The 144,179-nt window shown below is 39.7% G+C and overlaps 9 protein-coding genes across 10 annotated transcripts; 7 read left to right on the forward strand and 2 right to left on the reverse strand.

Annotated features, from left to right (window-relative positions):
- Positions 1–21,522: 21,522 nt before the first annotated feature.
- LOC128632762 (uncharacterized) lies at positions 21,523–23,742 on the reverse strand. Its single transcript, XM_053679968.1, has 3 exons — positions 23,247–23,742; positions 22,290–23,030; positions 21,523–22,189 (listed from the first exon to the last, which is right to left on the reverse strand). The coding sequence occupies exons 1-2, from the start codon at positions 23,599–23,601 to the stop codon at positions 22,531–22,533; spliced, it is 855 nt and encodes a 284-aa protein (XP_053535943.1). The 5' UTR covers positions 23,602–23,742; the 3' UTR covers positions 21,523–22,189; positions 22,290–22,530.
- A 12,240-nt stretch (positions 23,743–35,982) lies between these two features.
- LOC128632778 (uncharacterized) lies at positions 35,983–61,768 on the forward strand (the record flags this gene model as incomplete). The annotated part of the gene is made up of 3 exons (XM_053679982.1): positions 35,983–36,007; positions 37,276–37,401; positions 60,813–61,768. Coding segments are annotated over exons 1-3 (1,107 nt in total), but the record flags the coding sequence as incomplete, so codon positions are not given.
- Positions 61,769–67,660: 5,892 nt separating this feature from the next.
- On the forward strand, positions 67,661–73,148 carry LOC128632779 (salivary glue protein Sgs-3-like; the record flags this gene model as incomplete). The annotated part of the gene is made up of 3 exons (XM_053679983.1): positions 67,661–67,925; positions 68,031–68,287; positions 72,264–73,148. Coding segments are annotated over 3 exons (1,407 nt in total), but the record flags the coding sequence as incomplete, so codon positions are not given.
- A 1,695-nt stretch (positions 73,149–74,843) lies between these two features.
- On the forward strand, positions 74,844–75,866 carry LOC128632765 (uncharacterized; the record flags this gene model as incomplete). The annotated part of the gene is made up of 1 exon (XM_053679973.1): positions 74,844–75,866. A coding segment is annotated over one exon (1,023 nt), but the record flags the coding sequence as incomplete, so codon positions are not given.
- A 1,517-nt stretch (positions 75,867–77,383) lies between these two features.
- On the forward strand, positions 77,384–78,010 carry LOC128632766 (integumentary mucin C.1-like; the record flags this gene model as incomplete). Its single annotated transcript, XM_053679976.1, has 2 exons — positions 77,384–77,648; positions 77,754–78,010. Coding segments are annotated over 2 exons (522 nt in total), but the record flags the coding sequence as incomplete, so codon positions are not given.
- Positions 78,011–79,993: 1,983 nt separating this feature from the next.
- On the forward strand, positions 79,994–82,899 carry LOC128632780 (mucin-5AC-like). The gene is made up of 3 exons (XM_053679984.1): positions 79,994–80,008; positions 80,693–82,144; positions 82,801–82,899. The coding sequence occupies exons 1-3, from the start codon at positions 79,994–79,996 to the stop codon at positions 82,897–82,899; spliced, it is 1,566 nt and encodes a 521-aa protein (XP_053535959.1).
- Positions 82,900–82,992: 93 nt separating this feature from the next.
- LOC108261612 (uncharacterized) lies at positions 82,993–105,001 on the forward strand. The gene is made up of 53 exons (XM_053679985.1): positions 82,993–85,158; positions 85,254–85,408; positions 85,515–85,636; positions 88,222–88,283; positions 88,390–88,497; positions 88,708–88,862; positions 88,968–89,025; positions 89,690–89,785; positions 89,996–90,150; positions 90,256–90,377; positions 90,810–90,871; positions 90,978–91,073; positions 91,284–91,438; positions 91,544–91,665; positions 92,098–92,159; positions 92,266–92,361; positions 92,572–92,726; positions 92,832–92,953; positions 93,386–93,447; positions 93,554–93,649; positions 93,860–94,014; positions 94,120–94,241; positions 94,674–94,735; positions 94,842–94,937; positions 95,148–95,302; positions 95,408–95,529; positions 95,964–96,025; positions 96,132–96,227; positions 96,438–96,592; positions 96,698–96,819; positions 97,252–97,313; positions 97,420–97,515; positions 97,726–97,880; positions 97,986–98,107; positions 98,542–98,603; positions 98,710–98,805; positions 99,016–99,170; positions 99,276–99,397; positions 99,830–99,891; positions 99,998–100,093; positions 100,304–100,458; positions 100,564–100,621; positions 101,286–101,381; positions 101,592–101,746; positions 101,852–101,973; positions 102,406–102,467; positions 102,574–102,669; positions 102,880–103,034; positions 103,140–103,261; positions 103,694–103,755; positions 103,862–103,957; positions 104,168–104,322; positions 104,982–105,001. The coding sequence occupies exons 1-53, from the start codon at positions 83,021–83,023 to the stop codon at positions 104,999–105,001; spliced, it is 7,728 nt and encodes a 2,575-aa protein (XP_053535960.1). The 5' UTR covers positions 82,993–83,020.
- Positions 105,002–105,177: 176 nt separating this feature from the next.
- LOC108261436 (uncharacterized) lies at positions 105,178–110,774 on the forward strand. Its single transcript, XM_053679986.1, has 14 exons — positions 105,178–105,245; positions 105,456–105,610; positions 105,716–105,837; positions 106,270–106,331; positions 106,438–106,533; positions 106,744–106,898; positions 107,004–107,053; positions 107,558–107,619; positions 107,726–107,821; positions 108,068–108,246; positions 108,336–108,457; positions 108,563–108,624; positions 109,730–110,006; positions 110,219–110,774. Exons 1-14 carry the CDS (start codon positions 105,178–105,180, stop codon positions 110,312–110,314), a joined length of 1,602 nt encoding a protein of 533 aa, XP_053535961.1. The 3' UTR covers positions 110,315–110,774.
- A 16,869-nt stretch (positions 110,775–127,643) lies between these two features.
- On the reverse strand, positions 127,644–138,980 carry LOC128632758 (uncharacterized). 2 transcript variants are annotated; one of them, XM_053679958.1, is made up of 2 exons: positions 136,227–138,980; positions 127,644–127,723 (listed from the first exon to the last, which is right to left on the reverse strand). In XM_053679958.1, exon 1 carries the CDS (start codon positions 138,889–138,891, stop codon positions 136,891–136,893), a length of 2,001 nt encoding a protein of 666 aa, XP_053535933.1. In that variant the 5' UTR covers positions 138,892–138,980; the 3' UTR covers positions 127,644–127,723; positions 136,227–136,890. The 2 variants fall into 2 exon arrangements, with proteins under 2 accessions (XP_053535933.1, XP_053535932.1); XM_053679957.1 differs by lacking the exon at positions 127,644–127,723 and adding an exon at positions 134,643–135,791.
- Between the last annotated feature and the right edge of the window lie 5,199 nt (positions 138,981–144,179).

A 144,179-nucleotide genomic window follows, 5' to 3' on the forward strand; every position in this document is an offset into this window, starting at 1 on the left:
AACCAGGTAAACCCTCTGACAAATGTGAAAACATGAGACCCATAAGTCTGTTAAATTCTGACCTTAAGATAATATGTAAATTTTAAGCAAAACAGTTTCAAAAACTATTACCAAATACCATTGATAAAGATCAAAATGGATTCATAATGGGGAGGCAAGGTTTCCATAATGTGAGAAGGGTACTAAACATTATTCATACTAACAAAGAAATGTCAGATACAGCACTCCTATCATTAGATGCCGAAAAGGCCTTTGATAGGGTTGAATGGCCCTATCTTTTCAATGTTTTAGAAAGATTTGGAAGTGAAAATAATTTCATAAAATGGGTTAAGGTAATACAGTATATAAAAATTCAACTGCAGAAATCTTGACAAATAGAGGTATTTCAAAACTTATAAAAATCAGTAAAGACTGCCGACAAGGTTGCCCGCTCTCCCCTTTGTTGTTCACATTAGAAATTGAAACTCTTGCAATTGGAATATATTACGATCAGCAATTTTGTGGAATAGCGGTAGGGCTGACAGAACACAGAATATCTTTGTATGCCGACGATGTCATTCTATTTATGTCAAATTTAAGTAAATCCATTCCAGCTGTGTTAGAGCTAATTAAGACATTTTGGTGCTATCTCGGGATATAAGGTATTTTTAAAATCATGTTTGTCAGATTCATATGGAACAACAGGAGGGCAAGGCTTCGTTTGTCTTTGTTGTTTTGACTATTTGACAGAGGGGGCTTAAAATGTCCAAAGTTATTGTGGTATTACTGGGCTGCACAGCTGAGTTCTGTTATGTTCTACTTCTCAACAAGTGAGCCTCCACATTGGACAGAAATGGAAACTCATAATCCAACCCTAACTCTTCCCTCATACATATACTTAGACACAGCAAAAAGACTACGGAAACAAACTAAAAACCCAATTGTAAAACACATGTTAAAAATATGGTACGACGTACAAAAATATTTAAAGGGCCTACCTTCATTATCGCAATATAGTCCAATATGGGGTAATCGTTTTTTTTGTTCCAGGAAGAGCAGATGCTACATTCAAATTGTGGGATTCTAAGGGACTTAAAATAATACAAGATCTTTATCTGACAGATTCTGATATTATGATGTCTTTTGAGGAGTTGAGGCTTAAGTTCAGCCTTAATACTAAACATTTTTTTAAAAATACCTCCAGCTTAGAAGCTTTTTTAAAGCAAATCAATTTAATGCCCTTACCAGACCCTCACATTCATCTTTGGAAAAAAAATGCTGATAAAGGATAATTTGAGAAAGGGTATCATATCTGAATTTTATGGGTTGCTGACTTGTTGTTTGTCCAAGGATTCACGGTGTAGGTTGAATGCATGGAAGGAAGACTTGCAGTTTGTAGTTTCGGATGAGGATTGGAAAGTAGCTTGTACTAAGGCTCATACAATGTCTATAAATACACGCCTTAAACTTATACACTATAAATGGTTAATGCGCACATTTGTAGCACCAGTGGAATTAAATAGATATAATAAAAACGTACCAGACATATGTACAAAATGTTTGGAAGCGAGAGGAACTTTTTCATTGTATTTGGCAATGCAGAAGGACTAAATTATTCTGGGAAGAGGTAAGAGTCATAATGGAGAAGATCATTTCAAAACAAATTTTACTGACCCTAAGCTTTTTCTGTTGGGCTTATACCCAGAGAAACATAATTATAGTAGAAATGAGTGAGCATTTATAGACTTCGGCTTGCTTCATGCCAAAAAATGTGTCGCATTATTGTGGACAAAGACTCACAGACCAAGTGCTGCTCAATGGATAAGACAGATGTTGTCAAGCCTTCCATTAGAAAGGATAACTTACATTACATAAACTTACATAAAGCTAAACAGCAAATATTAGAGTATATATCTAGCCCTTTCATTGATTGTACTAAGGATTTGTATTTAACAGATAAGGGAGTGGATGACTAATATTTGTGGACAGTGTGGGTTCCGACTTTGTAAAATTGTTATTTCCTTCAACATAGTTTTGTTTCATTTTGTATTCATTATGATTATAAAAGTCAATTGTGAGTAGATTAACATTAGCTAAAACAGGAGAAACATTCTTGTTCTGGGTGTCTGGGTTCTTTCTTTCTTTTCTGTTGGTTTATTTGTTATATATATATATAAATAACAGAGTAACTACAGAGTTTTTGTGGGTGTATAGAATTTTAATGCATGTATATGAATGTAAAAGGCTGTATTTCAAAGTGTTATGAAGTGAAAAATAAAAATATTGTGGGAAACATTGTACAGTCTGAAACAGTGCAATTTCAACATTCAATCCGACACTCTGGACTAGTGTACTTTAACATTGTGATCAACAACTAAAGGTGTTAACAGTTCTAGATAGAGAATAAAATGCTAACTTTTTCTTTACCCTTTATCTGAAATAAACACCAATGCTAATAAGACCAGGTGCCTTAGTTGACACAAAACATTTCAGACAGACAACTTCCCACGTCTAGTTAGCCAGGGCGAAGAACTTAAAGACAAGGTACTAATTCTGAGTAGAACAACATCACTAAAGCCCCACATTCCTATTTTTGTCCAGTGCCTTACATACTGTTAGGGCCATGTGCTTATAATGAAAGGGATATTGACACTGGCACACAATACACTATCATTCCACTGCGATTATGTTTGCATCTATACATTATTTTTGCATTAAAGCATCTTACAAACAGTGAAATAGTTTTCAAAGTCAAGTCCTGGCCATATTTGACCCCATTAATAGTCTTTTGGAGAGTCAAAACTGAAGAAGGCCACTGCAAGTCTGTGTGTCTGGACAGTGAAGGTTCATATACCAGCTGCTGCATGTGAGAGAAGGGACCAATTGTGCTGACAGTGTCAAGTTATTCTTATTGTTATTTGCAAGATGGAAAACTGAGTTGGGTTGTGCCAGCAGCCAAGATTGTACAGACAGCATTGAAGACAGCAAATTTAAAGCTTGTATTTTTGGGGACAGCTTAATCCAATCCAATTCTAGGAAAAGTTTCTGAAACACAAGGTTGAGGGCATTCAACAAGCAGGTTTCAGCTGATTGACTCGGGTCTCCTTTGAACAGTGACTAGTTAAACAAACAGACTTCATGTAAAAACCATAATGAACATTCTTTTAGTTTTACACTATCCGTTGTTACCCAGATGAGGATGGGTCCGTTCTGAGTCTGGTTCCCCTCCCGGTTTCTTCCTCTTAACAACTTTCGTTGCCTCTTTCGCCACCAACTTGCTCAATTGGGATAAATTCACACATTTAAAATCTGTATCCCGTGTTTATATGTTTCTGTAAAGCTGCTCTGAGACAATATTCATTGTAAAAAGCGCTATACAAATAAAATCGAATTGAATTGAAAAAGCTCCAACCTGAGATCCACGAGGTGGTCTCACCTGCCGAGCTCCAGTTGGAGGTCAAGGTGGCAACGTCCTCCCCAGAGTTCCAGCATGAGACCTATGAGGTGGTCTCACCAACTGAATACTTGTCTGAGGTCAATGTGGTGAACTCAGCTCCAGAGCCCCAGTTGGAGGTCAATAGGGCAACCTCCTTCCCAGAGCTCCAACATGAGACCTACGAGGTGGTCTCACCTACTAAGCTCCAGCCAGAGTTCAACATGTTGACCTCATCTCCAGAGGTCAAACCTGAGAACTACGAGGTGGTCTCAGCTGCCGAGCTCCAGCCAGAGGTCAATGTGGTGACCTCCTCTCCAGAGCGCCAACCTGATGCCCACTAGGTAGTCTCAGCTCCAGAGCACCAGCTGGAGGTCAACGTGGCGACCTCCTCCCCAGAGCTACAGCTCGAGACCCATGAGGTAATGTCAACTCTAGAGCCTTAGTCGGAGGTCAATGTGGCGACCTTCTCCCCAGAGCCCCAGCACGAGACCCATGAGGTTGACTTATCACCAGAGCGCCAGCATTTGAGTTCCGAGTTCGACAAGACGGCCTCCCAAGCCAAATTCCTGTCCAAGGTCGATGAGACAGTCTCCCAAGCCAGGTTCCTGTCAGAAGTCGACGAGACGGCCTCCCAAGCCAGTTCCTGTATGAGGTCAGAGAGACGGCCTCCCATGCCAAGTTCCTGTATGGGGTCAACGAGACGGCCTCCCAAGCCAAGTTCCTGTCCGAGGTCAACAAGACGGCCTCCCAAGCCAAGTTCCTGTCTGAATCAACGCGACCAACCTGTTTCTACTCACGCCTGAAGCCAACGTCACGACCATCCAAGATATGCTCATGCCTGAGTCTGTTGACACAGCCAACTAAGTTCAGCCTGCAGAGTCGATGGAGGACTTCCTGCTCTGCTGAGGATATCGCTCTGCCTTCCTGCTCCACTCAGAACGTTGCGCCACACTACAGAAAGGCTGACGAGATGGCCCACCAAGTCAAGCACCTGTCTGAAGCTGACAACACAACCTCCCAAGCCTGGGTCTTGCCTAATGAACTCGGTGAACCAGCCCCAGCCTCATGTCTGCTCCTCGGCTCCTTGAGGAACCTGCTACTTGTCGTAACCTTAGGAGCTGTGAAAATATTTTTGACAGAGGGCAGGGAGTGTATTTTGGCTCGTGGGGGGGGGGGGGGGGGGATTTCATATCACAGCTAACTAGTGACTATTGTGGCCTACAAGCATGGCCGCTGTGGACTGCAATTCCCAGAACACTCACATTCATTTCAATCACACACACCTGCATCAAATTGACAGTACTCACATCCACAGTATAGAGAAACTATTTGAATACAATGACGTTGCAAATTATTGAGTGTATTCACCGTGCCAACCCTTTGTTTGTGTTGAGTTTCATGGTTTTTGAGCTTGTTTCTTTTTTCTCATTCTCATTTCTTACCTTGCCTGTTTTTGACCATGCTATTGTCTCATGATTTGGATTTGTCTGCCTGCTTCACTTTATTAAAAGCTCTTATCTGCAATTGCATCCATCCTAGTCTCCATTGATGCATACAACGATGCATAGACAGCTTCAGGTGGGTGGATGAGGATATATGTGGTTTCTGTTAGAAAGACAAATTAAATACAATAAATATATGTACCAATATTAATATGACATGGCAAAATAAACACTGTTAATGACTGTGCTTATACTGATAAGTTTAACCTCGTATAACACAACAGTAAACAAGAGCATATTGTAATCTACAAGTGCTAAATGCAGCTATATTAACTCTCCTATTATCATTGGGGTCAATTTGACACCATTCAATGTGTCACGATCTCGCCGGCAGATGTATATATATATACATATATATATACAGTTATATATATATATATATATATATATATATATATATATATATATATATATATATTATATATATATATATATATATATATATATATATATAATATATACATATAATATATATATATATATATATATATATATATATATATATATATATATATATATATATATATAATATATATAATATATATATAATATATATAGTAGTGGTTTAGTAAAAGGGCTTAATTATTCTATCTTGCTTTATTCTATCCTGTATTAACCATCTTTCTGTAATAAACCTTTTTACCTTCAGAGGACAAGTCTGCGAGTGTTGTGTAATTTCCACGACAATTTGGCGTCTCCTGGCTGGGCTGTGTGAGTCTTTCAGCTTTTCTGGACAACAGGCAATCCGGAGGACGCCTGTTGAAAAGTTTCACCCTGAAGTCAGTGTTGATACAGGTGGTTTGCCCTTTGTTGTGTAGAGTGAAAGACTGATGCAGCCTTACCACTGACCAGTAGGAATCCATAATAAAAAAATGTTTTTTATTATCTATTAAATTAGAATTTTATGAAGTCATTGTGTATTGCTGTATGTATGGATGGGAGTCAATGATATAAGAAATGCGTGTATTACATTGAGCGATTTCTTATAAGAAGTTCGAGGAAGTTAGTCTCTGCGACGGTAGAGAGATTGATGTTTCTTAGATCACAGCTTCAAAACTAAGATGTATGTATGTATGTATGTATGTAATGATAATGGTAAAAATAAACAGTCTTTTTCGAGGAATAAATAAGAGTACTTATTTAGAAGCGCAAGAAGTGCAGTATTTTTACGGCGGATTATCAAGTGGCATGCCCCATTGACTCATTCCATCATATCAGCGGTACGTGATATATTTGGCAAATTTAACGCACAAGTAAATTTTACTGAGATAAAAAAAAAAAGAAGGGAAGAGAAAATGAAGTCCTACCAAATTGCTGTATGTGGACTCACAGGTAAACTTTTTTACATTCTTAAAGTTTGCTCTATTGAATCTATAAGTTATATGATTAATTGAATTTCTAGAGATTTGGCACACATTTTGAACCTTTTTCTGTCCGTGCATGAGAATGCATATTCATTTGAGTTTCATAGCATGTTAAATTGATTAAAACTTTGAAAGTTATGGGGAAAAACGTGTAGCAAAGCACATCCTGAGACGCATGCTATGGTATGTACAGGGTGCTCATATGTTGATCCTAATGTTTATGCATGTGAATCATGGGGAAGGATGTTTGTATCAATATGATGTATGGGTTAAAGAATGTGCTTTCCCTGAAAAGGGTAGTTTTAGCCTCAGACAGTTGGCACAACTGAAATTTCATTTGGAGACAAAGGAGAGGGAGATATTCCTAAAAGTTTAAAAAAAAAAAAAAAAAAAAAAAAAGCACAGTTTTTAGTTGACTGGAAGGCATTTGCTGAAACGAGACACATAAAAGAGAAAAAATGTCAGGCAGGGCCCTCATTTGTTTCTCAATATGCTAAATTGCAGAAAGCCGATCCTGACTTGGACTCCACCCCACCTCAATGCCCACAGCCTGTAAGGAGGGAGGAACCTGCAGTTTCAGAGGCACCTCTTCACAATGAACTGGCCCAGCTTATGCCACTCTATCAGAACCTGTCAGAACTGAGCCACCAACCCCCACCAAACTATGCTCACCTTACACCTGAGATCCCAAGTGAAGGGACCAACAACATTGCTGCCTGAGGGCTTCAGACCAACAAAATCGGACAGAGAAAGGACAGTGCACACCGTGGTAAGTGCCCCAATGTTAGAAGTGGCCGGAGAAGGAGGCCCTATGCTAGTTCACAGACCCTGGAAATCGGAAGACCTCAGGAGCAGCATGACTCATCTGCTGGCGCTCCACGAAGTAGGAGGATGAAAATTTGGGGATGAACTTCAGATATTCTGCAGAGAATTCGGACCCACCACTCATGAACTACGACGACTGCTCATGGCAAAACTTGGCACGGACTGGGTCAAGGTTTCATGTGAATTCCCAGAGAACGATGTCCACCATGATCAACCCACACTGGGATGGTGGAGTCAACGCAAGGTACAGAGCACAAATCAGTCTCCAGCAGAGGCTAAGGAACACCTTTCCTGTGCGACTGGACAGGACAAATATAGCGATGTGTGAAACAAGACTCTGAGACTGTATCACAGTATTTGTCCTGACTCACTGAGCTCCATGACGCAAACTCAGGCTTGGAGAAACCCGACGCTCTGGCAGATGGGCAGGCAGCCATCAGAGCATGGGAGGCACATCAGAAACAGCTTTATGAACGGCATTAAACCAGAAATTGCCGCTATAATCAAACAATGTATCGCCTGGGCCACCAGAAACCTCACACGTGGAAAGGTATGCAATCCACACGGAGAAGCTCCTAAGGAAAAGCAAAGGAAAGAAAGATGGAGAGGAGAGGAAGACCAAAAGGACACAGACAAGGAAGACCCGGTTGTCCGGAATATGGATGAGGATTAAACTGTTTCATCTGTGGAAAAGTTGGACATTTTGCAAAAGACTGTCCAGAGCAGAAGCGAACTGACAGGTGGAGCTAAGGGAAGGGTGAGGCTCCTGGGAACAGAAGAGGTGACATCAGACACCCAAACTATCAGTTAGCTCACAAAGAACAGGAATATATGAGCACACCCACATCCAACATTAGTCAGACTGACAATTCACAAATGTCTCAACCAGTCACGACCCTTAACCTTTTAAAGTATGATGCCTCTCCTTTCACACAGTTACCATGTATATCTCTTGTAATTAATAGGCAAAGTGTCACATTTTTGGTAGAGCAACATATTTATTATTATTATTATTATTATTATTATTATTATTATTATTATTATTATTATTATTGATTATTCAGTAATAAAACACTGCATATTAAAAGAATCCCCGAAAATGAGTTCACAGTCTCTGCACTCCTTGGGTGTGACGGGACATTCACTATTAGAACGTTACTCTGAACTGCTAGTTTTTGAATGTGAAAATGGGAAAAGACACAAATTCCTAATTTCGTCTTCATGTCCAGTCAACCTTGCCAAAGAGGGACTTAATGTGTGTTTTACACTTAAATTTTATCTCTTCACCTCAGGGAGTAACTAACTGATGACTCCTCTATAGGAACTCCATTTGTTAGAGAAACAGAGCTCTGTATTTATCAATGGTCCATGCATAACAAGCCTAGAGCCTGTGCTTGTTTGTTGACGTTGGCACATTAGATGAAGGCCAACTATGTTGATTTTATGCTGTCCTCTGCCCTTCATTGCACAGTGCAAGTACATGAAGGAAGAGACTTTAATTTTGAGAAAGAATGGTTTATGGATATCTCAAAGTGAAGAGTTGTAAATTTATTCATTTTGCAGACACTTTTAGATAGATATCTATCTTGCATATCTATCTTGCATATCTTGTATATCTTGTTTATTTATTTTGTTTATTTATCTTGTTTTTATTTATCTGTGTATTATCTGTTTATTCTTCTTGTGTATTGAATGTACATGTTTGCACGGAACAAAAAGGAGTGGCTCTTAATTTCATTGTACATATGTATAGTGACAATAAAAAAAAGGCATTCACTTTTATAAAAAAGCAACTTACAAATGAGAAAATACAAGCAAACCTATACTGGTGTGACAAATTTTGAGTGACATGCAGATGTTTTTTTTTTTGTTTTGTTTTGTTTTTTGGGGTTTTTTTGTTTTGTTTTTTTGGTGCCAGAATCAGCACCCCATGTCTCATAAGCCAAAATAAAGAACAAACAGTAGAAAGATGTGGGACTGTGGGTCAGATTATGTGAGAGTTGGAAAATTACAGGTTGGGAGCAGAAACCCACCTCCAACATGTGGTACAGCCTAACTCTGGGAGTTCATAAATTCTTTCTGGAAATGTACAAGGTTAACCGGGATGTAATGTCATGACAAGGGAATGTTTGTGAACCTTGGGACAAGCCCCACATTCCTAGAGACACACCCACAATTGAAGAAGGTGCCTCACGGGCTGTGGGCCCAAGGGAAACATGATGTAGGCCCGATTTAGAAGTGCACCACCAGTTGTGATAATGCCCAAATCTGACTTTAGGCCCAGACAATCTCAATACCCTCTTAAATCAGAAGCTATTGAGGGCATTAGACCAGATTTCAATTCATTATTGAAGGCAGGGGTCATTGTTCCCTGCCCTGATTTGTCAGTGTGCACTCCAATATTTCCAGTGAGAGAAGCAAAAAAAACCCCTACAACCTGATGAATGGAGATTTGTACAAGATTTGCAAGTGATTAATGCAGCAGTCAAACATGGAGCTCCAGACGTGCCAAATACTTACACTATATTAAGCCAGGTTCCAGGAAATAGTGAATGGTTTTCAGTTGTAGATTTAGATAATGTGCCCCCCCCCCCCCCCCCCCCCCCAATATATCTCATGATAAAGACGATCAGTCTCGGTTTGCATCCATATTTGATGGACGTCCTTACACTTTCACTCGCTTGTGTTAAGGGTATTGAGAGTCACTAATGATATACAACCAAATGCTAAAGGACAGCTTAGCAACTCTACCACTTTCTCCAGGGCACACTGTGAAACTGACACCATTAAATTGTTGCAGCATCTTGCCAAAGAGGAATACAAAGCCAGTCTCTCCAAATTACAGTATGTACAACAAGAAGTGAGATTTCTTGGGTCATGACACTTCTGCAAAGGGAAATAAATTCTCCACAGGTAGAATATCTGCAATCCAGAAGATTCCCAATCCTCTGATGAAGAAACAAGTTCTCTCTATCCTAGGTATGTGTTTATATCAAAGATCTTTCATTCTAAACTATTCCAGTCTAGAAGCACCGCTCAGAGAGATGACACATGCAACAGGTTGGACAGCTCATTCTCAGATAAGTTGGATCCAGTTGCTGCAGAGTTTCCCGTGCTACTTGCAGTAGCAGCAGCTGAGAAAGCTCCTCTTCTTCCAACAGAGGGAGATGGGGAACCATATGATTGTGTTGTACTGACTAATGTACTCTGCTCTAATAGAGTCGACCTGAAAGATGTTCTATTGGAAAACTCAGATCTGATCCTCTTTGTGGATGCGTCTGCGTCACGTAACCCAGAGACAGGTAAAAATCGAGTGGGCTATGTAGTAGTAACCGCACACACGATGGTCTGTCAGGAAGTCTCCCCTCAAACCTTTCAGCACAAGCAGCTGAGGTGTATGCCCTCATAGATGCATGAATACATGCTGAGGGACAGTCAGTAAATATCTACACAGACAGTAGATACGCCTTTTAGGTAGTACATGATTTGGGGACTATTTGGAACCACAGGAACTTCCTGACGAGTTCAGGAACACACCACAAACTAGTCTCTGAGCTGCTGGATGCAGTCCTACTCCCCAAAACTATTGCAGTATGCAAATGTGATGCACACACTAACAAATTAGATTCTGTTTTCCTAGGAAATGCTCGAGCAGACAGTGCAGCAAAGCAAGCAGCTACATCTATAGTCCCAAAACTCAAAACAAAATAATCACTCCTTTACAGCTTTCAGACCTCCAATTACGGGCTACGCGGATGAGGAAAAGGCTGTGTGGTGCAAAGCAGCCTGCATGATTGTTGACAGAGTTTGGCAATGCCCCCAGGGCTGTCCTTGTCTTCAAAGTTGACACATGGCAGGTCCCATGAGTCAAAAGGGGGAATGATAGCTGTGATAAAGCATTGCATTATCTAATTACTCTTTTAAAAAAAATAAATAAAAACTTGTTTACACTGATTCTGCACCTCAATAACATGGGTTGTGGTTTGAAGGTAGAGAAGGCCACGTCCCTACGTCCAAACAGGACTCAGATGCGGTAGTGATGATGATGATAATCTCCAGTGATAATGGCACACTTTTTTTGTGAGCCACCTTTAAGTAGGTGGGTGAATATTTTTGGGTATTGAATTAAAGCAGCACTGTGCATATCATCCAGCTAGTGGTGGGGTGGTAGAGAGAGAAAATGGTACACTAAAAAAGATTGAGCAAATGCTGTTCTGAAACAGGCTTAGGATGGGCTTAGCCCCTTTAGGATACTGTTTGGGAGACCCCCACACAGGAATTGGACCTGTGACCGCTCCTCTTCCCGACGCTGCAGCATGTGATGATGTAATGTTAAATTATTGTTCAACCTTGTCCTCTGCTCTGCACTCTAGCCACAAGCGGGTAAAAGCGGCATTTCCAGCTCTAGCCATGGTTCTACTGCATGCTCTGAAGCCTGGAGAGTGGATCATGATCAAGGACTTCCGCAGGACCAGGTGGAGCAAGCCATTGCTCCACCTGGGCCATTCGAGATCCTTTTTGTCACTCGCTACATGGTAAAGGCCAGCCAGAGAGCCATGTGGATGCATGCGAGCCACTGCAGGAGGCTGCCAGAGCCGAGCACTGGGCTGGAGAAGACGGGACTTTGACAGGAGGACTAGAAAGTGATTCTCTATCAAGAGGCCTCTAGGAGGACCTATGCTCGTGAGCAATGACCTGCATATACACACCCACACACGATGCACTACACCCCGACATCTCTCATGCTCATTGAAATCACTAATGGCCAAACACTGATAGTAGTTATATCATACACTTTCTGTCAAACTGTCAATCAAAGTAGTGTGTTTGAAAATTTATGGCCCCTCTCTTTCCCTGACTGACAGGTCTGTAGGTACACTTTAATTTATGACAGGTCTGGGGGGTAACCCTTTCCACTGTATCAGTGGGTCAATCTGGCTAATTTGTGTCTGGTAGTGGTGGAGAGGGGTGTGTAGGGGGGAATAGTCCCCCTCCCAACAAAAGGTGCTTATGTTAATGAGTTTGTTTTTTTGGTTTGGGTGAAATACGTCTGAAAAGAAATAATGTTTTAATGTGGGCATGTGTTTGTATTACTTTGTGGGGTTATTTAATTTGTGTAAACACATTGTTAGAAAAGCATTATGAATGAAATGTGTACATATATGAGTAGACTATTTGTTTTGTGAAATAAATGAAAACAAATGTTGATTACGTTTAGGGAGGCTGGTCTGCCTTTGAATAAAAAAGTTTATGAGGTAAAGCATTTAAAAAAAAAAAAAAAAAAAGAATCTGCTTTTCAACTAGGGTGCTGGTGGAGCGCATGGTGAAAATCCATGTTCCTACATTCATACGTTATTATTAGATGAAAGACTCTCCTAGGTTGAAGGTACTTCATAAAAAAATAATAATGAAATAAATTTTTTTTTTTAAATATGAAAATGAATCAAGACAGATCCAAATAAACAATAAAGTTCCAATGAACAGTAAACCTACATGTTCTCTTCCTCTAACTTGTTCAGTACTCGTAATAAAGATTAAATACGTGTGAGCAGATTATATAAACTATGGATCTGGTCCAATGTTATTTTGGAACAAAGAGCAAGCTGAATTTTCTCAACATGAATGTTGTGTGTAGTTTGTTATCAGATTGTCTAGATGTACATCACACATCCGATGAACAAAGATTTCCTCTCCCGTGCTGTAATGATGGCTGGAAACTAGGACTTAATGTCATATACTGTAGAAAGGTCATACAGAGCATAGAGAAATCTCATTTAGCGCTTTGAGAATTAAGTCACCTTTCACTTTGCTTTTTATTCTGATCACAACCAGACAGTTATATTGTTTCTGAGTTTAGTCTTTGTTTAGACTTTTTTGATGCTGAAGAAGCAAAAGTCTAAGGATCCCTTAACCTTCAGACTAATGATTTGCAATTTCTGCACACACAGCTTGAAAAGAAACATGTATAATGAAGTTGAAAAGGTAGAAAGGGGGTCTATGAATTAGTTAATGGGCTATAAATTGCTATTAAAGTACTGCTTAAACAGATACATAGCAGACAAATATACATATAGACAGTTTTATTTTGTACATGCATATGAACTTAATCTTCACCTATCATCATTCCCTGTTAGCCAAATCTGTCACCACCTAATAAAACAATTTAAGACACTAACCAAAGTAAGTATACAAACTGAAGCTATGATAAAAGAACAAAAACAACAAACCTTTCTTTAAAAAAATTCTAAATCCTCTGACCAAGTATACGGCTGTGCCATCTGTCTATTAAATAAATGCCAGTCCTTCATGCTGAAAAAAGAAGGATCAAAATATTCTGCCAGTAGTTTGGCACTGTGACTCAAAAAGTTATCTTTCATCTGACATCTGAAAGCTAACTACTCTCCCAACTGCCGTACAATGCTGATAACGCTCTTACACTTAAGAGGGCTGATTGTAAGACCTTGTTAAAAAATATTATGTTTTTTCATTATAATGTCTTATATTTGATAAAATATATTCTTATACATCTCATATTACTTTTTGCCTTTTCTTATATGTTGACATGGTAGAAGACATGTCAATGGGCAATGCTGGTGCGAAAGTGATTCTGCACAAGGACATGTCTTTGTAACTGTAAGCGACTAGTCAACTTAATCCCTCACATGGTATTCATAAGGTGCCATAAGTTTCTGCTACTCTATGGATCACACTGAAGTTTGAACAAAATGGTTTGACTTAATATCCACAGCAGTAGTGTACAAGTCATTTCTTCCTAATTTGTTTATTAACTTTTATTGCATGCCTAAATGGAATAAAAGTTATTTGCCAGATTCAGATGCTCCTAAATAACTTGTTATAAAGTATGAGTTTGTAACTTATCAACAAAGACTGTACTATCATTTCTAATATGATGCCTTTAAAATGGAAAAATATTTTCACCGATATGTTTGAGAATTTTTTTTACCCTAGTTTACACTAAATGTCTATTATTCTGTTCTGTTGAAATATGCCTCAACTGTTAAAATATTTTGAAACCTTTACAACTAACTCTCCTGTTTCTATAACTCTGGCTTATAGTGTATATGACTACTCACTGTCATAAACTCATACAAGGAAATAAACAGTAATCATTTTGACTCCAGATCAGGAGTGGGTAAAAACATACCGGTGATCTGATGTATATTATATATACGTACTTTAGATAATGCCTCTCTGAGGGCCATGTTGGAATGTTCCCAAGTCAAAGTACTGTAGAACTCCTAAGCATTAGATCACCTCATCATACTCTTTCCATACCATCGTGCTCTTTGCCTGACAGAGCAATTCACATTCTATGTCAAAACATATTTGACAGTTGGGGTCTAATTCTAAAATCACCAGATACCAAATGTACAACAGTTGTGTCTTTCTGCCATCACAAAATAAAAATGTTTAAACCTTAACTAATGTAGTCACGGGGGAGTATGTACATTTTTCACACTACATTAATGGTGGGGATCCTTATAGACTGTGGAACAGAAATGTACTCAGTGTGTCTGCACCGATTTATTTCACATTGCAGTACAACCATTTTTTCTTTTTTACCATTATGGATGAAACACCCATTTCTTTTAAAACATCATCTTTAAATGTCTTTCTACCTCCTAAAAAAACCCTCGGCCTTAAGACACGATCTTTGGAGTTGTTGGCGCCCTGCTCAGGGTTAAACAACAACGTCTTTACAATATCTTCATGAATAAATAGCCAAAGTAACATCTTGGTTTTTTTCTTGGAGCAGAAGTCAGGTGCTCTCTCATTTCAACACGTCCTCTTGTTGGTGAATACACAGCATTCCTCTAGGGGTATAAGGATTTCTCGGAGCAGACATTGTAACAGAAAGTTGCAGAGATTCTACTGTGTTTTAACTACAACTTCTTAACCATTATTTAAGTACTGAGACGCACGACTCTCTCCTTAATTCGTTAACATAAACACATTTGTAAGCATTCTGGTCAGCAAAACCCCCAGAAATCACATGTCTCTCTCACACACAGACAGACAACTTCCAGGAAAGATCACACATTCAGATCAAACAGTGTTACAGAGGGCCTAAATGTACACGACTTGAGTGTCAGCCAGTGGGGACATGGGTTGTCAAAGCATAGACAAAATCGTATGTATTTAACGGCAGTTCTGTGTAAGTATCCTCGTTGGCGAACCATTTTCCAAAATCTTGTTTATAGTTGAAACAAAATGCACTTTTAAACTGCACTTTTAAACGTTTTCCCTCCTAAAGGTTTATGTTTAGAATGTATGTAAAAACATTTTTTTACATTTCTTTGGCCATATTGATGGTTTATCTGTTTCAGGGGTTTTATTTCAGTAAATGTTTATTCAAATACTTGAAAACACTTGTATGGGCATGTTGAGAGAGAGAGAGAGAGAGAGAGAGAGAGAGAGAGAGAGAGAGAGGAGTGTCTGAAAACACATATGTGGGCGGGGTTTAGCGAGAGAGTGAGGTGGGTTCGGTTTAACTTTCATTAACGCTTCACACAGCGAATGGAATGCACCTCTGGGGGAAAAAAAAACCTTATCTCCTAGTTTAAAACATTACGGAGATTCTTTTATCCACCACTTTAACTTTTTACCTCGTAAGGATCTTTGTTTAGAAGTCATGTAATACGCACTATTCTTTTTAAACAACTCTTTTAAACATTTTTACCTTCTAAAGGTTTTATGTGTTTTTTTTTTTGTTTTTTTTTTTGGAAGACATGTAATATGGATTTCTTTGTAAACAACTCTTTTAATCTTTTTAGTTCCTAAAGGTTTATGTTTTAGAAGGTATGTAATTCACACGATTCTTTTAAACAGATTCTTTTTTCTTTTTCTTTTCTTTTTTTTTTTTTTCAAAAAAACGCTTTACCTCCTAAACTTTTTTATTCAAAGGCAGACCAGCCTCCCTAAACGTAATCAACATTTGTTTTTATTTATTTCACAAAACAAATATTCTACTCATATATGCACACATTTCATTCATAATGCTTTTCCTACAATGTGTTTACACAAACGAAATAACCCCACACAGTAATACAAACACATGCCCATATTAAAAGATTATTTCTTTTCAGACGTATTTCACCCAAACCAAAAAACCAAACTCATTAACATAAACACCTTTTGTTGGGAGGGGGACTATTCCCCCCTACACACCCCTCTCCACCACTACCAGACACAAATTAGCCAGATTGACCCAATGATACAGTGGATAGGGTTACCCCCCAGACCTGTCATAAATTAAAGTGTACCTACAGACCTGTCAGTCAGGGAAAGAGAGGGGCCATAAATTTTCAAACACACTACTTTGATTGACAGTTTGACAGAAAGTGTATGATATAACTACTACTGATGTTGACAAAGACTGATTACTATCCCTATAATAACCAACCTGACTGGGTATCAGATGCTCCCAGCGACACCAAAGATGACAACCCATTGACATCCATTTCACACCTATTGTAAATATTCCTTTGACCATGATGACTCTCATTTCACCCTAAATGAGCTTGCTTGATGACAGAATACTTTCTATCCACAAAAACAGCCTTAGCGCCTTCATTATGACTGTATGATGTTGAATTCAGTTGAACTGTGAAAGGATTCTGAAGTTCTGATGTATTCACAGCATTGTAATTTCTCTGTGAATTTTAGTTATCATATTTTATAATGATAAAATGTAGGGAAATGTGAGGGAAATTACTAATTTTTATTTTGTAATAACTTTGTTATTATTCTGTTTCATTCTCATGTGAGGATAATGCCTAAGAAATCCATGTCATGTCACTGAGATCAGTACCGAATGTTTATCTGCTTACAGAGGCACAAACATGTTCTTCTGTTCAAGGTTTGTCTCAACATCTGGATGGACTTTCCATTTCGTCATGTACAGCAGTAAAAGACCTTGTAGTGATTATTGACTACAGTCTATCATTTGATGCTCATGTAGATAATATTACTAGGATAGTCTTCTTTCATCTCAGAAATATTTCTAAGATAAGAAATATATTATCTCTACATGATGCAGAAATATTGGTTCATGCTTTTATCTCCTCTAGACTAGATTATTGTAATGCCTTACTGTCCGGATATTCCAGTAGGAGCATAAACAAACTCCAGTTAGTCCAGAATGCAGCTGCTAGCATCCTAACTAGAACCAGATGATACTACCACATCACCCCGGTCTTATCAACTCTGCAGTGGCTCCCAGTGAAATCTCACATTGATTATAAAATACTATTATGAACTAAATGGTCTCGTGCCATAGTATCTAAGCAACCATTTGGTTTTCTATGATCCGCCATGCCTATTTAGATCAAAAGAAGCAGGCTATTTGACGGTACCTCGAATAGCCAAGGCTACAGCAGGGGGAAGAGCTTTCTCTTATAGAGCCCCACAGTTATGGAACAGCCATCCAATTAGTGTTCGGGACTCAGACACAGTCTCAGTGTTCAAGTCTAGGCTTAAAACATATTTGTTTACTCAAGCTTACCATGACTAGACTTTCTGTTATGCTAAGCACAGTCCTAACAGTCCCTTTGAGACAATGACCATTGTAAAAAGCACTATGCACATACAATTGAATTGTCTGTGTGTGTGTGTGTGTGTGTGTGTGTGTGTGTGTGTGTGTGTGTGTGTGTGTTCAGCTATCTCACATGCTCTTTTTTCTGTTGCTGGTTATGGAAGCTCCTAAAGGCTCACACAAGTGATCTTGGGGTAATAAGATACAGGTGAGAATCATCCTGCGTTACCTGCCTCCTCTCCATCCACAGCCGACGCTTGACCATGCCCCGCTGCCACACACACTTCCTGTACAAGGGCAACACAATACTGTTTATTTATAATAGTGTACATTTAGAATATAGTGTTCAATTAACTGTGTAACACAAACCTTCCAGTGCAGCGCTGAGTAATTAGCACATCAATGCAGTATCCCTGTTCCCTTTTAAAAAAAAAAACAATTCTGGTCTCAAGTAAAAGTTGTAAATATATTTGTATAGTTACTGAAAAACAACAAGGTTCACAACAACACCTGTAGAGGCAAAGTTGTTTATCAGAAACAGAAGGTGATGGTTATTGCAAAATAGTGCTTGGACCCCAATGATCGCCATTCTTCATTATATTCAACTTCCTCTTCTTCTTCCTGTTTTACTTCCTCTTCTGCTTCTTCTTTGTCTTCCTCTTCCGCTTCTTCTTCTTCCGCTTCTTCTTCTTCCTCTTCTTCCTCTTCTTCTTCTACTTCGTCTTCTTCTAACTCTTCTTCCTCTTCTTTTTCTTCTTCCTCTTTTCTTCTTCTTCTTCCTCTTCCTCTCTTCCTCTTTTCTTCTTTCTCTTCTTCTTCTTCCTCTTCTTCCTCCTCTTCTTCCTCCTCTTCTTCTTCTTGTAACCTTAAGTGTGTATGTGTGTATGTGTTTGTGTCTGTGTGTTTGTGTGTGTGTGTGTGTGTGTGTGTGTGTGTGTGTGTGTGTGTGTGTGTGTGTGTGTGTGTGTGTGTGTGTGTGTGTGTGTGTGTGTGTGTGTGTGTGTGATTGCGATGCTCAGTCTGTTACACTGCATCAGCTCGTCTTCTTCGTCAGGAAATGATTCTGACACACATTTCACACACACACAGCTCTCCTCACATCAATATGCGCAGTGTGGAAAAAAAAAATGACAGGCAGGAAATAAATAATGAAAAAGCGTGAGTGTTTCTCTCGCTTTCTCCCCTTTTCTGTCGTTCTCTTATTATTTAATATTTACAGTTTTCTGCCCATTAGCACCTGTCTTACCCTCACTGCCTTTCTCTGTCTCTCTGAATTCATTTTTCAACCTCAGATAGCTTAACTGCCTTTCAAAATTAAAGCTTTAACCATAAGACAAGCGTCAACACCATCACCTCCAATTATACTACTACTACTAATAATAATAATAATAATCATCATCATCATCATCATATGTGGAAGTGGCGATCATCAAGGTCCAAGTAATGTTTTTCCTGAAAGCCCTACTTTGTCAGAGTATACCTCTCTTTCTAATCAAAAACTTTGCTTAGTTAACCTTCTTGTTTTTCAGTAACAACATTCTGGCAACATTCTGAATTTACTCCTTTTTCATTACCAAGCTTTATATATATATATATATATATATATATATATATATATATATATATATATATATATATATATATATTGTGTGTGTGTGTGTGTGTGTGTGTGTATTCATTCGGTCGCAATCAAAATTATTCACCCCCATTACAAATCAGGTTTATTGTCAAAATGTACAGACTTTCAGCTGTATTTCCCCAAATTCAACTGAAAAAGCAAAAATGCAATAATTTCTCCAGTTTTGAAATTATTCACCCTGAATAGAATCCCTCACAAAAGCACAAATATGCAAAACAGGTGTTGTCTCAAGCACACCTGATGCTAAACAAATCAAGGGCTTCATTAGTTGCACCTGTCTGGAGGAAGAAGAACGAAGAAAGAACACTCTGTCCACAGTCAAGCATGGTTGTGGCTCTGGGGTTGCTTTGCATCCTTTGGCACTGGAAACCGTCAGCATGTGGAATGCAAGATGGATTAATAAAGGGCCATTTAAGTAGTCAACAAAGACACAATTCAGTTAAATTCAATTTTATTTGTATAGCATTTTTAACAATGGACATTGTTTCAAAGCAGCTTTACAGAAACATATAAACACAGGAGTAAACAAATACAAGAGAAACATATAAACTCAGGATAAACATATAACACATAAATTACCTGAGACATAAACATTTGTAAAAACAACAACAAAAAATCATATTCTGGAGGTTTAAATCACTGGGATCAAAGTGGGGGGAAATGTTATCAGATTTGAGGGTAACAGGAGGGTTAAACAGACCGAAGCTGCCACTGTGAACAATTGTTGTCAGGTTACAAAAGGTGTGCAAGCTATGCTTTAGCACTGCTTAGTGCTTTTTACAATAGTTGTTAATTATTGAGGTATGAACGCACAACAATGCCACACAAAGAAAAAAAACAAAAGAAACAAAGACCAGGTGATTCTGTATAACTCCCTTACAGAGAAGCTGCCAAATTGAAACTTTCGCGCGTGTGCCAAACTAGTTTGAACCTGTTAGACTAGTGGAGAAAGGAACTCTGTACAGCGTGCATAAACACGGAACCAACTGTGCCATCTTGTGGATGATAAAGATATTGTTAAACACAACATAATCAAAGATAATATGATATTAAAAGAACTATCATTGTTTTTGGAGATATGAGGTTGCCATCGCACATGGTAACATACTGCAGTGTCCTCGTTGTGTGTGGCACGGATCAAGTCCAAGGCGAAGGTTCTATTGATTTTTTGTACAGGAAATACATGCAATAGTTATTAATTCACCAATATGTAAATAGCTCTGCCAATTTTTATTTGATTCCTTATTGCTTATCACCTTATAGAAAGACATGTATCCCACACATGAACGATACATCTGATTGATTTGAACTGTGGCACATGATAACATTTTTGTAGTTTTGGACAAATTTTCAATGTTGGGGAAAATCTATCATGGCAGACAATTTGGGTCCCAAAGGCTTTTTTGTTCCCCATGAGAAATAAGGCATGTATACAAATTTTCAGACATTTTGGACTTATGCAGCAGAGAGAAAATCATGTAGAATTTGGGCGTGGCCTGTAGCGCCAACTATAGGCTCATGTGGGACATTTGTGGTGTGGCAGTTACTTGTTTCCTGTAGTATCAATGTGCCAAATTTAAAAACTTTTAGAGTTATTGGGAACTTTAAGGAGATGAGGAGAATAATAATAATAATAATAATAATAATAATAATAATAATAATAATAATGTCCTCTCTTTCTTGTAGGTGTGTGAGTTGGGTGGGGGTGTTGGGTTGCTCACCGGCACCCCCCATCTGGTGGCGCCCTAGGCGACCGCCTATTTTGGCTATGCCTAGAAACGGCCCTGCTGTGATTATTTACAGTTCAATCCATTTTAACCATGGAAACTATTAATATAGTTAAACATTTTTAAACAATACAATTGTTTGAGACTTTAAGCATGTAACCATATTTTCACTACAACAGCATTTTTTTATAAGTTGTGGCTTAATCACATTTAAGAGCTTTTTGTGCTTGCAGACGCTTCTGGTGGGAGATGATGGAGTTGCATCACTGATCAATGCACACGCATGTTAAAATGAAGTTCTAAAACTAAGACAATATCTTTCCTCTCACATCCATGAGAGAGAAATAGTTGGTATATATTGTAACCGTAGTTTTGACAGGTATAGGTCAAAGGTCAAAAAGATACACATTCTAACTCTCTATATCTAGATCAAAGGTCATGATCATAAAAATATTAATAGTTATGTTAAATCTGGATCACATCCATTCGTGACCATACCTGGTACGACCATGTGTTTTCCACCCCACACACATTGCACACATGGTCCTTCTAACACTCTGTGGTAAGTCATACAAATATATATAGTTATGTTAAATCTGGTTCACATCCATTCGTGACAGAAACGTTACCATACATGGTACGGCCATGTGTATCCCACATCCAAACAAAAATATCACACACACACACACACACACACACACACACACACACACACACACACACACACACACACACACACACACTCTGACACATTGCTAGCATTTCTTGACCTTAACAATGTTTAAATAGTTTGTTAGCATTTAATTGTGCTTATCTCTGGAAGCAGCATGAGAACAGTCCGTACATCCTGGCTCCAAAACCTTCACCAAACGTCAATGTTTCAGGGATTTAACGTTTTAAACCCAAGATCTCTGCCTTCCAGTAGGTCCTTTTTAAAAAAAAAAATCCTTGATAAGCTCAACAAATCGGTGTTTATTCGTTTATTCATTGAAGCGTGGCTTTAAACAGATTAGGCACTCAGATGAAGACGATGCTGTGCTTTTCTGTTTACAATTTATTTTGTGCTTTTTTTTTCTTTTTTCTTTTTTAATCCAGCATGGCATCCAACTGGTCAGCGAGGTCATCGAACATGCTTCCAATATCATCAAGAATGTTGACTGTGCTTTTAAAACACAAGGTGGGATTTGAAAATATTTATTCATTTTAATTAGTATCAACAAATATTTATTCATTGTAATATTTAATCATGAATTAAAAAATACTTGTCTTCGGTCATGATCCTTTCCTCTACAACCTCCAGTGCTGCAGCTAAGGAGGCACTGGTCTCGTCCAGCCTTAGCTGGTTTATTTCTTCTTCTCCATGAATTCTGCCTTCATCCGTTCCGCTGACATTTGGCGCCCTCTGTCGAATTTCATCTGCAGTTACAATGCCATCTTCTGTTGTGCTTTCGACGTCTCCTTCGATCTGCATCTGTCTGGCCACACCCACTTTCCTCCGCCTCATCAGCACCTGCTCTGATCCCTCTGTGAGCTTTGAACCTCGCTGGAAGTTCCCATCTCTTGCCCCTTAATCACTGCTATCTCTTTCCTTTGTCTCTTTTCCTCGTCATCCTCGTTGTGTTTTTCCACCTCTCCTGGCTCTGCCTCAAAAGGGCTGGGAATGTCCACTGACAGCCCTGCCATGGAAGATCTCGGGGGTTTGACTGGGGCAGAGCTGCACCCAGGGGTAGAAGGAGTTTGGGGGGTTTGGGGGCTCTGAGCGGGAGATGTCAAAGGTCGTGGGGACAAAGTGTGAGATTCTGCTGGTTTGGGGGTCGGGGTTGATGGACTGAGTATAGAATGATCCACTTGCTCGGGGAGAATGGGAGAGTGTGGGTGTGTGTTTAGGTAACTGGGTGGGGTAAGTGTGTGTGTTGGTAAGGGCTTCATTTTGATTGGTTTAGGAAGTGTAGGAGGAGGGCTTGGCTTTGGAGACACAGGCTGTGGAACTCTTTTGCCCTCCACTAAAGAGGCAAAACCATCAGAGAAAAAATTATGAATATATATATATATAAGGTATATAATCTAATTCGAAAGAATCATAAACCCGACAAAATATTTTAAAGACTAGGAATGAAAAAAATTCACATAATGAGACGTAATTTCTGCTCTTTCAGCATGTCTTTAAGGCTGGTTTAGCCATTTCTCGGGAATTATTATCCATGGTAATTTAGCAATACCTGTGCTGTGTTGGTTCTCCGGTCCTGGAAGTGGGACTCTCCTGGTTGGGGTGGAAGTCTCAGGCTTCCTGAGGCCCAGAGATGGTTTGGGGGAAACTGGAGGCTTCAGCGCTCGCCAGAAATCCTCACTCATATCACTTTCCCGATATACATGTTCCACCTCTGATACAGGTCTTACACGAATAGCAGCATCTGTCGCATCATCAGTCTGAGTAGGCACTATTACTTTTGGCCGTCGTCTCACAGTGCTGGTCTCGTGGAGCTGGACCCTCTCGCTGCTCGAGTCGTGAGGTGTGCGGGGCCTCCTCAAGGTTGCCGTGGCATCCACACGTGACCACTCTTCTTGAGTGAGCATGGAGCGGGGCGGGGCTCTGGGGTTGGTCTCTCAGGGAGTGTTTCCATTGGTTCATCAGTAATTCGCAGAGATTTGGTAACTTCGCCTCGTTCGGTGCCCTCTTGCTGTGCAATGGGGATCTCGTAGTCAGTTAAGGGGCTGCTGATGGTGATTTAGTTTTGTGGAACATCCATGATAGAAGTTATCTTCTGTTATCGCTTCTGCTCTAGCAGCTATAAACAGTTTCTCTAACGAGCCTCTCTCTTTATTTTCTCCCCTGATGTTAATAAGATAAAAATCACAGCTTGCCGTGTTCCTGAGAAACCACTAATCATAATCTCCTCTGTCCTGAAGATCATAAAACTCTGTTGCAGCTTTACCTCTGACTGTTACAGTGTTGAAACTGGAGACTCCTTCCATAGAACAAATAAAAGTCCCTGTGTGAGTTGTTACTATAGAAACTATTAGAACGAACGGATTAATCTAAACTTGTGATTTGCTTTGTAGTCAGAACTACAGTCAGGGCTGCTGTTATAGAAAAACAATCAACACCTTCGGACCAAATCAAACACAGTGGTATGTTTTTGGGGAATAATTGTGCCAATATATAAAAAACATTTTGAGATGATTCTAAACTATAATAACAGGACTTACTATAATCTGAAGCCACCTCACAGATCAGTTTCATCTTTTGAATAAGCTTTTGGTCTACGAGTGACACTGTGCTTGCAGATAGAATGTTGACCAAGCAGAAGGTTTGATCCTAAACTTTGGGATTTGTTTTGTAGTTGGAGTCATTCTCAGACACGGGATTAGCAGGATTAAACTGCAAATTGGTGAAAGAATAAATATTACAGATGTTTTACTATGCAAAAATCAGTGTAAGTTACTACAGAACTACAGCTGTACTATGAAGACTGACTACATGAACAGTATTCTAACATCATATATATTAACATTATATACCGTAACAATGCTAAAAATAACTGTTTTGTGTCATATTGTGAGAGTAAAATGTTCCCCTCACTTTATATCCTTCCTCAAGAAACCCCTTTAAGGCTGTGATGATGTCCTTTACATGTGCGTCTTGTCCATCGGCAGATTCAAGTCCCATGATGTTATTGAACACAAAAGGTAAACAGGAGCCATCCTTCCCCTTGATATGATGGGTTTTGTACTGTAAGAAAAAGACACAGATTGTATATGATTCTGACTCAGGATCAAATTCCATATTAAACACAATGTTGAACTGTACAGTGCTGTGCCTCATTAAGAGCTGAGGTCCACACACTAAGGCTTTTAGGATGTTTTAAAAAAAAATTTAAAGGCATGTCATTAGACCACTCCAATGTTCGGCTGAAGTGAGCCATAGACCGACTTTTTTATTGTATCTCTGAACCAGTCCTGAGCTTGAAAACTTTTGTCTGGAAGTGTGAAAATGACCTTAGTTTAAATCAAACTGGTTTATCTGTCTGCATTAAGAAATCAGACCAGTGAATATGTTGAAGTTGTACGTACAATTTTTGTGAAACTGGTTCCAGATGTTGCATGAACAAGAGCCCCACAGGTGATTCGCTCTTGGAAAGCATTATTGACTGAATTTATAAAGCTGGACTTTCTTGCTCCAACTTCACCAACGACCAGAAGCCTGACAAACTTAACATCAGAACTGCAGAGCTTAAAGTTCCTCAGTTTCTCTCCTAAAGTGTGTTTGTTCCTATCAAAAACACAAAACGTCACAGAAGGATCATACCATCCTGCCACTTAATTTCCTGGCAGTTAGTGATTGAAGAAGAACTTTAATTAAGAAGAAGTCAATAATCGTCAATAATAAAAGAAAATCAGAATATGTCTCACTGATACAGTAAGTGAGCAGAAATGGACAGTTTTGTCAAAATCTAACAGGTTTTGAGGCTGAAATATGAACATTTCTTTATGGAAGTTAAAACAACTCACCCCCAAGGCATTATCCTCCATGGCTTATCAAATTCTTAAAAACAAACAAAAAATAATGTTACCCCGGTTACAGTTTTGCATTTATTTGTGAAATATAGATAACCTGTAAGTTTCTAAGTCAATGAACATGGACCTGATTGCTAGACATATACACTTTTGTCTTTATACAAGGATTTTTACAACAGAGACACTGCAACAAGTTTACTCCTGTTTTTACATTTGTTGTTGTTATACATGGATAGTTTTTCATCCCAGAAATTCTAATCTATCTAGAAAGCAGGAGAAACGCATCAGTGTTAAACCTGTTCCAAATAATGTTCATTTTATGCTGTGCTCCATGATTTTAGTCGAGTCACATCACGTAATAACTAGGCTAAATTGAAAGTAAATAATAAATAGTATCAGTATGTAATATTAAGGTTAACATATTGATCATCATCCGATATATATTATAAGACTAAGACTCACCTGGAGGTGGTGAAGGTGTAGACTCAGACCCTCCCATTTTATTCAGTTCAATGAATCCAGATGAACAATGCTGATGAGAAATGTAGATTTTGCAATGTAAGGAAAGAAAGACATACATACATACATACATACATACATACATACATACATACATACATACAAGGGAGTTAGCTCGGGGGAAGGGCAGAGCACAGACCCACAAGAGACAGGGTGCAGTTATTAAGGGTGTTTTTATTTCAGCTTAGTGCGAGTGTGTGTGAATGCTATCTAAATAATCTAAATCTAAATAAACAATAGATCTAGATCTAAATAAACAATAAAGTTCCAATGAACAGTAAATCTACATTTTCTCCTCCTCTAACTTGTTCAGTACTCGTAATACAGATTAAATACGTGTGGCACAGATGCTGTAAACTATGGATCTGATCCAATGTTATTTGGGAACAAAGATCAATCTGAATTTTCTCAACATAAATGTTGTGTGTGTAGTTTGTTATCAGATTGTCTAGACGTACATCGCACATCTGATAAACGAGATTTCCTCTCCCGTGCTGTAATGATGGCTGGAAACTAGGACTTAATTGGCATATACTGTAGAAAGGTCATATAGAACAAAGAGAAATCTCATTGGGAATTAAGTCACCTTTCACGTTGCCTTTTATTATGATCACAACCAGACAGTTATATAGTTCTGAGTTTAATAAGATTAATGTATAGACTTTTTTTTTGATGCTGAAGAAGCAAAAATCTAAGTAACCCTTAACCTTCAGACTGATGATTTGCAATGTCTGAACACGATGCTTGAAAAGAAAAACGTATAACAAACTTGAAAAGTTGGAAAGGGGTTCTATGAATTAGTAAATGGGTATCTCTCTCTCTTTATATCGCCATTACAGCAGTGTTTAAACAGATACATAGCAGACAAATATACATATAGACAGTTTTATTTTGTACACGCATACCAACTTAATCTTCACCTATCATCGTTCCCTGTTAATGAAATCTGTCAGTACCTAATAAAACAGTTTAAGTCACTAACCAAAGTAAGTATACAAACTGAAGCTATGATAGTGGTTTCTCAAAGAAATTCCTAAATCCTCTGACCAAGTATATGGCTGTACCATCTGTCTATTAAATAAATGCCAGTCCTTCATGCTGAAAAAGAAGGATGAGAATATAATACCAGTAGTTTGGCACTGTGACTCAAAAAGTTGTTTTATATCTGACATCTGAAAGCTAACTACTGTTCCCCAACTGCTGTACAATACTGATGATGCTCTTACAGTTAAGAGGGCTGAACGGCAGACCTTGTTAAATAATATTTTATGTTTCTTCCTCATAATGTGTTATATTTTATAAATATATTCTTATACATCTTATATTACTTTTTGCCTTTTCTTATACGTTGAAATGGGATAAGAGGGGATCGATGCTGGTGCGAAGGTGATCCTGCACAAGGACATGTCTTTGTAACTGTAAGGGACGAGTCAACGTAATCCTTCACATGGTATTCATAAGGTGCCATAAGTTTCTGCTTCTCTATGGATCAGGCTGAAGTTTGAACAAAATGGTTTGACTTAATATCCGCAGCAGTAGTGCACAAGTCATTTCCTCCTCATATTTTATTAACTTTTATTGTATGCCTAAATGCAATAAAAGTTATTTGCCAGATTCAGATGCTCCTAAACAAATTATTATAAAGTATGAGTTGGTAACTGATCAACAAAGACTGTACTATCATTTCTAATATAATGCATTAAATATGGACCACTATTTTCACTGAAATATTTCTGAGATTTTTTTTTTTCCACTAGTTTACACTAAATGTCTAATATTCTATTCTGTTGGAAATATGCCTGAACTGTAATCCCCCCCTCCCCCGAACCCCCAGATCAGGACTGGGTAAAGACAGACTGGTGATCTGATCTATATTATATATACGTGTACCATAGATAACGCCTCTCTGAACGCCATGGTGGGACGTTCCCGAGTTGAAGTACTGTACAAGTCCTAAGCATTATATCACCCCAATTACTCTTGTATACTCTTTCCATACCATCGTGATCTTTGCCTGACGAAGCCATGCCCAAAACATATTTGACATTTGGGGCCTAATTCTAAAATCACCAGATACCAAATGCACAACCATTTTGTCTTGCTGCCATCACAAAATAAAAATGTTTAAACCTTAAGTAACGTAGTCACGGAGGGTGTATATATTTTTCACACTACATGAAGTTTGGGGATCCTTATAGACTGTGGAACAGAAGTGTACTCAGTGTGTCTCCACCGTTTTATTTCATATTGGAGTACAAACACTTTTCTTTTTTACCATTAAGGATGAAACACTTATTTCTTTTAAAACACCATCTTTAAATGTTTTTCTACCTCCTAACTAAACCCTCGGACTTAAGACACGATCTTTGGAGCTGTTGACGCCCTGCTCAGGGTTAAACAACAACGTCTTTACATTACCTTCATTAATAAATTGTCAAACTAACCTCTTGGTTTTTTTTTTTTTGAAGCAAAAGTCAGGTCCTCTCTCATTTCAACAGGTCCATTTGTTAATGAATACGCAGCAATCTTCTAAGGGTATTTACGATTTCTCGGAGCAGACATTGTAGCAGATAGTTGCAGCGTTTCTTCTGTGTTTTAACTACGACGTCTTAACCATTATTTTAACACTGAGACACACGACTCCCTTTAATTCGTTAACAAACACATTTGTAGGAATTCTGGTCAGCAAAACCCCCAAAAGAACACCTGTGTGTGTCTCTCTCTCCCACACCCACCCCCACACACCCACATGGTCACCAGAGGTCATAAATGTACTGCTGGGACATGGGATGTCAAAGCATAGACAAAAGCTTATGTATTTAGCGATAGTTCTGTGTAAGTATCCTCGTTGGCGAACCATTTTCTGAAATCTTGTTTATAGTTTAAACAAAATGCACGACTCTTTTAAAACACAGTCTTTAAATGTTTTTCTGCCTCCTAACTAAACCCTCGGACTTAAGACACAATCTTTGGAGCTGTTGACGCCCTGTTCCGGGTTAAACAGCAACATCTTTACATTACCTTCATTAATAAATTATCAATCTAACATCTTGGTTTTAAAAAAAAAATTTTGTAGCAAAAGTCAGGTCCTCTCTCATTTCAACAGGTCCTCTTGTTGGTGAATACACAGCAATCTTCTAAGGGTATTAGGATTTCTCGGAGCAGACATTGTAACAGATAGTTGCAAAGTTTCTTCTGTGTTTTAACTACGACGTCTTAACCATTATTTTAACACTGAGACACACGACTCCCTTTAATTCGTTAACAAACACATTTGTAAGAATTCTGGTCAGCAAAACCCCCAAAAGAACACCTGTGTCTCTCTCTCTCACACACACACACCCCCCGCACACCCACATGGTCATTAGAGGTCATAAATGTACTGCTGGGACATGGGATGTCAAAGCATAGACAAAAGCTTATGTATTTAGCGATAGTTCTGTGTGAGTATCCTCGTTGGCGTACCATTTTCTGAAATCTTGTTTATAGTTTAAACAAAATGCACGACTCTTTTAAAAGATCGTCTTTAAAAAAGGTTTTTTCACCCTTAAATTAACCTGGTTAGAAGGTAGGATATGTAATACATATTTTCATTTTCTTCAGACATATTGTCACTTCAGTCTCCACAACGAATAACACCGATGGCTTTGACCTTTCTTTCAGTAAAAGAGAACAACAACATCATACAGCCTTGAAGGACTGTAGAAATGTTTTACACATCACAGTGTTTTTCTCAACAACATAGCCAATAAATAGTTCAATTATTTCACAAACCTCAGTCTGTTCATTTCTTGACAGAAGGATTACACATAGATCATACACATAGGGAGCTACACATGCATAACATGTCCAAAATTCTAATACATCTACCACATTCAGTCACCAGGTCTAGTATTTTCTGATAGATTAGTTACACAAACTGATAATTATCACAGAAGTAATTTCAGAAACAAAGATTCACTTAAACCACAAATGTACACATTGGTAGGGATCGTTAAACCCTGAAACACACGACTCGTCCCTTAATTCATTAACATAAACACACTGTAAGAATTCTGGTCAGCAAACACCCAGGAAACACATGACACACACTCTCTCTCTCTCTCTCTCTCTCTCTCTCTCTCTCTCTCTCTCTCTCTCTCTCTCTCTCTCTAACACACCCACACACACGCACGCACACCCCCACACCCACATACACACACACTTCAGATGTGTAGGACACCGTGTATAGGCCTACAAGACATTGCCCGGAAAATGTGTCTTCTAGTTTAAACAAAACTCTCGATTCTTTTAAGCAGCACTTTAAACATTTTACATCCTAAAGGGTTAGGTTTAGAAGGCATGTAATACGCGCGTTTCTTATAAAACACCGTCTTTAAAACGTTTACCTCCTAAAGGGACCTATTTAGAAGGTATGTAAAAACTTTTTTTTTCTTTTTTTTTCTTTTTCTTTTTTTTTTTTTACATTTCTTCGGGTATATCAATGTTTTAGAGTATTTATTTCAGTACATTATTATTCAAAGTCATGCCATTTTCTCAAAAGTGCAATCAATAAAGTTTCATTTATTTCACAAGCTTACATTCTGCTCATTTATTTTCACATTCAACCATCATGTATTTTCTAACAGCGGAGCGATACAAAACAAAACCCCCACAATCTAAATTTAATGTGTGGTTGCAAGATAAAAATTCTAATTTATTGAATTAATTAAATATTTAAAGTCGTACACATTATTTTGATGAGTTGTGTTGACATAATAATGTTGATAATTACATCTACTTTACATTGTGTGTAATTTCTGAATTAATTGATTTAAAACTAAATTTACGTTGTAGTACATTTACATTTATTCATTTAACAGAGTGTTAGAGGACCTGTGGACTGAACAAATACTAAGGACATTACAATGTGATTATCATTTCACTTACCATTAAATTCTACTAAAGCAATGAATTTGGGGGCATGTTCTCAATAGTGATATGACCAATAGTGGACTCGTGTATAGGCTACACCTGCTAATACATTTGATGGACTATTTTGAACTAGTACACGTAGCTAATGCTAGTCATATTTAGCAGTGTAATTTGAATATCTACACTTTAGTTTACCGTAGCAGTGGATAAGAAGGAAAAAGTTTCATTTGACAAATCTGTTCATCTAGAGAGGGCTTTTCATTTGTGCTATAGGAAAGATAAGCATGATTACATTTCTGCTTATTCATGTAAACCTCAACTACATTGTGTAATCTAATTTCATGTATTGATACATTTTTTATTTTATTTTTTTAAATCTTTTGTCATTTGCACACGTAGCCTTCTAGCTCCACAGCCTTTGGACTGTGGATAGTTCTATGAGAGAGATAAAAGTAGTAGACACAGAGTGTTTATTTTTTGTCTATATTGCTCATTTCATTCAGTGCTTTTCCTGCAGAGATGTTACGTATGAGATTTGTAATGTAAATCACGCTGGATTTTACTTACTATTGTTATAAAATTTAAAGGCAGTCATTTTTCCTAGTTTAAAAGACTGCATTCTACTGCAGACAATCTAAATGGAGAAACGTAATTTTAAAAATGATTGTCAACTTAACAACTTGTGTTCATAATTATGGTAATTTAGTACAAAACACTTAAATTCCTTTTAAATAATGTGAAAATAAAGTGTGTTTGTGTGTGTCATATTTTTGTTTGGATGTTTAATACACATGGCCGTGTCATGTATATTAACATTTGTGTCAGGAATGGATGGGAACCCGATTTAACATAACTAGTAATGTTTGTGTCAGGAGTAGATGGGAACCCGATTTAACATAACTATATATATTTTTATGACCTACCTCAGAGAGTTTCATATTCTATGTGAAAAGAAAGAACGTGTGTGCAACTTGTGTGGGTGGAAAACATATGGCCGTACCAGGTATGGTAACGTTTGTGTCACGAATGGATGGGAACCCGATTTAACATAACTATATATATTTTTATGACCTACCACAGAGTGTTAGAAAGAACATGTGTGTGCAACTTGTGTGGGTGGAAAACATATGGTCGTACCAGGTATGGTAACGAATGGATGTGATCCAGATTTAACATAACTATATATATTTTTATGACCTACCTCAGAGAGTTTCATGTTCTATGTGAAAAGAAAGAACATGTGTGAAACTTGTGTGGGTGGAAAACACATGGCCGCACCATGTATGGTAACAAATGGATGTGAACCAGATTTAACATAACTATATATATATTTTTATGACCTACCACAGAGTGTTAGAAAGAACATGTGTGCAACGTGTGTGGGTGGAAAACATATGGCCGCACCATGTATGGTAACGAATGGATGTCATCCAGACTTAACATAACTATAAATATTTTTATGATCATGACCTTTGATCTAGATATAGAGAGTTAGAATGTGTATCTTTTTGACCTTTGACCTATACCTGTCAAAACTAAGGTTACAATATATACCAACTATTTCTCTCTCTTCCATGGACGAACTAGACAATCTGGAAAGACAATTATCTGAAAGAGGGATGATGCAAAAGATGGCAAGAATCATTGACATTTGTATGTTTAAGAATTGTAGTGTAGTAAATTTGTTACGAAACAGGAGGTGTTGCAGAAGCAGATGTAGATCAAAGTCTTTGTTCAAATACTTCAAGCAATAAACAAGGAAACGCCTTTTAGGCAAATCTGGCTTTAAACATGAACACTGGATACGAGGCAGGAAACAGAACAGGACTCTTTAACAAGACTGCTTAGCATGCGTAGCGTATTCACACTCATTCAGCTACTAACGTAACCATCTACGAATAATACTGCGTGAAGTGCACAGCAAAATGAGGGGTTTAAATAATCAACATACTCAAACTAAAATACAGACACCTAGAGTAAATTAAGACACACCCTCGAACATGAACCAACGCTTAAACAAGGAGAGAACCAAAACAAACCACGGCGCGTGTCCATACACAAAAGTCTCGTGCATGCATGCACTCAGAAGCCACGCCACAGTGCCATTTGCCGGCGAGGGTGTGACAAAACGGTGTCCAGTATATTATTTGTGTTGTTACTTCTAATAGGTACATTCACAATGTCTTATAATATACATTTACATTACATTTACATTTATTCATTTAGCAGATGCTTTTATCCAAAGTGACTTACAAATGAGAAAATACAAGCAAAGCAATATCAAGCAGAGGTCAATACAAGTAGTGCTACCATACAAGATTCTTTTTTTTATGGGTTGGTTAGGTGTTCACGGAAGAGGTGGGTCTTTAGTTTTGAAGAGGGTGAGAAGGTTGGAAGTTCATTCCACCACTGAGGAACATCCATCCATCCATCTGCTACCGCTTACTCCTTCTTCAGGGTTGCGGGGGAACCTGGAGCCTATCCTATCATCCTATCCTATCATCGGGCACAAGGCAGGGTACACCCTGGACAGGGTGCCAGTCCATCGCAGGGCATGATTGATTGATTGATCGCAGATTGTGTGAGGATACATAAGCCTTCAGGAGAGAGTTGAGGTAGGAGTATGCTGTTCCAGACAAGGTCTTGTAGGTGAGCATCAAGGCCTTGAATTTGATGTGGGTGGCTATAGGAAGCCAGTGGAGGGAGATGAAGAGGGGTATGACATGCGTGACACACACAGTACATGCAATAAATTTTAAAGGTGGTTTATACAGCTCCATTAAAGCGTGATTACTTGTGAGCTTTTTATATAGACTCACACATATACATACATATACACATTATAATAATAATAATTTAAATATATATATATATATATATATATATATATATATATATATATATATATATATATATATATATATATATATATACACATATACACATACGTATGTATGTATGTATGTATGTATGTATACACACACACATATATCAGCCACATGATGTTTAAACAGTGTAAAATGTTTAATGGACACAAGAGTGTTTTAGATATTGATCACATATACATTTCAGCACAGTGAAATTCTTTTCTTCGCATACCCCAGCATGTTAGGAAGCTGAGGTCAGACCGCAGGGTCAGCCATGCGCCCCTGGAGCAGAGACAGTTAAGGACCTTGCTCAAGGGCCCAACAGTGGCAGCTTGGTAGTGCTGTTGCTTGAACCCCCAACCTTCTGATCAGTAACCCAGAGCCTTAACCATCAAACCACCACTGCCCCTGTCTAATTGCTAATTTTAAACTGTATAATTTTATACTTTCTCTGTTAAATTTATTTGATATAAAATCAAATATATATTTGACATATTAATGACAATTAATAAGATTAGCTACGTACCTTAGTTTTCCCGCTGAGACAGGTGTCTTCCACGTGTGATATGAAGATCTTTGGAAGCATGCGCAGTAGTGATGGGGAGTTGATTCCAAAAGAGTCGATTCACTGAATCCTTTTGCTGGATTCTTATGAATTTGGGCAAAGATATAAAAAATCAAAGCATATGTTGCAAACATCTTTTATGCTGTGCTTCTTTATATCCTTGCCCAAATTCATAAGAAACCAGCTAAATAAAATGTATTTTGTGGATGTAATTATTAACTGTAAGTAAAAAAATATATAAATTTGTTAAACTTATTCTGGTTTTACCTTTTCAACATACAGGAGCAGCAATGAAGAATCCCGTACTTCCATCGCCAACGGAAGCAGAGGCAGAATAACATGTTAAGGATCATCTCTGCTTGGCCTCAGGGAGAATGCCCTCTTAAACCACTTGTGTTCATTTTCATACCTTTTGTTTTTGTTTGTTTCAGGATTTTATATAATAGCAAATAAATTAAAAGTTCTTTTCATTCTCTGACAATAATTCAAATCATTCTATAACTTCTATAATACGTCAATACGTAAAGTGCTCAGAGTGCACTATAATGCTTATAGAGTTACACCGGCACTAAAACATTTACTTCCCAAATTATGGAGTATACAGCTGTTACGCCACGGCCAGCAAATGGCACTGCGGCGCGGCTTCTGACTGGACACGTGACTCTTATTTTGGTTCGTTCGCTTCCTGTTTAGATATTGGCTTATGTGCGAGGGTGTAGTTTAATTTGAGCCAGGTGTCCATGTTTAGTTTGATTATGTTGACTATTTAAACCCCTTGGCGACTGCACACAGTATTATTATTTGTAACATAGATGCCAGTGTGATAGATATCGGTGTAACATGTAGGTTTAGCATGCTAGCGGTCTCATTTCCATGTCCTGTTTCCTGCCTCGACTTTAGTCTCATGTTTACTCGTATCTAATTCCGTAAAGACCACGTTACCTGTGTTTGGTTTTGTTTGTTTATGAATAAAGACAGCGCTCCTGTGCCTACTCCCTGTGTATCGTTACAACAGCACATTACAGATGGAAACATGCCAGGTTCAAACAAAAGGTACCATGGTCAAAAATGTTTAACACGTCTAGATGTAAATATCAGGAAATGAGAGCTGAAATTCTAATTTATTGGCTCATATTCATCTTTAGATTTCAAACCCAAATGTCTTCAGTGTAAAGTTAAAAACTAAATAATTGCCCTTACCTTTCCAATACTTTCAGAGGGGAATTTTGTTTGTATTTTACAGTTTGTTACAATTTATTATGCTCCTTGTTTTTATATCTGTGTCTTAAAAATCAGCCTTCATGACATGGGCTTGTGTATGTTCAGCAATTACAGATAAAATCATTTCCTTTGAAACTACATGTGTCAACCACCACATTTTCAGGTTATTTACATTACATTTATGGTATTTGGCAGATGTCCATCCAGAGCATCTTACAATTATCCTTTTTTTTTTTTTTTTTTTTAAGGGCCTTGCTCAAGTGCCCAGCAGTGGCAGCTTGGTGGTTTTGGGATTTGAACTTCTGATCAGAAGCTCAAACCACTAAGTTACCACGTCTCCTATTTGAATGCAGCATGGGTGTGGCAGCAGAAGTGGCAGGTAAAATCAGTTTTATGTACTTTAACACGTGTATGGAAGGGAGATCATGCACCACCACTGCCAGATGTTCTGTTTGGGTCTCAAAAATAGTCTTTTCCGTCAGCTTTCTGGCTTGTCCACGTGATCTTTAGCAAACTGCAGAAGGGCAGCAATGTTCACTTTGGAGAGCATTGTCTTTCTCTTTGCAATCCTGCCATGCACATCATTGTTGTTCAGTGTTCTCCTGATGGGGGACTCATGAACATTAACAATAGCCAATGTGAGAGAGGCCTTTACTTGCTTAGAAGTGACCCTGGGTTTCTTTCTGACCTGATGGACTATTACACGTCTTTGTTGGTCTCCAATCCTGTGCAATGGTGTTGAATTTCCTCCATTTGTACACAATCTGTCTGACTGTGGATTGGTGGAGTCCAAACTCTTTAGAGATGGTGCTGTAAACTTTTCCAGCCTGATGTGCTTCAACAACTTTTTCTGAGCTCCTCAGAAATCGTCTTTGTTTGCGTCATGATACACTTCCACAAACGTGTGTTGTGAAGATCAGTCTCTGATAGATCCCTGTTCTTTAAAAGAAACAGTACGCTCCCTCACTTACACCTGATCGTCATTCCATTGATGAAAAACACCTGACTCTAATTACACCTTCAAATTAACTGCTAATGCTAGAGGTGCATATACTTTTGCCACTCACAGATATGTAATATTGGATCATTTTCCTCAATAAATTAATGACCAAGTATAATATTTTAGTCTCTTTAGTATAATTTTTTTGTCTACTTTTAGGCCATATTATGCAGATATATAGAAAATTCTAAAGGGTTTACAAACTTTCAAGCACCACTGTACATTACTTTATTGATCCCTGAGGGAAATTGTTTTGTCACAGCAGCAGACAATTACAGACATAACACATGACATCACAGACACCAAATACTAACCAGACACACCTGTAAGTCAATAAGTAAGGTAGATGCATACAGTGTCATGTGAAATAATGTGTCCAGGTAATAAAGTGACAAGAAAAAGATCCAACCCCGAGGGTCAATGCAAAACACTCGAGCCCAGGGTGGAATGAATATCCAGGCCGTAATATCGAATGAATGTGTGTGGCATAGACTAACCTCCAGCAGCACAGACATCCTGTAAGGATACCTCGTTGGACAAAGCCATCGAGCAGGCGACCCCAGTAGTGGAATGAGCCCTTATGCCCAGAGGTGTATTGAGACCATGTGCCTCATAAGCGATAGAGATTGTTTCTGCTATCCAATTAGAGATGCACTGCTATGACACAGCATCACCGCTACTGTCACCGCCAAGCAGAGCAGCAGCTGCTCCGACTTATGCCACTGGCCAGAGCGGTGGAAGTAAGTACAGCGAGCTGTTACTGGACACAGCAGGTGCATTGTCTCTTGTTGCGGTGTGAGGAACAGGGGAGAGCAGAAAGTCTGCATATAATCCAACCTAGGATAAAGTCAGAAGCGTCTCAGAGGCTGACTGAGGGCTCAAATGGGGCACCTGACAGCCCCTCAAGGTCCAGACCCACAGTTTTCATAGTTCCGGCTGAGGGTGAAAAATCAGCCCTCCGGCTTGAGACAGTAGATCCACCTTAAGGGCTCAAATGGAGCACCTGACAGACCTTCCAGGATCACAGAAAGGTCCCAGGAAGGTATGTGCGGCCTGCAGATGGGCCTCAGACGCTTGACACTATGCATAAACCTCGAAGTTAGATGATGTTTCCCCACAGAGGCTCCATCAACGGGGCGTGGCTGGCCAAAATGGCGGCCACATAAACCATGATTGTAAAAGGAGTCTACACCGCTGAGAAATGTCTTTGTAAGAACTCCAGGACTGTAGCTATTGCGCAGTTCACTGAGTCTAGCTGACATTCCTTACACCACAAGAGAAAAAGCCACCACTTGAGCACATATAATTTACTCATGGATGGTGCTCTAGGATTCAACATGGTCTCTACAACCTCAGTTGTGAGACCAGACTCTATGAGCTGGTGGCCCTCAGGGGCCAGACCCACAGATTCCATAGTTTGGGCTGAGGGTGATAAATCAGCCCTCTGGCTTGAGACAGTAGATCTCTGCGGATGGGAATCTCCCAAGGAGTGCCATTTAGCAGGGATATTATATCTGAGAACCATACTCGAGCTGGCCAATACGGTGCTACCAGCAGCAGATGTAGACTGTCTCAAACTAGATGTAGACTGTGGCAAACTCTCGCTAGAACTTTTGGGAGCAGAGCGATCGGGGGAAAAGCATACAAATGTGACCTCGGCCACATGTGTACCATGGCATCCAGCCCTAATTGTGGGGGAGGGGTGAGGGTGAATAGCGGGCAGTGTGTTGTGTCCTCGAAGGCAAACATATCCACACCTGCTTGTCCAAACCTCCGCCATATGTACTCCACCACTTGTGGATGGAGCCACCAATCCCTGGACCTCAGCCCTCAACCGGATGTCTGCCCCCACATTCCAGTTGCTCAGAATGTACATTGCACTCACTGACAAAACCTTCCCCCTTCCCAGAGAAGAATTAGTTGTTCCTGCCTGAACAGGGGGCGCGGACATAATCCTCCCTGGTAGTCAATATATGAGACCACCGCTGTGTTGTCTGTAAACACATGGTGACCTCTCAACTGAGGAAGAAGGAATTTTAGTGCTAGAATTATGGCCCACATTTCTAGGCAATTTATATGCTACTCCAAAGACCATGAGCTGGACAGCTGTCTAAGACTGCGTTCCAGCCCATGAGGGAGGTGTCTGTCATTAGCGTCTTGAGGACGCTCTGTCGTCTTGAGGACGTCTGTCATTAGCGTCTTAAGGAGACACCCCTAGAGTGTGCCCCAAGGCTAGAAACTGGTAGACTTCAAATTCTCAGAGCATGTAGGAATTGCCACATGACACTGATTACTCTCAGAGGTTTCATCCTTGGACGAAACCCCCAACTTCTCAGCCACCACTGAAACGGTCTCCTGTGCAAAAAGCCCAGTGGTAAGACTTTGGCTGCTGCTGCCATAAGCTCCAGTAGTCTCCCATAGAGACTGGAGGGGATGCCAAGATCCAGCTTTATTTTGCTCAATGTTGATAGGATTGACCCTACATTTACATTTACATTTATTCACTTAGCAGACGCTTTTATCCAAAGCGACTTACAAATGAGAAAGATACAAGCAAAGTGATATCAAGCAGAGAACAGTACAATAAATGCTACCATAAGAGATCTATTAATTGAATTCCAGAAAAAGCAAAGTGTAGAGTAGAGGTGTAAGTGCATGTTTTTTTTATTTATTTTTTTTTTTATTTATTTTTTTTTTATTATGAGTTTGGTAGGTGTTCATTGAAGAGGTGGGTCTTTAGTTGTTTTTTGAAGATGGTGAGAGATTCTGTGGTCCGGATTGTTATTGGAAGTGCATTCCACCACTGAGGAACAGTTAGTGTGAAGGTTTTGGAAAGGGACCTTGTGCCACGCAGAGTTGGAACTGCTAAACGTCGGTCGCTCGCTAATCGATCGCAGATTGCGAGAGGGAACGCAGGCCTTCAGGAGAGAGTTGTGGTAGGAGGATGTTGTTCCTGACAAGGTCTTGTAGGTGAGCATCAAGGCCTTGAACTTGATGCGGGCAGCTACAGGAAGCCAGTGGAGGGAGATGAAGAGGGGTGTGACATGGGTTCTCTTGGACTGGTTCAAGACGAGGCGCGCTGCAGCATTCTGAATCATCTGAAGGGGTTTGATGGAGCTGGCTGGGAGGCCTGAAAGCAGTGAGTTGCAGTAGTCCAGTTTAGAGATAACAAGAGCCTGGACTAGAATCTGTGTAGCCTGTTTGGTGATGTAGGGTTGGATTTTCTTGATGGTGTAAAGGATGAACCTACAGGACCTTGCAGTTGCTGAGATATGGTCTGCAAAGGTCAAGACATTATCAAGAATCACCCCAAGGTTGCTGGCCGTCCTGGTTGGCATGAGTGTGAGTGAGCCGAGCTGTACAGTGAGGTTGTGGTTGATTGAGGGACAGGCTGGGATGACGAGAAGCTCAGATTTTGCCAGGTTAAGTTTAAGATGGTTTTCCTTCATGCAGACCGAGATGTCCAAAAGGCAAGCAGAGATGCGTGCAGAGACGGATGGATTGTCAGGCTGGAAGGACAAATGGAGCTGGGTGTCATCAGCATAGCAATGATATGAGAAGCCATGAGACTCAATCACCTGCCCTAGAGATGTGGTGTAGATAGAAAAGAGGAGTGGACCCAGAACTGACCCCTGTGGAACGCCAGTTGTGAGTTGCTGAGTTTCAGAAATACCTCACCTCCATGATACCTTGAAGGATCTGTCAGAGAGATAGGATTCCACCCAGCGCAGAACCGTTCCAGTGATGCCCAGGCTGGAGAGAGTTGACAGGAGAATCTGATGGTTCACAGTGTCGAAAGCAGACACCCTACAGGTGTTGGGGATAGAAATGCCCTCATCGTTGTAGATTCCTTATAACCCCTAGAAAAGTTGTCCACTGCACTGGAGAAAGCATACTTTCCTGAGGTTCAACCTGAGCCCCAAGCCCCCTCGATGTTGAACCGCCAGTTCCCTGGCTCGTGCTAGAATTAACCAGTTGTCCAGGTAGTTTAGTACACAGGTAGTTTGGATTGTTCAATATAAATAAGACACTCAATACAGATGGGTAATAATGTTTGATATTTTTACATTATTTAAGGTTTTTATGCTAAGCATAATTCAAAATTATGTACAATTAAAGGTGTAGTATAATGACACTGAACAATTTATGCGATATATGTGCACATATACTAATCATAGTTCAAAATATTGCTAAATTTGGTCATAATAAATGAAGAGCCGTTTGGGAGCTGAAAGCCGGCCCCTGTTGCTGATCCAAATGAACTGGCTCAATAAAGAGCTGGAATTCCTATCACTAATTTGTGTAGCATATCTTTGATTTCTATACACATCTATAAGTCCTTATTTTTATTATTTAAAAAATCATAATTTTATTGAAATTTATGCAAAATTTACAATTTTACAGTACAGTCATATTCAGAAAAAAATACTTACACAGTCAAGATACCATTAAATATGCGTGTTTTTAGTCTCCTTAATTCTTTTTGAATGTCTTTGTCACCGCTGGATATGAAGAAGTCATTCTAGCTCTCTTTTTTTTTTTCCCAAAGCTTAGATTTAGTTAAACATATTATGAACCAGATGAAGTCATGCCAGGTTTTATAACAATTTTCTTTAAAGATACCATAAAAAAAATTGTTCATATTTATTTCTATATTAAGACCAATGATTTTTAATTTCTCCCATGCATCCTTAGAGTGGTAACACTCTAGAAGGAAATGTTCAAGTGTTTCCTCTTCAACACTGTTGGGCACCGATCACTTACTAGTTTTTACAAAGCAACTTTAACTACTGCTCTTACTGGAAGCCTTCTTACGGTGACTAACCACGTTGTATCTCTCAGATGTTTAGATATAATTTTATTCTGTAGATTTTTAAGCCAATCTGTGTTTTGGTTTTTATCCAAATTTATAAAAGCCACAGAGTTTCCATAAACACAATCAACAATTAAAAGATATATTTTTTGCTTGAGTCTTCCACCCAATCAATTATCCTGTTATCCTGTATCAATTATTAAATCTTTATATTTATTTGTGAAGTTGGAAAAAATTAACTTATAATATGGTATACCTTTTCTTGAAGATCATTTTTTTGATTTCCAGTTGGAGATGTTCCATATCCATTCAGTCTGCCTGGCGATACCACTCGCAATTATTTTACACGCTGCATCACGCTGTATCAAGATACATGATAGAAATATTATTTTGAAAATATAAAAGTTTTAATAATATTTATTCTAGTTTTATAACTTAAATTGCATGATTTCCATTATCAAATTCATCTCGTGTTCTCTTCTATTTTTTGACCAATTATGATCGACACAACCACTATTGTCTGTATGTAGGGAGGTGAAAAATATTGTGATGTGTGTACAGAGAAAAAAAGGGATGTAAAGGTGTAAGTTTAAATTATTTGTGTTAATGGACCAATCAGGAGTGAGTTACAGGTCACAGGATCGTCGGGGGAAAACAGCGCGAGAGAGAGCGTGCTTGTGGAAGGAGTGTGGATTCGCTAGCTGGGGTTTTTCTCAAGTACCATCACTGAGTTAAGTGGTCGACCAGAGCACTATATGTGACTTTTGTGGTGGAAAAAGCTATCTGTGGAGAGTATAACTTCGGAGAGACATTATATTACCGCAGAAATAATATAATAGCTAAGAGCTAGCTGTTAATACTTGAATGCTAGTGCACACGTGGACTTTGATAATAAGTTAGCGAACAGCCGACTGGAGGTGCAGGGACTGTGTTTGTCACGGAGAAAGGAGCTGTGGACTTCGCGGATGACTACCTGTGTGTGAATCTCCTTTTCTTCTATCTTGCAACGACCCTGCGTGAGTGTGATGCCATTCTTGATCAAAGTACCATTTATTTGTTTTTGCCCTCGTGGTGAAGCAGCCATTTTGTTTGAGGCTTCTACATACACCAGCTACATTCAATCCTGAAATGGGGAACTTGGCAGTATTATTTTGTTTGTTTATGGGGTAATGCTGGCTTTTGTTGGTTAATCTGGGCGAATAGCCTATATCTTTTGAGTGCTGTGCACACATTTTCTGATGTTTAATCTGTCACGTTTAAAACTTCTCAAGGGATTCTGAGAACAGTATATGATGTAAAACTGAAGCTGAATGTGCAATGCCTGAACTTTCTTGTTAAATACTTCGTGTCTACATTAGTAAAAAAAGGTTAAAGATTTAAACATTGGTTTGATTACTGACTTAAAAGTTAAACATAAGTGTCTACACTTTAAGTTAGTCTATTTTCCTAAGATCATAGATAGTTAATCAGTGAGAAGAGATATTATCATTGTATGATGGGATATAGTGGGCATTTCATAAAGAGTATATTTACTAATTGGATAATTCTGGAATGCATGGGTAACCCAAGGCATTAGCCAAGTAACATAAAGAAGAGTAAGCATTCAGTATTTCTCTTGATAAATAGAAAAGAACTCAGGGTAGCTCCCTCAAGTAAAAGGTATTACACCAAAGGGGCACTACATATATATTTAGCTTTTTTGATGGGATTCCAGTTCAGTGTCCACGTGTACCCCCACTGCATATTACAGTAAATCACCTGATGATTATTCATCTTGATCTGATGCATAAATTGAATGTCACTCACATTTAATGATGGGTTTTGCAGTTGTGTGTTCCCAGTTGTTTGTCTCTAGTTTCAAAATCTGACAGCGATGGTGGCATCCCTCATCCTGAACTCGCTAACATACCTGGCACATTATGGGCTGTATGGACAGGTAACACGTACACCGTATCAAGCTAAAGTGAATCATAGACTTCCTGTGTTTTGTAAACAATACCCTCCATCCCTCGGTAGGGAAGGGATACACCCAGTAATTTTTTTACAAGCATAATTACAGAAGGGTGTGATTGTGCCAACAGTTCCACTATATAACACATCTACTAACTACTCTAAGGTATCCATCCATCCATCTTCTACCACTTATTCCTTTTCAGGGTCACGGGGAACCTGGAGTCTATCCCAGGAAGCATTGGGCACAATGGACAGCGTGCCAATACATCGCAGGGCACAATCACATACACACCCATTCATACACTACAGACACTTTAGCCAATCAGCATGCTTTGGAGGAAACCGGAGTGCCCGGAGAACATGGCCCCGGCGGGACTCAAACCCTAGACCTTGGAGGTGCGAGGCAATCATGCTAACCACTAAGCCACCGTGCACCCGAAGAGGATGGTATCTACATTAGTGTACTGTAGTGTTAATGTAACCTCATCCATTCCACATGATAATCATTATTTTTCTGTTGTTGACCTGTGTTCAGCTCTTTTCCCAGTGTGCCTGTACAATGTGAAAGCACAATGCCATTACTCACCTTAACATTCCAAAATCAACAATACACCTGGATGCGTCTCCCTCTGGGGCTGTGGGCTCCCCTGTGGTCTCCTCTGTAATCAGAGACTCCCTCGAATTTCCCACACTCCCAATGCCGACAGAACATGATTGGGGTTATCCTCCGCCCCATACAACACAACAAATACTAAGCTTCCTGGACATTATCACTGGACATGGATCATTCCTGGACATGGATCACTGATTGCTCAGGTCATGACAAAATCCTGAGAGCTGAGTGTTCTAAGGAAAAACCTGAGATTGAGTGGACTTATGACATGGAAACATACCATATGCTCTGCACGTGTACTGCGGCTGTCTAACTACAACAAAGACTTTCACTTATCTGTGACTATCTGTGGGGGGAGCCACTGTGGGGGTCCTGGCTCAGGAGTGTGGTGGTGCTTGCAGGTATTTAGCTTATTTATCAATACCATTGGATTTGATGGCACAGGGATTGCCAACATGTTTGCGTGCCATGGCTGGAGCTGCTCTCTTAGTGTAGACCACAGGGAAAATTGCTCTTTCTCACATATTGATCTTACACGCATCACACCAGGTCACTGCCATTTTGAATTGCAACACATGACAACAACAAAGAATGGGATATGAAGTTATTCTATGTGCTGCCCAAAATATAACTATTAAACCTACTAGTGTGCCTAACACACCAACTGTATTGTTGTATTGCCTAATTAATTCTGTTGAGCGAGTCACTGAGAACACTTATGATCGCCCAGCCAAAATTCACATTTCCTCAGGCCTATGTTTGAACTTTTTAGACATTTCATCTGAAAAATTTTGTGTCTGAAATTTCACAAACATAATGAGCACCCCTGCTCTGCTCAATTGGCTGAATTAAAAGCTGTACAGAGTTCCAACTGGTTAAGGGTAGGATTACTAACATGATATATATATATATATATATAGTCACGACGGACTGACAGCCGGCGCGCAAGAGAAGAAAGGCGCTCCTTCCCCAACTGCCACACCGGCACGAGGCGGACAGCCTCGTACCAAACACACCAGCAGCCGGAAGGACCGTCACGCGGGGCAGGACCGCTGACGCTACGCCGGCCGGCGATTGGGGAGTCAGGCGGGAAAAGGCCACCAATCAGGCGACAGAGGAGGAGGATAAAAGGGCGCGCTTCCGGCCATACAGGGAGAGGAAGACCGACGGTGAAGAAACGGAATCCGTGCGTGCTCTTCAGCGGCCTACAGACGCGCCCACACGGAGTACAACGGTAACCTTGACTCACGCCGACCACTAACCTCTCTCTCTCTCTCTCTCTCTCTCTCTCTCTCTCTCTCTCTCTCTCTCTCTCTCTCTCTCTCTCTCCGAAGGTGCGAGCGCGGACGAGATCACCGGGCGGTGAAAACGCACGGGAGACCCATGCCCTCAAGAAGGTCACGCGACAACCACACCCCCACGCACTAACACAGACACGCCCCCCTCACGTCGGACACTTCGCACTAAGCTAGAAATCAAACCCCTCTGATCACTGAAAGGTGTCTCATGTGGATCTGTGCTCCGCCCTCTCCCCGAGCTAACTCCCTACTATATATACAGTATATATATATATATATATATATATATATAATGAGAGAGATAGATAGCTTGTTAAATGTCAGGCACACAAAAAGGCATGGACTTTGTTATCAAAGGTAATAACATTGCAGATATGGAGGCCAAGAAGGTCGCTGCCAAGTGACAGTGATGGTACCAATGTTTCTTATTCAGCTTCAACCTAGTGTAGACGCATTGCCTGCTCACAACATCAGGCGAATGCTTATCAATAAGCAATGTGTTTACAGAGCGGTGACACTAGAGATGAAAATGGCATTTGCATGAAGGACATATGATTGTACCTACTGCACATCTCACTGTACTCATTTCAGATATGCATCCTTTTGAACATTACATGAGGGGGAGATTATGAGAACAATAAAACAGCAAGGGTATTGGTCTCCATACTTACAGGCAATGGTGGACTTTTTGTTATCTGAAGGTGAAATTTTTGCTCAAAACAATGTCAGGAAGTGAACATCAGCACCAATAGGGCACATACCAATGCCAGAAGGGCCATTCAAGCACTTGGTCACAGACCACGTATCAGCAGACCAAGCTCCAGGAACAGTGATTACATTTTTGACCAGAGAGGTTATTCCTAGAGTTGGCATACAATCTCAGATTAGCTCTGACAATGGCTCAGCGTTTGTTCAAAAAGCAGTGAAAACAGTGTTACAGTAAATGTGATTAAAGTAGAGATTGGGATGTGTTCATCACCCTCATTCACAGGGAATGGTGGACAAGGTAAGTATTACCTTTAGGGCTAAGCTTAATGCAATTTGTGCCGACACTACACTCATTTTGGTAGATGCTCTACCTCTTGCACTAATGAACTATCACATGCAGACTAACAAAATTACGCATCTAACACCGCATGAAATGCTTACGGGTCGACCCATGTCTGTGCCATTTCTGAGAGGTCCTTATGAAGGACTGCCACTGGAATAATTGCAGATTGAACTGAGAGCATGTATGCAATAATTAACTGCTATGTATGAAGCTATCTATTCACAGGAACAGAGCAGGGGACTGAGAGTGGAGACAGATGTTCCTTGTCCAGTGGCTCCTGGTGTATTTAGGGGTGTTCAGGTTCATATGGAAGAACCATACAAGGAACCATACATCTGTTGTGGATAAAAAATATCATAAAATAAATATAAGGGAGACCTAGCATCCAGCAAAGGGGAGAAGAAGAAAAGACAGGCACCTAGACACATAGAAGCGGGATTAGGCAGACATTGACAAATTGGAATTACACTTTAAAGATCTTTAAGAGCAGTAATAGTCAAAAAAGTCAAAAAGAGGTATACGAGCTGAGCTGAGGAGGGCTAATACACACACACACACACACACACACACACACACACGCTCGTACAGTCAAGGTCGGGCAAGTAGACACAACATGCACACACACTCTCTCTTTCTCATACACACACATGAATAACTTTAATAATATCTTATAGTAATAGAGAAACTCTATAAAAAAACAGAATAGTAGGATATGCAGGACAGTAGAACTGTAATGATATTAAGAAGTTGGAAGTACAGTAAACCACTCACTTTTCAAGTAGTATAAATGTATATAAAATAAGAAATATAGTGCAAATATGAAAATTTTATAAATTATAAACTAGAAATACAGGAAAATGTAAACTTACTCATGACTCAAATGGTGAGGGTTCTTGGCTCGCAAGGAAGGCCTTAATTTTAAGAAAGAACCATGAGGACCCATTTATAAGGGTGGCTGAGTCAAGCTACCCCCTCCTCGAGATAACGATAAGACCAAGGTCCCTCTAGGTTGTTTAGTCCACGTTCTATCCTCTGGGTAACTGAAAAACGAAGTTTCTGATGCCCTAGGTAACTGAAAATTCTGGTTTCTGATCCTCTGAGTAACTAGAAACTCAGGGTTTTTATTTTCTGGGTTATTAGAAATGCCTGGGTTCTGATTTTATGTGTAAATTAAAACCCCTGGTTTCAATTCTATGTGTAAGTGAAATAGCCCTTTTCTGGAACATAAGAGTAAGGTAAATGAGCTCTTTTTTAACCCTATTGGTAGTGAGATCATAGTCTTCTTGAAACATATGGGTTATTTAGTGTGTAAATACAGTATAAATACTGGAGCTTAAGCTCAGGGTATTGGGATCACTTTTGAGAATTCTCATCGGTGTGGATCTCGTGTGGTGGAATGGAACAATAAAGCTGGACCCTTGCTTCTTCTCACTCACGGCTGGTGTATTTTTTCTATCTCCAACTGGTCTCAGAGGTAGATGTGAGTATCGGCTTCTAAGTTGAATTTTAAATGTTTTTGGGTAATAGGCTAAATTTGAGCCTACAACAACTGCAGCAGGATGACACCTATTCCAGTTCCACAAGTGAGGACAAAGAAGAATGATGACCCATGCCCTGGGTTTAAGTCCTAGCCTAAATTCTACACAAACTATCAAGCACCTGTGTGTGTGTGTGTGTGTGTGTGTATATATATATATATATATATATATATATATATATATATATATATATATATATATATATATATATATATATATATACACACACACACACACGATAAACTTCCTTACACACACACACACACACGATAAACTTCCTTACACACACAGTTACCATTTAAAGACATGTAGGCTAATTAGTCTTCTTTAAGAAAAATAATTATGTGGTTATGTAGTCTTTACACAAGTGTGTGAATGTGTTTGAGGTGTAGAATGATCAGTGTGTGCTTGTGTATAGGTGTGTAAGTGTGTGTAACACAGAAAGAGTGGGAGGTTTGGCATGTGGACACACCTTGAACAACATGTAATTACTGCATTCATGACATACTTTTAATGTTTTTCTTTGTGTGTGTATAAAACAGTGACGCAGTACAACAACGTCTTTTAGTGCCACAACGTCAACATGTTGCAATTAAATATTTTTAGATGTTTTTGGGTTTTTCCCACACATTTTACATACAATTTTCTTATTTTCTTTTTACATCACCAGTTATACACACATCTGGTCTTTCTTATTAGTCCCTTATTAATAATGAAAAAAGAGAGATCATAAGAATTGCATTTTGTTTTTTATGTAGTACTGCTATCTTATGTGATGCTATTTCACATAAGAGATATTTACATATAGTCCACCAGACAAAATAATAACTGAATTTACACAAATGAAATAGTTCAAAAGTTTACATACCCTTGATTCTTAATACTGTGTGTTGTTGCCTGGATGAACAGCGACTGTATGTTTTGTGATAGTTGTTCATGAGTCCCTTGTTTGTCCTGAGCAGTTAAACTAACCAATGTTCTTCAGAAAAATTCTCCAGGTGCTGCACATTCTTTGCTTTTCCTGCTTTTTCCAGCATATTTGACCCCTTTCCAGCAGTGGCTAATGATGTTGAGATCTGTCTTTTCACACTGAGGACAACTAAGGGATTCATACACAACTATTACAAAAGGTGCAAATATTCATTGATTTTCCAGAAGGCAACACACTACATTAAGGCAGAAGGCAACACACTACACACTACACTTTTGAACAGAATGATCGGTGTAAATTATTAATATTTTGTCTTTTGGAAAACATATAAATATCTTAACTTCTGAAGGAAAAAAACATTATCTCTAAACAAAATATATAATACAATATACCAATGTGTAGTTATCTTCATGTTTGACTAGTCATGAATTATTAAATGCATCGCAGTAGTTACACTGGATATAAAATACAGTCTGTTAACATGCAATATTTGATGGACCAACAATCCAAATGTTTTTTTTTTTTTTTTTTTTTTTTTACAATTAGATCTTCCTCATGGATTGAGACTTTTTTTTGACATAAAAGGGTTATTTACTTGCCCTAACTTCAGGGTTAGGTCACCAGGAGCTTAGTGTTCTTAACAGGGCTGCCTTGTTGAACAGGTATGAAGAAGATGTCAGACAAATGTGATCCCCATGAAAAAAAAAAAGACTAAGTATAATCTGCCTGGATTATTGTTACCAAGACCCACCCCATGAGCCAGGCCTGATGGTGGTCTCTGCAGCCGAGTATTGGGTTGACCGAGTCATACATCTATCCTGAAATGGTGACTTGGAGCCATCTTGAGAGTTTATCGCCTATAAATGGCAAATGGTTGACTTATATAGTGATTTTATCCAAAGTGCTTTACACTGTGTCTCATTCACTAATTCACACACACACTCACACACCAGTGGTAGCACAGCTGTCATGCAAGGTGCTAACTTGCCATTGGGAGTAACGTGGGGTTCAGTGTCTTGTCCAAGGACACTTCGGCATGTGGAGTCACGTGGGCCGGGAATCGAACCGCGAACCCTACGATTAGTGGACAACCCGCTCTACCAACTGACAACCACCTCACTATACAGGTGCATCTCAGAAAATTAAATATCATGGAGAATTAAATTTTTTTCAGTAATTTGATTCAAAAAGTGGAACTTTCATATATTCAAAATTTTTTACACATAAAGAGAAATATTTCAAGCCATTTTTTGTTTTAATCTTGAAATCAAAAATCCAGTATCTCAAAGTATTAGAATAAAGAATTTATAATACAGAAGTGTCTGCCTTCTGAAAAGGATGTTAATTTATGCATTGATACGTGGTCGGGGCTTTAATCCTTTTGCATGAACTACTGCATCGATGCAGTGTGGCACAGAGAGAATCAGCCTGTGGCACTTCTGAGGTGTTCTGGAAGCCCAGGTTGCTTTGATAGTGGCCTTCAGCTCATCTGTATTGTTGGGTCTGGTGTCTCTCATAGATTCTCTATGGGGTTCGGGTCAGGCGAGTCGGCTGTTCAATCAAACACAGTAATACCATGGTCAGCAAACCAGTTACTAATAGTTTTGGCACTGTGGGCATGTACCAAGTCCTGCTGGAAAAGGAAATCCGCATACCCATAAAGCTTATCAGCAGATGGAAGCATGAAGTTCTCTAAAATCTCCTGGTAGATGCTGCATTGACTCTCAACTTGAGAAAACACAGTGGACCAACACCAGCAGATGATATGACACCTCAAATCATCACTGACTGTGGAAACTTCACACTGGACTGCAAGCAACGTGGATTCTGTTCCTTTCCACTCTTCCTCCAGACTCTGGGACCTTAATTTACAAATTAAACGCAAAATTTGCTTTCATCTGAAAAGAGGACTTTGGACCACTGAGCAATGGTCTAGTTCTTTTTAAAGGCTCAGGAAACTTTTGCAGGTGTTTTGAGTTAATTAGCTGATTAGAGCTCTTCTCAGGTCGATATTTATAAATTCTTTATTCTAATATTTTGAGATGCTGGATTTTTGATGTCCTTGAGCTGTAAGCCGTAATCATCAAGATTAAAACAAAAAAAAGCTTGAAATTTTTCACTGTATTTGTAGTGAATCTAGAATATATGAAAGTTCCACTTACGGAAAAAAAATTCTGTTTCCACGATGTTCAATTTTTTTTAAATGCATCTGATGAAGGATGGAGAATCTTCTAAATGGACTAGACCCTTGGAAATGTTACTGGCTTTGGGAACGTGGAATGTCACTTAAGAGGTATAGGCGAGCCAGATTAGCTGAAGTGAAAACATTTCAAGAAGCAAAAAGTCTAGCTTGGGAGGAGTTTCAATAGACAAAGACATTTGAGTGGCCCCAAAGAATATTCACCTTACCTGTGGTCACTAGCTGTGAGTATTGAACAAATGAATTAGGTCCTAAGTACAGGCAGCACAACTGACATTTTCTCTGCAGACTTAATCTTTGTGATAAGGTGAGGAGTTAAACAATCTGGGAGAGCCTCAGAGTAGAGATGCTGTTCCTATGAATCTAAAGAAGCCAGTTGAAATGGTTTAGTCATCAAACAGGGTGACTAAATCTGCTAGAGCTGAATAAGACATGTTCCACTGGATGGAGACTCCGGAGCAGACCCATAAGTTATGTGCTTCATACATTGTGGCAACAGTTTGAGGAAAGCCAGAATATGTGGGTGATGATCATGTCTCCACATATTTATGGCCATATAGTATATTTTATTGGTTACCAGTTTTACCTGTTTAAATTTTATTTCTCATGAGTTGCATTTTAATTAATTTCCATAACTCACCATTTAAATTTTATTTCCAATATTATTTTAATATTCACATAAAAACATTATCTTATCATTTTTACATATTTGTGGAATAAATATACCTTTTTTTTACATTAAATAACTTTTTAAATGCATTTCTATTTTTTTATTCAATCCAATTTTAATTCGATAAAGGTTCTAACAATATACAACATCATAAAGCAGCTTTACAGAAATTTTAAATGTAGTCCATTAATGTACATTGTACAGAAAACATATCACTAATAATCTGAGACAGTTTTAAAATCAAGAAGTAATACACTGTAGTCTGGACTACATGTAATTTAAAAGTTAAATACAGATTCAAAATGGTTCGCTTTAACTTATTGTTAATGTGGAAAACTGATGAAAAACCATGTTACATAATTCTATTTCTGATCATCTCTCTATGAAGAAACACCCACTATTGTCAAGTTGCATAAAAATAGCTTTTGTCATGAACATGTGAATATGATTCCTGAGTCACACCTTGTTGCACCTTATAAAAGTAGCTTAGCTTTTGGGCAAATCATCTTCCAGAGAGACAGAGCCTGTTGTCATTAAGGATATTGCTGAGAGAGTTACAGGGAACAGATTATTGTTTGAGATCAGATGGTTATGACTAAAATAAGGTAATATATCTCTTTGTTTGTTTGTACTCTCAGTTTAGCTTCTAATCATCAATTTGCACCTCCCCCCTCACATTTAGTGAAATTAAGCAACAGTTAAACTGCAAATTCATATATTCTGATTTTGTTTGTAAAAATGCATCGTTTTTATTATTATTATTATTATTATTATTATTATTGGGATGCTATTGTGATATTGTAGAGTTGTTGCATTATTGACATTTTCTAATTGCTATATTGAACATTTAAAATAATTAAAAATCCAATTTGATTTAATTGTTTATTGACAGGTTTGTCTTTTTAAAAAAGAATGGCACCAGTAACACTACTGCCTTCACAATATGTAAGTAAACCTAATTTTTCACTTTAAAATGAAATGTATGTTTATCCCATATCCATATATTATTATTAGGGGCCAAGCACCAAAGGTTCCTATTATTATTATTATTTTATTATTATTATTATTATTCCTTCTTTTTCTCATGGCAGCCCATAGAACCACTTGCGGTAAAGTTATGACATTTGGCACACAGATAGAGGACAGTGTGATGTGTTACTACAACATATTTGGAGTCTCTAACTCAAACATTCTAGTGCCACTAACTGTCCAAAATTGCACTCTCGTTTATACTAATACCTTTTGACCCGTAAGAGCTAGAAACAAAATTTATTTTCCCCGATTCCTTGGCTTGTGCCAATTCGAATGGACCGAAAACCTATTTTTTGAACTCCTCCTAGACCATTCATCTGATTGTCATGAAATTCAAAAGAGATCATCAATCAATCAATCATATTTTTATAGAGCAAATTTAAAAACAACCAAGGTTGACCAAAGTGCTGAACAAAATAAAAATTACCGCATAAACATACAGCAGGGTGAAGGCAAGTACTATAGTAAAAAGAAAATAAATCACAGTGATCACAGAATATTGAAAGCCAGGGAAAATAAGTATGTCTTAATGGGCAGATTTAAAAGTTGAGATAGAAGGGGCAAGTCTGATATGGTAGGGAAGACTATTCCAAAGCTTCGGACCGACAATCAGGAAGGCGCGGTCGCCTTGTTTTTTGTGTCTAGATTTGGGCACAGTGAGTAAACCAAAGTCACAAGATTGCAGATTATGTTATTGAGGGCTTTGTAAACAAACAATAAATTTTTTAAAATCAATTCTGTACTTAACAGGGAGCCAGTGTATATTGATTAAAATAGGTGTAACAGGCTCGTATTTGAGTCCCTGTGAGAAGTCTGGCAGCTGCATTTTGCACCAGCTGTAAACACCACAAAAAGCTGTAGACACCGTAGTAAAGCGAACCAAGGTCAAGGTCAACAACACAATTTTCCTTCAGTCCAAATAAGATTCATTAAATTTTGTTATCATTTAGGTTTAGAAAGCTGCTAGAAAGCCATAGCTTGAGTTCATTTAAACAGGCCACCAGTGGTTGTAAAGCGCATCTATCATTTTGTTTTAAAGGAAGGTAGATCTGGGTATCATCAGCATATAAATGAAAAAATACTTATCTTCAGGCTATACTGGCAAAAAAAAAAAAAGCTTTTTGATAGACTCAACCGTTCTCGAACAATGTGCAAACGAATCCGGGGGCGAGCAAGCCAAAATGAACATGAGGCAATATCTCTGAAACGCTTTAGCATATTCATACCAAACTTGGTGCATGTCATAGCCATCATGACTTGAGGGTACCTGTACAGTTTCCACCTAGTGGTCATGAGATATGAATAAAGTACATTTTTGTTTATAACTTCTGAATGGCTTATCCTAAAATCATGAAACTGTGGGACATAAGTCATTTGATATTACATTTTTTGAATATCAGCTATTTTGGTGGTCAGCCATTTTGAATTTAGTCTTAAATGTATTTTATGAACGACTTGGCACATTGTTAGAAAAATTGGTAAACGTCATCAGGCTTGTGCCCCAAAAGTACTCAAAAAGTTTCAGGACAGTACCACCTTGTGGTCAACAATTATAATGCAAAAATAAAATGCGAACAGCTTTTGAATACTTTTGCGCATTGTCATGAGATTCATCTTGACAGATTCCTTGGGTCATGCAGAGAACAATGATCCCAATTATGCCTGCCGTTTGGACTTTGTTGAAAAACCTACTTTTTCAATCTAGTCCCAGATCATTGATCCAATTTTGATGAAATTGGTAAGAGATCATTTCAGACCATGCTGGTAAAATGTTTTCAAAGCTTTTTGATAAACCAAACCGTTCTCAAATAACATGCAGACGAATTAGATTTCGATCATGCGGAAACAGATGTGAAGCGATATCTCCATAGTGCATTAGCATATTCAGAAAATAATTAATACCTGTGATATACATCATGACTTGAGGTACCTGCATTGTACCTGCAGTGCCACCTTGTGGTAAACAATTATAATGCAATTTCAAAAATTATAATAGCTTTTGATGACCTCTGCCCATTGTTATGATTTTCTCACAAATGCAGCTAAGAACCTTCCTCTTTCAAACCAACAGATGGAGCTATCGGTCAATTTGCACTAGTCACCCGAGAGAAGCATTACTACATGCATTACACTACACCACAATAAAGTGCAATAAATATATTTTTTATTTATTTATATTTTCATTTAAATTTTTGTGCAATAATTAACAAAAGTGTGAAGATACAGCTTTCAATCATACACATACAATACATGTAATCCCAAGCAATTATGTATGCATAAACAGTAACTGTACTGCCAAGAACAAGAAGAAAAAGTATATATATATATATATATATATATATATATATATATATATATATATATATATATATATATGACCAGAAAAAAAAATGTAATCAATAAAAGTTAAAGAAAAAACAACCACGTTACTCACGGCACATGAGTATGCTACACGTTACACACGGCATCATAGCATAGTAGAAAAAAATAGTAACTGCAATGATTTAATCAAATACTCCATTTCAGGTAAAATTTTGCCACAAGAATAAATAAATTCACCGTAGCTTCTAGAAACTTGTTTTTATTTTCAAAATGACAAATAATGTCCTTTATGCTTAAATCATAACTTTAATTAACTTTATACAAGGAGTTATTAATCTATTCGCTACAAAAAATAACAAATGTCTGAGGTTTTCATGTACTTTTTTTTTTTTTTTTTTTTTACATTTTATGGCATTTGGCAGACGCCCTTATCCAGAGCAACTTACATTTATCTAATTTATACAACTGAGCAACTGAGGGTTAAGGGTCTTGCCCAAGGGCCTAACAGTGGTAGCTTGGCAGTGCTGGGGCTCCTGACCTTCTCATCAGTAACCCAGAGCCTTTAACCACTGAGCCACCACTTTTCACTCTCACCATTACAAGAGGTACATGTATCAGTTACATCACAATATCTAGATAGTGCGTTGCATAGATAGATTTTGTGCAGGATTCGGAAAAGAACTTCTTTGTGTGCAATACTTATATATACCAAGTTCCTCCACTGAAGGTTATCAATAAGAGACATCCAATATAATATTCCTCTTGGGGCAACTGAGGATTGAGATTGGTATAATTGGCACATACACTTATTATTGTCATAGAATAAAATGTGTAAATATATTGAGCTTGTGTTAATCACAGACCTTATTTCAGAATTTTATTGTAAAAAAAAAAAAAAAAAAAACTATTTACTGCACTCTATACTGGTGTAATGTGTGTTGTAATGCTTCTCCTGGGAGACTAGTGTAAATTGACCAATAGTGCCATCACATTTTTCTCTAAAAAACAAACTTTTCTTAACTCCTCCCAGATTTTCACAAAAATCTAATCAGATCATCTTCAGACCATGCCGAGAAATAGTTATGAAATTCAAGTTGATTAGTCAACCCATTCTTGAATAATACGTGAATGAATTTGACGAAGAGCACGCTGAACTGGACATGACGCTATATCTCCACAATGCTTTTGCCTATTGAGGCAAAACTTGGTACCTCTTATCACAAGCATGACCTGGTCATGAAATATGAAAAAAGTTTGACTCCGTATGACATTCTGAGACGAACGATTCCATGTTCCATTGTCAGCCATTTTGAATTTTGTCACAAAATGCTATATTTTTCTAAGGCATTGGCTTATCATTTCGAAACTCTATATGTGTCTTTGTCACAATGCCCTGAAGGTAGAATTTTTTTTTTTTGGACAGTGGCACCTTGTGGTCAAAAATTATAATGACATTTTAAAAAATGCCAATATCATTTGAATAATTTTGCCTATTGTAATGAAACTGGTCTTGTTAGATTCCACGTGTCATGTTGAGAACAGTGATATCAATTATGCCATAGTCAATTGAACTTCCTGTCCACCATTTTGAATTTTAAAACTAATTTTGAGACCATTGGGCGATTTTCAATAAATTTGATTAGATATTCGGCAAACCATGCTGGCAAAAAATTATGGATTTTATGTTGATAAACATGTGGTCACAGTGCCAGTTATTGGTCAAACATGATAAGCAATTAAATAGTATAACAATTGATTGGATTCATGAATGTTCAACCATTTTGCCTAAAATCATATACAAATATCTAAAATTGCTCTTTTTTTTACAGTTGGTCTTGATGCTCACTTCCATGCTTGTTTAGTTCCTTGTTTAGCTTCTTTTGCGCTTGCCCCCTTAATTGCTGATTGCAGCTGCTATAATAATAATAATAATAATAATAATAATAATAATAATAATAATAATATAATTATAATAATAATAATAATAATAATAATAATAATAATAATAATAATAATAATAATAATATTATTATTATTAAGTCCCTTTGGCAAATTTAGTCTCTTTTGCTTTTATGTGAGATAAATGTATGCTTATGTGTATGCATTTATTTTGTGAGATATTTAAATGGCTAAAATGTATGATTGTTAGATTGTTAGATGTTAGATTATAAATTATGTCAAATATAAGAGAATCATTTGATTTGGGGGTAGGCGACAGCAGTGGATTAGTGGTTAAGGCTCTGGCTCTGGGTTACTGATCGGAAGGTCGGTGGTTCAAGCCACAGCACTGCCAAGCTGGGCCCTTCAGCAAGGCCCGTAACCCTCTCTGCACCATGGGTGCTGTATCATGGCTGACCCTGCGCTCTGACCCCAGCTTCCTAACATGCTGGGTTATGCATAGAAAAGAATTTCACTGTGTTGTAATGTATATGTGACCAATAACGAAACATTATCAATATCATAAACATATATTGCATCATGTAATGACTGTAATAGTGAGCTAAGAAAATAAATGGTTTTTAAATAAATGAAGTAAAAATTAAGTGAAATTACCTATACTTGTGACAGTATGTCTATGGATGCTGCTTAGTGGGATTGCAGCCCAAAGTACAATACCATTTACAACAGAAACCGCAGAAGGGACAAACACAACTGAGGAAACTACGACAGCTACAACTGTACCAACAACAATAAAAGTAACAGAACTGACCAGTACTACTGAGTACACAACACAGGCTACAAAAAACAAACAGCTCACAACAATAGAATCAACTGCATCTACAACAACTGTAGCCACAACTACTTCAAACCAGGAACCAAGTGCTACCGATGAAACAACTACAGCTACAACTGTACTGACAACAGAGCAAACAACAGAACTATCAAGTACACAGGCTACAACAAGCACAGAACCAACAACATATGAAACAACTGCATCAACAACTACTCCAGCTCCAACCACAACAATTGAGGAAGCAACAACTATAGAGGAAACAACCACAGCTACAACTACAACTTTAAATACAGCAGCAACAACAGAATTAACCACTTCCACAGTACCAACTACACAGACTACAACAAGCACAGGACCAACGACAGTAGAAACAACTTCATCTACAGCTACTTCAGCTCCAACCAGTACAATTCAGGAAGCTACAACTACAACAGTAACGACAGCAACAACTGAACTGACCACTAGCACTCTATACACAACAGAAGCTACATCAAGCACACAGCCAACAACTGAACAAACAACTGCAGCAACAACAACTGTAGCCTCAACCACTACAACTCAGGAACAAACAACAACAGTGGAAACAACCACGGCTACAAGCATACCATCAACTACTACACCAACAACAGAACAATCAACTATACAGGCTACAACAATCACGGGACCCTCAACAGCAGAAACAAGTGCATCGACAACTACTCCAGCTCCAACCACAACAAGTGAGACAGCAACAACTACAGAGGAAACAACCACAGCTACAACTACAACTTTAAATACAGCAGCAACAACAGAATTAACCACTTCCACAGTACCAACTACACAGACTACAACAAGCACAGGACCAACGACAGTAGAAACAACTTCATCTACAGCTACTTCAGCTCCAACCAGTACAATTCAGGAACCTACAACTACAACAGTAACGACAGCAACAACTGAACTGACCACTAGCACTCTATACACAACAGAAGCTACATCAAGCACACAGCCAACAACTGAACAAACAACTGCAGCTACAACAACTGTAGCCTCAACCACTACAACTCAGGAACAAACAACAACAGTGGAAACAACCACGGCTACAAGCATACCATCAACTACAACACCAACAACAGAACAATCAACTATACAGGCTACAACAATCACGGGACCCTCAACAGCAGAAACAAGTGCATCTACAACTACTCCAGCTCCAACCACAACAAGTGAGACAGCAACAACTACAGAGGAAACAACCACAGCTACAACTACAACTTTAAATACAGCAGCAACAACAGAATTAACCACTTCCACAGTACCAACTACACAGACTACAACAAGCACAGGACCAACGACAGTAGAAACAACTTCATCTACAGCTACTTCAGCTCCAACCAGTACAATTCAGGAACCTACAACTACAACAGTAACGACAGCAACAACTGAACTGACCACTAGCACTCTATCCACAACAGAAGCTACATCAAGCACACAGCCAACAACTGAACAAACAACTGCAGCTACAACAACTGTAGCCTCAACCACTACAACTCAGGAGCAAACAACAACAGTGGAAACAACCACGGCTACAAGCATACCATCAACTACAACACCAACAACAGAACAATCAACTATACAGGCTACAACAATCACGGGACCCTCAACAGCAGAAACAAGTGCATCTACAACTACTCCAGCTCCAACCACAACAAGTGAGACAGCAACAACTACAGAGGAAACAACCACAGCTACAACTACAACTTTAAATACAGCAGCAACAACAGAATTAACCACTTCCACAGTACCAACTACACAGACTACAACAAGCACAGGACCAACGACAGTAGAAACAACTTCATCTACAGCTACTTCAGCTCCAACCAGTACAATTCAGGAACCTACAACTACAACAGTACCGACAGCAACAACTGAACTGACCACTAGCACTCTATCCACAACAGAAGCTACATCAAGCACACAGCCAACAACTGAACAAACAACTGCAGCTACAACAACTGTAGCCTCAACCACTACAACTCAGGAACAAACAACAACAGTGGAAACAAACACGGCTACAAGCATACCATCAACTACAACATCAACAACAGAACAATCAACTACACAGGCTGCAACCACATATGAAACAACTGCATCAACAGCAACTGTAGCCCCAAGCACTACAACCCAGGAACCAAGTACTACCGAGGAAACACCTACAGCTACAACTGTACTGACAACAGCACAAACAGAACTATCAACTACACAGGCTACAACAAGCACAGGACCAACAACAGTAGAAACAACTGCATCCACAGCTACTTCAGCTCCATCCACTACAACTGAGGAAGCAACAACTACAGCGGAAACAACTACAACTTTAACGCCTGCAGCAACAACAGAATTTGCCACTTCCACAGTATCAACTACACAGGCTACAATAATCACGGGACCCTCAACAGCAGAAACAAGTGCATCTACAACTACTCCAGCTCCAACCACAACAAGTGAGACAGCAACAACTACAGAGGAAACAACCACAGCTACAACTACAACTTTAAATACAGCAGCAACAACAGAATTAACCACTTCCACAGTACCAACTACACAGACTACAACAAGCACAGGACCCTCGACAGTAGAAACAACTTCAGCTACAGCTACTTCAGCTCCAACCAGTACAATTCAGGAACCTACAACTACAACAGTAACGACAGCAACAAATGAACTGACCACTAGCACTCTATCCACAACAGAAGCTACATCAAGCACACAGCCAACAACTGAACAAACAACTGCAGCTACAACAACTGTAGCCTCAACCACTACAACTCAGGAACAAACAACAACAGTGGAAACAACCATGGCTACAAGCATACCATCAACTACAACACCAACAACAGAACAATCAACTATACAGGCTACAACAATCACGGGACCCTCAACAGCAGAAACAAGTGCATCTACAACTACTCCAGCTCCAAGCACAACAAGTGAGACAGCAACAACTACAGAGGAAACAACCACAGCTACAACTACAACTTTAAATACAGCAGCAACAACAGAATTAACCACTTCCACAGTACCGACTACACAGACTACAACAAGCACAGGACCAACGACAGTAGAAACAACTTCATCTACAGCTACTTCAGCTCCAACCAGTACAATTCAGGAACCTACAACTACAACAGTACCGACAGCAACAACTGAACTGACCACTAGCACTCTATCCACAACAGAAGCTACATCAAGCACACAGCCAACAACTGAACAAACAACTGCAGCTACAACAACTGTAGCCTCAACCACTACAACTCAGGAACAAACAACAACAGTGGAAACAACCACGGCTACAAGCATACCATCAACTACAACACCAACAACAGAACAATCAACTATACAGGCTACAACAATCACGGGACCCTCAACAGCAGAAACAAGTGCATCTACAACTACTCCAGCTGCAACCACAACAAGTGAGACAGCAACAACTACAGAGGAAACAACCACAGCTACAACTACAACTTTAAATACAGCAGCAACAACAGAATTAACCACTTCCACAGTACCAACTACACAGACTACAACAAACACAGGACCAACGACAGTAGAAACAACTTCATCAACAGCTACTTCAGCTCCAACCAGTACAATTCAGGAAGCTACAACTACAACAGTAACGACAGCAACAACTGGACTGACCACTAGCACTCTATCCACAACAGAAGCTACATCAAGCACACAGCCAACAACTGATCAAACAACTGCAGCTACAACAACTGTAGCCTCAACCACTACAACTCAGGAACAAACAACAACAGTGGAAACAACCACGGCTACAAGCATACCATCAACTACAACACCAACAACAGAACAATCAACTATACAGGCTACAACAATCACGGGACCCTCAACAGCAGAAACAAGTGCATCGACAACTACTCCAGCTCCAAGCACAACAAGTGAGACAGCAACAACTACAGAGGAAACAACCACAGCTACAACTACAACTTTAAATACAGCAGCAACAACAGAATTAACAACTTCCACAGTACCAACTACACAGACTACAACAAGCACAGGACCAACAACAGTAGAAACAACTTCATCTACAGCTTCTTCAGCTCCAACCAGTACAATTCAGGAACCTACAACTACAACAGTAACGACAGCAACAACTGAACTGACCACTAGCACTCTATCCACAACAGAAGCTACATCAAGCACACAGCCAACAACTGAACAAACAACTGCAGCTACAACAACTGTAGCCTCAACCACTACAACTCAGGAACAAACAACAACAGTGGAAACAACCACGGCTACAAGCATACCATCAACTACAACACCAACAACAGAACAATCAACTATACAGGCTACAACAATCACGGGACCCTCAACAGCAGAAACAAGTGCATCTACAACTACTCCAGCTCCAAGCACAACAAGTGAGACAGCAACAACTACAGAGGAAACAACCACAGCTACAACTACAACTTTAAATACAGCAGCAACAACAGAATTAACCACTTCCACAGTACCAACTACACAGACTACAACAAGCACAGGACCAACGACAGTAGAAACAACTTCATCTACAGCTACTTCAGCTCCAACCAGTACAATTCAGGAACCTACAACTACAACAGTAACGACAGCAACAACTGAACTGACCACTAGCACTCTATCCACAACAGAAGCTACATCAAGCACACAGCCAACAACTGAACAAACAACTGCAGCTACAACAACTGTAGCCTCCACCACTACAACTCAGGAACAAACAACAACAGTGGAAACAACCACGGCTACAAGCATACCATCAACTACAACACCAACAACAGAACAATCAACTATACAGGCTACAACAATCACGGGACCCTCAACAGCAGAAACAAGTGCATCTACAACTACTCCAGCTCCAACCACAACAAGTGAGACAGCAACAACTACAGAGGAAACAACCACAGCTACAACTACAACTTTAAATACAGCAGCAACAACAGAATTAACCACTTCCACAGTACCAACTACACAGACTACAACAAGCACAGGACCAACGACAGTAGAAACAACTTCATCTACAGCTACTTCAGCTCCAACCAGTACAATTCAGGAAGCTACAACTACAACAGTACCGACAGCAACAACTGAACTGACCACTAGCACTCTATCCACAACAGAAGCTACATCAAGCACACAGCCAACAACTGAACAAACAACTGCAGCAACAACAACTGTAGCCTCAACCACTACAACTCAGGAACAAACAACAACAGTGGAAACAACCACGGCTACAAGCATACCATCAACTACAACACCAACAACAGAACAATCAACTATACAGGCTACAACAATCACGGGACCCTCAACAGCAGAAACAAGTGCATCTACAACTACTCCAGCTCCAAGCACAACAAGTGAGACAGCAACAACTACAGAGGAAACAACCACAGCTACAACTACAACTTTAAATACAGCAGCAACAACAGAATTAACCACTTCCACAGTACCGACTACACAGACTACAACAAGCACAGGACCAACGACAGTAGAAACAACTTCATCTACAGCTACTTCAGCTCCAACCAGTACAATTCAGGAACCTACAACTACAACAGTAACGACAGCAACAACTGAACTGACCACTAGCACTCTATCCACAACAGAAGCTACATCAAGCACACAGCCAACAACTGAACAAACAACTGCAGCTACAACAACTGTAGCCTCAACCACTACAACTCAGGAACAAACAACAACAGTGGAAACAACCACGGCTACAAGCATACCATCAACTACAACACCAACAACAGAACAATCAACTATACAGGCTACAACAATCACGGGACCCTCAACAGCAGAAACAAGTGCATCTACAACTACTCCAGCTGCAACCACAACAAGTGAGACAGCAACAACTACAGAGGAAACAACCACAGCTACAACTACAACTTTAAATACAGCAGCAACAACAGAATTAACCACTTCCACAGTACCAACTACACAGACTACAACAAACACAGGACCAACGACAGTAGAAACAACTTCATCAACAGCTACTTCAGCTCCAACCAGTACAATTCAGGAAGCTACAACTACAACAGTAACGACAGCAACAACTGAACTGACCACTAGCACTCTATCCACAACAGAAGCTACATCAAGCACACAGCCAACAACTGATCAAACAACTGCAGCTACAACAACTGTAGCCTCAACCACTACAACTCAGGAACAAACAACAACAGTGGAAACAACCACGGCTACAAGCATACCATCAACTACAACACCAACAACAGAACAATCAACTATACAGGCTACAACAATCACGGGACCCTCAACAGCAGAAACAAGTGCATCGACAACTACTCCAGCTCCAAGCACAACAAGTGAGACAGCAACAACTACAGAGGAAACAACCACAGCTACAACTACAACTTTAAATACAGCAGCAACAACAGAATTAACCACTTCCACAGTACCAACTACACAGACTACAACAAGCACAGGACCAACGACAGTAGAAACAACTTCATCTACAGCTACTTCAGCTCCAACCAGTACAATTCAGGAACCTACAACTACAACAGTAACGACAGCAACAACTGAACTGACCACTAGCACTCTATCCACAACAGAAGCTACATCAAGCACACAGCCAACAACTGAACAAACAACTGCAGCTACAACAACTGTAGCCTCAACCACTACAACTCAGGAACAAACAACAACAGTGGAAACAACCACGGCTACAAGCATACCATCAACTACAACACCAACAACAGAACAATCAACTATACAGGCTACAACAATCACGGGACCCTCAACAGCAGAAACAAGTGCATCTACAACTACTCCAGCTCCAAGCACAACAAGTGAGACAGCAACAACTACAGAGGAAACAACCACAGCTACAACTACAACTTTAAATACAGCAGCAACAACAGAATTAACCACTTCCACAGTACCAACTACACAGACTACAACAAGCACAGGACCAACGACAGTAGAAACAACTTCATCTACAGCTACTTCAGCTCCAACCAGTACAATTCAGGAAGCCTACAACTACAACAGTAACGACAGCAACAACTGAACTGACCACTAGCACTCTATCCACAACAGAAGCTACATCAAGCACACAGCCAACAACTGAACAAACAACTGCAGCTACAACAACTGTAGCCTCAACCACTACAACTCAGGAACAAACAACAACAGTGGAAACAACCACGGCTACAAGCATACCATCAACTACAACACCAACAACAGAACAATCAACTATACAGGCTACAACAATCACGGGACCCTCAACAGCAGAAACAAGTGCATCTACAACTACTCCAGCTCCAACCACAACAAGTGAGACAGCAACAACTACAGAGGAAACAACCACAGCTACAACTACAACTTTAAATACAGCAGCAACAACAGAATTAACCACTTCCACAGTACCAACTACACAGACTACAACAAGCACAGGACCAACGACAGTAGAAACAACTTCATCTACAGCTACTTCAGCTCCAACCAGTACAATTCAGGAAGCCTACAACTACAACAGTAACGACAGCAACAACTGAACTGACCACTAGCACTCTATCCACAACAGAAGCTACATCAAGCACACAGCCAACAACTGAACAAACAACTGCAGCTACAACAACTGTAGCCTCAACCACTACAACTCAGGAACAAACAACAACAGTGGAAACAACCACGGCTACAAGCATACCATCAACTACAACACCAACAACAGAACAATCAACTATACAGGCTACAACAATCACGGGACCCTCAACAGCAGAAACAAGTGCATCTACAACTACTCCAGCTCCAAGCACAACAAGTGAGACAGCAACAACTACAGAGGAAACAACCACAGCTACAACTACAACTTTAAATACAGCAGCAACAACAGAATTAACCACTTCCACAGTACCAACTACACAGACTACAACAAGCACAGGACCAACGACAGTAGAAACAACTTCATCTACAGCTACTTCAGCTCCAACCAGTACAATTCAGGAACCTACAACTACAACAGTAACGACAGCAACAACTGAACTGACCACTAGCACTCTATCCACAACAGAAGCTACATCAAGCACACAGCCAACAACTGAACAAACAACTGCAGCTACAACAACTGTAGCCTCAACCACTACAACTCAGGAACAAACAACAACAGTGGAAACAACCACGGCTACAAGCATACCATCAACTACAACACCAACAACAGAACAATCAACTATACAGGCTACAACAATCACGGGACCCTCAACAGCAGAAACAAGTGCATCTACAACTACTCCAGCTCCAACCACAACAAGTGAGACAGCAACAACTACAGAGGAAACAACCACAGCTACAACTACAACTTTAAATACAGCAGCAACAACAGAATTAACCACTTCCACAGTACCAACTACACAGACTACAACAAGCACAGGACCAACGACAGTAGAAACAACTTCATCTACAGCTACTTCAGCTCCAACCAGTACAATTCAGGAAGCCTACAACTACAACAGTAACGACAGCAACAACTGAACTGACCACTAGCACTCTATCCACAACAGAAGCTACATCAAGCACACAGCCAACAACTGAACAAACAACTGCAGCTACAACAACTGTAGCCTCAACCACTACAACTCAGGAACAAACAACAACAGTGGAAACAACCACGGCTACAAGCATACCATCAACTACAACACCAACAACAGAACAATCAACTATACAGGCTACAACAATCACGGGACCCTCAACAGCAGAAACAAGTGCATCTACAACTACTCCAGCTCCAAGCACAACAAGTGAGACAGCAACAACTACAGAGGAAACAACCACAGCTACAACTACAACTTTAAATACAGCAGCAACAACAGAATTAACCACTTCCACAGTACCAACTACACAGACTACAACAAGCACAGGACCAACGACAGTAGAAACAACTTCATCTACAGCTACTTCAGCTCCAACCAGTACAATTCAGGAACCTACAACTACAACAGTAACGACAGCAACAACTGAACTGACCACTAGCACTCTATCCACAACAGAAGCTACATCAAGCACACAGCCAACAACTGAACAAACAACTGCAGCTACAACAACTGTAGCCTCAACCACTACAACTCAGGAACAAACAACAACAGTGGAAACAACCACGGCTACAAGCATACCATCAACTACAACACCAACAACAGAACAATCAACTATACAGGCTACAACAATCACGGGACCCTCAACAGCAGAAACAAGTGCATCTACAACTACTCCAGCTCCAAGCACAACAAGTGAGACAGCAACAACTACAGAGGAAACAACCACAGCTACAACTACAACTTTAAATACAGCAGCAACAACAGAATTAACCACTTCCACAGTACCAACTACACAGACTACAACAAGCACAGGACCAACGACAGTAGAAACAACTTCATCTACAGCTACTTCAGCTCCAACCAGTACAATTCAGGAACCTACAACTACAACAGTAACGACAGCAACAACTGAACTGACCACTAGCACTCTATCCACAACAGAAGCTACATCAAGCACACAGCCAACAACTGAACAAACAACTGCAGCTACAACAACTGTAGCCTCAACCACTACAACTCAGGAACAAACAACAACAGTGGAAACAACCACGGCTACAAGCATACCATCAACTACAACACCAACAACAGAACAATCAACTATACAGGCTACAACAATCACGGGACCCTCAACAGCAGAAACAAGTGCATCTACAACTACTCCAGCTCCAACCACAACAAGTGAGACAGCAACAACTACAGAGGAAACAACCACAGCTACAACTACAACTTTAAATACAGCAGCAACAACAGAATTAACCACTTCCACAGTACCAACTACACAGACTACAACAAGCACAGGACCAACGACAGTAGAAACAACTTCATCTACAGCTACTTCAGCTCCAACCAGTACAATTCAGGAACCTACAACTACAACAGTAACGACAGCAACAACTGAACTGACCACTAGCACTCTATCCACAACAGAAGCTACATCAAGCACACAGCCAACAACTGAACAAACAACTGCAGCTACAACAACTGTAGCCTCCACCACTACAACTCAGGAACAAACAACAACAGTGGAAACAACCACGGCTACAAGCATACCATCAACTACAACACCAACAACAGAACAATCAACTATACAGGCTACAACAATCACGGGACCCTCAACAGCAGAAACAAGTGCATCTACAACTACTCCAGCTCCAACCACAACAAGTGAGACAGCAACAACTACAGAGGAAACAACCACAGCTACAACTACAACTTTAAATACAGCAGCAACAACAGAATTAACCACTTCCACAGTACCAACTACACAGACTACAACAAGCACAGGACCAACGACAGTAGAAACAACTTCATCTACAGCTACTTCAGCTCCAACCAGTACAATTCAGGAAGCTACAACTACAACAGTAACGACAGCAACAACTGAACTGACCACTAGCACTCTATCCACAACAGAAGCTACATCAAGCACACAGCCAACAACTGAACAAACAACTGCAGCTACAACAACTGTAGCCTCCACCACTACAACTCAGGAACAAACAACAACAGTGGAAACAACCACGGCTACAAGCATACCATCAACTACAACACCAACAACAGAACAATCAACTATACAGGCTACAACAATCACGGGACCCTCAACAGCAGAAACAAGTGCATCTACAACTACTCCAGCTCCAAGCACAACAAGTGAGACAGCAACAACTACAGAGGAAACAACCACAGCTACAACTACAACTTTAAATACAGCAGCAACAACAGAATTAACCACTTCCACAGTACCAACTACACAGACTACAACAAACACAGGACCAACGACAGTAGAAACAACTTCATCTACAGCTACTTCAGCTCCAACCAGTACAATTCAGGAAGCTACAACTACAACAGTAACGACAGCAACAACTGAACTGACCACTAGCACTCTATCCACAACAGAAGCTACATCAAGCACACAGCCAACAACTGAACAAACAACTGCAGCTACAACAACTGTAGCCTCAACCACTACAACTCAGGAACAAACAACAACAGTGGAAACAACCACGGCTACAAGCATACCATCAACTACAACACCAACAACAGAACAATCAACTATACAGGCTACAACAATCACGGGACCCTCAACAGCAGAAACAAGTGCATCTACAACTACTCCAGCTCCAACCACAACAAGTGAGACAGCAACAACTACAGAGGAAACAACCACAGCTACAACTACAACTTTAAATACAGCAGCAACAACAGAATTAACCACTTCCACAGTACCAACTACACAGACTACAACAAGCACAGGACCAACGACAGTAGAAACAACTTCATCTACAGCTACTTCAGCTCCAACCAGTACAATTCAGGAACCTACAACTACAACAGTAACGACAGCAACAACTGAACTGACCACTAGCACTCTATCCACAACAGAAGCTACATCAAGCACACAGCCAACAACTGAACAAACAACTGCAGCTACAACAACTGTAGCCTCCACCACTACAACTCAGGAACAAACAACAACAGTGGAAACAACCACGGCTACAAGCATACCATCAACTACAACACCAACAACAGAACAATCAACTATACAGGCTACAACAATCACGGGACCCTCAACAGCAGAAACAAGTGCATCTACAACTACTCCAGCTCCAACCACAACAAGTGAGACAGCAACAACTACAGAGGAAACAACCACAGCTACAACTACAACTTTAAATACAGCAGCAACAACAGAATTAACCACTTCCACAGTACCAACTACACAGACTACAACAAGCACAGGACCAACGACAGTAGAAACAACTTCATCTACAGCTACTTCAGCTCCAACCAGTACAATTCAGGAAGCTACAACTACAACAGTAACGACAGCAACAACTGAACTGACCACTAGCACTCTATCCACAACAGAAGCTACATCAAGCACACAGCCAACAACTGAACAAACAACTGCAGCTACAACAACTGTAGCCTCAACCACTACAACTCAGGAACAAACAACAACAGTGGAAACAACCACGGCTACAAGCATACCATCAACTACAACACCAACAACAGAACAATCAACTATACAGGCTACAACAATCACGGGACCCTCAACAGCAGAAACAAGTGCATCTACAACTACTCCAGCTCCAACCACAACAAGTGAGACAGCAACAACTACAGAGGAAACAACCACAGCTACAACTACAACTTTAAATACAGCAGCAACAACAGAATTAACCACTTCCACAGTACCAACTACACAGACTACAACAAGCACAGGACCAACGACAGTAGAAACAACTTCATCTACAGCTACTTCAGCTCCAACCAGTACAATTCAGGAAGCCTACAACTACAACAGTAACGACAGCAACAACTGAACTGACCACTAGCACTCTATCCACAACAGAAGCTACATCAAGCACACAGCCAACAACTGAACAAACAACTGCAGCTACAACAACTGTAGCCTCCACCACTACAACTCAGGAACAAACAACAACAGTGGAAACAACCACGGCTACAAGCATACCATCAACTACAACACCAACAACAGAACAATCAACTATACAGGCTACAACAATCACGGGACCCTCAACAGCAGAAACAAGTGCATCTACAACTACTCCAGCTCCAACCACAACAAGTGAGACAGCAACAACTACAGAGGAAACAACCACAGCTACAACTACAACTTTAAATACAGCAGCAACAACAGAATTAACCACTTCCACAGTACCAACTACACAGACTACAACAAGCACAGGACCAACGACAGTAGAAACAACTTCATCTACAGCTACTTCAGCTCCAACCAGTACAATTCAGGAAGCTACAACTACAACAGTAACGACAGCAACAACTGAACTGACCACTAGCACTCTATCCACAACAGAAGCTACATCAAGCACACAGCCAACAACTGAACAAACAACTGCAGCTACAACAACTGTAGCCTCAACCACTACAACTCAGGAACAAACAACAACAGTGGAAACAACCACGGCTACAAGCATACCATCAACTACAACACCAACAACAGAACAATCAACTATACAGGCTACAACAATCACGGGACCCTCAACAGCAGAAACAAGTGCATCTACAACTACTCCAGCTCCAACCACAACAAGTGAGACAGCAACAACTACAGAGGAAACAACCACAGCTACAACTACAACTTTAAATACAGCAGCAACAACAGAATTAACCACTTCCACAGTACCAACTACACAGACTACAACAAGCACAGGACCAACGACAGTAGAAACAACTTCATCTACAGCTACTTCAGCTCCAACCAGTACAATTCAGGAACCTACAACTACAACAGTAACGACAGCAACAACTGAACTGACCACTAGCACTCTATCCACAACAGAAGCTACATCAAGCACACAGCCAACAACTGAACAAACAACTGCAGCTACAACAACTGTAGCCTCAACCACTACAACTCAGGAACAAACAACAACAGTGGAAACAACCACGGCTACAAGCATACCATCAACTACAACACCAACAACAGAACAATCAACTATACAGGCTACAACAATCACGGGACCCTCAACAGCAGAAACAAGTGCATCTACAACTACTCCAGCTCCAACCACAACAAGTGAGACAGCAACAACTACAGAGGAAACAACCACAGCTACAACTACAACTTTAAATACAGCAGCAACAACAGAATTAACCACTTCCACAGTACCAACTACACAGACTACAACAAGCACAGGACCAACGACAGTAGAAACAACTTCATCTACAGCTACTTCAGCTCCAACCAGTACAATTCAGGAAGCTACAACTACAACAGTAACGACAGCAACAACTGAACTGACCACTAGCACTCTATCCACAACAGAAGCTACATCAAGCACACAGCCAACAACTGAACAAACAACTGCAGCTACAACAACTGTAGCCTCAACCACTACAACTCAGGAACAAACAACAACAGTGGAAACAACCACGGCTACAAGCATACCATCAACTACAACACCAACAACAGAACAATCAACTATACAGGCTACAACAATCACGGGACCCTCAACAGCAGAAACAAGTGCATCTACAACTACTCCAGCTCCAACCACAACAAGTGAGACAGCAACAACTACAGAGGAAACAACCACAGCTACAACTACAACTTTAAATACAGCAGCAACAACAGAATTAACCACTTCCACAGTACCAACTACACAGACTACAACAAGCACAGGACCAACGACAGTAGAAACAACTTCATCTACAGCTACTTCAGCTCCAACCAGTACAATTCAGGAACCTACAACTACAACAGTAACGACAGCAACAACTGAACTGACCACTAGCACTCTATCCACAACAGAAGCTACATCAAGCACACAGCCAACAACTGAACAAACAACTGCAGCTACAACAACTGTAGCCTCAACCACTACAACTCAGGAACAAACAACAACAGTGGAAACAACCACGGCTACAAGCATACCATCAACTACAACACCAACAACAGAACAATCAACTATACAGGCTACAACAATCACGGGACCCTCAACAGCAGAAACAAGTGCATCTACAACTACTCCAGCTCCAACCACAACAAGTGAGACAGCAACAACTACAGAGGAAACAACCACAGCTACAACTACAACTTTAAATACAGCAGCAACAACAGAATTAACCACTTCCACAGTACCAACTACACAGACTACAACAAGCACAGGACCAACGACAGTAGAAACAACTTCATCTACAGCTACTTCAGCTCCAACCAGTACAATTCAGGAAGCTACAACTACAACAGTAACGACAGCAACAACTGAACTGACCACTAGCACTCTATCCACAACAGAAGCTACATCAAGCACACAGCCAACAACTGAACAAACAACTGCAGCTACAACAACTGTAGCCTCAACCACTACAACTCAGGAACAAACAACAACAGTGGAAACAACCACGGCTACAAGCATACCATCAACTACAACACCAACAACAGAACAATCAACTATACAGGCTACAACAATCACGGGACCCTCAACAGCAGAAACAAGTGCATCTACAACTACTCCAGCTCCAACCACAACAAGTGAGACAGCAACAACTACAGAGGAAACAACCACAGCTACAACTACAACTTTAAATACAGCAGCAACAACAGAATTAACCACTTCCACAGTACCAACTACACAGACTACAACAAGCACAGGACCAACGACAGTAGAAACAACTTCATCTACAGCTACTTCAGCTCCAACCAGTACAATTCAGGAAGCTACAACTACAACAGTAACGACAGCAACAACTGAACTGACCACTAGCACTCTATCCACAACAGAAGCTACATCAAGCACACAGCCAACAACTGAACAAACAACTGCAGCTACAACAACTGTAGCCTCAACCACTACAACTCAGGAACAAACAACAACAGTGGAAACAACCACGGCTACAAGCATACCATCAACTACAACACCAACAACAGAACAATCAACTATACAGGCTACAACAATCACGGGACCCTCAACAGCAGAAACAAGTGCATCTACAACTACTCCAGCTCCAACCACAACAAGTGAGACAGCAACAACTACAGAGGAAACAACCACAGCTACAACTACAACTTTAAATACAGCAGCAACAACAGAATTAACCACTTCCACAGTACCAACTACACAGACTACAACAAGCACAGGACCAACGACAGTAGAAACAACTTCATCTACAGCTACTTCAGCTCCAACCAGTACAATTCAGGAAGCTACAACTACAACAGTAACGACAGCAACAACTGAACTGACCACTAGCACTCTATCCACAACAGAAGCTACATCAAGCACACAGCCAACAACTGAACAAACAACTGCAGCTACAACAACTGTAGCCTCAACCACTACAACTCAGGAACAAACAACAACAGTGGAAACAACCACGGCTACAAGCATACCATCAACTACAACACCAACAACAGAACAATCAACTATACAGGCTACAACAATCACGGGACCCTCAACAGCAGAAACAAGTGCATCTACAACTACTCCAGCTCCAACCACAACAAGTGAGACAGCAACAACTACAGAGGAAACAACCACAGCTACAACTACAACTTTAAATACAGCAGCAACAACAGAATTAACCACTTCCACAGTACCAACTACACAGACTACAACAAGCACAGGACCAACGACAGTAGAAACAACTTCATCTACAGCTACTTCAGCTCCAACCAGTACAATTCAGGAAGCTACAACTACAACAGTAACGACAGCAACAACTGAACTGACCACTAGCACTCTATCCACAACAGAAGCTACATCAAGCACACAGCCAACAACTGAACAAACAACTGCAGCTACAACAACTGTAGCCTCAACCACTACAACTCAGGAACAAACAACAACAGTGGAAACAACCACGGCTACAAGCATACCATCAACTACAACACCAACAACAGAACAATCAACTATACAGGCTACAACAATCACGGGACCCTCAACAGCAGAAACAAGTGCATCTACAACTACTCCAGCTCCAACCACAACAAGTGAGACAGCAACAACTACAGAGGAAACAACCACAGCTACAACTACAACTTTAAATACAGCAGCAACAACAGAATTAACCACTTCCACAGTACCAACTACACAGACTACAACAAGCACAGGACCAACGACAGTAGAAACAACTTCATCTACAGCTACTTCAGCTCCAACCAGTACAATTCAGGAAGCTACAACTACAACAGTAACGACAGCAACAACTGAACTGACCACTAGCACTCTATCCACAACAGAAGCTACATCAAGCACACAGCCAACAACTGAACAAACAACTGCAGCTACAACAACTGTAGCCTCCACCACTACAACTCAGGAACAAACAACAACAGTGGAAACAACCACGGCTACAAGCATACCATCAACTACAACACCAACAACAGAACAATCAACTATACAGGCTACAACAATCACGGGACCCTCAACAGCAGAAACAAGTGCATCTACAACTACTCCAGCTCCAACCACAACAAGTGAGACAGCAACAACTACAGAGGAAACAACCACAGCTACAACTACAACTTTAAATACAGCAGCAACAACAGAATTAACCACTTCCACAGTACCAACTACACAGACTACAACAAGCACAGGACCAACGACAGTAGAAACAACTTCATCTACAGCTACTTCAGCTCCAACCAGTACAATTCAGGAAGCTACAACTACAACAGTACCGACAGCAACAACTGAACTGACCACTAGCACTCTATCCACAACAGAAGCTACATCAAGCACACAGCCAACAACTGAACAAACAACTGCAGCTACAACAACTGTAGCCTCAACCACTACAACTCAGGAACAAACAACAACAGTGGAAACAACCACGGCTACAAGCATACCATCAACTACAACACCAACAACAGAACAATCAACTATACAGGCTACAACAATCACGGGACCCTCAACAGCAGAAACAAGTGCATCTACAACTACTCCAGCTCCAACCACAACAAGTGAGACAGCAACAACTACAGAGGAAACAACCACAGCTACAACTACAACTTTAAATACAGCAGCAACAACAGAATTAACCACTTCCACAGTACCAACTACACAGACTACAACAAGCACAGGACCAACGACAGTAGAAACAACTTCATCTACAGCTACTTCAGCTCCAACCAGTACAATTCAGGAAGCTACAACTACAACAGTAACGACAGCAACAACTGAACTGACCACTAGCACTCTATCCACAACAGAAGCTACATCAAGCACACAGCCAACAACTGAACAAACAACTGCAGCTACAACAACTGTAGCCTCAACCACTACAACTCAGGAACAAACAACAACAGTGGAAACAACCACGGCTACAAGCATACCATCAACTACAACACCAACAACAGAACAATCAACTATACAGGCTACAACAATCACGGGACCCTCAACAGCAGAAACAAGTGCATCTACAACTACTCCAGCTCCAACCACAACAAGTGAGACAGCAACAACTACAGAGGAAACAACCACAGCTACAACTACAACTTTAAATACAGCAGCAACAACAGAATTAACCACTTCCACAGTACCAACTACACAGACTACAACAAGCACAGGACCAACGACAGTAGAAACAACTTCATCTACAGCTACTTCAGCTCCAACCAGTACAATTCAGGAAGCTACAACTACAACAGTACCGACAGCAACAACTGAACTGACCACTAGCACTCTATCCACAACAGAAGCTACATCAAGCACACAGCCAACAACTGAACAAACAACTGCAGCTACAACAACTGTAGCCTCAACCACTACAACTCAGGAACAAACAACAACAGTGGAAACAACCACGGCTACAAGCATACCATCAACTACAACACCAACAACAGAACAATCAACTATACAGGCTACAACAATCACGGGACCCTCAACAGCAGAAACAAGTGCATCTACAACTACTCCAGCTGCCAACCACAACAAGTGAGACAGCAACAACTACAGAGGAAACAACCACAGCTACAACTACAACTTTAAATACAGCAGCAACAACAGAATTAACCACTTCCACAGTACCAACTACACAGACTACAACAAGCACAGGACCAACGACAGTAGAAACAACTTCATCTACAGCTACTTCAGCTCCAACCAGTACAATTCAGGAAGCTACAACTACAACAGTACCGACAGCAACAACTGAACTGACCACTAGCACTCTATCCACAACAGAAGCTACATCAAGCACACAGCCAACAACTGAACAAACAACTGCAGCTAACAACAACTGTAGCCTCAACCACTACAACTCAGGAACAAACAACAACAGTGGAAACAACCACGGCTACAAGCATACCATCAACTACAACACCAACAACAGAACAATCAACTATACAGGCTACAACAATCACGGGACCCTCAACAGCAGAAACAAGTGCATCTACAACTACTCCAGCTCCAACCACAACAAGTGAGACAGCAACAACTACAGAGGAAACAACCACAGCTACAACTACAACTTTAAATACAGCAGCAACAACAGAATTAACCACTTCCACAGTACCAACTACACAGACTACAACAAGCACAGGACCAACGACAGTAGAAACAACTTCATCTACAGCTACTTCAGCTCCAACCAGTACAATTCAGGAAGCTACAACTACAACAGTAACGACAGCAACAACTGAACTGACCACTAGCACTCTATCCACAACAGAAGCTACATCAAGCACACAGCCAACAACTGAACAAACAACTGCAGCTACAACAACTGTAGCCTCCACCACTACAACTCAGGAACAAACAACAACAGTGGAAACAACCACGGCTACAAGCATACCATCAACTACAACACCAACAACAGAACAATCAACTATACAGGCTACAACAATCACGGGACCCTCAACAGCAGAAACAAGTGCATCTACAACTACTCCAGCTGCAACCACAACAAGTGAGACAGCAACAACTACAGAGGAAACAACCACAGCTACAACTACAACTTTAAATACAGCAGCAACAACAGAATTAACCACTTCCACAGTACCAACTACACAGACTACAACAAGCACAGGACCAACGACAGTAGAAACAACTTCATCTACAGCTACTTCAGCTCCAACCAGTACAATTCAGGAAGCTACAACTACAACAGTAACGACAGCAACAACTGAACTGACCACTAGCACTCTATCCACAACAGAAGCTACATCAAGCACACAGCCAACAACTGAACAAACAACTGCAGCTACAACAACTGTAGCCTCAACCACTACAACTCAGGAACAAACAACAACAGTGGAAACAACCACGGCTACAAGCATACCATCAACTACAACACCAACAACAGAACAATCAACTATACAGGCTACAACAATCACGGGACCCTCAACAGCAGAAACAAGTGCATCTACAACTACTCCAGCTCCAACCACAACAAGTGAGACAGCAACAACTACAGAGGAAACAACCACAGCTACAACTACAACTTTAAATACAGCAGCAACAACAGAATTAACCACTTCCACAGTACCAACTACACAGACTACAACAAGCACAGGACCAACGACAGTAGAAACAACTTCATCTACAGCTACTTCAGCTCCAACCAGTACAATTCAGGAAGCTACAACTACAACAGTAACGACAGCAACAACTGAACTGACCACTAGCACTCTATCCACAACAGAAGCTACATCAAGCACACAGCCAACAACTGAACAAACAACTGCAGCTACAACAACTGTAGCCTCAACCACTACAACTCAGGAACAAACAACAACATTGGAAACAACCACGGCTACAAGCATACCATCAACTACAACACCAACAACAGAACAATCAACTATACAGGCTACAACAATCACGGGACCCTCAACAGCAGAAACAAGTGCATCGACAACTACTCCAGCTCCAACCACAACAAGTGAGACAGCAACAACTACAGAGGAAACAACCACAGCTACAACTACAACTTTAAATACAGCAGCAACAACAGAATTAACCACTTCCACAGTACCAACTACACAGACTACAACAAGCACAGGACCAACGACAGTAGAAACAACTTCATCTACAGCTACTTCAGCTCCAACCAGTACAATTCAGGAAGCTACAACTACAACAGTACCGACAGCAACAACTGAACTGACCACTAGCACTCTATCCACAACAGAAGCTACATCAAGCACACAGCCAACAACTGAACAAACAACTGCAGCTACAACAACTGTAGCCTCAACCACTACAACTCAGGAACAAACAACAACAGTGGAAACAACCACGGCTACAAGCATACCATCAACTACAACACCAACAACAGAACAATCAACTATACAGGCTACAACAATCACGGGACCCTCAACAGCAGAAACAAGTGCATCTACAACTACTCCAGCTCCAACCACAACAAGTGAGACAGCAACAACTACAGAGGAAACAACCACAGCTACAACTACAACTTTAAATACAGCAGCAACAACAGAATTAACCACTTCCACAGTACCAACTACACAGACTACAACAAGCACAGGACCAACGACAGTAGAAACAACTTCATCTACAGCTACTTCAGCTCCAACCAGTACAATTCAGGAAGCTACAACTACAACAGTACCGACAGCAACAACTGAACTGACCACTAGCACTCTATCCACAACAGAAGCTACATCAAGCACACAGCCAACAACTGAACAAACAACTGCAGCTACAACAACTGTAGCCTCAACCACTACAACTCAGGAACAAACAACAACAGTGGAAACAACCACGGCTACAAGCATACCATCAACTACAACACCAACAACAGAACAATCAACTATACAGGCTACAACAATCACGGGACCCTCAACAGCAGAAACAAGTGCATCTACAACTACTCCAGCTCCAACCACAACAAGTGAGACAGCAACAACTACAGAGGAAACAACCACAGCTACAACTACAACTTTAAATACAGCAGCAACAACAGAATTAACCACTTCCACAGTACCAACTACACAGACTACAACAAGCACAGGACCAACGACAGTAGAAACAACTTCATCTACAGCTACTTCAGCTCCAACCAGTACAATTCAGGAAGCTACAACTACAACAGTACCGACAGCAACAACTGAACTGACCACTAGCACTCTATCCACAACAGAAGCTACATCAAGCACACAGCCAACAACTGAACAAACAACTGCAGCTACAACAACTGTAGCCTCAACCACTACAACTCAGGAACAAACACCAACAGTGGAAACAACCACGGCTACAAGCATACCATCAACTACAACACCAACAACAGAACAATCAACTATACAGGCTACAACAATCACGGGACCCTCAACAGCAGAAACAAGTGCATCTACAACTACTCCAGCTCCAACCACAACAAGTGAGACAGCAACAACTACAGAGGAAACAACCACAGCTACAACTACAACTTTAAATACAGCAGCAACAACAGAATTAACCACTTCCACAGTACCAACTACACAGACTACAACAAGCACAGGACCAACGACAGTAGAAACAACTTCATCTACAGCTACTTCAGCTCCAACCAGTACAATTCAGGAACCTACAACTACAGAGGAAACAACTACAAATTTAACGCCTGCAGCAACAACAGAATTTACCACTTCCACAGTATCAACTACACAGGCTACAACAAGCATGGGACCCTCGACAGTAGAAACAACTACATCTACAACTACTCCAGCTCCAACCACAACAAGTGAGACAGCAACAACTACAGAGGAAACAACCACAGCTACAACTACAACTTTAAATACAGCAGCAACAACAGAATTAACCACTTCCACAGTACCAACTACACAGACTACAACAAGCACAGGACCAACGACAGTAGAAACAACTTCATCTACAGCTACTTCAGCTCCAACCAGTACAATTCAGGAACAAACAACAACAGTGCAAACAACCACAGCTACAAGTGTACCATCACATACAACAGAACTCACCAGTACTATAGTGTCCGCAACACAGGCTGCAACCACATATGAAACAACTGCATCAACAGCAACTGTAGCCCCAAGCACTACAACCCAGGAACCAAGTACTACCGAGGAAACACCTACAGCTTCAACTGTACTGACAACAGCACAAACAGAACTATCAACTACACAGGCTACAACAAGCACAACACCAACAACAGTAGAAACAACTGCATCCACAGCTACTTCAGCTCCAACCAGTACAATTCAGGAACCTACAACTACAACAGTACCGGCAGCAACAACTGAACTGACCACTAGCACTCTATCCACAACAGAAGCTACATCAAGCACACAGCCAACAACTGAACAAACAACTGCAGCTACAACAACTGTAGCCTCAACCACTACAACTCAGGAACAAAGAACAACAGTGGAAACAACCACGGCTACAAGCATACCATCAGCTACAACACCAACAACAGAACAATCAACTACACAGGCTGCAACCACATATGAAACAACTGCATCAACAGCAACTGTAGCCTCAAGCACTACAACCCAGGAACCTATTACTACCGAGGAAATAACTACAGCTACAACTGTACTGACAACAGCACAAACAGAACTATCAACTACACAGGCTACAACAAGCACAGGACCAACAACAGTACAAACAACTGCATCCACAGCTACTTCAGCTCCATCCACTACAACTGAGGAAGCAACAACTACAGCGGAAACAACTACAACTTTAACGCCTGCAGCAACAACAGAATTTACCACTTCCACTGTATCAACTACACAGGCTACAACAATCAGGGGACCCTCGACAGTAGAAACAACTACATCTACAACTACTCCAGCTCCAACCAGTACAATTCAGGAACAAACAACAACAGTGCAAACAACCACAGCTACAAGTATACCATCACATACAACAGAACTCACCAGTACTATAGTGTCCGCAACACAGGCTGCAACCACATATGAAACAACTGCATCAACAGCAACTGTAGCCCCAAGCACTACAACCCAGGAACCAAGTACTACCGAGGAAACACCTACAGCTACAACTGTACTGACAACAGCACAAACAGAACTATCAACTACACAGGCTACAACAAGCACAGGACCAACAACAGTAGAAACAACTGCATCCACAGCTACTTCAGCTCCATCCACTACAACTGAGGAAGCAACAACTACAGAGGAAACAACTACAACTTTAACGCCTGCAGCAACAACAGAATTTACCACTTCCACAGTATCAACTACACAGGCTACAACAAGCACGGGACCCTCGACAGTAGAAACAACTCCATCTACAACTACTACAGCTCCAACCACAACAAGTGAGACAGCAACAACTACAGAGGAAACAACCACAGCTACAACTACAACTTTAAATACAGCAGCAACAACAGAATTAACCACTTCCACAGTACCAACTACACAGACTACAACAAGCACAGGACCAACGACAGTAGAAACAACTTCATCTACAGCTACTTCAGCTCCAACCAGTACAATTCAGGAACCTACAACTACAACAGTACTGACAGCAACAACTGAACTGACCACTAGCACTCTATCCACAACAGAAGCTACATCAAGCACACAGCCAACAACTGAACAAACAACTGCAGCTACAACAACTGTAGCCTCAACCACTACAACTCAGGAACAAACAACAACAGTGGAAACAACCACGGCTACAAGCATACCATCAACTACAACACCAACAACAGAACAATCAACTACACAGGCTGCAACCACATATGAAACAACTGCATCAACAGCAACTGTAGCCCCAAGCACTAGAACCCAGGAACCTATTACTACCAAGGAAACAACTACAGCTACAACTGTACTGACAACAGCACAAACAGAACTATCAACTACACAGGCTACAACAAGCACAGGACCAACAACAGTACAAACAACTGCATCCACAGCTACTTCAGCTCCATCCACTACAACTGAGGAAGCAACAACTACAGCGGAAACAACTACAACTTTAACGCCTGCAGCAACAACAGAATTTACCACTTCCACAGTATCAACTACACAGCCTACAACAAGCACGGGACCCTCAACAGCAGAAACAAGTGCATCTACAGCTACTTCAGCTCCATCCAGTACAATTCAGGAACAAACAACAACAGTGCAAACAACCACAGCTACAAGTATACCATCACATACAACAGAACTCACCAGTACTATAGTGTCCACAACACAGGCTGCAACCACATATGAAACAACTGCATCAACAGCAACTGTAGCCCCAAGCACTACAACCCAGGAACCAAGTACTACAGAGGAAACACCTACAGCTACAACTGTACTGACAACAGCACAAACAGAACTATCAACTACACAGGCTACAACAAGCACAACACCAACAACAGTAGAAACAACTGCATCCACAGCTACTTTAGCTCCATCCACTAGAACTGAGGAAGCAACAACTACAGAGGAAACAACTACAACTTTAACGCCTGCAGCAACAACAGAATTTACCAGTTCCACAGTATCAACTACACAGGCTACAACAAGCACGGGACCCTCGACAGTAGAAACAACTCCATCTACAACTACTACAGCTCCAACCACAACAAGTGAGACAGCAACAACTACAGAGGAAACAACCACAGCTACAACTACAACTTTAAATACAGCAGCAACAACAGAATTAACCACTTCCACAGTACCAACTACACAGACTACAACAAGCACAGGACCAATGACAGTAGAAACAACTTCATCTACAGCTACTTCACCTCCAACCAGTACAATTCAGGAACCTACAACCACAACAGTACCGACAGCAACAACTGAACTGACCACTAGCACTCTATCCACAACAGAAGCTACATCAAGCACACAGCCAACAACTGAACAAATAACTGAAACTACAACAACTGTAGCCTCAACCACTACAACTCAGGAACAAACAACAACAGTGAAAACAACCACAGCTACAAGTATACCATCAACCACAACAGAAATCACCAGTGCTATAATGTCCACAACACAGGCTTCAAACACAGATGAAACAACTGCATCAACAACAACTGTAGCCCCAAGCACTACACACCAGGAATCAAGAACTACCAAGGAAACAACCACAGCTACAACTGTACTGACAACAGCACAAACAGAACTATCAACTACACAGGTTACAACTAGCACAGGACCAACAACAGTAGAAACAACTCCATCTACAACTGCTCCATTTCCAACCACTACAACTGAGGAAGGAACAACTACAGAGGAAACAACCACAGATACTACTACAATTTTAACTACAGCAGCAACAACAGAATTTACCACTTCCACAGTATCAACTACACAGGCTACAACAAGCACAGGACCAACAACAGTAGAAACAACTCCATCTACAACTACTCCAGTTCCAACCACTGCAATTGAGAAAGCAACAATTACAGAGGAAACATCTACAACTTTAACTACAGCAGCAACAACAGAATTTACCACTTCCACACTATCAACTACACAGGCTAGAACAAGCACGGAACCCTCGATAGTAGAACCAAGTGCATCTACAACAACTGTAGCCCCAACCACTACAACTCAGGAACAAACAACAACAGTGAAAACAACCAGAGCTATAAGTATACCATCACCTACAACAGAACTGACCAGTACTATAGTGTCCACAACAATTGCATCTACAGCTACTTCAGCTGCAACCACTACACCTGAGGAAGCAACAACTACAGAGGAAACAAGCTCAGATACTGCTACAACTTTAACTACAGCATCAACAACAGAATTTATGATTTCCACAGTATCAAGTACAAAGGCTTCAACAAGCACAGGACCAACAACACTAGAAACATTTGCATCTACTACTGCTCTAGCTCCAACCACAACAACTGAGGATGCAACAACTACAGAGGAAACAACCACAGCTGCAACTACAACTTTAACTACAGCAGCAACATCAGAATTTACCACTTTTACAGTATCAACTACACAGGCTACAACAAGCACAGGACCAAGGACAGTAGAACCAACTGCATTTACAATTGTTACAGCTCCACCCACTACAATTGAGGAAGCAACAACTAGGGAGGAAACAACCACAGCTACAAGTATAACATTAAATACATCACCTACAGCAGAACTGACCAATACTATAGTCTCCACAATACAGGCTGCAACAACAGATGAAACAACTGCATCAACAACAATGGTAGCCCCATCCACTACAACTGAGGAACCAACAACTACAGAGGAAATTTACACAGCTAAAACTGTTCTGTCTCCAGCACCAACAACAGAACTAACCACTACCACAGTATCAACTACACAGTCTGCAACAAACACTGATACAACTGCATCTACTCCAACTCCAATCTGTACACCTGAAGAACAAACAACTACTAAGCAAGCAACCACAGCTACAACTGTACCTTTAACTACAATACAAGCAATAGAACTGACCACTCCCACTATGTCCACAACACATGCAATAATCACAACTACACAGACTACAAAAAAACCCCAAATAACAGCAGAATTAACTACGTCTTTGACTAGTCCAGCACTAAGTAGTTCAGTTGACGTGTCATCCATTTCAGAGCAAACATCAACCACATATTCAACTATACCATCAATTGCAACAGAAGTGACAAATAGCACTGTAATATTACCACAGGCATCAACAGTGGTCACAAAACCAACAAGTGAAGCAACTACTCCAACAAAAAGTACAGTGTATTTTACTAAAGCTGAAGAATCAAGATCTACAGAGCAAAGTCCACCTACATCACCCAGAATGTCACAACCAATAATGACAACTGTTACTGAGTTCACAACACTCTCTCCAAGTTCAACAGCTACAACTTCAGTAATGTATGTTACTTTCTCACACATAAATGAATAAAGAATTATATATTCATACTGAATTATGATTTTTTTAAAAATGTATAACACTTTATTTATTTTAGATCTGGTTCAGCTGTAGTTCAGACCTGGATGGTCTTCAATTCCTCCTCTCCTGTTCCCAGTGAAAATGTGGTTCTCAGCACAACCTACTCACTTCTCAGTGCTCAATTCACAAACCTCTCTGACTCTGTAAAAGTGCTGAACTTCACCTATAAGAGTATGTTTTTTTTTACTAATGCGTATTTCAGCTACAACCCTTCACATCATTGTCCTATCCTTATGAGAGCTAAAACATTCTTATGGACATTTGATTTGTTCCACAGAAATTGCAGACACGTCCTATGCAGTCATCTTCACATTTAGCATCAGTAATATCAGCATGTCTAAGAACAGTGACCTCAGGAACGACACCTACGACCAAGTGGAGACCATCATCAATAAAGCTGTGAGTGTACAGGTCACGTAAGGAGGTTGAGGACGGATGCTAATGCAGATAAGAGTTTAATTATCGGACATATGGGCAGACAAATCCATATCATGAAACAATAGTCTGGTCAAAACAGGCAAATATTCAGGCGATCAGCAAACAGGATTAACTAGACTAAGACAAGACTCAAATAACGAGGATAAGAATCAGATCAAAACCATGAAACATAAAGCTATGAATAAAGGTTTCTTACATGACAGAGACTATGGCAACTGAGCGTAATACTTTGCAAGGTCATAGTGTTCATAAAGTCTCTTATATAGCGTTGAATTGGTGAGTGTGAGATCGGCAACAGGTGTGTGTGATTAAAATTCCGAAGAAGGTGATCCTGTGGGTGTGTGTATCGGGGGAACTGTAGTTCTCTTCAACCATATTTGTAATGTTTGGTGCATCCTGGGAATCACTGGTTTGCTGTGATATGACAGACCCCCCCCCACCCCCCAAAGGGCAATTCAGGAGAAGTGCCAAAATACACTCCCTCCCCCGGCAGTCCTGGCCCTCTGGGAAGAATATCTTCACAGCCTGTCAGGTTCCAATGCACACACTGTCCGACAAGTAACAGGTTCCTCAAGGAGCCGAGGAGCAGACATGTGTCTGGGGCTGGTTTGCTGGGGTCAGGCTTGGGACGTTGTGTCGTCAGCTTTAGACAGGCGCTTGCCTTGGTGGCCCATCGTGTCAGTCTTTCTTGAGTCTGAAGCAATGTCCTCAATGGAGCTGGAAGGCAGCACGACATCCGTGGAGAAGCCTGGTGTAGTGACTTCTGAGGCAGAGTAGTGAAGCAAAACAGAGCTCTTGTCTGCAATGGGAGGTGGAAAAACTTCCTCAGCTGAACAAGGAGGTTGAGTGGCATCCTCAGCTGTATAGGGATGCTGAGCGGTGTCCTCAGACCTGCAGAGAGGCTGAGTGTCATTCTCTATCGACTCTGCAGTCGGAACTTGGTTGTCTGTGTCAGCAGACTCAGGCGTGAGCAGAACTTGTTTGGCCGCGTCAGCAGACTCGGGGGTGTGCAGAACTTGGTTGTCTGTGTCAACAGACTCGGGCGTGAGCAGAAGTTGGTTGTCCATGTCAGCGACCGTGGGCTGGAACGTGGCGTGGGAGGCCGCCTTGTCGTCCTGGGACAGGAACGTAGCATGGGAGGCCCCCTCGTCGTCCTGGGGCAGGAATGTGGCTTGAGAGGCTGTCTATTCAACCTCTGACAGGAACTTGGCTTGAAAGGCCATCTCTTCAACCTTGGACAGGAACTTGGCTTGAGAGGTTGTCTCTTCAAACTCAGACTGGAACTTGAAGTTATGCTGGAGCTCTGGAGATGAGACAACCTCATGTGGCTTGTGCTGGGGGACTGGGGAGGAGGCCGCCAAGTTGACCTCCAGCTGGAGCTCAACAGGTGAGATCACCTCGTGGTTCTCAGGTGGGAGCTCTGCTCTCGCTCTCTTGTGGAGCAGTTTGTGGGCATGCCAGCTGCCCTTGAAACATTCCTGAGAGCAGATATTTACTCCGGTTATACCAAGATTACTGCATGTAGAATACTGTAGGATGGCTTCTTTATGGCAGCCCTCGGTCTTGCATGCCTGTATCACCCCTACTGCAGCCCAGTTGGCCTGGTGCGGTAGCTGAACTGTGGAGGTTCCACGATCCACTCATAAAAGGTGTGGAATAGCAAATCAGGCTTGCTCATCACACTGACTCCCCTCAAAAGTTGATCCAGGTTGTAGCTTTGCCTTGGATGCCCAAACTCCTTCCTAAATAATTCCACAAACTGAGTTACATTATGGAGGGCACTTGACCCTGTACTGGCCAGATTCTCCGCCCAATCACGGGCTGGGACACAATGAAACTGAGCCACTGACTCTTGTCATAGAGAGGAATCAGGTCAAGATCCAAAACCCTAGAAGGCAGATGCAGATATAACAGCAGGGCAGAATAATAAATCAGTAATCCATGGAACTGCAGTGGAAGTATTAAAACTGTTCAGTACTGCAGAACAAAAATAGTGTCAAGACATTGCGATGGCAGACATCTAGGCATAAATTACTACATTTAAAATCTACTTCCTGAATTCATATATTTCTGTAAAGCTGCTTTGGGACAATGTCCATTGTTAAAAGTGCTATATAAATAAAATTTATTGAACTAAATTGAATCCAACATGCTACATAAATTCTGTAGTAATGTACATGAGTGCAAATTACTGTCAGGTGTGCAAAGTAGTTCAGAATTGAGGATTAGGCTGACCTCCTGTGGTCAGTGGGAGAAGGCCAGGTAGTGGTTGTTACCAATCAATCCTTGTCTTCAGAATTTGTTCTAGTACAACATACCGTTACACATGGTACATTTACAAAACCCAACATCAATGTAACATTTACACCTAAATTGTTTCTGAAAATTCAAATTAAAATATAAAGTGATGTCTATATTCAAATTTTGAAAAACCTTTACAACATTTTTTTTTATTGTAAGGCATAAAAATGCCTCCAAAAATTGTAAAATGGAATGTTCTTATAGTAGCGTAGCTTAAATCTCATTATTTATCTTTCTGCATCCAGCTAAACACGCTTCTAAATGAACCTGGTGCAGAAGCATTTGAACCCCAGAGTTCTTTCTTCACGTAAGCTCACAGCAGTATTAATTTTTCCTCTGAAAATACCTTTTGGTAATTCTTATTGTAAAGTGAATAGTATTGTGATGTTTGTGATTTCTTCTACTGGTAATAGGAGTTCAGGAAACCAGACTAATGGTGATATGGAGTACTACTTCCAAGATGAAGACACCAAAACACCAGCAGCCTTCCTGAATGAGCTTAAATCACAGAGCTTACCTATGTAAGTGTCCTGATATTAAAATCATAAGTTTCTATTTAATTAATGTGTTCTCACACACTGTGTTTAATAAGTGATTATTAATGTATATTTAATAACAGATCATTTCAACCATGTGTATGTAATGGAAAATGGAATTGTCAACCGGATCGTGAAGAATAATCAGCATAAAGCTTTGTATATGCAAATTACAATGACGCTCTGTCTTTTCAGATCTGGTTCAGCTGTGGTTCAGACCAGGATGGTCTTCAATTCCTCCTCTCCTGTTCCCAGTGACAGTTTGGTCCTCAGTGCGATCCAGACTCTTCTCAGTGCTCGACTCACGAACCTCTCTGACTCTGTAAAAGTGCTGAACTTCACCTACGAGAGTATGTTTTCTTTACTAATACATATTACAGCTACAACTCTTCACATCATTGTCCTATCCATATGAGAGCTAAAACATTCTCATGGACATTTGATTTGTTCCACAGAAATTGCAGACACGTCCTATGCAGTCAACTTCACATTGAGCATTAGTAACGTCAGCATGTCTAAGAACCCTGACCTCAGGAACGACACCTACACCCAAGTGGAGAACATCATCAATAACGCTGTGAGTGTACATGACCAGGCACATATGAACATTCTAACAAATATCCAGAGATAGCATTGGATCCCATTGCATCGTTTAATAAAAGCAGTTGCAAAAATCAAAAGGTGTAAAAGTCAACACAGTAACCCCTGGGTTGTATGAGGCAGGGCAGACTCACAGTGGGGTAATCATCAAAGGTCAAAACACTAGGAAGCAGATGCAGACAAAGAAGCAGATCAAGATCATAAATCAGTAATCAAATATAGGACACTATTGGGGGACTTAAAGCGTCAGGAACATCCATCCTACATATAAAACATGATGTCTATATTCTTCAATTGAAAACCAATGAAACGGTTTTTATTTGTAATAGACAAAATGGTTACACAAACAGTACAATGGAATGTTGTTATATCTCACAGAAAAACTGATTAATTATCTTTCCTTCTCCAGCTAAACACACTTCTAAATGAACCTGGTGCAGAACCATTCGAACCCCAGAGCTCTTTCATCACGTAAGTTCACAGCAGTATTCATTTTTCCTCTGAAAATACTTTTTAGTAATTCTTATTGTAAAGTGAATTGTGTTGTGATGTTTGTGATTTCTTCTTCTGGTAACAGGAGTTCAGGAAACCAGGTTAATGGTGATATGGATTACTACTTCCAAGATGGAACCACCAAAACACCAGCAGCCTTCCAGAATGAGCTAACACCTGTGTAAGTGTCCTGATATCAATTTCACAAGTTTCTATTTAATCAATGTGTTCTCACACTCTGTGTTTAATATCTGATTATGAATGTATATTTAATAACAGATCATTTCAACCATGTGTATGTAATGGAAAATGGAATTATCATCCGGATTGTGAAGAATAATCAGCATAAAGCTTTGTATCTGCAAATAACAATGACTCTCTGTCTTTTCAGATCTGGTTCAGCTGTGGTTCAGACCAGGATGATCTTCAATTCCTCCTCTCCTGTTCCCAGTGAGAGTTTGGTCCTCAGTGCGATCCAGACTCTTCTCAGTGCTCGACTCACAAACCTCTCTGACTCTGTAAAAGTGCTGAACTTCACCTACGAGAGTATGTTTTCTTTAGTAATACATATTACAGCTACAACTCTTCACATCATTGTCCTATCCATATGAGAGCTAAAACATTCTCATGGACATTTGATTTGTTCCACAGAAATTTCAGACACGTCCTATGCAGTCAACTTCACATTGAGCATCAGTAATGTCAGCATGTCTAAGAACCCTGACCTCAGGAACGACACCTACACCCAAGTGGAGAACATCATCAATAACGCTGTGAGTGTACATGACCAGGCTCATATGAACATTCTAACAAATATCCAGAGATAGCATTGGATCCCATTGCAGCGTTTAATAAAAACAGTTGTAAAAATTAAAAAGTGTAAAAGTCAACACAGTAACCCCTGGGTTGTATGAGGCAGGGCAGACTCACAGTGGGGTAATCATCAAAGGTCAATACACTAGGAAGCAGATGCAGGCAAAGAAGCAGATCAAGATCATGAATCAGTAATCAAATATAGGACACTAATGGGGGACTTACAGCGTCAGGAACATCCATCCTACATATAAAACATGATGTCTATATTCTTCAATTGAAAACCAATGAAACGGTTTTTATTTGTAATAGACAAAATGGTTACACAAACAGTACAATGGAATGTTGTTATATCTCACAGAAAAACTGATTAATTATCTTTCCTTCTCCAGCTAAACACACTTCTAAATGAACCTGGTGCAGAACCATTCGAACCCCAGAGCTCTTTCATCACGTAAGTTCACAGCAGTATTCATTTTTCCTCTGAAAATACTTTTTAGTAATTCTTATTGTAAAGTGAATTGTGTTGTGATGTTTGTGATTTCTTCTTCTGGTAACAGGAGTTCAGGAAACCAGGTTAATGGTGATATGGATTACTACTTCCAAGATGGAACCACCAAAACACCAGCAGCCTTCCAGAATGAGCTAACACCTGTGTAAGTGTCCTGATATCAATTTCACAAGTTTCTATTTAATCAATGTGTTCTCACACTCTGTGTTTAATATCTGATTATGAATGTATATTTAATAACAGATCATTTCAACCATGTGTATGTAATGGAAAATGGAATTATCATCCGGATTGTGAAGAATAATCAGCATAAAGCTTTGTATCTGCAAATAACAATGACTCTCTGTCTTTTCAGATCTGGTTCAGCTGTGGTTCAGACCAGGATGATCTTCAATTCCTCCTCCCCTGTTCCCAGTGAGAGTTTGGTCCTCAGTGCGATCCAGACTCTTCTCAGTGCTCGACTCACAAACCTCTCTGACTCTGTAAAAGTGCTGAACTTCACCTACGAGAGTATGTTTTCTTTAGTAATACATATTACAGCTACAACTCTTCACATCATTGTCCTATACGTATGAGAGCTAAAACATTCTCATGGACATTTGATTTGTTCCACAGAAATTTCAGACACGTCCTATGCAGTCAACTTCACATTGAGCATCATTAATGTCAGCATGTCTAAGATCCCTGACCTCAGGAACGACACCTACACACAAGTGGAGAACATCATCAATAACGCTGTGAGTGTACATGACCAGGCTCATATGAACATTCTAACAAATATCCAGAGATAGCATTGGATCCCATTGCAGCGTTTAATAAAAACAGTTGCGAAAATCAAAAAGTGTAAAAGTCAACACAGTAACCCCTGGGTTGTATGAGGCAGGGCAGACTCACAGTGGGGTAATCATCAAAGGTCAAAACACTAGGAAGCAGATGCAGACAAAGAAGCAGATCAAGATCATAAATCATTAATCAAATATAGGACACTAATGGGGGACTTAAAGCGTCAGGAACATCCATCCTACATATAAAACATGATGTCTATATTCTTCAATTGAAAACCAATGAAACGGTTTTTATTTGTAATAGACAAAATGGTTACATAAACAGTACAATGGAATGTTGTTATATCTCACAGAAAAACTGATTAATTATCTTTCCTTCTCCAGCTAAACACACTTCTAAATGAACCTGGTGCAGAACCATTCAAACCCCAGAGCTCTTTCATCACGTAAGTTCACAGCAGTATTCATTTTTCCTCTGAAAATACTTTTTAGTAATTCTTATTGTAAAGTGAATTGTGTTGTGATGTTTGTGATTTCTTCTTCTGGTAACAGGAGTTCAGGAAACCAGGTTAATGGTGATATGGATTACTACTTCCAAGATGGAACCACCAAAACACCAGCAGCCTTCCAGAATGAGCTAACACCTGTGTAAGTGTCCTGATATCAATTTCACAAGTTTCTATTTAATCAATGTGTTCTCACACTCTGTGTTTAATATCTGATTATGAATGTATATTTAATAACAGATCATTTCAACCATGTGTATGTAATGGAAAATGGAATTATCATCCGGATTGTGAAGAATAATCAGCATAAAGCTTTGTATCTGCAAATAACAATGACTCTCTGTCTTTTCAGATCTGGTTCAGCTGTGGTTCAGACCAGGATGATCTTCAATTCCTCCTCTCCTGTTCCCAGTGAGAGTTTGGTCCTCAGTGCGATCCAGACTCTTCTCAGTGCTCGACTCACAAACCTCTCTGACTCTGTAAAAGTGCTGAACTTCACCTACGAGAGTATGTTTTCTTTAGTAATACATATTACAGCTACAACTCTTCACATCATTGTCCTATCCGTATGAGAGCTAAAACATTCTCATGGAAATTTGATTTGTTCCACAGAAATTTCAGACACGTCCTATGCAGTCAACTTCACATTGAGCATCAGTAATGTCAGCATGTCTAAGAACCCTGACCTCAGGAACGACACCTACACCCAAGTGGAGAACATCATCAATAACGCTGTGAGTGTACATGACCAGGCTCATATGAACATTCTAACAAATATCCAGAGATAGCATTGGATCCCATTGCAGCGTTTAATAAAAACAGTTGTAAAAATTAAAAAGTGTAAAAGTCAACACAGTAACCCCTGGGTTGTATGAGGCAGGGCAGACTCACAGTGGGGTAATCATCAAAGGTCAATACACTAGGAAGCAGATGCAGGCAAAGAAGCAGATCAAGATCATGAATCAGTAATCAAATATAGGACACTAATGGGGGACTTACAGCGTCAGGAACATCCATCCTACATATAAAACATGATGTCTATATTCTTCAATTGAAAACCAATGAAACGGTTTTTATTTGTAATAGACAAAATGGTTACACAAACAGTACAATGGAATGTTGTTATATCTCACAGAAAAACTGATTAATTATCTTTCCTTCTCCAGCTAAACACACTTCTAAATGAACCTGGTGCAGAACCATTCGAACCCCAGAGCTCTTTCATCACGTAAGTTCACAGCAGTATTCATTTTTCCTCTGAAAATACTTTTTAGTAATTCTTATTGTAAAGTGAATTGTGTTGTGATGTTTGTGATTTCTTCTTCTGGTAACAGGAGTTCAGGAAACCAGGTTAATGGTGATATGGATTACTACTTCCAAGATGGAACCACCAAAACACCAGCAGCCTTCCAGAATGAGCTAACACCTGTGTAAGTGTCCTGATATCAATTTCACAAGTTTCTATTTAATCAATGTGTTCTCACACTCTGTGTTTAATATCTGATTATGAATGTATATTTAATAACAGATCATTTCAACCATGTGTATGTAATGGAAAATGGAATTATCATCCGGATTGTGAAGAATAATCAGCATAAAGCTTTGTATCTGCAAATAACAATGACTCTCTGTCTTTTCAGATCTGGTTCAGCTGTGGTTCAGACCAGGATGATCTTCAATTCCTCCTCCCCTGTTCCCAGTGAGAGTTTGGTCCTCAGTGCGATCCAGACTCTTCTCAGTGCTCGACTCACAAACCTCTCTGACTCTGTAAAAGTGCTGAACTTCACCTACGAGAGTATGTTTTCTTTAGTAATACATATTACAGCTACAACTCTTCACATCATTGTCCTATCCGTATGAGAGCTAAAACATTCTCATGGACATTTGATTTGTTCCACAGAAATTTCAGACACGTCCTATGCAGTCAACTTCACATTGAGCATCATTAATGTCAGCATGTCTAAGATCCCTGACCTCAGGAACGACACCTACACACAAGTGGAGAACATCATCAATAACGCTGTGAGTGTACATGACCAGGCTCATATGAACATTCTAACAAATATCCAGAGATAGCATTGGATCCCATTGCAGCGTTTAATAAAAACAGTTGCGAAAATCAAAAAGTGTAAAAGTCAACACAGTAACCCCTGGGTTGTATGAGGCAGGGCAGACTCACAGTGGGGTAATCATCAAAGGTCAAAACACTAGGAAGCAGATGCAGACAAAGAAGCAGATCAAGATCATAAATCATTAATCAAATATAGGACACTAATGCGGGACTTAAAGCGTCAGGAACATCCATCCTACATATAAAACATGATGTCTATATTCTTCAATTGAAAACCAATGAAACGGTTTTTATTTGTAATAGACAAAATGGTTACATAAACAGTACAATGGAATGTTGTTATATCTCACAGAAAAACTGATTAATTATCTTTCCTTCTCCAGCTAAACACACTTCTAAATGAACCTGGTGCAGAACCATTGAAACCCCAGAGCTCTTTCATCACGTAAGTTCACAGCAGTATTCATTTTTCCTCTGAAAATACTTTTTAGTAATTCTTATTGTAAAGTGAATTGTGTTGTGATGTTTGTGATTTCTTCTTCTGGTAACAGGAGTTCAGGAAACCAGGTTAATGGTGATATGGATTACTACTTCCAAGATGGAACCACCAAAACACCAGCAGCCTTCCAGAATGAGCTAACACCTGTGTAAGTGTCCTGATATCAATTTCACAAGTTTCTATTTAATCAATGTGTTCTCACACTCTGTGTTTAATATCTGATTATGAATGTATATTTAATAACAGATCATTTCAACCATGTGTATGCAATGGACAATGGAATTATCATCCGGATTGTGAAGAATAATCAGCATAAAGCTTTGTATCTGCAAATAACAATGACTCTCTGTCTTTTCAGATCTGGTTCAGCTGTGGTTCAGACCAGGATGATCTTCAATTCCTCCTCTCCTGTTCCCAGTGAGAGTTTGGTCCTCAGTGCGATCCAGACTCTTCTTAGTGCTCGACTCACAAACCTCTCTGACTCTGTAAAAGTGCTGAACTTCACCTACGAGAGTATGTTTTCTTTACTAATACATATTACAGCTACAACTCTTCACATCATTGTCCTATCCGTATGAGAGCTAAAACATTCTCATGGACATTTGATTTGTTCCACAGAAATTTCAGACACGTCCTATGCAGTCAACTTCACATTGAGCATCAGTAATGTCAGCATGTCTAAGATCCCTGACCTCAGGAACGACACCTACACCCAAGTGGAGAACATCATCAATAACGCTGTGAGTGTACATGACCAGGCTCATATGAACATTCTAACAAATATCCAGAGATAGCATTGGATCCCATTGCAGCGTTTAATAAAAACAGTTGCGAAAATCAAAAAGTGTAAAAGTCAACACAGTAACCCCTGGGTTGTATGAGGCAGGGCAGACTCACAGTGGGGTAATCATCAAAGGTCAAAACACTAGGAAGCAGATGCAGACAAAGAAGCAGATCAAGATCATAAATCATTAATCAAATATAGGACACTAATGGGGGACTTAAAGCGTCAGGAACATCCATCCTACATATAAAACATGATGTCTATATTCTTCAATTGAAAACCAATGAAACGGTTTTTATTTGTAATAGACAAAAAATGGTTACATAAACAGTACAATGGAATGTTGTTATATCTCACAGAAAAACTGATTAATTATCTTTCCTTCTCCAGCTAAACACACTTCTAAATGAACCTGGTGCAGAACCATTCGAACCCCAGAGCTCTTTCATCACGTAAGTTCACAGCAGTATTCATTTTTCCTCTGAAAATACTTTTTAGTAATTCTTATTGTAAAGTGAATTGTGTTGTGATGTTTGTGATTTCTTCTTCTGGTAACAGGAGTTCAGGAAACCAGGTTAATGGTGATATGGATTACTACTTCCAAGATGGAACCACCAAAACACCAGCAGCCTTCCAGAATGAGCTAACACCTGTGTAAGTGTCCTGATATCAATTTCACAAGTTTCTATTTAATCAATGTGTTCTCACACTCTGTGTTTAATATCTGATTATGAATGTATATTTAATAACAGATCATTTCAACCATGTGTATGTAATGGAAAATGGAATTATCATCCGGATTGTGAAGAATAATCAGCATAAAGCTTTGTATCTGCAAATAACAATGACTCTCTGTCTTTTCAGATCTGGTTCAGCTGTGGTTCAGACCAGGATGATCTTCAATTCCTCCTCTCCTGTTCCCAGTGAGAGTTTGGTCCTCAGTGCGATCCAGACTCTTCTCAGTGCTCGACTCACAAACCTCTCTGACTCTGTAAAAGTGCTGAACTTCACCTACGAGAGTATGTTTTCTTTACTAATACATATTACAGCTACAACTCTTCACATCATTGTCCTATCCGTATGAGAGCTAAAACATTCTCATGGACATTTGATTTGTTCCACAGAAATTTCAGACACGTCCTATGCAGTCAACTTCACATTCAGCATCAGTAATGTCAGCATGTCTAAGAACCCTGACCTCAGGAACGACACCTACACCCAAGTGGAGAACATCATCAATAACGCTGTGAGTGTACATGACCAGGCTCATATGAACATTCTAACAAATATCCAGAGATAGCATTGGATCCCATTGCAGCGTTTAATAAAAACAGTTGCGAAAATCAAAAAGTGTAAAAGGCAACACAGTAACCCCTGGGTTGTATGAGGCAGGGCAGACTCACAGTGGGGTAATCATCAAAGGTCAAAACACTAGGAAGCAGATGCAGACAAAGAAGCAGATCAAGATCATAAATCATTAATCAAATATAGGACACTAATGGGGGACTTAAAGCGTCAGGAACATCCATCCTACATATAAAACATGATGTCTATATTCTTCAATTGAAAACCAATGAAACGGTTTTTATTTGTAATAGACAAAATGGTTACATAAACAGTACAATGGAATGTTGTTATATCTCACAGAAAAACTGATTAATTATCTTTCCTTCTCCAGCTAAACACACTTCTAAATGAACCTGGTGCAGAACCATTCAAACCCCAGAGCTCTTTCATCACGTAAGTTCACAGCAGTATTCATTTTTCCTCTGAAAATACTTTTTAGTAATTCTTATTGTAAAGTGAATTGTGTTGTGATGTTTGTGATTTCTTCTTCTGGTAACAGGAGTTCAGGAAACCAGGTTAATGGTGATATGGATTACTACTTCCAAGATGGAACCACCAAAACACCAGCAGCCTTCCAGAATGAGCTAACACCTGTGTAAGTGTCCTGATATGAATTTCACAAGTTTCTATTTAATCAATGTGTTCTCACACTCTGTGTTTAATATCTGATTATGAATGTATATTTAATAACAGATCATTTCAACCATGTGTATGTAATGGACAATGGAATTATCATCCGGATTGTGAAGAATAATCAGCATAAAGCTTTGTATCTGCAAATAACAATGACTCTCTGTCTTTTCAGATCTGGTTCAGCTGTGGTTCAGACCAGGATGATCTTCAATTCCTCCTCTCCTGTTCCCAGTGAGAGTTTGGTCCTCAGTGCGATCCAGACTCTTCTCAGTGCTCGACTCACAAACCTCTCTGACTCTGTAAAAGTGCTGAACTTCACCTACGAGAGTATGTTTTCTTTACTAATACATATTACAGCTACAACTCTTCACATCATTGTCCTATCCGTATGAGAGCTAAAACATTCTCATGGACATTTGATTTGTTCCACAGAAATTTCAGACACGTCCTATGCAGTCAACTTCACATTGAGCATCAGTAATGTCAGCATGTCTAAGATCCCTGACCTCAGGAACGACACCTACACCCAAGTGGAGAACATCATCAATAACGCTGTGAGTGTACATGACCAGGCTCATATGAACATTCTAACAAATATCCAGAGATAGCATTGGATCCCATTGCAGCGTTTAATAAAAACAGTTGCGAAAATCAAAAAGTGTAAAAGTCAACACAGTAACCCCTGGGTTGTATGAGGCAGGGCAGACTCACAGTGGGGTAATCATCAAAGGTCAAAACACTAGGAAGCAGATGCAGACAAAGAAGCAGATCAAGATCATAAATCATTAATCAAATATAGGACACTAATGGGGGACTTAAAGCGTCAGGAACATCCATCCTACATATAAAACATGATGTCTATATTCTTCAATTGAAAACCAATGAAACGGTTTTTATTTGTAATAGACAAAAAATGGTTACATAAACAGTACAATGGAATGTTGTTATATCTCACAGAAAAACTGATTAATTATCTTTCCTTCTCCAGCTAAACACACTTCTAAATGAACCTGGTGCAGAACCATTCGAACCCCAGAGCTCTTTCATCACGTAAGTTCACAGCAGTATTCATTTTTCCTCTGAAAATACTTTTTAGTAATTCTTATTGTAAAGTGAATTGTGTTGTGATGTTTGTGATTTCTTCTTCTGGTAACAGGAGTTCAGGAAACCAGGTTAATGGTGATATGGATTACTACTTCCAAGATGGAACCACCAAAACACCAGCAGCCTTCCAGAATGAGCTAACACCTGTGTAAGTGTCCTGATATCAATTTCACAAGTTTCTATTTAATCAATGTGTTCTCACACTCTGTGTTTAATATCTGATTATGAATGTATATTTAATAACAGATCATTTCAACCATGTGTATGTAATGGAAAATGGAATTATCATCCGGATTGTGAAGAATAATCAGCATAAAGCTTTGTATCTGCAAATAACAATGACTCTCTGTCTTTTCAGATCTGGTTCAGCTGTGGTTCAGACCAGGATGATCTTCAATTCCTCCTCTCCTGTTCCCAGTGAGAGTTTGGTCCTCAGTGCGATCCAGACTCTTCTCAGTGCTCGACTCACAAACCTCTCTGACTCTGTAAAAGTGCTGAACTTCACCTACGAGAGTATGTTTTCTTTAGTAATACATATTACAGCTACAACTCTTCACATCATTGTCCTATCCGTATGAGAGCTAAAACATTCTCATGGACATTTGATTTGTTCCACAGAAATTTCAGACACGTCCTATGCAGTCAACTTCACATTCAGCATCAGTAATGTCAGCATGTCTAAGAACCCTGACCTCAGGAACGACACCTACACCCAAGTGGAGAACATCATCAATAACGCTGTGAGTGTACATGACCAGGCTCATATGAACATTCTAACAAATATCCAGAGATAGCATTGGATCCCATTGCAGCGTTTAATAAAAACAGTTGCGAAAATCAAAAAGTGTAAAAGTCAACACAGTAACCCCTGGGTTGTATGAGGCAGGGCAGACTCACAGTGGGGTAATCATCAAAGGTCAAAACACTAGGAAGCAGATGCAGACAAAGAAGCAGATCAAGATCATAAATCATTAATCAAATATAGGACACTAATGGGGGACTTAAAGCGTCAGGAACATCCATCCTACATATAAAACATGATGTCTATATTCTTCAATTGAAAACCAATGAAACGGTTTTTATTTGTAATAGACAAAATGGTTACATAAACAGTACAATGGAATGTTGTTATATCTCACAGAAAAACTGATTAATTATCTTTCCTTCTCCAGCTAAACACACTTCTAAATGAACCTGGTGCAGAACCATTCGAACCCCAGAGCTCTTTCATCACGTAAGTTCACAGCAGTATTCATTTTTCCTCTGAAAATACTTTTTAGTAATTCTTATTGTAAAGTGAATTGTGTTGTGATGTTTGTGATTTCTTCTTCTGGTAACAGGAGTTCAGGAAACCAGGTTAATGGTGATATGGATTACTACTTCCAAGATGGAACCACCAAAACACCAGCAGCCTTCCAGAATGAGCTAACACCTGTGTAAGTGTCCTGATATCAATTTCACAAGTTTCTATTTAATCAATGTGTTCTCACACTCTGTGTTTAATATCTGATTATGAATGTATATTTAATAACAGATCATTTCAACCATGTGTATGTAATGGAAAATGGAATTATCATCCGGATTGTGAAGAATAATCAGCATAAAGCTTTGTATCTGCAAATAACAATGACTCTCTGTCTTTTCAGATCTGGTTCAGCTGTGGTTCAGACCAGGATGATCTTCAATTCCTCCTCTCCTGTTCCCAGTGAGAGTTTGGTCCTCAGTGCGATCCAGACTCTTCTCAGTGCTCGACTCACAAACCTCTCTGACTCTGTAAAAGTGCTGAACTTCACCTACGAGAGTATGTTTTCTTTAGTAATACATATTACAGCTACAACTCTTCACATCATTGTCCTATCCGTATGAGAGCTAAAACATTCTCATGGACATTTGATTTGTTCCACAGAAATTTCAGACACGTCCTATGCAGTCAACTTCACATTCAGCATCAGTAACGTCAGCATGTCTAAGAACCCTGACCTCAGGAACGACACCTACACCCAAGTGGAGAACATCATCAATAACGCTGTGAGTGTACATGACCAGGCTCATATGAACATTCTAACAAATATCCAGAGATAGCATTGGATCCCATTGCAGCGTTTAATAAAAACAGTTGCGAAAATCAAAAAGTGTAAAAGTCAACACAGTAACCCCTGGGTTGTATGAGGCAGGGCAGACTCACAGTGGGGTAATCATCAAAGGTCAAAACACTAGGAAGCAGATGCAGACAAAGAAGCAGATCAAGATCATAAATCAGTAATCAAATATAGGACACTATTGGGGGACTTAAAGCGTCAGGAACATCCATCCTACATATAAAACATGATGTCTATATTCTTCAATTGAAAACCAATGAAACGGTTTTTATTTGTAATAGACAAAATGGTTACACAAACAGTACAATGGAATGTTGTTATATCTCACAGAAAAACTGATTAATTATCTTTCCTTCTCCAGCTAAACACACTTCTAAATGAACCTGGTGCAGAACCATTCGAACCCCAGAGCTCTTTCATCACGTAAGTTCACAGCAGTATTCATTTTTCCTCTGAAAATACTTTTTAGTAATTCTTATTGTAAAGTGAATTGTGTTGTGATGTTTGTGATTTCTTCTTCTGGTAACAGGAGTTCAGGAAACCAGGTTAATGGTGATATGGATTACTACTTCCAAGATGGAACCACCAAAACACCAGCAGCCTTCCAGAATGAGCTAACACCTGTGTAAGTGTCCTGATATCAATTTCACAAGTTTCTATTTAATCAATGTGTTCTCACACTCTGTGTTTAATATCTGATTATGAATGTATATTTAATAACAGATCATTTCAACCATGTGTATGTAATGGAAAATGGAATTATCATCCGGATTGTGAAGAATAATCAGCATAAAGCTTTGTATCTGCAAATAACAATGACTCTCTGTCTTTTCAGATCTGGTTCAGCTGTGGTTCAGACCAGGATGATCTTCAATTCCTCCTCTCCTGTTCCCAGTGAGAGTTTGGTCCTCAGTGCGATCCAGACTCTTCTCAGTGCTCGACTCACAAACCTCTCTGACTCTGTAAAAGTGCTGAACTTCACCTACGAGAGTATGTTTTCTTTACTAATACATATTACAGCTACAACTCTTCACATCATTGTCCTATCCATATGAGAGCTAAAACATTCTCATGGACATTTGATTTGTTCTACAGAAATTTCAGACACGTCCTATGCAGTCAACTTCACATTGAGCATCATTAATGTCAGCATGTCTAAGATCCCTGACCTCAGGAACGACACCTACACACAAGTGGAGAACATCATCAATAACGCTGTGAGTGTACATGACCAGGCACATATGAACATTCTAACAAATATCCAGAGATAGCATTGGATCCCATTGCATCGTTTAATAAAAGCAGTTGCAAAAATCAAAAGGTGTAAAAGTCAACACAGTAACCCCTGGGTTGTATGAGGCAGGGCAGACTCACAGTGGGGTAATCATCAAAGGTCAAAACACTAGGAAGCAGATGCAGACAAAGAAGCAGATCAAGATCATAAATCAGTAATCAAATATAGGACACTATTGGGGGACTTAAAGCGTCAGGAACATCCATCCTACATATAAAACATGATGTCTATATTCTTCAATTGAAAACCAATGAAACGGTTTTTATTTGTAATAGACAAAATGGTTACACAAACAGTACAATGGAATGTTGTTATATCTCACAGAAAAACTGATTAATTATCTTTCCTTCTCCAGCTAAACACACTTCTAAATGAACCTGGTGCAGAACCATTCGAACCCCAGAGCTCTTTCATCACGTAAGTTCACAGCAGTATTCATTTTTCCTCTGAAAATACTTTTTAGTAATTCTTATTGTAAAGTGAATTGTGTTGTGATGTTTGTGATTTCTTCTTCTGGTAACAGGAGTTCAGGAAACCAGGTTAATGGTGATATGGATTACTACTTCCAAGATGGAACCACCAAAACACCAGCAGCCTTCCAGAATGAGCTAACACCTGTGTAAGTGTCCTGATATCAATTTCACAAGTTTCTATTTAATCAATGTGTTCTCACACTCTGTGTTTAATATCTGATTATGAATGTATATTTAATAACAGATCATTTCAACCATGTGTATGTAATGGAAAATGGAATTATCATCCGGATTGTGAAGAATAATCAGCATAAAGCTTTGTATCTGCAAATAACAATGACTCTCTGTCTTTTCAGATCTGGTTCAGCTGTGGTTCAGACCAGGATGATCTTCAATTCCTCCTCTCCTGTTCCCAGTGAGAGTTTGGTCCTCAGTGCGATCCAGACTCTTCTCAGTGCTCGACTCACAAACCTCTCTGACTCTGTAAAAGTGCTGAACTTCACCTACGAGAGTATGTTTTCTTTACTAATACATATTACAGCTACAACTCTTCACATCATTGTCCTATCCATATGAGAGCTAAAACATTCTCATGGACATTTGATTTGTTCTACAGAAATTTCAGACACGTCCTATGCAGTCAACTTCACATTGAGCATCATTAATGTCAGCATGTCTAAGATCCCTGACCTCAGGAACGACACCTACACACAAGTGGAGAACATCATCAATAACGCTGTGAGTGTACATGACCAGGCTCATATGAACATTCTAACAAATATCCAGAGATAGCATTGGATCCCATTGCAGCGTTTAATAAAAACAGTTGCGAAAATCAAAAAGTGTAAAAGTCAACACAGTAACCCCTGGGTTGTATGAGGCAGGGCAGACTCACAGTGGGGTAATCATCAAAGGTCAAAACACTAGGAAGCAGATGCAGACAAAGAAGCAGATCAAGATCATAAATCAGTAATCAAATATAGGACACTAATGGGGGACTTACAGCGTCAGGAACATCCATCCTACATATAAAACATGATGTCTATATTCTTCAATTGAAAACCAATGAAACGGTTTTTATTTGTAATAGACAAAATGGTTACACAAACAGTACAATGGAATGTTGTTATATCTCACAGAAAAACTGATTAATTATCTTTCCTTCTCCAGCTAAACACACTTCTAAATGAACCTGGTGCAGAACCACTCAAACCCCAGAGCTCTTTCATCACGTAAGTTCACAGCAGTATTCATTTTTCCTCTGAAAATACTTTTTAGTAATTCTTATTGTAAAGTGAATTGTGTTGTGATGTTTGTGATTTCTTCTTCTGGTAACAGGAGTTCAGGAAACCAGGTTAATGGTGATATGGATTACTACTTCCAAGATGGAACCACCAAAACACCAGCAGCCTTCCAGAATGAGCTAACACCTGTGTAAGTGTCCTGATATCAATTTCACAAGTTTCTATTTAATCAATGTGTTCTCACACTCTGTGTTTAATATCTGATTATGAATGTATATTTAATAACAGATCATTTCAACCATGTGTATGTAATGGACAATGGAATTATCATCCGGATTGTGAAGAATAATCAGCATAAAGCTTTGTATCTGCAAATAACAATGACTCTCTGTCTTTTCAGATCTGGTTCAGCTGTGGTTCATACCAGGATGATCTTCAATTCCTCCTCTCCTGTTCCCAGTGAGAGTTTGGTCCTCAGTGCGATCCAGACTCTTCTCAGTGCTCGACTCACAAACCTCTCTGACTCTGTAAAAGTGCTGAACTTCACCTACGAGAGTATGTTTTCTTTACTAATACATATTACAGCTACAACTCTTCACATCATTGTCCTATCCGTATGAGAGCTAAAACATTCTCATGGAAATTTGATTTGTTCCACAGAAATTTCAGACACGTCCTATGCAGTCAACTTCACATTGAGCATCAGTAATGTCAGCATGTCTAAGAACCCTGACCTCAGGAACGACACCTACACCCAAGTGGAGAACATCATCAATAACGCTGTGAGTGTACATGACCAGGCTCATATGAACATTCTAACAAATATCCAGAGATAGCATTGGATCCCATTGCAGCGTTTAATAAAAACAGTTGTAAAAATTAAAAAGTGTAAAAGTCAACACAGTAACCCCTGGGTTGTATGAGGCAGGGCAGACTCACAGTGGGGTAATCATCAAAGGTCAATACACTAGGAAGCAGATGCAGGCAAAGAAGCAGATCAAGATCATGAATCAGTAATCAAATATAGGACACTAATGGGGGACTTACAGCGTCAGGAACATCCATCCTACATATAAAACATGATGTCTATATTCTTCAATTGAAAACCAATGAAACGGTTTTTATTTGTAATAGACAAAATGGTTACACAAACAGTACAATGGAATGTTGTTATATCTCACAGAAAAACTGATTAATTATCTTTCCTTCTCCAGCTAAACACACTTCTAAATGAACCTGGTGCAGAACCATTCGAACCCCATAGCTCTTTCATCACGTAAGTTCACAGCAGTATTCATTTTTCCTCTGAAAATACTTTTTAGTAATTCTTATTGTAAAGTGAATTGTGTTGTGATGTTTGTGATTTCTTCTTCTGGTAACAGGAGTTCAGGAAACCAGGTTAATGGTGATATGGATTACTACTTCCAAGATGGAACCACCAAAACACCAGCAGCCTTCCAGAATGAGCTAACACCTGTGTAAGTGTCCTGATATCAATTTCACAAGTTTCTATTTAATCAATGTGTTCTCACACTCTGTGTTTAATATCTGATTATGAATGTATATTTAATAACAGATCATTTCAACCATGTGTATGTAATGGACAATGGAATTATCATCCGGATTGTGAAGAATAATCAGCATAAAGCTTTGTATCTGCAAATAACAATGACTCTCTGTCTTTTCAGATCTGGTTCAGCTGTGGTTCAGACCAGGATGATCTTCAATTCCTCCTCTCCTGTTCCCAGTGAGAGTTTGGTCCTCAGTGCGATCCAGACTCTTCTCAGTGCTCGACTCACAAACCTCTCTGACTCTGTAAAAGTGCTGAACTTCACCTACGAGAGTATGTTTTCTTTACTAATACATATTACAGCTACAACTCTTCACATCATTGTCCTATCCGTATGAGAGCTAAAACATTCTCATGGACATTTGATTTGTTCCACAGAAATTTCAGACACGTCCTATGCAGTCAACTTCACATTGAGCATCAGTAATGTCAGCATGTCTAAGATCCCTGACCTCAGGAACGACACCTACACCCAAGTGGAGAACATCATCAATAACGCTGTGAGTGTACATGACCAGGCTCATATGAACATTCTAACAAATATCCAGAGATAGCATTGGATCCCATTGCAGCGTTTAATAAAAACAGTTGCGAAAATCAAAAAGTGTAAAAGTCAACACAGTAACCCCTGGGTTGTATGAGGCAGGGCAGACTCACAGTGGGGTAATCATCAAAGGTCAAAACACTAGGAAGCAGATGCAGACAAAGAAGCAGATCAAGATCATAAATCAGTAATCAAATATAGGACACTAATGGGGGACTTACAGCGTCAGGAACATCCATCCTACATATAAAACATGATGTCTATATTCTTCAATTGAAAACCAATGAAACGGTTTTTATTTGTAATAGACAAAATGGTTACACAAACAGTACAATGGAATGTTGTTATATCTCACAGAAAAACTGATTAATTATCTTTCCTTCTCCAGCTAAACACACTTCTAAATGAACCTGGTGCAGAACCACTCAAACCCCAGAGCTCTTTCATCACGTAAGTTCACAGCAGTATTCATTTTTCCTCTGAAAATACTTTTTAGTAATTCTTATTGTAAAGTGAATTGTGTTGTGATGTTTGTGATTTCTTCTTCTGGTAACAGGAGTTCAGGAAACCAGGTTAATGGTGATATGGATTACTACTTCCAAGATGGAACCACCAAAACACCAGCAGCCTTCCAGAATGAGCTAACACCTGTGTAAGTGTCCTGATATCAATTTCACAAGTTTCTATTTAATCAATGTGTTCTCACACTCTGTGTTTAATATCTGATTATGAATGTATATTTAATAACAGATCATTTCAACCATGTGTATGTAATGGACAATGGAATTATCATCCGGATTGTGAAGAATAATCAGCATAAAGCTTTGTATCTGCAAATAACAATGACTCTCTGTCTTTTCAGATCTGGTTCAGCTGTGGTTCATACCAGGATGATCTTCAATTCCTCCTCTCCTGTTCCCAGTGAGAGTTTGGTCCTCAGTGCGATCCAGACTCTTCTCAGTGCTCGACTCACAAACCTCTCTGACTCTGTAAAAGTGCTGAACTTCACCTACGAGAGTATGTTTTCTTTACTAATACATATTACAGCTACGACTCTTCACATCATTGTCCTATCCGTATGAGAGCTAAAACATTCTCATGGAAATTTGATTTGTTCCACAGAAATTTCAGACACGTCCTATGCAGTCAACTTCACATTGAGCATCAGTAATGTCAGCATGTCTAAGAACCCTGACCTCAGGAACGACACCTACACCCAAGTGGAGAACATCATCAATAACGCTGTGAGTGTACATGACCAGGCTCATATGAACATTCTAACAAATATCCAGAGATAGCATTGGATCCCATTGCAGCGTTTAATAAAAACAGTTGTAAAAATTAAAAAGTGTAAAAGTCAACACAGTAACCCCTGGGTTGTATGAGGCAGGGCAGACTCACAGTGGGGTAATCATCAAAGGTCAATACACTAGGAAGCAGATGCAGGCAAAGAAGCAGATCAAGATCATGAATCAGTAATCAAATATAGGACACTAATGGGGGACTTACAGCGTCAGGAACATCCATCCTACATATAAAACATGATGTCTATATTCTTCAATTGAAAACCAATGAAACGGTTTTTATTTGTAATAGACAAAATGGTTACACAAACAGTACAATGGAATGTTGTTATATCTCACAGAAAAACTGATTAATTATCTTTCCTTCTCCAGCTAAACACACTTCTAAATGAACCTGGTGCAGAACCATTCAAACCCCAGAGCTCTTTCATCACGTAAGTTCACAGCAGTATTCATTTTTCCTCTGAAAATACTTTTTAGTAATTCTTATTGTAAAGTGAATTGTGTTGTGATGTTTGTGATTTCTTCTTCTGGTAACAGGAGTTCAGGAAACCAGGTTAATGGTGATATGGATTACTACTTCCAAGATGGAACCACCAAAACACCAGCAGCCTTCCAGAATGAGCTAACACCTGTGTAAGTGTCTTGATATTTATTTCACAAGTCTGTTTCACAAATTTTTAATCTGTGTGTTCTCAAACCATGAGATGAATGTCATGGAGTTAAAATTCATGACAGATTTTGTTATTTAGATTTTTACTCAATGTTCATTATCCCTTATTTACTTTATTCTTTTAATGAGTGGCTCACAATTCTTCTTTATCTCCTTCTTATTCTTGATTTCTTTCATTAATTATTTTGTATTTTTTCCTCCTACTCCAGATTGGGGAATGTCCTGATACGTATTCGTCTAGTTTTTAAGAACTTGACCAGAGTACCTAGTGAGGCTGATGTTCTCAATGCTGCTAATGCTCTGCTGGACTCAAAGATCAGAAGAGCACGAGCTCTTGTAACACAAAAACTGAGTGATCCTGTGAGCATACAGAATGTCATCTATGAAAGTGAGTCTTGATATTGTAATGAAAAATGTTTTAAATATAATGTATTGTCTCTGAAGGTCTCATTTATAATTTTGTTATATTCCTTTCAGAAATTGGAAACAACTCCTACATTATAAGCTTTGCATTTCAAATCAGCAATGTGACCATCTTCAAAGACGTTCAGCTGAGGAACGAAACATATGTTTTAATTCAAAACACCATCAACAGCCTGGTAAGTGTAAGCCATTGTTCTCTGTCCCAAAACTACTTTACACAGTAAAATAAGATTTACTTTGACTATGTTCATTTAAACCTTATTTTTACCCCCTTTTATTAGCTGAACACTATTCTGAATGTGAAAGATGCTCCTGCATTTGTCTTTCCACAAGCAAACTACACGTAAGTGCTTTCTTTTCACAAGTTTCTCTGAATACACCTTATATTTACTGACATCTACTTAATATCATTGCACCTTTCTGCATATTGAAATCACCTCAATATACCACATCCCTTTCACAAACATATAAACTTGTACCTGACTACAACAGGTACACCACTTACAATACCACCTACCCAGGAGCAGTGACGTCTCCGTGGTTAAGGCTGTGTTTACTGATCTGAGCCAGTTCCTTAACTTTAAACTCAACTCTCTCGAGTAGAAATGAATGCGTAATTGCTTTAGCATGTTTACTTGGGTCCTGGCAAGATACATAGACTAACATTGTTAGCCAGATTTCTAGACAGGAGAGCTGCACCTCTTTAACAGACCAGGTCTACTAAAAAAGTGCTCTAAGGAACCTGATCCTATTTGCTGGACAGCACTTACACAACCTTCCACTCAGCAACATTCTCCTGCAATACATTTTGTCACCACACCATGCAGCGGTGGCACCAGAGTATACTTCTGACTGTGATAAAATTAGATATTGTTGATTCCTGATTGGTGAACCCACACATCACTAACAACATACATAATGACTCTAGTGACTATATTTTCAACTTGCTTTGATGTTGTGATTTGATGATTAGTGTCCCTTTGATTTGGTTTTCAACTATCCAGTTGAACACCACCCCTCTTGTGAAGAGTCGGAGTCTGATCCTGCACTAATCAGTATGAATTGGATTCAAATCTATAAAGCTAGGAAGCAGTGTTGCATCTAATACTGGAACAAAGCGAGGAATGAAAACAATAGTAAAACTGGGGAACCTTTTAAATACCACATGCCTTTAATACCACAATAGACAGCTGTGATTTGTACAGAAGAGACTACAAAGACCATCAGAACAGCTATGTCTATAGAGGCTGAATCCCCACAACAATTTAGAGTAGGATTTGTACAATTTATTCTGGAAGATTCCATCACTGACCAGAGGAGCTTTTTCAGTGAGAGACAGTTCAGTGTAAATAGTTCTTTGTCAAAGCCATGGGACAAAGGACACCATACATAACATACATCGGAACTGAATACAGACTCTTTTAAAACCATGTTTTCTTTTCCTCCAGGTTTAATGGTACAGCAATTGAGGCTAATTCCGAATACATCTTCGTGGAAGGTGAAACCAAGTGGACACCAAGTGGATTTCTTTCTGCAATACTCAACATTAGTGGTTTGTCGACCTTCACCACTCCTGCTGCTCAAACCAATCCCCCTGTCCTGAGGCCCACAGTGCAAGCACACAGCAACACCACCACCACTGGAGGAAATTCTGCATGGATCCTGGGAATCATTATCCCCTGCAGTATAGTCATTATTCTCATACCATGCTGGATTCTACTCTGTGTAAGTGTCACCAAAATCTCTTCTAAACCCTAAATTTAGGGTAATATTTGGCGTGAGATATACTCTGTATTCAGAGTATATCCCATGATCAGTTACATGTACTGAATAAGTTATTTTTATTTATTTATTTAATTACAGCAACAACTGAATAGTTAATCAGAATCTCTCCTCTAATCCCCCTTGTGTCTCTTGTTTCTCTCTGTCTCATTCAGTGTCTGCTGTGTGGCTGCTGTGCTGGTTTAAGGAGACGCTACAATAGAAGACGGTCCTACAATGTCCAATACACAACACGAAATGGACTCTTTTAAAAACAGTTAGAGTGTAAAATAATTTCACGAAAATATTATTTGCAACTCCATTAGACTCTTTTTTAATCTGTTTCATTATACAGTTTATTTTTTATTTGTTTACCTATTTAATTATTTCATCCATTTAATTCTATCTTATTTAATCTTCATGCATAATTAATTTTATTTCAACTACATACATAAAAATTAAGCTACATATGGTCTATTAAAGTGAATTATTAAACAGGATAATGTATATATTCTTTCCAAACTAATGTTCAGTTATGTTGTAATTTAACTTATTTATTAATTTAACTTATTTATTAAAGCTATTTATAATAAAGTTTGTCAAATATTGCTTGCTCAATTGAGATTAATCCACACAATTAAAATCTGTATCCTGTGTTTATATATTTCTGTAAAGCTGCCGAGACAGACCGTTGTAAAAAGCACTATACAAATAAAATTGAATTGAAATATCTGTGAATGTCTTGTGTTTCACCCCCATTATTTTTGTCATTTAAACAACTCGTATATCTTTGCACATCGTGTAGCATTGCATGTATTCTCCTTACCAAGCAGTTGTACCTTGTTTCTCATTTTTGATTCATGTGTATTGACTTTGTTTCTCGTTTCCTGTTCTGGATTATAGCCTTGCCCAGTTTACAGTGCATCCGGAAAGTATTCACAGTGCTTCACTTTTCCCACATTTTGTTATGTTAAAGCCTTATTCCAAAATGGATTAAATTCATTATTTTCCTCAAGATTCTACAAACAATACCCCATAATGACAACGTGAAAGAAGTTTGTTTGAAACTTTTGCAAATTTATTAAAAATAAAAAACAAAAAAGCACATGTACACAAGTATTCACAGCCTTTGCCATGACACTCAAAATTGAGCTCAGGTGCATCCTGTTTCCACTGATCATCCTTGAGATGTTTCTACAATTTGATTGGAGTCCACCAGTGGTAAATTCAGTTGATTGGACATGATTTGGAAAAGGCACACACCTGTTTATATAAGGTCCCACAGTTAACGATGCATGTCAGAGCACAAACCAAGCCATGAAGTCCAAGGAATTGTCTGTAGACCTCCGAGACAGGATTGTATCGAGGCACAGATCTGGGGAAGGGTAGAGAAACATTTCTGCAGCATTGAAGGTCCCACTCTATCATCCATAAATGGAAGAAGTTTGGAACCACCAGCACTCTTCCTAGAGCTGGCTGCCCGGCCAAATTGAAAAATCGGGGGAAAAGGGCCTTAGTCAGGGAGGTGACCAAAAACCCGATGGTCACTCTGACAGAGCTCCAGCATGTCTCTGTGGAGAGAGGAGAACCTTCAAGAAGAACAACCGTCTCTGCAGCACTCCACCAATCAGGCCTGTATGGTAGAGCGGCCAGACGGAAGCCACTCCTCAGTAAAAGGCACATGACAGCCCACCTGGAGTTTGCCAAAAGGTACCTGAAGGACCCTCAGACCAAGACCAAGACAAAGATTGAGCTCTTTGGCCTGAATGGCAAGCGTCATGTCTGGAGGAAATTAGGCACCACTCATCACCTGGCAAATACCATCCCTACAGTGAAGCATGGTGGTGGAAGCATCATGCTGTGGGGATGTTTTTCATCGACAGGAACTGGGAGACTGGTCAGGATTGCGGGAAAGATGAATTCAGCAATGTACATCCTTGATGAAATCCTGCTCCAGAGCGCTTTGGACCTCAGACTGGGGCAAAGGTTCATCTTCCAACAGGACAACAACCCTAAGCACACAGCCAAGATAACAAAGGAGTGGCTACAGGACAACTCTGTGAATGTCCTTGAGTGGCCCAGCCAGAGCCCATACTTGAACCCAATTGAACATCTCTGGAGAGATCTGAAAATGGCTGTGCACCGACACTCCCATCCAACCTGATGGAGCTTGAGAGGTCCTGCAAAGAAGAATGGGAGAAACTGCCCCAAAATAGGTGTGCCAAGCTTGTAGCATCATACTCAAAAAGACTTGGACTGTAATTGGTGCCAAAGGTGCTTCAACAAAGTATTGAGCAAAGGGTGTGAATACTTATGTACATGTGCTTTTTTTGTTTTTTATTTTTAATAAATTTGCAAAGATTTCAAACAAACTTCTTTCACATTGTCATTATGGGGTACTGTTTGTAGAATTTTGAGGAAAATATTGAATTTAACCCATTTTGGAATAAAGTTGTAACATAACAAAATGTGGGAAAAGTAAAGCGCTGTGAATACTTTCCAGATGCACTGTACAGCCGGATTTTTTTTCCTTTTTTTGCAGACAAAGGAACCGTTTTGCTTTTCATCTTTGGGGCAGAGCTACTGAGAGCGTAGCTTTTAACGAGGGTGACTGGAAAAAGTTCCGAAAATGGTGCAAGGATCTTGACTAATTTGTTAGTATGGACTTCTTTTCCCTGGATGCGTACATCCTGACTAATCAGAACAAAAGACATCTGTTTAAATAATTAGGTCATAGCTAATCGATTATTACCAGTAGTAAAATTTAAATCCGATCCCAGTGCAATCCCACGCGTGCACACATATATTGTATTCATACTTTCCCATGTATTGTATTCATACATAGTATGGTGTATTCCCATGCATATCCCCTGTTTAGGCTGTTATTTGCTTTCCTGAGTTACGCCTACATCAAAAGGTTAATGATCATTATTGTCACATGCTCTTTCCTATAGCTTTCCGGTGCAATTCCACACAACCACACATGCATACGACCCTGTCTATTAAAGCACACACAAATCCAACCAAAATTATGTCAAACACACACATCCAACCAAAATTATGACACACACACACAAACACACACACACACACACAGATCCAACCAAAAATATGTCACACACACATCCAACCAAAATTGACACACACACACACACACACACACACACACACACATACTCATTCACATCCAACCAAAATTATGACACATACCTCCAACCAAAAATATGTCACACACACATCCAGCCAAAAATATGTCACACACACAGATCCCAACCAAAATTATGACACACACACATCCAACCAAAATTATGTCACACACACACACACACACACACACACACACACACACACACACACACACACACACACACACACAGATCCAACCAAAATTGACACACACACACACACACACTCACTCACATCCAACCAAAAATATGTCACACACACATCCAGCCAAAAATATGTCACACACACAGATCCCAACCAAAATTATGACACACACACATCCAACCAAAATTATGTCACACACACACACACACACACACACACACACACACACACACAAACACACACACACAGATCCAACCAAAATTGACACACACACACACTCACTCACATCCAACCAAAAATATGTCACACACACATCCAGCCAAAAATATGTCACACACACAGATCCCAACCAAAATTATGACACACACACATCCAACCAAAAATATCACACACACACACACACACACACACACACACACACACACACACACACACACACACACACATGTTCTCTCACATAAAATGTATTCATACATAGTTTGGCCATATGCATTCCACACACATACACACACACTTTTTTCACATTATTTAAAAGGAATTTAAGTGTTATGTACTTATTTACCATAATTATGAACACAAGTTAAGTTGACAATCATTTTTCATTAAAACTCCAATTAGATTTTCTCCAGTAGAATACAGTCTTTTAAACCAGGAAAAATGACTAATTTTAAGTTGTATAACAATAGTAACTAAAATCCGGTGTGATTTACACTACAAATATCATACCTAACATCTCTGCAGGATTTATAGACATAAAAGCACTGAATGAAATGAACAATATAGACAAAAAAGAAACACTCTGCGTCTACTACTTTTATCCCTCTCAAAGAACTATCCACAGTCCAAAGGCTGCTAATTCTGCTCAAAGAGCAAACTGACTACAATGGAGCTAGAAGGTTATATGTCTGAATAACAAAAGTTAAAAAAACCCCAATAAAACATATCAATACATGAAATTAGATAACACAATGTAGTTGATGTTTACACGAATAAGCAGAAATGTGATCATGCTTTTCTTTCCTATAACACAAATGAAAAGCCCTCACTAGATGAGCAGATTTGTCAAATGAAACTTTATCATTCTTTTCCACTGCTACAGTAAACTAAAGAATAGATTTTAAAATTACACTGCTAAATATGACTAGCATTAGCTATGTGTAGTAGTGCAAAATAGTCCATCGACTGTATTAGCAGGTGTAGCCTATACACGAGTCCACTGTTGGTCAAATCACAATTGAGAATATTCCCAAATTCATTGCTTTAGCAGACTATAATTGTAAGTGAAATGATACTCACACTGAACCGTCCTTTGTATAGTATTTGTTCAGTCTACAGGTCCCCTAACACAGTCTTAACTGTCTGAATTTGTCCACACATGTTAAATGGGTAGGGGAGGGGACTTGACATTGGTGACTTGAAGTTATCAAAACTTAATTTCGTTAAGTTACTACTTACTTCTAGAACTCAATTAATAGATCTTGTACAGTGCACTACTTGTATTGTTGAATGAATGAATGAATGAATGCCTTTTATTGTCACTATACATATGTACAATGAAATTAAGAGCCACTCCTTTTTGTTCCGTGCAAACATATACATTCAATACACAAGAAGAATAAACAGATAATACACAGATAAATAAATAAGATTAATAAACAAAATAAATAAACAAGATATACAATATATGCAAGATATATGCACGATAGATAGATATTAGGGTGGATGGCGGAGGTACTATGAAATGCACAGTTTGAGACAATATGTACATATGCTGTGGACTCAGTACATGTGTTTGTTTATCATGGTAATAGCTTTTGGGAAGAAACTATTCTTAAATCTACTAGTCCTTGTTTTGATGCACCTGTAACGTCTCCCTGAGGGCAACAGATTGAACAGATCAAAGCCAGGGTGAGAACTGTCCTTAATGATAGTTTTTCCTCTGTTGAGGCAACGGGAAGTATAAATATCCTCTCTGCTTGATAGATCGTTTTGCTTGAATTCTCTCATTTGTAAGTCGCTTTGGATACAAGCCTCTGTTAAATGAATAAATTTAAATGTACTCTAACTTAAATTTAGTTTTAAACCAATTAATGTAGAAATTTTAGTTTAAATTAGACACAATATTAAGTTGATGTAATTATCAACATTATTATGTCAACACATCTCATCAAAATAATGTTTATAACTTTAAATATTTAATTAAATCAATAAATTAGAATTTTTATCTTGCAAACCACACATTTAATAAGAACGTGTAGCTTTACTGTTCATTGGAACTTTATTGTTTATTTGGATCTGTTTTGATTCATTTTCATGTTCAGGTTTTTTAAATTCATTTTATTATTATTATTATTATTATTATTATTATTATTATTATTATTTTATGAAGTATCTTCAACCTAGGAGAGTCTGGCATCTAACATAACGTATGAATGTAGGAACATGGATTTTCACCATGCGCTCCACCGGCACCCTAGTTGAAAAGAAGGTCAAACATGTTAAATCTTCAAAGATCAGGCAGTGCAGGAGTAAGGAAAATAAAAGCACATCACCAATTTAGTTCATAATTTGGAGGAGCTTTTATGAGGGGAAAAAACACTGTCTCAGGCCGACCCGTAGGAAAACCATGCAAGTATTTATCTAAAAAAAAAAAACCCAAAAAAACAGATAAGCAGTTTGCTTTTCTGTTTTTTTGGGGTTTTTTTTTTAGATAAATACTTGCATGGTTTTCCTACGGGTCGGCCTGAGACAGTGTTTTTTCCCCTCATAAAAGCTCCTCCAAATTATGAACTAAATTAAGAAAAAAGGGTTTTTCTTTTTGATTTTCAAAAAATCAAAACTGCATGCAGAATATACAGTATATCACAAAAGTGAGTACACCCCTCACATTTTTGTAAATATTTGATTATATCTTTTCATGTAACAACACTGACACTTTGCTACAATGACACTTCCCCGGTGTCATGTGACTTGTTAGTGTTACAAGGTCTCAGGTGTGAATGGGGAACAGGTGTGTTAAATTTGTGTCATTGCTCTCACACTCCCTCATACTAGTCACTGGAAGTTCAACATGGCCCCTCATGGCAAAGAACTCTCTAAGGATCTGAAAAAAAGAATTGTTGCTCTACATAAAGATGGCCTAGGCCAGTGGTTTTCAAAGTGGGGGCTGCGGCAACAGGGGGCGCCCAGGGGGCCTCAACAATTTGGTATGAAAAATAATTAAATATATGATTTTCTCTTTCTCACTCACAGACAAGCACACACACACACACAATCAATTCCTAATGTAATGTAGTGTAATGATCCAAGATGTAATTATTCATTTTAAAAAAGCGGGATCTATTCAGAAGTCTGTATTTTTAATGTGTTTCAAAGACATCTTGCAAAGGGGGGGCCTCGGTCAAATGTTAATGCCATTTGGGGGGCCTTGCCCTGGAAAAGTTTGGGAACCACTGGCCTAGGCTATAAGAAGATTGCCAAGACCCTGACACTGAGCTGCAGCACAGTGGCCAAGACCATACAGCGGTTTAACAGGACAGGTTCCACTCAGAACAGGCCTCGCCATGGTCGACCAAAGAATTTGAGTGCACGTGTTCAGCGTCATATCCAGAGGTTGTCTTTGGAAAATAGACGTATGAGTGCTGGCAGCATTGCTGCAGAGGTTGAAGGGGTTGGGGTCAGCCTGTCAGTGCTCAGACCATACGCCGCAAACTGCATCAAATTGGTCTGCATGGCTGTTATCCCAGAAGCAAGCCTCTGCTAAAGATGATGCACAAGAAAGCCCGCAAACAGTTTGCTGAAGACAAGCAGACTAAGGACATGGATTACTGGAACCATGTCCTGTGGTCTGATGAGACCAAGATAAACTTAGTTGTTTCAGATGGTGTCAAGCATGTGTGGTGGCAACCAGGTGAGGAGTACAAAGACAAGTGTGTCTTGCCTACAGTCAAGCATGGTGGTGGGAGTGTCATGGTCTGGGGCTGCATGAGTGCTGCGCACTGGGGAGCTACAGTTCATTGAAAGAACCATGAATGCCAACATGTACTGTGACATACTGAAGCAGAGCATGATCCTCTCCCTTCGGAGACTGGGCGACAGGCAGTATTCCACCATGATAATGACCCCAAACACACCTCCAAGATGACCACTGCCTTGCTAAAGAAGCTGAGGGTGAAGGTGATGGACTAAACCCTATTGAGCATCTGTGGGACATTCTCAAATGGAAGGTGGAGGAGCACATGGTATCTAACATCCTCCAGCTCCGTGATGTCATCATGTAGGAGTGGAAGAGGACTCCAGTGGCAACCTGTGAAGCTCTAGTGAACTCCATGAGCAAGAGGGTTAAGGCAGTGCTGGAAAAATGGCCACATAAAATATTGACACTTTGGGCCCAATTCGGACATTTTCACTTAAGGGTGTACTCACTTTTGTTGCCAGTGGTTTAGACATTAATGGTTGTGTGTTGAGTTATTTCGATGGGACAGCAAATTTACACTGTTACACAAGCTGTACACTCACTACTTTACATTTTAGCAAGTGTAATTTCTTCAGTGTTGTTACATGAAAATATATAATCAAATATTTACAAAAATGTGAGGGGTTTACTCACTTTTGTGAGATACTGTATGTGTATATTGTAGTGTCTCTTTTTTAGCAGTGTGTTTGCAAGCCTGCAGTGTCTAAGTGTAAAAAAAGAGTCTGATTGGATACTGAGGAATGTGGATTGACATTCAAGGTCTAATAGATAGTTATAGGCAGAACTAAGTGTTTAAGTATTGTGCCCGGGAAATCCTATGGAAGAGGATTTCATTAATCATAATCATAATCCCATGGAAGATGCGTGTTAAAGAGTGAAATAATTTGGGGTGTACGCCTTGTATTGTTAAATGTTATATGTGCTAAAGTGTTGCTTTAAACATTTTGCAAACTGCTGATTGTTATGCTGGGTACTGCTTTAAATATTTTATATGTGCTGATTGCTCTTTTATGAATTTTGACTTCTGGGTTGTTTTATTTTTATTTTTTATTATTTTTCATTATTATTTTTGTTGAGTGATCGATCCTAGTTTGGGAGCTGTACAGTCACTGTCGCCTTTTCTTGAATGAGTTTTTAGCAGTCTGGCCACCTGGTTCTAGTCCATCCATGGCTCTCTGTGGGCATGATCTGAATCAAACACCACCGACCCATGGTATCATAAACTCCACACTGATCTGAGCAGGAGAACGCTCCAAATCTGTTGAGTCAGTGTGTCTGATTTCTTCATTTTTGAGTGACGTTCTCCTATGGTAAGGATCGTGGTGTCGTGAGGTTCAAAAACTACGGCAGTGCACATTTGTTAGACTCTCCCCGGTAAATGAGTGGTGGGGGAGTTCATGGGATTGTCCTTGCCAAGCAAGATTACACTTAGGTGAGGGGCAGCTTCCGGGAGCCTTACGTTAGGAAGATATCACTGTTATTACATGTTTGAATCTGGTTTGATTGATTACATCATTTGTACAGAGTCCGGTGGGACTGGTTGTATTATAATAACTGCTTAGGTATCAACAACTGCTGTGAGTGTTTTAAAAATTGTGGCACAGCCAAGAACTTGGCATTGTAAATATTTTGGACGTCTGTCTGATTGCCCATTGTGTAAATCACTTAAAACTTCTAGGCTTGTAATATATAAAAATATTCCCAGAAATTGGATGTGTATGCTTTTTGGTCACCTACCTACATATAGATTGTCCAGCTGGGGAGACACAACCTTGGTTGAACAATTCATGATCTGCTGTGTGTCTGCAAATTGAGCTGGGGTGTCACATATTTTGTGAACTCACAATTTGTTATTTAGGCTGAGTGCTATATATTCAGTTTGCTCTTTTTATTTAGACCGAGTGCTATACATTGTCTTTGGCGTTTAGGTCAAGTGCTATATATTAATTTTACTCTAGGATTTTTGTAGGTTGAATTAAGAATAATATATTCAATATACTCTTGTATCTTTGGTATTTGAGTCAAGTTATGAATCTTCAGTAGCCTATGACCCATTTTGCACTGTATAGAAAAGGGAATCGATTCAAACCTATATTTAATCTTGCAATAATGGCGGAGATCAGTGTGATAGAGCCATATAACAACACCTTTGCTGATAATTCCATGAGAGTGGTTTTTGACTATTTGCCATAGTGTCTGGTTGTAGATATTAGGCCAGTTAGACATACAGATAGTGAGTATGGCTGGATGTGGGTGACACAAAATAAATTAATATCAGGAAAGAAAATAACGAAAGTGAGAAGTCAACATTTTTATCCCCTAAATTAATTGCCTGTTATCCCTTATTAGGTTTTAGGGCTGGAGTTGGGCAGCAGCAATAGAGAAGGGGTTACTTTAATGCAAGGGCGTAACCATGGTATGGACATTGGGGGGTCCAACGAACTCGGCGGGAGGATATGCAAGTGAATGTAATGTTAATGGTCAAAAACTGGAACTGACGTTAGCCTAGCCTACTTCGTGGGTGTGCAAGTATCAAAAGTTAATTGACGTTCTTAAGAACAAACCAAGCCATGGTATGATGCCTTCTATACTAAGCTAACGTTACCTACTATTTAGGTATCTAGTTACTTAGTGTCTGGAAAAAAGCTTGTATGCTCTGCTGAACTTTTCTACACTTGGCTGCTGTCTCCATTTTTCACAGACTGAGCTGCTAAAATATATCAACGAACTGACGTTGAGTATGGGCACAACCAAGTGTACAACTGGGGGGGGCACACCTATTTTCCTTAACAAACGGAAATATATTTAAAAGGAATAGACATAAATAAATAGAATAGATGAAGAAAAGACAGATCCGTTGGCAGGGTTCATTAAATGGGGACATATAGAAAATATTTTGTACTGTATATTTGGGGGACAGATTGGTATTTCCTCAACATTGGGGGGGACATGACCCCCCCCCAAAGAATGCGTGGTTATGCCCATGCTTTAATGCCTAGATACCAGCCTTATATATTATAATTTTCAGTTCCACATTATTGGAATTGTAATTCACTAATATCACTTGGCTTTAATCAAATCCAATTAGTGTATGCCACGGATAGTCCCCACGTACCAGAATGTTCTCCGTCCACCACCCAAATATTAAGAAAGCTATACAGAAATGCGGAAAGATTAATATCTGCCGTCTGAAGTTTAATTTTTGTGGACATCAGGCCAAGGATCATTTTAGACAGCTGAGCATTTACGAGTATAAAAGAAAGCATGTTCATGAGCATACATACTCATTCAACTACAGAAGCACATTAAATTAAGAATTAAAGTGTTTTAGGGAAGCAGAGTTAGTTACATTGCTCCAAGTAACAGAGGGCGTCAGTAATCATTTCTAGAAGAGGCGATTTTATTTTGATCTCAGACAGTCGAGGCAGCCTTTAACAGAGCAAAGAAAAAACACATTTTTGCTGCAAATAACTAATATATTAAATCATATTAAAACAGAAGAACAAGAAGAATTTCCCTAGGTTAATTGGCGGAGGCTGATGGAAAATAGCTGGAGAGTTGATCATTTGGAAAAACTGCTAGACAAGTTTTTCCAACCTGATTCTCCGTGGTATTTTGCCTAGGCATCCATAGCTCCCCAGGTTGAGCCATACCTCAGATTAGGGGAAGAAAGAGATTTTGAAAGAGGAAGAGGGGGAACTGCACAGATTATAAGTGATCCCGTAATAGAGGCATCTGCACTATTGAGACAAGTTTATTGGTAAAACAAACAGCAGAGGGTGGAATCGAGTCATTAGATAAACACATGATTTATGGTAAATTGTGGGGAATTGTAGTAAAAATTATACCAAACAGATATGAGCATCATCTGTCACTCAGACTGGCTCAAGGAAGCGTTAAGAGTTGGGGCAGATAAATTATAAGTTGGAGTTCCTGTGGCATTAAAAAGGGTGACTGATTATCTAGGCTTAAGTACTTTTGGTATTTCGGAAGTGTGACAAATGGCATCTACCTCTGTAGAACAAATGATATCTACTCTTGTACAATTGTTGGGGTCCAAGTACCCACTGTGTAAGGAGTACATTGCCAAAATCTCAGAAAAATGGCACAAAAGAACTAAGCTCTTGAAAACAAAGTGGCCAAAAGAAGGGACATTTGACGTGGCATTGTGGGAAGAGATGGAAACATTGATAAAAAAAATTATAAGGCCAAAGACAAAAGTAAGCTGAGAGAACCAAAGCAGGAAAAAGAGCAAGAGGTTCCGAGGCTGTTCAAAAAAGAAGGAGAAGACTTGTGGAAAAGCATTAAACAGGCGAGGCAGTTGATGAGAAAAGAGGGTAACAAATCAGATGGAAAAGCAGAGGTGGTAGTTAGGCCACCTCCTTATGCATTATTCGGGCCATCAAATCAAGTTGCATCCTCTAACCCGTCTGCGCCTCCTAACTCAGTTGCGTCCCATAATCCTTTTTTGCATGTTGAAGGTCAGTACCCAATGATAAAAGGGACAGTGCAGGTAGCTGGGGATGTAGAGATGGCTGAGAAAGAGAGAAGCATGTCTGGGAAAAGGAGAAGGAGCTCAGACGGAAGGAATGAAAGACAGGGTAGGGAAAACAAGAAGAAATATATAGATGCTTATTCTCAGATAAACACTGCTGTTGGAGAATCAACAGGTATTGCAGAGCAGGGGAAGACTATCCAAAAAAAGCTGTGATAATTTAGCTAAAGGGAAAACCTGTGGAAGAGTAGAGGAGTCAGATTATGCCGGGGATGATGAAACAGATTCTGAAAAGGTGAGAGAGGAAATCAGTCTAGATAGGGCCGAGGGGGGAACGGAAGATTCACACAGACACCACAGTATGGTAGGAAAACCCTCACTAGAACAGTCTAGATCACAAGAAGTAGAACACGGAGGCGGAGACTTGTATTTTGTAGGCGGAGACTTGTATTTTGGGAATGTTGAGGAAGAAAATACTCCATCAGGGACACTGCTCAGACCAAGCGATATAACTCCCCGTTGCTAGATGAGATCTCAGAAAAACTGCAGCAGGATGAAACATATTCCAGTTCCACAAGTGAGGACAAAAAAGAATGATGAGCCTTGCCCTGGGTGTAAGTGTTAGCCTGAATTCTACACAAACTATCAAGCACCACTGTGTTTGTGTGTGTGTGTGTGTGTGTGTGTGTGTGTGTGTGTGTGTGTGTGTGTGTGTGTATATATATATATATATATATATATAAAGAAAATAAGAAAATTGTGTGTGTGTTTGTGTCTGTGTGTAAGGAAGTTTATCACACATATATATATATATATATATATATATATGTGTGTGTTTTGTGATAGTTGTTCATGAGTCCCTTGTCTGTCCTGAACAGTTAAACTGTCCAGTGTTCTTCAGAAAAATCCTCCAGGTCCTGCATTCTTTGCTTTTCCAGCATATTTGACCCCTTTCCAGCAGTGGTTAATGATGTTGAGATCCGTCTTTTTACACTGAGGACAATTGAGGGACTCGTACATAACTATTACAAAATGCAAAACTATTACAAAACATTCCTTGATTCTCCAGAAGGCAACACTACATTAAGAGCCAGGGGGTTGTAAACTTTTGAACAGGATGATCAGTGTAAATTATTAATATTTTGTCTTTTGGGAAACGTAAATATCTTAACTTTTGAAAGAAAAAAAACATTATCTCTAAACAAAATTTGGTTATGTACTTGCCTGAACTTCAGGGTTAGGTCACCAGGAGCTTAGTGTTCTTAACAGGGCTACCTTGTTGAACAGGTATGAAGAAGATGTCAGACAAATGTGATCCCAATTAAATGTAAAAAAAAAAAAAAAGACTAAGTATAATCTGCCTGGATTAGGGTTACTAAGACCCACCCCATGAGCCAGGCCTGACAGGGTGTCTGCAGGCAATTACTGGGGTGACCGGGTCATCCATCTATCCTGAAATGGTGACTTGGAGCAATTTTGTGAGTTCATCGCCTATACAGGTGCATCTCAAAATATTAAATATCATGGACAATTAAATATTTTTCTGTAATTTGATTCAAAAAGTGGAAGTTTCATTTATTCTAAATGTATTACACATAAAGAGAAATATTTAGAGCCTTTTTTTGTTTTAATCTTTATGATTAAATAATGTGGCATGGAGTCAATCAGCCTGTGGCACTGCTGAGGTGTTCTGGAGATCCAGGTTGCTTTGAAAGTGGTCTTCAGCTCGTCTGTCTTGTTGGATCTGGTGTCTCTCATAAATTCTCTATGGGGTCCGGGTCAGGCGAGACGGCTGGAAAATCTAACACAGTAATACCATGGTCAGCAAACCAGTTACTAATAGTTTTGCCACTGTGGGCAGGTGAAGAGTCCTGCTGAAAAAGGAAATCAGCATCTCCATAAAGCTCATCAGCAGATGGAAGCATGAAGTGCTCTAATATCTCCTGGTAGATGCTGCATTGACTCTCAACTTGAGAAAACACAGTAGACCAACACCAGCAGATGACATGGCACTTCAAATCATCACTGACTGTGGAAAATTCACACTGGACTTCAAGCAACTTGGATTCTGTTCCTCTCCACTCTTCCTCCAGACTCTGAGAGCTTGATTTCCAAATGAAATGCAAGATTTACTTTCATCTGAAAACAGGACTTTGGACCACTGAGCAATGGTCCAGTTCTTTTTAAAGGCTCAGGAAACCTTTGCAGGTGTTTTGAGTTAATCAGCTGATTAGAGCTCTTCTCAGGTCGATATTTCTGTATTATAAATTCTTTAATCTAATATTTTGAGATGCTTGATTTTTGATGTCCTTGAGCTGTAAGCCGTAATCATCAAGATTAAAACAAACAAACAAAAAAAGCTTGAAATTTTTCACTTTATTTGTAGTGAATCTAGAATATATGAAAGTTCCACTTATGGAAAAAAAATTCTGTTTCCACGATGTTCAAATTTTTTTAGATGCATCTGATGAAGGATGACCAATCTTCTAAATTGCCTAGACCCTTGGAAATGTTTTGGGAATGTGGAACGTCACTTCAGTGGCAGAGAAAGAGATTGATAAAGACAAAAAGGTATGTACTAGATATAGTTGGCTGTAGCTGCTCCCAAACTTATTCTTCTGGTCAGATTAAAACGTACGCTTCAACTGATGTTTGTCGTTTCTTTAATTGCATTCCTTCACAACTTAAGCGCATTCAATCACCGTCAAACACCATCAAACACCATCAAACACCGTCAAACACCGTGAAAAACTGAAATAAAGTGCATAACACATTCTCACATGAGCATATTGTACATAAGCATGTTCTTAAGAGTCCATGAGTATTCATTCATCTTGCTCACATATTAAACTAGCATTAATGGCCCTAGGAAACATTGCGCTATTACATTGCAATACAAACATGAAATGCACAACATCACAAACTAACATACCGCGTGCGCCTTCCGACCAGAAATCTAGGAGTTGCTGTAACGCTTTACTGTTTAATTATTCTCTTCTTTAGCATCTAACTCCGTGTACAGCGTAGCACCAACAAACTGCATGCACATTTTTGCACTGCTATTAGTTAGGCTAATCACATGACCACAGTAACTTAAATTAAATGCAGCTCACCAGTTTAACCTGTAGGTGTCACTATTTCTGCAACCCTTGTAAAACAAAACTCACATAGGCAAATTACTATTAATATTTACAGTGCATTATTGTAATAATAACATAACAAATAAATACTTTAAAGGCTTAAAGAAAGAAATAACACATACATGCTTTCAGCGACAGCTACACTGCCACCAAAATTACAAAGATTTATGTTAACCATATTCTGAATAAACTGAATAAATCGTGTAATTTTCCTATACATTTAGCAAGTAATTTTTGATACTTGGTTTTGAACAGCTTAGTCTGAAAGTTTAATATTTCCTGTTTAATGTTTTAGGATACTAGTCTATGAATTCTGCTCCACTAGCACCACTAATTTTTGAACTCGACGCTCAAGTGAAGAAAGTTGCGTTATGCGCTCACCTTTCTTTCCTAAATTACTTTGTCCTATTTGAATTTTGACCTTTCGCACAAGACCATCACCATCTGCCCTTGCCTCAACAACTCTGGCTAGCTTCCACTCATTTCTGGGAATATTGTCATCCTTGACAATAACGACATCCCCAACTTGCACATTTCTTCTGGGCACATGCCACTGTTGTCTGAGGCTTATGCTGGCCAGGTATTCCTTGCGCCACCTGCTCCAGAATTGTTCCGAGAGGTACTGCACTCTACGCCACCTCTTCTTGGCATACAAATCTTCCCGGACAAGTTTGCCTGGAGGCGCGAGGGGCACAATGGACTTCATTGTGAGCAAATGGTTAGGTGTCAAAGGTTCAACACCTTTAGGATCATTGATTGTGTTTGTTGTGAGATCCTCCAACATTTCTAAGTGGATGGCCCTGCAGCTTAGACATGTGAACAACAGACCATACCGCTTGAATTCCTTTCGACCTTGTTTCGTGTTAAATGGCCCGAAACAGTCAATTCCGGTGTACAAGAATGGAGGAGATGGATCTACTCGGTCAACAGGCAAGTCTGCCATTCGCTGTTCTTCAGTCCGTCCACGCACCTTTCTGCAAGTGACACAACTCTTGATGTGCTTGGCCACTACCTTGCTTGCACCTATTATCCAATATCCGCTGGCTCTGAGCTCATTCAAGGTTTGACCTCGGCCTTGGTGCTGAGTCCTTTTGTGACAGTGGTCAAGTATAAGCTGTGTGACAATGCCTTCCTTAGGAAGGATAACTGGATGTTTCAACTCAACTGATGCGGAGGACATTCTCAACCTGCCACCAACCCTGAGCAATCCATTCTGAAAGATAGGGTCAAGTTGATACATCTTGTGAGTTTTTGGTAGCTTTGTGGATTCCTGACTAAACAATTTCAGCTCCTTTTCAAAGGCTTCTCTTTGTGCTGCTCTGATGAGCACAAGAGCGGCTCCTCTTCGTTCCTCTACACTAATGGGTCCAGACCTGTCTTTGTGTGCCAGTCTCTGAATCCGAGCAATAATGTTGAGGGTTGTATTCCAATCTGAGAGTCTTGACAGCCTATGGAGGAAGCTGTCTCTTTCAACAGCATCTGTTTTCAGGACTTTGACCTCTGGGTCACCTACAAGAAGCTCTGGGGATCTTTGGCTAAAAACAATTTCTTGTTCCCATAAGAACTTTGGTCCTCTGAGCCAATTTGATTCTATTAGGTCTGCCACCTGTCTCTTATTTTCTGGACGCGATTTGCTACAAAAACATGAAAGCGTCGGGCGTCATTCTTGATGTACCCGAGCACCACCTGTGAATCAGTCCAGAAAAACTCCTGGTCTATCTTCAGCTCCAGCTCTTCTCTAAGTACACTACTCACAGCGGCAGAGACTGTAGCTGCAGTGAGCTCAAGGCGTGGAATGCTGACCACCCTTGTGGGTGCCACTCTGGCCTTACCCATGACTAATGCACAATGTACTTGTTCATCAGCAACAATCCTGATATAAGAACATTGCCCATAGCCATTGTTGCTGGCATCTGAAAAATGATGCAGCTCAATTTTTCGTATTGTGCTGAGGTGATCATGAATGAAGCATCTTGGTATTTGAATTTTCTCAAGATTTTCCAGGTCATGGAGCCATGTTAATGTTGTGGATAAAAAATGTCATAAAATAAACATAAGGGAGGTCCAGATCCAGATCCAGGTCCAGTAACGGTGAGAGAAGGGACTGACGACGGGCACCGGCACCTAGACATACAGAAGCGGTTTTAGTCAGAAGTGGATAAATTGGTAAAACACTTTAAAGATCTTTATGGGTTATTAGTCGAAATAGTCGAAAGAAGTGTACGAGCTGAGGAGTGCTAAAACACACACACACACACACACACACACATGCTCGTACAGTCAAGGGCGGGCAAGTAGACACAACATACGCACACACTCTCTCTTTCTCATACACACACATGAATAACTTTAATAGAATCTTATAGTAATAGAGAAACTCTATGAAAAACAGAATTGTAGGATATGCAGGACAGTAGAACTGTAATGATATTAAGAAGTTGGAAGTACAGTAAACCGCTTTTCAAGTAGTATAAATATATATAAACTAAGAAATAGTGCAAATATGAAAATAAATTATAAACGAGAAATACAGGAAAAAAAGGAAAATATAACTTACTCATGATTCAGATGGTGAAGATTCTCGTCTCGCAAGGAAAGCCTTAATTTTTAGAGAACCATGAAGAAAGCCAGTTATAAGGGTGGCTGCCCCCCCCCCCCCCCCCCCCCCCCCCTCGAGATAACGATAAGACCAAGGTCCCTCCCGGTTGTTTAGTCGTCTTGCTTACGTCATTTTTTTAACCTAGGGAAATGGGAATCTTGGTTTTTGAAAACCTAGGTAAAAGAGAACCCTGGTTTTTGAAAACCTAGGTAAAAGAGAACCCTGGTTTTTGAAAACCTAGGTAAATAGAAACACTGGGTTGTTGTTTCCTGGGTTGTTGGAAATGCCTGGGTTCTGATTTTATGTGTAAAGTAAAACCCCTGGTTTCAATTCTATGGGTAAGTGAAATAGGCCTTTTCTGGAAACCTATGGGTTATCTAGTGTGTAAATACAGTATAAATACTGGAGCTTAAGCTCAGGGTATGGGGGATCACTTCTGAGAATTCTCATCGGTGTGGATCTCGTGTGGTGGAATGGAACAATAAAGCTGGACCCTTGCTTCTTCTCACTCACGGCTGGTGTGTTTTTTCTATCTCCAACTGGGCTCAGAGGTAGATGTGAGTATTGGCTTCTAAGTTGAATTTTAAATGTTTTTGGGTAATAGGCTAAATTCGAGCCAACATTTGGCACCCCAGATGGGACTGGGCTAAGATCTATATGTCTGGAATCTCTCCTGTGGGACTTCGCTCTCTAAGCAACAGACAGGCCGTATAGGAAAAGGCATTGCAGACGCCTGTTATTTCAAAGCTCTGTTTTAGTGGTCTGTTGTTACGATTGAGAAGCCCCGGGGTGGGAAGAAAGACTAAGTGGGTCTCCAAAAGAACCTGGAGTGAGTGAGAAGAGGTAAGAGAAGTATAGATTATAGAATGTACTTTTTTAATATATTGTACTTTTTTAATATATTTAATTTATAATAAAGAAATGGTATATGTGTTGTGTGAGTGAAAGTCCTGCAATACCGCTGGAGGAGGTAGAAAAAAGGTAGAAAAAAGAGAAATAGAGAAATACTCCAGGGCTGGGATAGAAAGCAGGTGGAAAATGAGGCCTCAGACCCCAGATACCGGCTACTAGACTTGACTAGCAGTCTAGTGGCGGCTGCATTGGTGGGGACCCCTAATACCGCTGGAAAAGGATTAGATAAAAGATAGATAGATTAGATTCCAGGGCTGGATAGAGAGGGGAATAAATCCTGGGCCCAGGTCCGGGTCGTGCAATACAGCATGCCCGGTGTATGAATGGAATATGTACTAACAAATGTGTGTGCTTAAAATATATGTGCTTATAATATGTATAATATGAGTGTGGTGTGAGAGCGTGTGAGTTTTGGAGACAGGGAAAATGTATTTATTAGTGCTCTGAACATGAGCTCCATACCTAAAGTATTGGATAAGTTGGATAAGATTTAGAGAAAAGAAAATTTTTTCCTTTGGAGAAAGTTGGATTTAATTTGTATGACTGTAAGCTTCATGCATACGGAGCTGGTTTGGAGGTGCTTTATACTTTGAAAACTTCATGTAGTAAAATAAGTGTAATAATGTGGAATACAATGTGTGTATGTGAGCTTGCCTGCGTTGTTGATAGAAAAGGGGGGTGTATGTGTGTGTGTCCCTGTCCGTTCTTATCTGTGCGTCTGTGTGGAAGGACAAGGAAAAAAAAAAAAAGGGAAAAAGGTAAGACAATTCGGTGTGTGTGTGTTCTTCAGAGTGAGCTGGGTAATGCGGAGCATTATGAGATATCTTGCGGACTTTGAATGTTTCAAATCCGGTACATACTTTCGGTGAGTCGGCGAGACTGTGTGTGTTATAATTAATTTGGTATCAATAACTGCTGTATAAGTGTGTTAAAAATTTTGGGGAGCATGCACGCCAATGGCACATATTTTAGACATCTGTTCGACTGCCCATTGTGTAAAGAAGAATTACTAGACCTGTAATATATAAAAACATATTCCCAGATTGTGTGATCCAGGGAAAAAGGAAGACTGAAGGCGGAAAAAAAGTGTGCATTTTCAGGCCCCAGAAGTCACTGTTAAGAAATGAATGAGTCCGACGCTCCAAATGTGAAGGAGAAAGTCCATTTGGACCTTTCATTTATATTCCATTTATATTTATATTTCATTTCATTTATATTTGTAGCATTTTAGTAACTATTGTTATTCAACTTGAAGTTAGTAAATTATATTTTAAAAAAAATTGTGTTCACAATTATGGTAAATAAGTACATAACACTTAAATTCCTTTTAAATAATGTGGAAAAACTAGTTGGAACAACATTATTTCTATGAGTAATTAAGTTAAAAACTTGTGGTTATTATACAGATTATTAAATGAGTTTTAATGGAAGACCTTTTGACTGTAGAGGAAAAGGTGATTTCTCCAACTCAATGCGCTTCATTGGTTGAAATTAATTTAAAGTTGTCATAACTCAAAAATGATGGGTGTTTTGCAAAACTGTCTGTGTGGTTCGCCTAAAAGAGTTTTATGTGTGTTTGTTGTTTGTTTAGTATTATGGTGTTACTGTGCGTGTTCCAAGTTAGGAGGGAGGGTCTCCGTCCGGCCCGGCTCCTCAGTCTCCTGGCATGACACCAGACTGGATTGAGACCGTGTTGCGCAGATTGTACACAGTTCCATGTTTAGATGGGGTGCACGGCTGGTCAGAATCATGCGCGCCGGAGCTCCAAATCATTCTTTTCATTTTAATTTGAATTCCATGTGTTTCCCTGTTTGGAAACTGAATGAAAGTGTTTTGAGTTCCATGGTGACGTTATCTAAACCACCGAGCGCGCGAGAGAGGGAGAGAGCGCGTGCGAGAGATTTCTGTTTTTACCCCTTTTTTCCAATCCTTTATCTTACGCTCTACATTAAAATCGAAGTGATTCAGTATATATATATACGTGGATATATTCCTGTAAAAATTAAAATCAATCAGCATGTCTTGATGTTAACAGTCCGAAGAGAACTTTAATAATAGTTTATGTGGTGTGTATTGTGCCACTTAGTTTCTTCTGCACAGACATCTTTATCTTTGCCTGACTAATGATAAAATTGATCAGCTGACATGTGAACCTGTTCGTTTTGAGTGATATTAATAAAAAAAACCCTGAAAAGTAAAACCGACCCGAGGTAACAGTCTCAGGCTGATCACAATGTGGTCCGTATCAGGCTAGGTCACGTCCTCCCTGTTGAGATAATGTTGAGCCTAAACATTTGGTTTCAGCGAGCAGTCTACCTTCATGAACTGACTCGCTAACAAGAACTGGAGTAACCATAATTCATTTGTATCGGTGATTCCTATATGGGTACGTGTCTATACAATATCTTAAGCAGTGTAAGTGCGAATTCTTCTGGCGAATTCTTTATAATGTGTTGTACGCCTGTTACAGATGTGATATCTGGATCAGTAACATTAGAATAAGGTGATGATTTGATTACTTACTTTTGCAGACATGTTGTGCCGATATGAGTTTGGGAGGTAGTTTAATTACGGTCCCTTTACAATAGTGTAGTTTGAAGTGTTTTTTCCTGAACCGTAGATTGGTGAATAGAGTAGTTATGCAAATATATATATGTGTGGGTGTGTATATGTATACACATATGTGCTATATGGTGTGCTATGGATATGTCATACAAAGTGTACGAATTACAATACTTAATAATACAAAGCAGTGGTCACAAACTCGAGAACCTGTGAAGTGAATTGAATTGACAATATGTTATACAGCAGCTGAAAACTGATAAAAACTGAGAGCTGTGAACTGGATGCAGGTGTGGTATTTTTATGTGTGTGTGGTCTGGGAATTGCGGTCCATGGCAGCCAGCCATGTTTGTGGACCGCAGTGAAGGATGGGAAATGTGGTTTGTGATATGAGTAGATTTAACACTACCTCAATATGGTCAAATACAGTTTAAATGAAATAGATAAAATTATAGGGCGAATCTTATGCTTCTTACAATTGTGCGTTCAGCCAGGGTAACAACTTGGTGGTAAATTGAAACAAAGCTCACAGATGATAAATTTTATTTTAGACTAAGTTAAATACATATTCACATTCCTCCAAAGTGAGCAACATTTAAATGTCATGTATGAAGGATCTGAGTGATATTTTGAGTACAGTATTTTGATACAGTTATAAATTAATAAGAAACAAAATGTCTGTACATGCATGTATACCATTTAGACTACAGACTAGTGCTGTACACATAGAACCAAATTCACTAGGTTGTTTTGAATGTAAATTAGTGGGATAAAAGTGGTTAGAGGACTGTAAATGCATATCTAGATCTCAACCTCATTTACTCTATTTTAGTTCTATCTTATTGGGATTATCACTCGTTAGCACAGATGGAATAGTGTACACCATGAATTTTTAGACTAAAGGAATTTAATTTTGGTTTCCTTTCTCAATATCTTTCTGGTAAATGAAAAACAGGAAGGGATAAGAATGTATCCTTGTCAATTGGGTTTGTACTTTTAAAAATAAATGGACTAGAACTATTTTACAGGGATAACTATACATGAGAGTGGAAAACCCCTTTAAGAGAGGTTTTATTCGATTGATTAGAGCAGTGGAGATTACTTTAGTAAATTTTGAAATGATTCGATAGACCAACTTTATTTAATCTCTGCAGCAATATTTCCTGATTCACTGTGTTGAGAGCCTCTTCTAAATCAACAGACAGGGAAGTGCAGAGGGTACCGTGACATTGTTTTAAGACTTTCAAAACAACAGTTGTGCTGATATGTTAGTATGACCTTAGACTTCTTGCAGACTGATAACATGTGAACGATTTACTGAAAAAGCTTTCTACAAGGGACATAGGCGAGGAGGCCGTGTTATTGGATTGTAATGATCTAATATAGTTGGGTGTCCCTGATTTAATGTAATAAATAAATAAGAAAACTGATTTCCAAATTTCTAGTATAACCCCTTTGTCTAATCAAAGATTAAAATGATACATTGAAAGAGATGAAATAATATCAACTGCTAAGTCGTTTAGAAATACAGACTCCACACAATCAGGGCCTTGTGATGTGTTTATATCGAACTTGAGTGATCTGTAAACATCACAAGTCTTAACACGTTAAAAACTGAACTCCTCATTTTGAATTGTTTTTAATAGCTTCCTGCTTTATTAAAATCAGGGTATAGTGAATCACGATAAATATTCACTGTTTTAAGGACTAGATCTGATGCATAAATTGAACATTTCATGATGGGGTTTGCAGTTGTGTGTCCAGTTGTCTGTCTCCAGTTTCCGGTACTATTGTCCTGTAAACAATATTTTCGATCCTCAGAGGGAGGATGAAAGGACATGCCCAATTACCATTATTACAGCAAGCTGTGATAACAAAAGTGATAAGTTTTGCGATACAACCAACCCACCCAGTAACCATTATTTATAGTATGATGTATATAGAATATATATATATATATATATATATATATATATATATATATATATATATATATATATATATATGTATATATATATATATATATATATATATATATGTATATATATATATAAGATGTCCCAATTGTAACCTATAACTGTAATTCCATTCCACATGATATTATTATGGATCCGCGCTTTTTCCAAATGACTGCATGTGAGAGCTCAAGGCCATTATTCCTCTTAACAATTCCTAGATCAGTAGTACACCTGGAAGCGTCTCCTTCGCGGGGCTGTGGGCTCCCCTGTGGTGTACTCCTCTGTGGTCATAGACTCCCTTGCACGCTCCCAAGGCCGTCAGGACATGATTGGGGTCATCCTCCGCCCCATAAAAGCGCAATAAATGTTCCTGGACGTTATCAAGTATGGTCTGCAGTGGATCACTGATTGCTCACTAAAGGACAACATCCTGAGATCCGGGTGTTCTTTGGACAAGCCTGACATTGAATGAACTTATGCTTTGCACCTGAACTATGGCTGACAAACAATAACAAAGACTGTATCTTACATGTGACTGAAGGGGTTGGGTGCTGCTGGGGGGGTCCCGGCTCAGGAGAATGGGGCGCTTACAGGGCTGTAGTTTATGCATTGAAAACATTGGATTTGGTGGCACAAGGATTGCCAGGCTGGAGAGGCTCTCTTAGTGCGGATCATTGGGAAAATTGCTCTCTCACACATCGATCTTACGTTTATCACACCAGGTCATTTCTATTTTGAAAGAACATGATATGGGGATATGGGGTTAATCGATGTGCCACCCGAACTAAAATTCTTAAACCTGTTAGTGTGCCTAACTTACCAACTGTAGTGTTGTAATGGTGTAATTAATTCTGTGGAGCCAGTCACTGAGAACACTCACGATTGCCCAGCCGAAATTCGTATTTCCTTGAGCTTAAAAGTTTTGGGTCTGAAATTTCACAAACATTATGAACACCCTGTTCTGCCCAATTGGCTGAATTGAAGTCTATCACTAAAGAATGCAACCTGGTTAAGGGTAGAATTGTTAAAAAATATAAATACTGACGTTTAGGCCCATGGATTGTGTCGTCTGTTTAGAGTTGTTTGAATGCAATGAGATTCTAGGAAAAAATTGGAACGCCACTTATCGAACAAATAGTTTAATTGAATTCTGACTGCACTTCTTGCTGTATGTATTACAGCTGCCCATGATCTTAGCCGGTACGCGAGGGGGAAGGTAGAGGAATGATCTCTGTACTTGCAGGCAACGATGGAGGGTCACCTGAAGTGTGCTCAAGATTATTTATTATTTTTTTTCCTTGACCAGGGATAGGTCTGGCATACCCTGATTTGTGTTGGATACAATTTGTGCTGATACTAAACGTATTTCGGTAGATGCTCTACCTCTTGCACTAATGACCTATCACATGCAGACTAACAGCAATATGTATCTAACACCGCATGAAATGCTTATGGGTCGACCCATGTCTGTGTCCTTATGATGGACGGCCGCTGGAGTAATTGCAGATGAATCGAAAAACATATATAAGACCACTAACTATTATGTATGGAGCTATCTATTCACAGGAACACAGCTAAGTGCAGTGTTATCAGTGTTATGTGTGAGGCGTCACCGCCTCAACGGGGGGAGGTGTTCGGAGGTGTTCGGAGGTGTTCAGAGGTGTTCACCCGGAGGTGGGAGTCCCGGAGCCGCGAGAGAAGGCTGACTACAGGGCAGCAGCGGACTAGAACATGCAACCCCTGGAGGATGCTCAATCCTCCAATGACGAGATGGTGGGGAACACGTGAAGGTCCGGTACGAAGCGTCAACGGGGGGTCTGCTCTGTGGCAGACAGGATGAGAAGATGTGAAGATCCATACCCTGGGTGTACGTGCTAGCCTAACCTCTCCCCAAAGGGTGGCTCTCTACAGTACGTAAAGTGCTTGAGCTGAAGACAACCAGCATACAGAGAGATACAGATACTGCATACAACAGACTGTCAAGTATTGTTATAAAATGTTATAAAATGTTTGTGATGTGACGCAATCAGGCACAGAAAAGTATAATGGTGCTGCCGAGCACATAGTGCTGGCAGGGTGGGAATTTTTCCCTCGTAGGAGGTTTTTTTCGCCCACCCCTGACTGCGAAAGACTGGGGTTTGGTTTTTGAGGGGAAGCAAGAATCTGTAGGTCCAGACAAATACAAAACGTATGGCAGTAGTAGTAGTAATGAATGATTAGGGAAACTCAGTTAATCACACTTATAATCGATGTAGGGTATAATCAAAGTAGTTAGATTCAAAATGAGATATATATATATATATAAAAGGAGAAGTAAGTTAAGGGTTAAGAGTTATGGCTAGGTACATCTACACATGTCCGGCGCAAAGTGGATGTAGGGGGGTCCTAAGGCCCATTCTCCAGCTGCCAATCTACTATGAGACCCCGGGGCGCACAACACTAGCACGTCTCCCACCAGGTCTACAAAACCTCCTCAGCTCCTATTCGGATCGGTGTTGCGTAGAAGTGGTTAATGTAGGGGACCCATTGGATTACGGGGACGACGGGCGGGATTATGGCTTCGTTAGAGTAATCCTCCGACAGCTAGCGGGGGACGGCCATGGGGTGCGGCAGAATCAGTTCCTCCATGCTTAATTAAGGTATTGTATGAGGCTTCATAGCCTCAGAGGGGGAAATGTTGTGGATAAAAAATGTCATAAAATAAACATAAGGGAGGTCCAGATCCAGATCCAGGTCCAGTAACGGAGAGAGAAGGGACTGACGACGGGCACCGGCACCTAGACATACAGAAGCGGTTTTAGTCAGAAGTGGATAAATTGGTAAAACACTTTAAAGATCTTTATGGGTTATTAGTCGAAATAGTCGAAAGAAGTGTACGAGCTGAGGAGTGCTAAAACACACACACACACACACACACACACACATGCTCGTACAGTCAAGGGCGGGCAAGTAGACACAACATACGCACACACTCTCTCTTTCTCATACACACACATGAATAACTTTAATAGAATCTTATAGTAATAGAGAAACTCTATGAAAAACAGAATTGTAGGATATGCAGGACAGTAGAACTGTAATGATATTAAGAAGTTGGAAGTACAGTAAACCGCTTTTCAAGTAGTATAAATATATATAAACTAAGAAATAGTGCAAATATGAAAATAAATTATAAACGAGAAATACAGGAAAAAAAGGAAAATATAACTTACTCATGATTCAGATGGTGAAGATTCTCGTCTCGCAAGGAAAGCCTTAATTTTTAGAGAACCATGAAGAAAGCCAGTTATAAGGGTGGCTGCCCCCCCCCCCCCCCCCCCCCCTCGAGATAACGATAAGACCAAGGTCCCTCCCGGTTGTTTAGTCGTCTTGCTTACGTCATTTTTTTAACCTAGGGAAATGGGAATCTTGGTTTTTGAAAACCTAGGTAAAAGAGAACCCTGGTTTTTGAAAACCTAGGTAAAAGAGAACCCTGGTTTTTGAAAACCTAGGTAAATAGAAACACTGGGTTGTTGTTTCCTGGGTTGTTGGAAATGCCTGGGTTCTGATTTTATGTGTAAAGTAAAACCCCTGGTTTCAATTCTATGGGTAAGTGAAATAGGCCTTTTCTGGAAACCTATGGGTTATCTAGTGTGTAAATACAGTATAAATACTGGAGCTTAAGCTCAGGGTATGGGGGATCACTTCTGAGAATTCTCATCGGTGTGGATCTCGTGTGGTGGAATGGAACAATAAAGCTGGACCCTTGCTTCTTCTCACTCACGGCTGGTGTGTTTTTTCTATCTCCAACTGGGCTCAGAGGTAGATGTGAGTATTGGCTTCTAAGTTGAATTTTAAATGTTTTTGGGTAATAGGCTAAATTCGAGCCAACATTTCTCACTTTGGCTTCAGTTCAAGGGGAACATGTTCATCCCATCCTACACCTCGTTTGCACATCTCTTGCAGCACTCTTTTCCCAGTCAAGATGTAGGGAGAGAGAAATCCTAATGGGTCGTATACACTAGCTACCGTTGATAGGATTCCTCGCCGGGTGGCTGCCTTTTCATTGAGGACGACATTGAATGAGAACGCATCCGTCTCTATGCTCCACTTCACTCCCAGCACACTCTGCATTGGAAGCTCGCTGTAGTTCAGGTCCACATCCTTCACTGCACTTGCCCGTTCACTCTCTGGAATTGCATCCAAAACCTTTCTGTTGTTAGAGACAAATTTGTGTAAGCGCAGCTGTCCTTTACTAAAGACTTCCCGTGCTTCATTCACAAGCTGGTTGGCTCTTTGAACTGAATCGACACTGATAAGCCCATCGTCCACATAGAAATTTTTCCGGATGAAGACTGCAGCCAATGGGTAATCATTCTCATATTTGCTGGCGAGGTATTTCATGCCATAGTTAGCACATCCAGGCGATGATGCTGCTCCAAATATGTGAACTCGCATCCGGTATTCTTTGGGCTCTCTTGCGGTGTTCCCATTTTCCCACCACAGGAACCTCAAGAAATCCCGATCTTCTGGGGTTACGTGGAAGCGGTGAAACATTTTCTCAACATCGCAATTAATCGCGATCTGATGCTGGCGAAATCTACACAGCACTCCAGTCAGAGTATTTGTTAGATCAGGTCCTGTGAGGAGGTGGTCATTCAGAGTGGTGCCTTCACATTTGGCAGAGCAGTCAAATACGACCCTAATCTTCTCAGGCTTCCTAGGATGATACACCCCATGGTGCGGAATGTACCATGTGTTGCCTTCCTTTGTGGTGGCATTTGTTTCTTCTGCATCACCATCTCTAAAGACATTGTCCATGAATTTGATATAATCTTCCTTGTACTTTGGACTCTTTTCCATTTTTCCTTTTAAATGTTTCAATCTGACTGTAGCCAGCTGCTTGTTATTTGGAAGCTGAGGACGCTTTCTAAATGGTAGAGGCATCTCCAGATGTCCCTCTTCGTTATATTGAATTTTCCCATTCAAGAGATGCAGAAATTGAATGTCATCTTGGGATATTGTCCTTTCTCTTGGATTTGTGTCAAGAAAATCTCTCTCTAATGCTTTGATCACAGAGGCAGGTGTGATAGGTGGAAGTTCTTTCACAGAGATACGATGGCAGAACCCTTCGCCATCCCTTATGTCAGTGCAAGGCATTTTGGCTCCAACTATACTCCAGCCTAAATCTGTCTTGACTGCATAAGGTTCATACTCTTCCCCTGATATCACTGCTTTTGGTTTCAGAGCCCGTGCACAGTAATAGCCAATCAGAAGTCCTGCAGGACAGTTCAACAGATGTGGCATCTCTTCGGCTATGCTCAGAAGGTGAGTCCACCCTGCTGCTGTTTCACGAGTGGGAATGCTATTCTTCTCTAGTGGGATGTATTCTTGAGTGTATGCTGGAGGTAGCTCAATGTACTCTTGTAAATTGTACCCTCTCACCTTCAGTCCAACAATTCTGTGACAATTCAGTATTGAACTCTTATCAGTCATTGTTGACAACTTCAGTTTGACAGGTTCTGTGTGCGCTTGAATTTTTCCACAGACATCATGGTCAATGAAGGTACTGGTACTCTGTGTGTCCAGTAATGCATACACTAAAGTCTCTGGACTATTCTTGGCCGCACTAGAGAGCCACACTGGAACAATCATGGAAGTGCGATCACCATTGTCCATTCTCACGGTGAATAAGGCAATGGAAGAATTGTCCTTTTGTGGTAATGCTTCTAGCTTTTCTCCTACAGGGCGTTCTTCGTGAAGTGGAGATGGATGACTTTGTCTACAAATATTGCAAGTAGCCCTCTTTCTGCAATTTTTTGCAACATGTCCGACTCTGAGGCACCCGAAGCACATATTGTTGCTAATGACAATTTTTTTCTTTTCCTCTAGAGACATCGCTGCAAACTTTTCACATTTATAAATAAAGTGATTTTGTTGACAGCACACACAATCTATTTGTCTTTTGGTTTGAGTGGCAGGAGAGTTGGTTGTAGAACTTCATTGAGTCCTTTGAAGTGAAGCTTGATCTTTGAAACACCTTTGTTGACGTTGCTAGAGTGCTGGCTTTGAGACGCTTCTGTTCCTTTCCATTTTTCTCATCTGCTTGTTTTAATGCAAAAAGAGAAGAAACTGGATTGCAAGCAACACGTGCCTCTTCGGCTACAAAGTCTGAGAACTCCTTAAAGGCAGGATATGGCTTCCCTTCATCTAGTGCTTTAGTGACGTACCGGTTCCAGCGAGTTGTTGCCCAGTCAGGAAGTTTTTGTAACAGCTTTTGGTTTTCTTGACAATCATCTAAAACCTTTAGACCATGAATGTAAGGCATTGCATTCTTGCAGGAGATGAGGAAATCACTAAATTCCCTTAATTTCAGTGATTCCTTTGGTCCAATCTTGGGCCAGCTACTCAGCTTCCCCCTGAATGCTCTTTGAACTATGAAGGGGTGACCATAACGTTTGTTAAGGGCATCCCAAGCCTGCGTGTAGGCTTCCTCATCACTTCTATAAAATGTTCCTTCTAACACAGAAAGTGCTTCTCCACTGATGTATTTTTTCAAGTAATATAGCCTATGAGCTGGGTTTGTGCAACTTGTTTCGATTAAGGCCTTGAAGCAGGTACGCCATTCAGTGAATTTAAGTGGATCTCCTGTAAACATGAATGGCTCTGGTGCTGGAAGTCTAGTCATTGCCAGGGATTCTTTTAATGCTTGAACTAGTGAGGCTTCATTTGATTTTGGTTCTATTTTGCTTTCAGAACAAAAAGGGATTGAAAGGTCTTTGGGATTCTGGGTGCATGGAGTGCTGTTATGCTGCACTGGAAGCTGACTTGGAGACAAAGTGAAGATTTCTCTAGTTTCTCCTATTTCAGCATTCAATTTTAATTCCTCTTCAGCATATACATTGTATTCAGCTTCCATAGCCTCAAGATTCCTTTGTTCTTCCATCAGTTTTAACTTCTCTTGTTGAGCTAGCACCTCTTTTCTTTGTGCAGATATTTCCCTTTCCCTGTTAAGTTCAGCACGTTTCGATGCCAAGCGTGCCGCCGCCTCTGCTTTCTTTACTGACACTTGACTATCTTGCACACTACCCACTCCAGCTCTTGACACAGTTGACCCATAAACTGACCTTGCGTCTTCTCTCTGGAGTAATTTTGAAAGAGTTTCCTTAACAGCTTCTGCATTAAACTCTTTATCAGCTTCTGCGTAACGCACTTTCAGAAGTGTAGTTATTTCAGAAGTCACTGATGTGCAGATATCCATTCTCCTTCGTATATCTTGGGCTGGTGTGGTCAGTGCACGTAAGCTCTTATATTCCTGCTTTATTTCTGACTCATACTTTTCCAAGGTTCTTATCATTTCGCCTAAGTCTGATTTACAACATTCTTCCTTTAGTTTAGTTCTAATATACTGAACCTCAGCTTTGAAGGTTACATATGTTAACATGAACTTTCTTTCCTTTTTTATGCTCTCCTGTTTAATGAGCGCAAGCATCTTTTCTGTTGGGTGTTTTTCTCTTTCTGACCGCCTCACTGCTTGTTCAGTGCCAGGTGTTGGCTCCTGGAGCCCTATCCTATGTATTTGGAGGTCTTTATTAATTTCAGCTAACCGTTCTTCAATTCTTTGTTTCTCTGAGGTTTCAAGTTCAGTTTCTAATTCCTTCTGTAATTCTGTTTTCTCGTTTTCTAGAGCCTGTAGTACTCCTTCTAGTACACAAACATCTGGTGTGCTTTGATCCATTTTAGTAAACTATTTTGAAACAACACTACTGAAATATTAAATGATGAAAGGTAAACTAGAATGACCAGGAAAATACACACTTTCAAATGATCAAACAAGTACGTTATATACACGCTGCTATTCAACTTACAAAACTATTCAGATGCAGTTCTCATTTTTCCTTTGTTTCAAATAATAAATTGGAATTGCAATAAATAACAATTTAAACAAAACTGAGAAATGTAAATGCACAGTCTGACCTGGAATCCAGATTTAATGAATGTTCACAAACTCAATTGTCCAAAGATGTCGCGTTGTTGCTTCCCTGTGGCCGTTCATGGCAGCTGCAGCACCGTCTTCTTCTGGGTTCCACCTTCACGCTGAACTGAAGCTCGCGAGGTCACGTTGGATGAATGCCAGGATGGGTAGACAGGTCGTTTACGCTGAGTGCGGGACGGAGACTTCACAAGGGGCGGCCCGTACAATATTCCCTGGGATGCTGGCGATCGTTGCTCACTCTCCAATGGCTACGTTGTACATGTCCATGGATGGCGATGTTTTACACCACACCAAACAATACTTTTTCACTGCAGTTCACGAAGCAGTATGTTCTTCACTGTGGCTCGTGGCAGCAGGCCACGTTTTTCACTGCTTTTCCAGAATAGGCCTACGTTCTTCTTCACTGCCTTACCAAAGGCAGTAGGCCACGTTTTTCACTGTAGCTGCTCCCAAACTTATTCTTCTGGTCAGATTAAAACGTACGCTTCAACTGATGTTTGTCGTTTCTTTAATTGCATTCCTTCACAACTTAAGCGCATTCAATCACGTCAAACACCATCAAACACCATCAAACACCATCAAACACCGTCAAACACCGTGAAAAACTGAAATAAAGTGCATAACACATTCTCACATGAGCATATTGTACATAAGCATGTTCTTAAGAGTCCATGAGTATTCATTCATCTTGCTCACATATTAAACTAGCATTAATGGCCCTAGGAAACATTGCGCTATTACATTGCAATACAAACATGAAATGCACAACAACACAAACATGAAATGCACAACATCACAAACTAACATACCGTGTGCGCCTTCCGACCAGAAATCTAGGAGTTGCTGTAACGCTTTACTGTTTAATTATTCTCTTCTTTAGCATCTAACTCCATGTACAGCGTAGCACCAACAAACTGCATGCACATTTTTGCACTGCTATTAGTTAGGCTAATCACATGACCACAGTAACTTAAATTAAATGCAGCTCACCAGTTTAACCTGTAGGTGTCACTATTTCTGCAACCCTTGTAAAACAAAACTCACATAGGCAAATTACTATTAATATTTACAGTGCATTATTGTAATAATAACATAACAAATAAATACTTTAAAGGCTTAAAGAAAGAAATAACACATACATGCTTTCAGCGACAGCTACATTGGCCTTACATTCACACACAGTAAAGGGCTCCAGTCTTGTTCAGGTTGCTCTTGCTCCTTCTGCATCATGGTTGTAGAGATGCTCACCAGTTGCAGATCTTCACTCTAGGATTTTTTTCTTTCACAGTGGACAAGAGATTTGCCTTTGTGAGATTTTGAGTCACAGGAAGCAAATCTCTGGCTGTTGTTTGTGGGTATGCACTCAATAGCAGCTTGGAATAGTCAGTCCTTTTTGAGTAGGTGGAGAGGTGCTTACTACTGACTCCAATGTGATCAATGGTAATAATGATATATGATGGGAGACCAGATTTACCTTGTAAACCCAGGTGAGCCTTCCAAGCTCCTTGGGAGAATCTTTGATGAAAGATACTTTACAGCAACAGTAGGAGGCCTTCCATGTAATGCTCATGAAGGGCTCTCATTATTCAGTTAAGAGGTATAGGAGAGCCAGAATGGAACATTCATGAAAACATTTCAAGAAGCAAAAAGTCTAGCTTGGAGGGAGTTTCGAAAGACAAAGACATTTTGAGTCTCCCCAAAGAATTTTCACCTTACCTGTGGTCACTAGCCGTGAGTATTGAACAAATGAATTAGGTCCCAAGTACAGGCAGCACAACTGGCATTTTCTCTGCAGAGAAGGTGAGGAGTTAAACAATAAGGTGAGGAGTTAAACAATCTGGGAGAGCCTCAGAATAGAGATGCTGCTCCTCTGAATCGAAAGAAGCCAGTTGAAATGGTTTAGTTTAGTCATCAAACAAGGTGACTAAACCCGCTAGAGCTGAATAAGACATGTTCCACTGGATAGAGACCCCTGAGCAGACCCAGAAGTTGTGTGCTTCATACAGTTTGGCAACAGTTTGAGGAAAGCCAGCATATGTGGGTATTGATCATGTCTCCACATATTTATGGACATATAGTGTATTTTCTTGGTTACCAGTTTTACCTGTTTACCTGTTTTATTTCTCATGTGTTGCATTTTAATTAATTTCCATAACTCATCATTTAAATTTTATTTCCAATATTATTTTAATATTCACATAAAAACATTATCTTACTATAATTTTTACATATTTGTGGAATATATATATATATATATATATATATATATATATATATATATATATATATATATATATATATGTGTATAATATTTATTTTACATTAAATAACTTTTTAAATGCATTTCTATTTTTTTTATTCAATCCAATTTTAATTCGATAATGGTTCTAACAATAGACAAGATCATAAAGCAGCTTTACAGATATTTTAAACGTAGTCACTATTAACTAGTGACTACGTTTAGTAAATAGTAATATTAATTATTACTATTAATAATTATTACTATTATTAATAGTAATAATTAATATTATATCACTATTGACTCACTATCTGAGTCACTTTTAAAATCAAGAACAAGTAATGCACTGTAGTCTGGACTACATGTCATTTAAAAGTTAAATACAGATTCAAAATGGTTCTCTTTAACTTATTGTTAATGTGGAAAACTGATGAAAAACTGTGTTACATAATTCTATTTCTGATCATCTCTGTAAGAAGAAACACCCACTATTGTCAAGTTGCATAAAAATAGCTTCTGTCATGAACATGTGAATATGATTCCTGAGTCACACCTTGTTGCACCTTATAAAAGTAGCTTAGCTTTTGGGTAAATCATCTTCCAGAGAGACAGAGCCTGTTGTCATTAAGGATATTGCTGAGAGAGTTACAGGGAAAAGATTATTGTTTGAGATCAGATGGTTATGACCAAAATAAGGTAATATATCACTTTATGGTTTTTTGTACTAATACCTTTTAACCCGTAAGAGCTAGAAACAAAATTAGGACCGAAAAAATGGACCGAAAAACCTACTTTTTTGAACTCCTTCTAGACCATTCATCTGATTGTCATGAAATTCAAAAGAGATCATCAATCAATCAATCATCTTTTTATAGAGCAAATTTAAAAACAACCAAGTTTGACCAAAGTGCTGTACAATATAAAAATAACCGCATAAACATACAGCAGGGT

Source organism: Ictalurus punctatus, chromosome 3, assembly GCF_001660625.3.
Source record: "Ictalurus punctatus breed USDA103 chromosome 3, Coco_2.0, whole genome shotgun sequence".
In the NCBI taxonomy this organism is placed as follows: domain Eukaryota; kingdom Metazoa; phylum Chordata; class Actinopteri; order Siluriformes; family Ictaluridae; genus Ictalurus; species Ictalurus punctatus.

Coding starts and splice junctions, on each gene's coding strand:
- LOC128632780 (XM_053679984.1), top strand. Junction 82,145..82,800: donor AAACAACTACAGCTACAACT/GTACTGACAACA, acceptor AGAATTTACCAG/TTCCACAGTATCAACTACAC.
- LOC108261612 (XM_053679985.1), top strand. CDS start 83,021: ATGACAGTAGAAACAACTTCATCTACAGCTACTTCACCTCCAACCAGT. Junction 99,398..99,829: donor AGAACATCATCAATAACGCT/GTGAGTGTACAT, acceptor TTCCTTCTCCAG/CTAAACACACTTCTAAATGA. Junction 102,468..102,573: donor CCCCAGAGCTCTTTCATCAC/GTAAGTTCACAG, acceptor TTCTGGTAACAG/GAGTTCAGGAAACCAGGTTA.
- LOC128632758 (XM_053679958.1), bottom strand. CDS start 138,891: ATGTCTCTAGAGGAAAAGAAAAAAATTGTCATTAGCAACAATATGTGC.
- LOC128632762 (XM_053679968.1), bottom strand. CDS start 23,601: ATGCTCACTCAAGAAGAGTGGTCACGTGTGGATGCCACGGCAACCTTG. Junction 23,031..23,246: donor GGAGAACCAACACAGCACAG/GTATTGCTAAAT, acceptor TTGCCTCTTTAG/TGGAGGGCAAAAGAGTTCCA.
- LOC108261436 (XM_053679986.1), top strand. CDS start 105,178: ATGGATTACTACTTCCAAGATGGAACCACCAAAACACCAGCAGCCTTC. Junction 105,246..105,455: donor CAGAATGAGCTAACACCTGT/GTAAGTGTCCTG, acceptor CTGTCTTTTCAG/ATCTGGTTCAGCTGTGGTTC. Junction 110,007..110,218: donor CATGCTGGATTCTACTCTGT/GTAAGTGTCACC, acceptor TGTCTCATTCAG/TGTCTGCTGTGTGGCTGCTG.